This window comes from Pseudophryne corroboree, chromosome 9 (genome assembly GCF_028390025.1).
Source record: "Pseudophryne corroboree isolate aPseCor3 chromosome 9, aPseCor3.hap2, whole genome shotgun sequence".
Classification (NCBI taxonomy): domain Eukaryota; kingdom Metazoa; phylum Chordata; class Amphibia; order Anura; family Myobatrachidae; genus Pseudophryne; species Pseudophryne corroboree.
Window position 1 is genome coordinate 410,211,402 of NC_086452.1, and position 144,179 is coordinate 410,355,580.

The 144,179-nt window shown below is 46.9% G+C and overlaps 1 long non-coding RNA gene and 1 pseudogene across 1 annotated transcript; one reads left to right on the forward strand and one right to left on the reverse strand.

Moving 5' to 3' along the window:
- Window positions 1–4,367: 4,367 nt before the first annotated feature.
- Window positions 4,368–67,804, reverse strand: LOC134957089 (uncharacterized). Its single transcript, XR_010186451.1, has 4 exons — window positions 67,707–67,804; window positions 67,453–67,564; window positions 5,718–5,765; window positions 4,368–5,084 (listed from the first exon to the last, which is right to left on the reverse strand). It is a non-coding gene; the product is annotated as an uncharacterized LOC134957089 (long non-coding RNA).
- A 50,829-nt stretch (window positions 67,805–118,633) lies between these two features.
- On the forward strand, window positions 118,634–118,751 carry LOC134958930 (5S ribosomal RNA; annotated as a pseudogene).
- The last annotated feature ends 25,428 nt before the right edge of the window (window positions 118,752–144,179 follow it).

A 144,179-nucleotide genomic window follows, 5' to 3' on the forward strand; every position in this document is an offset into this window, starting at 1 on the left:
ATGACAGTTCACCCCAGTCCGTCCTAAACTCCCTGTTCCCTCTCTATTCTCTGCTCTGCCTGCCCCTTCTGCTTCTCTGTCCATCTCTCCCACCCCACCACCACCAGCAGCACCACACATACTTGCTCCTCCTCACCGACACTAGGGGGGGCATGTACTAAGCAGTGATAAAAGTGGAGAAGTGAGCCAGTGGAGAAGTTGCCTGTGGCAACCAATCAGCATTGACGTAACATTTATAATTTGCATACTGTAAAAGTATATAGAGCAGCTGATTGGTTGTCATGGGCAACTTCTCCACTGGCTCACTTTTCCACTTTTATCACTGCTTAGTACATAACCCCCAAGGTCCCACTCCCATACTTACCACATTACCGGCAACCAGTCTTCCTTCTGGGCTAGATCTGTCATGTTTCCCTAGTAGTTACAGCCACTGAGGGGCAGATGTATTAACCTGGAGAAGGCAAAAGGAAGTAATAAATCAGTGATAAATGCAAGGTGATAAATGCACCAGCCAATGAGCACCTAACTGTTAATTTACATATTGGAGCTGATTGGCTGGTGCGTTTATCACACGCCCCAGCTACGACTACATATGCTAGTTACAGGCTAGATGGGCATTACAGAATTATTATACAGATAGTATACCTAAACTTTTTTTATTCCTTTATTAATATACATTAAGATTATGCATAGTTAAGATTGCCAAATCAGGACTTCTCACGCTTGACAAGGGGTGTGGTCTCCTGTTTAATAGGCCACACTTCCAGTATGATGGCCCCTTTACTGTGACAGCTGCTCTCCCTGCACTGAATGGACGCCTTCCCCGCTGCTGCTCTTCAGCCAGAGCACTAGTGACCCCCAACCTCCTGACTGCCCATGGGACACTGCGGCCTGCAGGTAGGATAATACCCAAAAAGCACTGAAATTTGGACAGTTAGGAAGTATGCACACAGTATGTACGGGTGTGTATCGGGAAGCCGGCGTTCAGGATTCTGCTGGTGAGCATCCTGACACCGGGATCCTGGCCACAGAATGCCGGTGGGATGGGGTGAGGGTAGCAAGCCCCTTGCGGGCTCACTATGCTCGCCGCGCTGCGAGCTCGGTGGTGACCGGGCTCCAATCCCACTCTATGGGTCGGGGAATAGACCCTGCTGGTCGGCATACCGACCGTTGGGATTCTCAGCGGGCGGGATGTTGGGTGAGGTAATGTGACCAGTCACATAACTACATCACATATGAACAAATAGAAAATGTCAGATTTGGGCCCAGATTTATCAAGCCTTGAAGAGTGCTAAATTGCATGTTGATAAAGTATCAGCCAATCAGCTCCTAACTTCCATGTTACAGGCTGTGTTTGGAAAATCACAGTTAGGAGCTGATTGGTTGGTACTTTACTACCGTGTGATTTATCACTCTCCAAGACTTGATAAATATGACCCTTGATATTACCAGTAACATTTAGAAGTTCAGGGATATATTTACTAAGACTTGGATGGAGATAAAGTCGATGGCGATAAAGTACCAGCCAATTCGGCTCCTAACTGTCATGCCATATGCTGTGTTTAAAAAAATGACAGTTAGGAGCTGATTGGCTGGTACTTTATCTCCGTTCACTTAGTCTTACCAGATATAGGCCCTCATTCCGAGTTGTTCGCTCGCAAGCTGCTTTTAGCAGCTTTGCACACGCTAAGCCGCCGCCTACTGGAAGTGAATCTTAGCATAGTAAAATTGCGAACGAAAGATTAGCAGAATTGCGAATAGACACTTCTTAGCAGTTTCTGAGTAGCTCCAGACTTACTCGGCAACTGCGATCAGTTCAGTCAGTTTCGTTCCTGGTTTGACGTCACAAACACTCCCAGCGTTCGCCCAGACACTCCCCCGTTTCTTCAGACACTCCCGCGTTTTTCCCAGAAACGGTAGCGTTTTTTCACACACACCCATAAAACGGCCAGTTTCTGCCCAGAAACACCACTTCCTGTCAATCACATTACGATCACCAGAACGAAGAAAAAACCTCGTAATGCCGTGAGTAAAATTCCTAACTGCATAGCAAATTTACTTGGCGCAGTCGCAGTGCGAACATTGCGCATGCGCAATTAGTGGAAAATCGCTGCGATGCGAAGAAAATTACCAAGCGAACAACTCGGAATGACCACCATAAGGCGAATCAACAATGCAGTAACACTTTATATGCTAATTGCAGTTTGTGCTGGAAGCACACATCTATTAATTGCAATTTATGTAACAAAAAGTTATATTTTTAAAGTCTTCCCCAAAATAAATTTCGTTAAAACCCATCCACTTTTTAGAGGCAGATGGGTTATCTCGATAAAATATCCAAGGTACAATAATATGAATCACAATGTGACAGCTTTCATTTCCGTATGGAACAGTCCCTGTGTTTTTCACAAAAAAGGTCATTAAGAGATTGAGATGGGAAAATAACTTTACGATTTTTGATGGATTTTATGACACCAGATAATTTTAAGATATTGGATTTCTCACTAAAACGTAACCTCTATAATCTTGACAATTCTGACTTTCTGAAATGTATTCAACTTCAGTATTATATTAAATCTCTAAAGAATTATAAAGTTAATATTTTTCAAGTTTTCCTTTCATACCTATATTAAGATAATTGAAAAAAAGTTAATATGAGAAATAGTCTTTTTCTACCAAGTTTATCCATAATTCAACATTATATAATGCATTTTCCAAAGCAGCAAAGAAATGGACAATGACTGGAGGCTTAAGCATTACATTTATTAAAAATGTTACATAATTTTACAATACCTCTAATGATAACCCCAACCCTAAGGGGTAAATTTACTAAAGGTTCTAAAAATTAAAAGTGGTGATGTTGCCCATAGATTCTGTTCATCGTTTTCTAGTATGCAACAGAGAAATGATAGACAGAATCTAATTGGTTGCTAAGGGCAACATCACCAGTTTTCATTTTCAGTACCTTTAGTAAATTTACCCCTCAGTGTCCTGGGATTGTCGACATTAATACAGACTGTTGACATTTCCAAAGTTGACTTTCTGTAAATGTAGACATTTTTGAAGGTGTTGACATTTATGTCAACATTTTATCCACGTTGACATCATCAATGTCAATCTTCTCCTGTTGACATTGTAAACGTGGACCTGGTGATCAGCGACTGGGAAGTTTACTCATTAAACTGGGAAGACTGGGAAACCTACTCAGAAACATATCATTTGTAATAAAGAGCAGGCAATCAATCAATGCAAGACGAGGAGATGTCTAAAGCTGGGTACACACTGGCCGATATATTGGCCGTTCAATGAAACGGTCGATATATCGTGGGCGCACTGGTGGGTACGATATGTCTATTGCTCAACACATCGGGCCGATGATTGGTAAGTGTGTATGCGTCAGATAGGTCGTCCTAGTGTGTACCCAGCTAAAGGAGGATGCCAACTCCCATTCCCCATGCTTACACTTCTCTGACGCCTGTTCCTTATTGCAGGACTATCAGAGCCCGTGGAAAAAAATGTGCATCTAAAACTCTGGGGGCTGGCACATCAGTAAAATATTTTTAGCAGAACTTAGTAAAGCTTTAAACTAGAGATGAGCGGGTTCAGGTTTTACTTGGTTTTACTCGGATTTACTCGGCATCTTATTGGCTATCCAATACAAGAGACATCCGTGAGCCAATAAGATGCCGTTTTGAGAACCGAGTAAATCTGAGCAAAACCGAGTAAAACCGAACCCGCTTATCTCTAGTTTAAACAAGAGTTTAATTTATTAGTAACAGTTTTTATTGTTTATCACGGGGGTGGATCATTAGATCGACAGTGTCTAGGTCGACAATGTTTAGGTCGACCACTATAGTTTGACAGTCACTAGGTCGACAGGGTTGGAACGACATGTGCTAGGTCGACAAGTCAAAAAGTCGACATGAGTTTTTGTTTTTTTTGTGTGTCGTTTTCTTCGTAGAGTGACCGGGAACCCCAATTAGTGCACTGTGTCCCCTCGCATGGCTTGCTTCACTCGCCATGCTTCAGGCAAGGTGCGTCGCTCCACTGCCACTTCGCTCGGCACCGTTCCAATCTTGGATCGTTAAGTATGAAAAAGTTCAAAAAAAGTAAAAACAACAACTCATGTCGACCTTTTGACCTGTCGACCTAGCACACGTCGACCTAGAAACCCTGTCGACCTAGTGACTGTCGACCCAAAGTGGTCAACCTAATCATTGTCGACATAGACAGTATCGATCTTCAGACCTGATCCCGTTTATCACCTAGACAAAATGTAGCACTTTGCAGCGGATATTTAGTCATTTGCACCAGTACATACATGGTCATCAGTGAGACTATGCAATTTCTATTCCTTAGAGGCAGGGATTAAATGGGGGAAGGACGGGGGGGGGGGGGGATGAAGTGGAACTGAGTTCCACCATCTGTAATTGTAGGTGCACAGTAATTCCGTAACGTGTATAAGTGGTACGACTGTGTAGCATAACAAGAATAAAGGGCACTACTGAGTGCTGTGTGAATAATGGGCACTGCTGTGTGTCATCATAACGTGAATAAGGGACACTACAATGTGGTGTAATATGAATAAAGGGCACTACATGCGGCGTAATGGGTTAAGATTGTGCTACTGTGTGGTGTAGTTTGATTTGGGGGGACTAAGGTGTGACTACACCTCTTCCTTATTAGACCATTGTCTCTTTATCAAGTATTGGAGCACAAATTTATAGTTTGCAGGGGGACACCGAAATCTCTAGCACTGGCCCTGGCTCTGCCTAATGGGAGGCGGGGGGGAGATGGCAGGGGAAAGTTCCACCACCTGTCCTGGACCACTTTAAGCCCTGCCTAGAGGACATTAATTTAAGTAAGACTGTTTTCATATAAGCATAGCAAGGGGTTATTTACTGTAAGACCGGATGCTGTTCTCAAAAATAAGTTGTCATCTTAACATACAGTACATGCCTGCTCCCCCTGAGAGGTCCCGCCCTCTTTTCCAGCAGAATGAGTAATCTGGGGGCTTGATGATGGGATTTGTGTCAAAACGCGTCAACACACATCCCCTACTTCAACCTCTGTTCTGGATTTACCTAGAGGGGAAGATATACAAGTAAGAAAGTATGCGCTATAATTAATAGACAACTTACTGATCTATGGATGACTGCTTTTCTAGGGCGAGAAAGGTTTTTTTTTCACTCCATAAATTGCCACCTGACACACTGGGGGAGTAAGTTCCCTTCATCTCTGTCAGCACAATTAGAATTGTACAAGAGTCCGAATTTATGAGGTTTTCTAGACCAAAAGTTATTATATTATGATTATATTCTGCTAGATCATGGAGTAATGTTGCCAAGTGCTTTATGGTTTATTGTTATAGAATGTGATGTGTGGCTGGATGAAAAGTTTTCTTCATTTGGATTTGAACTCTTGACCTACAAGTCTTTTGTTTATTTTTGATAGACTCTGTAATTAGTCAGTGGACGAATGCCCATAGTCAGCTTTAATACCACAAATAAATCATGTCAACTGTTGGGTTTGCTGGCGGCTTAGGAAACAGCAATCTTCTCCAGATTATGGAGACCAGATGTTATCATTTCCCCATTTCGTTATGTAATGGGATATACCGAATCAAAATATATGTTAACATGATGATTATTCATTGTGCAAGTACTCCCAAAAATGCTTGAGGATTTAGAATTAAGAAATAAGAATCACTTGTTTACCTTGTGATGTGCATTAGGGCAGCCAATCCCATTCATTTAACTTGTTACCTGTGCAAATGAAATGGAAAGCAGTTAGCATGCGGGTCGGGTAAAGGGATTGTTTGCTGGAATGGTGGGAAATGGAATGTAATCCCACCATTAGGACAGTTAGTGCTGGTTGCTAGGAGTCCATCCATACCATGTGTAAAAGTAAAGATTGCTAATGTGATCACCTTACTTATATGTTCGGCACCCGGCCCGCTGCTGTGCCTGAAATAATCAGCAGACTGTGCACATACTAGAGGCCATTGCCAGCAAGGACTCCTATGGATCCCTCTCCCAAAACATTTTGTGATCTGTTAGCCCATAGGCTACAATGACTAACATCAACTGTAGAAGGCAAAGCCACCAGGTCCAAGCTCCAGAATACTTGGTAAATTCAGCACTTTAGCAGCCCCCCATAGCAACTTATGAAGACTGGTTTTGTGATGGAAAACAAAGGCTGAAGCAGATATCTCCTATATCTGCTCCAATCCCTGTACATGCAGTACATCCAGGTGGTATCAGGGCTATCTTTACAGGAGCGTAGGACTTTGGTCAAAGCGATGCAAAGGGGTCCCTACTGGCAGCAGCTGTGATGTGGGGAGGGGGGGGGGGGGTGCCAGCAGCGTCTGTGGGGATGGGGGTTGGGGTGCTATTGACAACGATGGCTGTGCGTTCCCTACTTCTATTAAATGATTGTGTAGCATAGACACAAGTCCATACTGCAGACCACTGAACCATGCACTCTACAATGTTTTCCCCTATAGTGGATTTACCAGAGTAAGAGGCACTTGTAGCTGCCGAATGACTGCCCCCTGACAGTATATATCTAGGCGGCAGTGGAAGCTGTCCAGCAAGGGGGAGGGGTGTTTCGGTCACAGGCCCATAGAATCATGGGGCCCTTGGGCAACTGCCCATTAAACCAAATGGAAGAGACAGACCTGGGTGGTATGTAATATTTGCAGATAACCCCAAAAAACATGTGTTTTTTTTGGGGGGGGGGGATATCCTGTAAACATATTTTGATGAATGTTGTGTGCCCCTAAATCAGGCATTTTTGGCAATGCTACTGCCATTTTAACTCCAGAGGTCAAAGCCACAGATAATTGGAGTCTTTGAAAACCCACTGTTTAGTTATTACACTCCTTAGTGTATTGTAATACAGCTTTTCTGGAGGCTGCGGTACTGTATATCTTGTTGACATTTATTATGTTGACATTCATTATGATGACATAACTATGTCAACATAGTTGTAATGTCTACATTGAACATGTCATTCATCAAGCTGACACTTATGTAATGTTGACAAATTGTTGAAATGTCGACGTTGTGTTTTTCTTTGTCTATTTCTAATAAACGCAGACAGGAGGATCACAAATTATATGTGATTTAAGGTTTGGTAATTACGTGCAGAAATAATCACCAATAATGTTTTCAAGTGACTGTATATATATAATTTTGTATTCTTTCAGCTTAGGTGTGACAAAATGGCTGACAGGCGATGTCCTGCATTTGACCTCCATGCATGTAGGCTGGGGGAGATCTACAGACCCTAAAGTTAGGGATGAAAGCAATGACCAGACCAGGGGTTATAAATACTTATTAGAGGGAGATGTCAGGGAAATCACAATTTCTCCTGTGATCTGCCCTCAGGGTTATGTATTGTCCAAAATATAAAATGATCTCTGGTCTGGGACCCTGACATGATGTTGTAAAAGGGGATTGCATTTCTACATCAAAAGCATGTGTTCAAAGCAAATATTGCCAAGCTCTGGACAATGAGGTCTGATAAGCCCAATTAGTTTATGTCAACAGGGGGGCTCTGTAAACAGACCAGGGAAGTGTAACAAATGCCCTGACTGGAATGTTCAGGAATCCTATTTCCTGGCTAGCATCATAAACCTCTAGAACTTCAATCCACAACTCCATGCTTAGGAAGATGTGACATACAGTATGCCTTTGAGCTACACCCCCTCCCCCTGCCTGTTGCCAAGCACCAACAATATGTAAAAATGGTGTATATTTAGTGTCCAGCAGGGAAGTGGTTAAAAAAGCCCAAGGGTGGGGGCCTGCTGCAGCTGAGGGCTATATCTGTCCCTCTCACTGGGACAGAGAGGGCATCTCTTGGGGACTCAACTATATGTTGGAGATGACCAGGGCTATTCTGGGAAACTCCCCCACAACAGAACCACCTAAGTTTGTTTGAGTAAGTGAGTTAGGTTTTCTGTCTTTTTTATTTCTTTTCATTTGGTTTTGAGATTGCTGTACTTTGTGTGTGTTTTTAAAATATTCTTAATAAGTTTTGTAACACATTTTTGTAACTAAAGCTCTGAAGTATTCTTGAAATTAAACATCTAATTTTTAGTTCTGATTCTGTGAGTTTTTATAAACGAAGGCGTGTGACCCACATCTACCTACTTTTCTAAGTATTGCAGTGTGTGTGTGACAGCTAGAAGCAAAGACTACCTTGCAATTAGATGCTAAATTTCCTCTTGGTGGTGGCAGCTAAGGTGTTAGATTAATCCCGTGGTTCAATAATACCCCCACGTCGCATGTGGCAATTCTAAAATTGGCGTATTTGTAGAATTGGCCGGCAGAATCGTGACACATGGTAAGTCTACTATAAATCTCCTTTTCTGCAGCGGGGTACACTGTGTTCCACAGGTAACACATCGGGGATGTCCTAAAGCAGTTCCTCAAGGGAGGGGATGCACCTTAGCGGGTATGAGAACCCGGAATCCAAAGGAAGCATCCCGGGAGACGGTAGTATCAAAGGCATAGAACCTAATAAACGTGTTCACTGAGGACCACGTAGCCGCCTTGCACAATTGTTCTGCGGACGCGCCATGACGAGCCGCCCAAAAGGGTCCAACAGACCAGGTAGAATGGGCTTTAATAGCAGCAGGAGCTGGGAGTCCAGCCTGCGCATAAGCTTGTGCAATCATAATTCTAATCCATCTGGCCAAGGCTTTGCTTATTTGCAGGCCATCCACGTTTGTGGAAACCAAACAGTACAAAGAGGGTATCTGACCTCCTGATAGAGACAGTCCTGTCCACATATATACGGAGAGCCCGTACCACATCCAAAGACCGTTCTTTGGAGGACAATTTGGAAGAGATGAAGGCTGGAACCACAATCGCTTGATTAAGGTGAAAATATGACATCACCTTAGGTAAATAACCAGGGCGAGTTCTAAGAACTGCTTGGTCACGATGAAATATCAAAAAGGGTGGACGACAGGACAAAGCACTGAAGTCTGACACCCTTCTAGCAGAGGCAATAGCCAGCAGAATCAGGACCTCAGCTGTGAGCCATTTAAGGTCCACTGACTCAAGAGTTTCAAATGGAGACTCTTGCAGGGCATTCAGGACAATAGACAAATCTCCGGAGTCAAGGAGATCATGTGAGACCTGATCCAATGAGGCAGGCCACTGTGGGGTATTCAATTATCCGCGTGGGTTTAGCCCCTGGCTAATTGCTGAGCCAGAGGTATTCAATTAACGAGAAATACGCTGCGTACAAGGCCACAGTCGGGATGAACTTAGCAGCTCATGGAGCTGCACAGTAAAGTCTATGGAAAAAACAATAAATCGGGTTTGCGTGTGGGAAAAATACCCCATTAATTCCACAAGTTATGCATAATCAGTGGGTTTCGCTGTTGGAAAAAGGCTGTTTAACTGAATAGCCTTTTCCCCGCCACACAGGGATTTTTTTCTGGCAATAAGTTGCAGGGTACACCCTATGGCTAACTGAATACCCTTCACTGTATCTGTTCTGGATATTCAAGAGTAAATATGATGCAAATGGAGAATGCATTGATTATTCCACAGAAACCCCATTAAGAAAGAGTATAATTTTCAATTACAATATCATTAACATAAACATAGAAATCAATAAATTGACAGCTATATAATAAGATTTGGTTCCCAACAGACAATGATCAGTCCATTGGGGGTCATTCCGAGTTGATCGTAGCTGTGCTAAATTTAGCACAGCTACAATCATCTTCCCTGACATGCGGGGGGACGCCCAGCACAGGGCTAGTCCGACCCGTATGTCTGTCCAGCCCTCCCCCCGCACAAGTACAAAAGCATCACACAGCGGCGATGCTTTTGTACTTGTGGAGTGACTCCCAGCCAGCGCAGCTTCTGCGGCTGGCGGGGAGTTGATCATCGCTGCCCCTGGTCGCAGCGGCTGCGTGTGATGTCACGCAGACGCTGCGGCCTGCCACCCACACGGTCCGTCCATGCCTGCGTTGGCCGGACCGCACCCCCATAATGGCGGCCAAACGCCGCCGCGCCGCCCCCTCCCACCCAGCGACCGCCTCTGCCTGTCAATCAGGCAGAGGCGATCGCTGGGGAACGACGGTCGTCGGCCGTCCGGCATGCGCCGGCGCACTGCAGCGCTGGCGCATGTGCAGTTCTGACCCGATCGCTGCGCTGCGATAAACTGCAGCGAGCGATCGGGTCGGAATGACCCCCTATGTCTCCATCAAACAAAGGTGAAGAAGGCAGAACCATTGGTTACTGTAATAGAACTGCGTGGATGGGCTTGAAATGTTACAGACAAAAGGTTAGTGTCATATAATTAATCAATCTTAATTTGTACAGTAATTAAAGCAGCTTCTTCACGACTGCCTATTTATTAATTGAAATACAGTATTGATTTATTTGAACAATGCTGACAATTAGGCGAAATGACAGCTTAATTCTCCTAATTCTAAAATAATGGAAATAATGTAGAACACCTGCTTCTTCTGCAGGTCTACTGTGCTGGCGTTGTGGCTGAGGTGCACTTGGATTTGTAGGCCGATGTGTCAGCAAGTAGATGAATACGTCTTATTATACACCTGGGTGCAAAAACGAGGCTCTGCTTTGTGGGACCAGGTTATTTCTGTGTTTACCTGATAGCAGGGCTCGCAGAGCATCTGTCACCCAGCAATAATACTTCAGTGTTACAGGTATTCAGGATTTGCTGGTTACCTGGCTGAGCCATAACTGCTGGTTGGCTATATTGGCCCTTGTGAGAGATGCCAGTCAAGAGGGGCAGAGGAGGAGGGGGCACCTCTGACTCAGCCACTAACAAGTACTGTATTATACCCCGAGGAGCCCGCATCCAGCTGGTATCCGATCTTTAGGTCGACAGCACTTAGGTTGCCCACTATTGGTCAACATGCATTAGGTCGACATGGCAAATGTCGACACATGAAAAGGTCAACATGATTTTTTCAATTTTTATTTTTAACTTCAATAATTTTTATTGGAAAATTTGCAAGCAGCGGGGTAAGGGATGGTAGGGGGAACAAACACGGGAAGAAAAATGGCATATACACAAATACAGTATCAATATCAAAAAATATCACAATTTGAAATATATGGAGACATCAGTGAGACATAGTATGCAAAGGGAACAGAACGTCCACTAGTTATCTCTCGAGAAAAACAACAAACAAAGAAGGACAAAAACAGAGAACAAAATACAATTACGAGGGCACAGCGCAGGATGACTTGGGGCGCAATCAGCCGGCCTCACAATCTACTCTCAGGTGATGAGACTGTCAGCTCCGCCTCCCCCCCGCCTCAAAGCCAGAGCTAGCAGTACAGCTCATGAAGCCACGAGTAATGCCCGCCCCCCGCCAACACAGAGCCGCGATGATCTCCACCTCCTCCCCCAGCCAAGCTGGAGCTTATAGTGCTGCAGCACGTGAAGCTGCAATGTCCGTCCTCCACCCACCCGCCTCCTCTCCCAGCCAAGCTGCTGCCGCCCGCCCGCTGAAGCCGCCGCCCGCGCACCTGTGTCCCGCTGAAGCCGCCGCTGCTGCTGAGGTCCTGACAGCGCTGCGGCTGAGTTCTGCCTGTGAAGTGGACTCTGTCAGGAGGAGTCAGGAGCCGGCAACAGCGCTGGAAGAACTTACACATCACGTAAGTGCCACTGCCTACACAGACACTACACTACACTACAGTATATTACACTACACTTCACTACAGTACAGTACATTACACCACAGTACACTACACTACACTACAGTATATTACACTACACTTCACTACATTACAGTACACTACACCACAGTACACTTCACTACACTACACTACACTACAATCAAAGAGTGGGGGGGGGGGCTGTAAGGGGGAATCTGCCTGCCGTACTGTGTTAAAGGGGGACTCTGCCTTCCATAATGTGTAAAAGGGGGACCTATCCTGCCGTAACGTGTAAAAGGGGGACTCTGCCTGCCGTAACGTGTAAAAGGGGGACTCTGCCTGCCGTAACGTGTAAAAAAGGGGACGCTGGCCCTCATTCCGAGTTGATCGCTCGCTAGCTGCTTTTAGCAGCAGTGCAAACGCTAAGTCGCCGCCCTCTGGGAGTGTATCTTAGCTTAGTAGAAGTGCAAACGAAAGATTAGCAGAATTGCTCGAAAATCTTTTCCTGCAGTTTCTGAGTAGCTCCAGACCTACTCCTAGATTGCGATCACTGCAGACTGTTTAGTTCCTGGTTTGACGTCACAAACGCGCCCTGCGTTCGGCCAGCCACTCCCCCGTTTCTTCAGCCACTCCTGCGTTTTAGACTGACACGCCTGTGTTTTTTAGCACACTCCTGGAAAACCGTCAGTTTCCGCCCATAAACACCCACTTACTCTCAATCACTCACCGATCCGCAGAGCGACTGAAAAGCGTTGCTCGCCCCTGTGTAAAATTGCATAGTTTTGTGTGAAATTACTTGGCGCGTGCGCCCTGCGGCCCATACGCATGTGCAGAACAGCCGTTTTTTAGCCTGATCGCTATGCTGCGAAAAACGGCAGCGAGCGATCAACTCGGAATGACCCCCGCTGTCTGCTGTAATGTGTAAAAAGGGGGACTCTGTCTGCTGAAATGTGTAAAATAGGGGACGCTGTCTGCCGTAATGTGTAAAATAGGGGACTCTGTCTGCTGAAATGTGTAAAAAGGGGACGCTGTCTGCCGTAATGTGTAAAAAGGGGACGCTGTCTGCCGTAATGTGTAAAAAGGGGACGCTGTCTGCCGTAATGTGTTAAAAAGGGGACGCTGTCTGCCGTAATGTGTGAAAAGGGGACGCTGTCTGCCGTAATGTGTAAAAAAGGGACGCTGTCTGCCGTAATGTGTAAAAAAGGGGACGCTGTCTGCCGTAATGTGTAAAAAAGGGGTCGCTGTCTGCTGTAATGTGTAAAAAAGGGGACGCTGTCTGCCGTAATGTGTAAAAAAGGGGACGATGTCTGCCGTTATGTGTAAAAAGGGGAATCTGTCTGCCGTAATGTGAAAAAGGGGCACTACCTGGTGTAGTGGCGCTACTGTGCGGCGTAATTTGAATAATGTAGACTACTGTGCACCATTGTATTATTTGGTAATATTTTGTGGCCACACCCCTTTCCCATGAAGCCACGCCCCTATATTTTTTGCGCCGGTTTACGTTAAGGGGGGGCGCCGATGCCGTTTCTTGCACACAGCGCTAAAATGTCTAGTTACAGCACTGAAAGAGGTACATTAAGAGAAGGAAGCTTCACTTAGACTAAACTGTAAAGGGGAAGTCTTAGAAGAATGTGGTAGCAATTAGTGATGAGCGGGTTCGGTTCCTCGGAAACTGAACCCCCCCAAACTTCACCCATTTTACACGGGTCCGAGGCATACTCGGATTCTCCGGTATGGCTCGGTTAATCCGAGCGCACCCGAACGTCATCATCCCGCTGTCGGATTCTCGCGAGATTCGGATTCTATATAAGGAGCCGCGCGTCGCCGCCATTTTCACTCGTGCATTGGAAATGTTAGGGAGAGGACGTGGCTGGCGTCCTCTCCGTTTGTGCTTATTGCTTAATTGTGGGGAGTGGGGAGCAGCTGTATTATATAGGAGGAGTACAGTGCAGAGTTTTGCTGATCAGTGACCACCAGTTTTATCCGTTCTCTGCCTGAAAAACGCTCCATATCTGTGCTCAGTGTGCTGCATATATCTGTGCTCACACTGCTTTATTGTGGGGACTGGAGACCAGCAGTATTATATAGGAGGAGTACAGTGCAGAGTTTTGCTGACCAGTGACCACCAGTATACGTTGTCTGCCTGAAAAACGCTCCATATCTGTGCTCAGTGTGCTGCATATATCTGTGCTCAGCAAGAAAAAAAGCAATTGGTTTCCCCAGCACCCTGAATGATAACAGTAACCAGATATAAATCCCACATGATAATAGAATTCAGAGATCTTCGTTACACATATTTGCGCAAATGTGTGGTTAAGCCCCAAAGCCGCATCAAGGCCTCTCTGTATATTTGGGGTCATTCAGGGTGCTGGGGAAACCAATTGCTTTTTTTCTTGCTCAGAAATACCCCTTTCTTTCGAGCACCTGAATGATATCACTAAGCTAATTGAGCATTTACCAATCTATATGTATATCTGTGCTCACACTGCTTTATTGTGGGTACTGTGGACCACCAGTATATTATATAGGAGGAGTACAGTGCAGAGTTTTGCTGACCAGTGACCACCAGTATGTGTGTGGTGCATATATCTGTGCTCACACTGCTTTATTGTGGGTACTGGGGACCACCAGTATATTATATAGGAGGAGTACAGTGCAGAGTTTATCTATCCATCTATCCATCTAGAGTCTATCCATCTAGATTCTATACCTGTGGTGCATTTTAGTTTTGCAGTTTGCTGACATTGACCACCAGTATATATAGCAGTACGGTATGGAAGGCCACTGCTCTACCTACCTCTGTGTCGTCAAGTATACTATCCATCTAGATTCTATACCTGTGGTGCATTGTAGTTTTGCAGTTTGCTGACAGTGACCACCAGTATATATAGCAGTACGGTATGGAAGGCCACTGCTCTACCTACCTCTGTGTCGTCAAGTATACTATCCATCTAGATTCTATACCTGTGGTGCATTTTAGTTTTGCAGTTTGCTGACAATGACCACCAGTATATATAGCAGTACGGTACGGAAGGCCACTGCTCTACCTACCTCTGTGTCGTCAAGTATACTATCCATCTAGATTCTATACCTGTGGTGCATTTTTAGTTTTGCAGTTTGCTGACAGTGACCACCAGTATATATAGCAGTACGGTACGGAAGGCCACTGCTCTACCTACCTCTGTGTCGTCAAGTATACTATCCATCCATACCTGTGGTGCATTTCAGTTGTGCGCAGTATATATAGTAGTAGGCCATTGCTATTGATACTGGCATATAATTCCACACATTAAAAAAATGGAGAACAAAAATGTGGAGGTTAAAATAGGGAAAGATCAAGATCCACTTCCACCTCGTGCTGAAGCTGCTGCCACAAGTCATGGCCGAGACGATGAAATGCCATCAACGTCGTCTGCCAAGGCCGATGCCCAATGTCATAGTAGAGAGCATGTAAAATCCAAAAAACAAAAGTTCAGTAAAATGACCCAAAAATCAAAATTAAAAGCGTCTGAGGAGAAGCGTAAACATGCCAATATGCCATTTACGACACGGAGTGGCAAGGAACGGCTGAGGCCCTGGCCTATGTTCATGGCTAGTGGTTCAGCTTCACATGAGGATGGAAGCACTCATCCTCTCGCTAGAAAAATGAAAAGACTTAAGTTGGCAAAAGCACAGCAAAGAACTGTGCGTTCTTCTAAATCACAAATCCCCAAGGAGAGTCCAGTTGTGTCGGTTGAGATGCCTGACCTTCCCAACACTGGACGGGAAGAGCTTGCGCCTTCCACCATTTGCACACCCCCTGCAAGTGCTGGAAGGAGCACCCGCAGTCCAGTTCCTGATAGTCAAATTGAAGATGTCACTGTTGAAGTACACCAGGATGAGGATATGGGTGTTGCTGGCGCTGGGGAGGAAATTGACAAGGAGGATTCTGATGGTGAGGTGGTTTGTTTAAGTCAGGCACCCGGGGAGACACCTGTTGTCCGTGGGACGAATATGGCCATTGACATGCCTGGTCAAAATACAAAAAAAATCACCTCTTCGTGTGGAATTATTTCAACACAAATGCGGACAACAGGTGTCAAGCCGTGTGTTGCCTTTGTCAAGCTGTAATAAGTAGGGGTAAGGACGTTAACCACCTAGGAACATCCTCCCTTATACGTCACCTGGACCGCATTCATCAGAAGTCAGTGACAAGTTCAAAAACTTTGGATGACAGCGGAAGCAGTCCACTGACCACTAAATCCCTTCCTCTTGTAACCAAGCTCATGCAAACCACACCACCAACTCCCTCAGTGTCAATTTCCACCTTACACAGGAAAGCCAATAGTACTGCAGGCCATGTCACTGGCAAGTATGACGAGTCCTCTCCTGCCTGGGATTCCTCCGATGCATCCTTGAGTGTAACGCCTACTGCTGCTGGCGCTGCTGTTGTTGCTGCTGGGAGTCGATCGTCATCCCAGAGGGGAAGTCGGAAGACCACTTGTACTACTTCCAGTAAGCAATTGACTGTCCAACAGTCCTTTGCGAAGAAGATGAAATATCACAGCAGTCATCCTGCTGCAAAGCGGATAACTCAGGCCTTGGCAGCCTGGGTGGTGAGAAACGTGTTTCCGGTATCCACCGTTAATTCAGAGGCAACTAGAGACTTGTTTGAGGTACTGTGTCCCCGGTACCAAATACCATCTAGGTTCCATTTCTCTTGGCAGGCGATACCGAAAATGTACACAGACCTCAGAAAAAGAGTCACCGGTGTCCTAAAAAATGCAGTTGTATCCAATGTCCACTTAACCACGGACATGTGGACAAGTGGACCAGGGCAGACTCAGGACTATATGACTGTGACAGCCCACTGGGTAGATGTATTGCCTCCCGCAGCAAGAACAGCAGCGGCGGCACCAGTAGAAGCATCTCGCAAATGCCAACTCGTTCCTAGGCAGGCTACGCTTTGTATCACCGCTTTCCATAAGAGGCACACAGCTGACAATCTCTTACGGAAACTGAGGAACATCATCGCGGAATGGCTTACCCCAATTGGACTCTCCTGGGGATTTGTGACATCGGACAACGCCACCAATATTGTGCGTGCATTACATATCTGCAAATTCCAGCACGTCCCATGTTTTGCACATACATTGAATTTGGTGGTGCAGAATTATTTAAAAAACGACAGGGGCGTGCGAGAGATGCTGTCGGTGGCCCGAAGAATTGCGGGCCACTTTCGGCATTCAGCCACCGCGTGCCGAAGACTGGAGCACCAGCAAACACTCCTGAACCTGCCCTGCCATCATCTGAAGCAAGAGGTGGTAACGAGGTGGAATTCAACCCTCTATATGCTTCAGAGGATGGAGGAGCAGCAAAAGGCCATTCAAGCCTATACATCTGCCCACGATATAGGCAAAGGAGGGGGAATGCACCTGACTCAAGCGCAGTGGAGAATGATTTCAACGTTGTGCAAGGTTCTGCAACCCTTTGAACTTGCCACACGTGAAGTCAGTTCAGAAACTGCCAGCCTGAGTCAGGTCATTCCCCTCATCAGGCTTTTGCAGAAGGAGCTGGAGACATTGAAGGAGGAGCTAAAACAGAGCGATTCCGCTAGGCATGTGGGACTTGTGGATTGAGCCCTTAATTCGCTTAACCAGGATTCACGGGTGGTCAATCTGTTGAAATCAGAGCACTACATTTTGGCCACCGTGCTCGATCCTAGATTTAAAACCTACGTTGTAAAACCTACGTTGTATCTCTCTTTCCGGCAGACACAAGTCTGCAGAGGTTCAAAGACCTGTTGGTGAGAAAATTGTCAAGTCAAGCGGAACGTGACCCGTCAACAGCTCCTCCTTCACATTCTCCCGCAACTGGGGCTGCGAGGAAAAGGCTAAGAATTCCGAGCCCACCCGCTGGCGGTGATGCAGAGCAGTCTGGAGTGAGTGCTGACATCTGGTCCGGACTGAAGGACCTGCCAATGATTACTGACATGTCGTCTACTGTCACTGCATATGATTCTGTCACCATTGAAAGAATGGTGGAGGATTATATGAGTGAGTATATGTTTGTGTCGGCCACTAGGGTCGCTTATCTTACTCACACAGCTACCTCATTGCGCCTCTTTTTTTCTTTGCATCATGTGCTGTTTGGGGAGGGTTTTTTGGAAGGGACATCCTGCGTGACACTGCAGTGACACTCCTAGATGGGCCCGGTGTTTGTGTCGGCCACTTGTGTCGCTTAGCTTAGTCACACAGCGACCTTGGTGCGCCTCTTTTTTTCTTTGCATCATGTGCTGTTTGGGGACAATTTTTTTGAAGTGCCATCCTGCCTGGCACTGCAGTGCCACTCCTAGATGGGCCAGGTGTTTGTGTCGGCCACTTGTGTCGCTTAGCTTAGTCACACAGCGACCTTGGTGCGCCTCTTTTTTTCTTTGCATCATGTGCTGTTTGGGGACAATTCTTTTGAAGTGCCATCCTACCTGACACTGCAGTGTCACTCCTAGATGGGCTAGGTGTTTGTGTCGGCCACTTGTGTAGCTTAGCTTAGTCACACAGCGACCTTGGTGCGCCTCTTTTTTTCTTTGCATCATGTGCTGTTTGGGGACAATTTTTTTGAAGTGCCATCCTGTCTGACACTGCAGTGCCACTCCTAGATGGGCCAGGTGTTTGTGTCGGCCACTTGTGTCGCTTAGCTTAGTCACACAGCGACCTTGGTGCGCCTCTTTTTTTCTTTGCATCATGTGCTGTTTGGGGACTATTTTTTTGAAGTGCCATCCTGCCTGACACTGCAGTGCCACTCCTAGATGGACCAGGTGTTTGTGTCGGCCACTTGTGTCGCTTAGCCTAGCCATCCAGCGACCTCGGTGCAAATTTTAGGACTAAAAATAATATTGTGAGGTGTGAGGTGTTCAGAATAGACTGGAAATGAGTGGAAATTATGGTTATTGAGGTTAATAAAACTATGATCAAAATGACCCCCAAATTCTATGCTTTAAGCAGTTTTTTAGGGTTTTTTGTAAAAACACCCGAATCCAAAACACACCCGAATCCGACAAAAAAAATTTGGTGAGGTTTTGCCAAAACGCGTCCGAATCCAAAACACGGCCGCGGAACCGAATCCAAAACCAAAACACAAAACCCGAAAAATGTCCGGTGCACATCACTAGTGCTTAGAGATACACAAAAGGTCATCTAGTGGATAGTTGGAGCAGACAGTTTTTTCAATGGGTACCCAAGTAGAAGTAGAGGAAGAACACCTCCAATATTTAAGAGATGCTAAGATACAAGTTTCCTGATAAAGATTTAAATCCGGGAGTGAGAGACCGCCACGATTTTCAGGTAAGATCATCCTATTACGGGCCAACTTAGGAGGGTGAGATTTCCAGATATATTTAGTAAGCAGAAGTTTGCACTTATCCATATATTGTTTTGGAAATGTAAATGGTATAGTTCGAAAGAGATACATAAGCTTGGGCAATAAAGTCATTTTAAACGCTGCTAATCTACCCAGACATGAGATTTCATATGACATCCAAGAAGATGCGAGAGACTGAAGAGCTGCAAGAAGAGGATGTATATTTATGTCAAAGAGAGAGGAAGTGGAAGGGGAAATATGAATTCCAAGATATTGGAGGGACTCAGATCTCCAGTTATAAGGATAGTGAGAATGTAAAGTGGCTATAAGAGAGTCAGGTAAGTTAATAGGGAGAGTGTCCCTCTTTGTAGTATTCAGTTTATAAAAAGAAGCGTCACTAAAGCTAGCTAAAATGTCGTGAAAGTGGGGAAGAGAAGAGGTAGGGTGGGAGACAAAGAGAAGTACACCTTCTGCATAGAGACAATTTATGTGAGGTCTCGCCTCTTATCAATCCAGGAATGTTTCCCTCAGATCTAATTTTAGCCGCTAAAGGCTCCATTACTAGCACAAAAATTAAGGGGGAGAGAGGGCAATCAGGAAAAACAGCAGGGATAGCAAAAAAAGAGGCAAAAAGAGAAAAGAAGAAAAAGGAAAAAAAGGGGGCACAAGGGAGAAAAGAAACCCCAAAACCCCAAAAGATCCAGCGTACTGGATCTGCATTGCTACTGTAGGGGAAAACAGTAGAGTAGGTGGGGGGGAGGGGGGGGGGGGGAGACAACAACAGTCCACCCAGGGTCAATCTGGACATAAACAAGCTTCACAAAAATGTGTGAAGAAATAGATAATAATTGTACTAATTTAAATATAAACAAATTTTAATTATCGGCATAAATCAGCACAACAAAAAAAACCATTGAAATATTATCAGAACTTAAGCGAGAATTAGTGAAAACATTGAAGACACTGACAGTATACAAGAAATCAAATACAGGTAGAACCAACACAGTAACTCACGGAACCCGACCAAGATGTTTCGACGGTCTCCAAAAGATATACAACAGAAAAAAGAAGGTAATCTAACTGAACATAAATATAGTAGTAGGGATATCAATCAGGAAGAAAGTCAAGTAGTAGACCATTTAGGTTGAGGCGGAGTACACCGGACAGGCGCTGCGGGAAGTTTCACAGAAATATCCTAGTCCGCAAGCAACTTCACTCCACCATCCAGATCAGAGACGACGTACGAGGAGTTGTCATAGGTGATCATCAGTTTCACTGGAAATCCCACCTGTATCGTATATCATGAGCACACAGGGCAGCAGTGACTGGAGCGAATAGTCTCCGCTTGGAGATAGTGTAGGCAGAGAAGTCTGGGAAAAGTTGCAAGCCTCCCAAGATGTCAGAGTCCTCCGCATCCCGAGCAGCACGTAAGAGACTTTCCTTGATAGTGAAAAAGTGGACTCTAACTAAGTAGAGTGTCTTTAGGGAAGGGAGACAACGAGGACCTCTGTCTGGGAAGACGGTGGATCCAGTCAATCAGTAGGTCTTTTACGTCTGCCTTCGGTAGAAGTTTACGGAACAAGGGGGTAATTCAGAGTAGAGATGAGCGGGTTCGGTTCCTCTGAATCCGAACCCGCCCGAACTTCAGGTTTTTTACACGGGTCCGAGCAGGCTCGGATCTTCCCGCCTTGCTCGGCTAACCCGAGCGCGCCCGAACGTCATCATCACGCTGTCGGATTCTCGCGAGGCTCGGATTCTATCGCGAGACTCGGATTCTATATAAGGAGCCGCGCGTCGCCGCCATTTTCACACGTGCATTGAGAGTCATAGGGAGAGGACGTGGCTGGCGTCCTCTCCGTTTAGAGAAGATAGAGACACAGTATTTTGGGGAGCATTATTAGGAGGAGTACTACTATACTGTATACTACTATACTACTTGCTGAAGTGATATTTATAGATTAGATAGTGTGACTGTAAGTGTATTATCTGACTTGTGGGGGAGACACTGACAGTGGGGAGCAGTTAGAGTCTGAGAGCAGGACTCAGGAGTACATATAACGTACAGTGCACACTTTTGCTGCCAGAGTCAGTGCCACACTGCCATTGTTGTGACCACACTGACCACCAGTATAATAATATATTTTGTGATTGTCTGCTTAGGCCTCGGAGTACTAGTTGCAAGTTGCAACGTGACCTGAAGTGACCACCAGTTTAATAATCAATCACCACCAGTTTAATATATATATATATATATATATATATATATATAATTGTATATAATATATATATATATATAATATTGTATACCACCTACCCGTGTTTTTTTTTTTTTTTCATTCTTCTTTATACATACTACTATAGTAGCTTACTGTAGCAGTCTGCGGTGCTGTGCTGACCTGACAGTGTCCAGCAGGTCCGTCATCAGTCATCATTACCTAATAAATATATTATCTACCTGTCCGGCTGCAGTACTAGTGATATTATATATACATACATATATATATTGATTTCATCTCATTATCAATCATCCAGTCTATATTAGCAGCAGACACAGTACGTTAGTCCACGGCTGTAGCTACCTCTGTGTCGGCACTCGGCAGTCCATCCATAATTGTATACCACCTACCCGTGTTTTTTTTCTTTTCTTTCTTCTTTGTACATACTACTATAGAGTATAGTAGCTTACTGTAGCAGTCTGCGGTGCTGCTGAGCTGACAGTGTCCAGCAGGTCCGTCATCAGTCATCATTACCTAATAAATATATTATCTACCTGTCCGGCTGCAGTACTAGTGATATTATATATACATACATATATATATTGATTTCATCTCATTATCAATCATCCAGTCTATATTAGAAGCAGACACAGTACGTTAGTCCACGGCTGTAGCTACCTCTGTGTCGGCACTCGGCAGTCCATCCATAATTGTATACCACCTACCCGTGGTTTTTTTTTTTCTTTCTTCTTTGTACATACTACTATAGTATAGTAGCTTACTGTAGCAGTCTGCGGTGCTGCTGAGCTGACAGTGTCCAGCAGGTCCGTCATCAGTCATCATTACCTAATAAATATATTATCTACCTGTCCGGCTGCAGTACTAGTGATATTATATATACATACATATATATATTGATTTCATCTCATTATCAATCATCCAGTCTATATTAGCAGCAGACACAGTACGTTAGTCCACGGCTGTAGCTACCTCTGTGTCGGCACTCGGCAGTCCATCCATAATTGTATACCACCTACCCGTGTTTTTTTTTTTTTCTTTCTTCTTTGTACATACTACTATAGTATAGTAGCTTACTGTAGCAGTCTGCGGTGCTGCTGAGCTGACAGTGTCCAGCAGGTCCGTCATCAGTCATCATTACCTAATAAATATATTATCTACCTGTCCGGCTGCAGTACTAGTGATATTATATATACATACATATATATATTGATTTCATCTCATTATCAATCATCCAGTCTATATTAGCAGCAGACACAGTACGGTAGTCCACGGCTGTAGCTACCTCAGTGTCGGCACTCGGCAGTCCATCCATAAGTATACTAGTATCCATCCATCTCCATTGTTTACCTGAGGTGCCTTTTAGTTGTGCCTATTAAAATATGGAGAACAAAAATGTTGAGGTTCCAAAATTAGGGAAAGATCAAGATCCACTTCCACCTCGTGCTGAAGCTGCTGCCACTAGTCATGGCCGAGACGATGAAATGCCAGCAACGTCGTCTGCCAAGGCCGATGCCCAATGGCATAGTACAGAGCATGTCAAATCCAAAACACCAAATATCAGTAAAAAAAGGACTCCAAAACCAAAAATAAAATTGTCGGAGGAGAAGTGTAAACTTGCCAATATGCCATTTACCACACGGAGTGGCAAGGAACGGCTGAGGCCCTGGCCTATGTTCATGGCTAGTGGTTCAGCTTCACAGGAGGATGGAAGCACTCAGCCTCTCGCTAGAAAACTGAAAAGACTCAAGCTGGCAAAAGCACCGCAAAGAACTGTGCGTTCTTCGAAATCCCAAATCCACAAGGAGAGTCCAATTGTGTCGGTTGCGATGCCTGACCTTCCCAACACTGGACGTGAAGAGCATGCGCCTTCCACCATTTGCACGCCCCCTGCAAGTGCTGGAAGGAGCACCCGCAGTCCAGTTCCTGATAGTCAGATTGAAAATGTCAGTGTTGAAGTACACCAGGATGAGGAGGATATGGGTGTTGCTGGCGCTGGGGAGGAAATTGACAAGGAGGATTCTGATGGTGAGGTGGTTTGTTTAAGTCAGGCACCCGGGGAGACACCTGTTGTCCGTGGGAGGAATAGGGCCGTTGATATGCCTGGTGAAAATACCAAAAAAATCAGCTCTTCGGTGTGGAAGTATTTCCCCAGAAATGCGGACAACATTTGTCAAGCCGTGTGTTGCCTTTGTCAAGCTGTAATAAGTAGGGGTAAGGACGTTAACCACCTCGGAACATCCTCCCTTATACGTCACCTGCAGCGCATTCATAATAAGTCAGTGACAAGTTCAAAAACTTTGGGTGACAGCGGAAGCAGTCCACTGACCAGTAAATCCCTTCCTCTTGTAACCAAGCTCACGCAAACCACCCCACCACCAACTCCCTCAGTGTCAATTTCCTCCTTCCCCAGGAATGCCAATAGTCCTGCAGGCCATGTCACTGGCAATTCTGACGAGTCCTCTCCTGCCTGGGATTCCTCCGATGCATCCTTGCGTGTAACGCCTTCTGCTGCTGGCGCTGCTGTTGTTGCTGCTGGGAGTCGATGGTCATCCCAGAGGGGAAGTCGGAAGACCACTTGTACTACTTCCAGTAAGCAATTGACTGTCCAACAGTCCTTTGCGAGGAAGATGAAATATCACAGCAGTCATCCTGCTGCAAAGCGGATAACTGAGGCCTTGGCATCCTGGGTGGTGAGAAACGTGGTTCCAGTATCCATCATTACTGCAGAGCCAACTAGAGACTTGTTGGAGGTACTGTGTCCCCGGTACCAAATACCATCTAGGTTCCATTTCTCTAGGCAGGCGATACCGAAAATGTACACAGACCTCAGAAAAAGAGTCACCAGTGTCCTAAAAAATGCAGCTGTACCCAATGTCCACTTAACCACGGACATGTGGACAAGTGGAGCAGGGCAGGGTCAGGACTATATGACTGTGACAGCCCACTGGGTAGATGTATGGATCCCCGCCGCAAGAACAGCAGCGGCGGCACCAGTAGCAGCATCTCGCAAACGACAACTCTTTCCTAGGCAGGCTACGCTTTGTATCACCGGTTTCCAGAATACGCACACAGCTGAAAACCTCTTACGGCAACTGAGGAAGATCATCGCGGAATGGCTTACCCCAATTGGACTCTCCTGTGGATTTGTGGCATCGGACAACGCCAGCAATATTGTGTGTGCATTAAATATGGGCAAATTCCAGCACGTCCCATGTTTTGCACATACCTTGAATTTGGTGGTGCAGAATTTTTTAAAAAACGACAGGGGCGTGCAAGAGATGCTGTCGGTGGCCAGAAGAATTGCGGGACACTTTCGGCGTACAGGCACCACGTACAGAAGACTGGAGCACCACCAAAAACTACTGAACCTGCCCTGCCATCATCTGAAGCAAGAAGTGGTAACGAGGTGGAATTCAACCCTCTATATGCTTCAGAGGTTGGAGGAGCAGCAAAAGGCCATTCAAGCCTATACAATTGAGCACGATATAGGAGGTGGAATGCACCTGTCTCAAGTGCAGTGGAGAATGATTTCAACGTTGTGCAAGGTTCTGATGCCCTTTGAACTTGCCACACGTGAAGTCAGTTCAGACACTGCCAGCCTGAGTCAGGTCATTCCCCTCATCAGGCTTTTGCAGAAGAAGCTGGAGACATTGAAGGAGGAGCTAACACGGAGCGATTCCGCTAGGCATGTGGGACTTGTGGATGGAGCCCTTAATTCGCTTAACAAGGATTCACGGGTGGTCAATCTGTTGAAATCAGAGCACTACATTTTGGCCACCGTGCTCGATCCTAGATTTAAAGCCTACCTTGGATCTCTCTTTCCGGCAGACACAAGTCTGCTGGGGTTGAAAGACCTGCTGGTGAGAAAATTGTCAAGTCAAGCGGAACGCGACCTGTCAACATCTCCTCCTTCACATTCTCCCGCAACTGGGGGTGCGAGGAAAAGGCTCAGAATTCCGAGCCCACCCGCTGGCGGTGATGCAGGGCAGTCTGGAGCGACTGCTGATGCTGACATCTGGTCCGGACTGAAGGACCTGACAACGATTACGGACATGTCGTCTACTGTCACTGCATATGATTCTCTCACCATTGAAAGAATGGTGGAGGATTATATGAGTGACCGCATCCAAGTAGGCACGTCACACAGTCCGTACTTATACTGGCAGGAAAAAGAGGCAATTTGGAGGCCCTTGCACAAACTGGCTTTATTCTACCTAAGTTGCCCTCCCACAAGTGTGTACTCCGAAAGAGTGTTTAGTGCCGCCGCTCACCTTGTCAGCAATCGGCGTACGAGGTTACATCCAGAAAATGTGGAGAAGATGATGTTCATTAAAATGAATTATAATCAATTCCTCCGTGGAGACATTGACCAGCAGCAATTGCCTCCACAAAGTACACAGGGAGCTGAGATGGTGGATTCCAGTGGGGACGAATTGATAATCTGTGAGGAGGGGGATGTACACGGTGATATATCGGAGGATGATGATGAGGTGGACATCTTGCCTCTGTAGAGCCAGTTTGTGCAAGGAGAGATTAATTGCTTCTTTTTTGGTGGGGGTCCAAACCAACCCGTCATTTCAGTCACAGTCGTGTGGCAGACCCTGTCACTGAAATGATGGGTTGGTTAAAGTGTGCATGTCCTGTTTATACAACATAAGGGTGGGTGGGAGGGCCCAAGGACAATTCCATCTTGCACCTCTTTTTTCTTTAATTTTTCTTTGCGTCATGTGCTGTTTGGGGAGGGTTTTTTGGAAGGGACATCCTGCGTGACACTGCAGTGCCACTCCTAGATGGGCCCGGTGTTTGTGTCGGCCACTAGGGTCGCTTATCTTACTCACACAGCTACCTCATTGCGCCTCTTTTTTTCTTTGCGTCATGTGCTGTTTGGGGAGGGTTTTTTGGAAGGGACATCCTGCGTGACACTGCAGTGACACTCCTAGATGGGCCCGGTGTTTGTGTCGGCCACTAGGGTCGCTTATCTTACTCACACAGCTACCTCATTGCGCCTCTTTTTTTCTTTGCGTCATGTGCTGTTTGGGGAGGGTTTTTTGGAAGGGACATCCTGCGTGACACTGCAGTGACACTCCTAGATGGGCCCGGTGTTTGTGTCGGCCACTAGGGTCGCTTATCTTACTCACACAGCTACCTCATTGCGCCTCTTTTTTTCTTTGCGTCATGTGCTGTTTGGGGAGGGTTTTTTGGAAGGGACATCCTGCGTGACACTGCAGTGACACTCCTAGATGGGCCCGGTGTTTGTGTCGGCCACTAGGGTCGCTTATCTTACTCACACAGCTACCTCATTGCGCCTCTTTTTTTCTTTGCATCATGTGCTGTTTGGGGAGGGTTTTTTGGAAGGGACATCCTGCGTGACACTGCAGTGACACTCCTAGATGGGCCCGGTGTTTGTGTCGGCCACTAGGGTCGCTTATCTTACTCACACAGCTACCTCATTGCGCCTCTTTTTTTCTTTGCGTCATGTGCTGTTTGGGGAGGGTTTTTTGGAAGGGACATCCTGCGTGACACTGCAGTGACACTCCTAGATGGGCCCGGTGTTTGTGTCGGCCACTAGGGTCGCTTATCTTACTCACACAGCTACCTCATTGCGCCTCTTTTTTTCTTTGCGTCATGTGCTGTTTGGGGAGGGTTTTTTGGAAGGGACATCCTGCGTGACACTGCAGTGACACTCCTAGATGGGCCCGGTGTTTGTGTCGGCCACTAGGGTCGCTTAGCTTAGTCATCCAGCGACCTAGGTGCAAATTTTAGGACTAAAAATAATATTGTGAGGTGTGAGGTATTCAGAATAGACTGAAAATGAGTGTAAATTATGGTTTTTGAGGTTAATAATACTTTGGGATCAAAATGACCCCCAAATTCTATGATTTAAGCTGTTTTTTAGTGTTTTTTGAAAAAAACACCCGAATCCAAAACACACCCGAATCCGACAAAAAAAATGAGGTTTTGCCAAAACGCGGTCGAACCCAAAACACGGCCGCGGAACCGAACCCAAAACCAAAACACAAAACCCGAAAAATTTCCGGCGCTCATCTCTAATTCAGAGTTGATCGCAGCAGCAAATTTGTTAGCAGTTGGGCAAAACTATGGGGGTCATTCCGAGTTGTTCGCTCGGTAAAAATCTTCGCATCGCAGTGATTTTCCGCTTAATGCGCATGCGCAATGTCCGCACTGCGACTGCGCCAAGTAAATTTGCTATGCAGTTAGGATTTTTACTCACGGCTTTTTCATCGTTCTGGCGATCGTAATGTGATTGACAGGAAATGGGTGTTACTGGGCGGAAACAGGCCGTTTTATGGGCGTGTGTGAAAAAACGTTACCGTTTCCGGAAAAAACGCAGGAGTGGCCGGAGAAACGGGGGAGTGTCTGGGCGAACGCTAGGTGTGTTTGTGACGTCAAACCAGGAACGACAAGCAGTGAAATGATCGCAGATGCCGAGTAAGTCTGAAGCTACTCAGAAACTGCTACGAGGTGTGTAATCGCAATATTGCGAATACATCGTTCGCAATTTTAAGATGCTAAGATTCACTCCCAGTAGGCGGCGGCTTAGCATGAGCAAATCTGCTAAAATCCGCTTGCGAGCGAACAACTCGGAATGACCCCCTATGTGCACTGCAGGTGTGACAGATATAACATTTGCAGAGAGAGTTAGATTTGGGTGGGTTATATTGTTTCTGTGCAGGGTAAATACTGGCTTCTTTATTTCTACACTGCAATTTAGATTTCAGTTTGAACACACCACACCCAAATCTAACTCTCTCTGCACATGTTATATCTGCCCCCCTGCAGTGCACATGGGCCCTCATTCCGAGTTGTTCGCTCGCTAGCTGTTTTAAGCAGCATTGCAAATGCTAGGCTGCCGCCCTCTGGGAGTGTATCTTAGCTTAGCAGAATAGCGAACGAAAGATTAGCAGAACTGCTAATAATTAATTCTTTGCAGTTTCTGAGTAGCTCCAGACCTACTCACAGATTGTAATCAGCTCAGTGCGTTTAGTTTCTGGTTTGACGTCACAAACACGCCCTGCGTTCGGCCAGCCACTCCCCCGTTTCTCCAGACACTCCCGCGTTTTTCCCTGACACGCCTGCATTTTTTAGCACACTCCCGGAAAATGCTCAGTTACCACCCAGAAACGCCCCTTTCCTGTCAATCATTCACCGATCAGCAGTGCGACTGAAAAGCGTTGCAGGATCCACAACAAAACTACTAAGTTTTTAGTTAAATAACTAAGCGCATGCGCCCTGTGTGCCTTGCGCATGCGCAATTTGCAACAAATCACAGCATAGTGAAAATCGGCAACGAGCGAACAACTCGGAATGACCCCCATGGTTTTGCCCAACTGCTAACAAATTTGCTGCTGCCATCAACTCTGAATTAGGCCTCAAGGACGTTGCCTAATCCAGTAATTCTGAGTTAGATACAGAGTCAGGAATCCTGCGTATTTTAATATTATTCCTGCGCGAATGGTCCTCTTTATCCGCTATTTTATCCTTGAACGCTTCCATTTCGGCCTGCTGGTTGTCATGGGCATTTATAAGGTCATTGGTGGTCATTCCAAGTTGCTCGCTAGCTGCAATCGTTTGCTGCGCAGCGATGAGGCAAAAAAAGGCACTTCTGCGCATGCGTATGCGGCGCAATGCGCATGCGCAACGTACTATTACAACGGCCCATGTAGTTTCACACAAGGTCTAGCAAGGCTTTTCTGTCACACTGCTGGCCACAGAGTGATTGACATGAAGTGGGCGTTTCTGGGTGTCAACTGACCGTTTTCAGGGAAATTTCGAAAAAACGCAGGCGTGCCAGGAAAAACGCAGGCGTGGCTGGACCAACGCAGGGTGTGTTCGTGACGTCAAAACAGGAACTGAACAGTCTGAAGTGATCGCAAGCACTGAGTAGGTCTGAAGCTACTCTGAAGCTGCATAATTTTTTTTTGTAGCCGCTCTGCGATCCTTTCGTTCGCACTTCTGCTAAGCTAAAATACACTTGTAATATCTCTATAAAAGGGTTCGTACCTGAAACTCTGTCGGTCTCGTAATCGGCCGTATCCACTCTTCAACGATGTCTTGGCCAGCGTCTATTCTTCTCCTCACCTGTAAGGCTGGGGCAGAAGGACCAGGAGAACCCCGGAAGGGCAACCCAAACCCAATGTGCTCAAGGACCACGACACATGGAGACGGTGACAACCATTTATTGCACTGACGATATCAGTCACCGCTATAACTCAATTTTCATTAAACACAGTTGCATAGGTTGAACATTATTACAATATCCTGAGTCTTACCCTGTCTTATAACAGCATTCACAGTTTTAACACCTCGAAGGTATAACTTTGACCAAATCAAACAATCAAATACTTCACCCGTACTACCAATCATTTGGAGAATAATGTCCTATTAGGGTAAAGTATGTCCTGGCAGTAACGCGGGAGCCCTCCCTAAACTGTCCAAGAGGGGGCGTTTGCAGCCAATGTCTCTCTAATAGACTGCTTATACTGAAACAGAGGACTTCTAAGGAGGCGTCAGTGGACGCAAGGTAAACAGTTGTAAACAGGCATGCAAAACCACTTTCTCCATAATACAGAACAGCAGTAATGTCTCACAGTACCAACCGCATTTGTATCCACAGAAAGGTAAGTCAGTTATCATCCAGTGATATAAACTAGTAAACAGACCAGTTGTGGCTTGCACAGTAAGAACAGGGGTTTGCACAGTCCTGTTACCTTTTGTTGAACTGTGTTGTAACAACCGGGTGCAGTATAAGTGTGAAGGTCATATCATGGACCCGTTAGGAGGCGCTATTACATAGGGCGAGTCTTTGATGGAGCTGTTTAGGGTTAGGGGCGTCCCCCTTTCTGACAGGCGGCAGTTAATGATAACCCTCTACTTTACGTGGAAACATCTATGAAGACCCAGGTACAGTGCTTCTGTACTTGGGGTTCCTGTAACCCGGATAGCTGGGATATTGGGGATAAGTGAGAGTACCTGCGGTATATTCGTTGCTCCTGCTGTCTGCAGCCGTGCTCCCAATCACTGCAGCCTCTCCCGTATGACTGTTGTTAGGGGAATCCTCTTCCCACGCGATCTCCCCCCTTCCGGATCTCGAGCCCTTGTGCCGCGGCGTCTTTGATGTTGGGCAGGTGTCAGGAAGCCTCCGTGACCTGAGCCACCTCCCTCTCTTGTCCATGCGGCGGTGTTGTTCCTTCTCTCCGGCCGTGGCAGGCAGCAGCGATTCCAGCGGGTGGGCGCGTTCTCTTCGTTCCCCTCACACCGCGGTCCTCTCTCTCTCCGTCTTCCCGCCTCTGCCCCGATCTCCTCAGCTCACTGTTCTCTCAGTCTCCTCACTGCCTGCTCACTCTCCTCAGCTCACTGTTCTGCAGGCTGCTGCAGGACAACCTTTTTATAACTTTGCATTCCCAGGAACACATTCTATCTGGGATTTCCCGCTCTTAGTCTGCAAATGGGTGAGTCATGCACTTTGCATTTTGCAGACTGATCTGTATTGCTATGAGCTGTGCTGTTAACTCCTTCTGTGCTGCAAGCTGTAGGCTGCTGGCACAGTGCTATGCAACTCCAGCAAACATTTTACTTTTTTTTTTAGTCATGCTGGCACCTGTAGTGCCACAGTTGATTTGGGCTGCAGTTTCAGGGTATCACACACTCCCAGAGGGCGGTGGCTTAGCTTTTGCACGGCTGCTACAAACTGCTAGTGAGCGATCAACTCAGAATGACCACCCTTGTGTGAGGTGACTAACTCTTCCATTTTGCGTTCCAAATGATCAGTTCAGTCTCCGATAGCGGTCAGCTCTACTTTAACCTCACGGATAGCAGCAGTTAAATCTTGAGATAAATCTGACTTAAAAGCCGCTAAGACTTGACAGAGAGTCTTTACCGTTAAAGGGTCAGTAGAGTTAGGGTTAATTCCTGGTACAGAGAGCAAAAGAGTCTTCTCCAACCGGCCAGGACTAGCAGCGGAGGAGGAGGCCAGTACCAAGGTGGCCATGGGTGAGGATTGCGGCATATTCTGACTTGGAAAAGAAATAGGCGGGGGTAATAACCCCCTAGACTTCTTAGGTGGCATAATTACAGAGAGAGAGAGAGCACTAGAATGAAAATGTTCAAGCAGGTCACAATTAGCTTCAGCGGCAGATGATTGAAGGAGATGGAATAACGTTGGTTCTATTGCAATAGAATGTGCTGAGAAGACAGACCCTGGGTGGACATGGAAGGCAGTGTGTCACATCACTCGCTCACTGCAGCATGATGCTTCATCGCATAATCACATTGTCAAAGTCGGAAAAATATCATGCTACACGTTGCCATATATACACCCCATGCGCGTGCCTGCTGCACGTGCACATTCTCTCCCGTGGGTATGGATACTCGCAGCTGCGTGATGGCGCCTCCTCGGCCATGCGCTCGAGCGCGTGGTATGTGCATTTACGGTAGAGTTCGTGTGCGTCTAGCGGGCGACTCAATCGTTAAATAATAAAACCAAATACAGGTTGAGTATCCCATATCCATATATTCCGAAATACGGAATATTCCGAAATACGGACTTTTTTGAGTGAGAGTGAGATAATGAAACCTTTGTTTTTTGATGGCTCAATGTACACAAACTTTGTTTAATACACAAAGTTATTAATAATATTGTATTAAATGACCTTCAGGCTGTGTGTATAAGGTGTATATGAAACATAAATTAATTGTGTGTTTGTACACACACTTTGTTTAATCCACAAAGTTATAAAAAATATTGGCTAAAGTTACCTTAAGGCTGTGTGTATAAGGTGTATATGATACATAAATGCATTCTGTGCTTAGATTTAGGTCCCATCACCATGATATCTCATTATGGTGTGCAATTATTCCAAAATACGGAAAAATCCGATATCCAAAATACCTCTGGTCCCAAGCATTTTGGATAAGGGATACTCAACCTGTAGTATGTTTTATAGATAATGTTCCCCTTAATAATGACTGTAGTTTGTTTAATGTAAATGGTCGCTGGACAGAGGAATTACTCTTTGCATGGTACGAAGGGTCAGACAGGGTTTGAGCAGCTGTGTCTGGTACTGTACCTAACTAAAGAACATTTTATTAGAAACAAATCGGTGCTGGTTAGGTAAAGATTAATCGCTCCTGCGTATAGTTATGGCCATTAGTATTTTCTGGACATTTACTATATTTGCGATTCATTACCCATGCGGCGGGAATCTTCAGATTCCCTCCCACCTGAGCAGTTTGATATAGTCACAGCCCACCTGTTCAAACTAACCTATGACTTTTTGTTATGATGCGAGGAGACATTCCTGTGTCCAATGAACAATGAGATTATAGGTCCCTTTGTAGTGTACTTAACGTAGTGTATATAAGATCAGCCAGCCTGGGCAGCTCTCTCACTCTCCACAAACGGTTTTCATCTTGACTAACTTGGAGCTGGTACCAGAAGCTGCGCAGCGATCGTTCCCAGTGTGTGTAAGTTATTCTCTGTAACCAACTTGTTCTCTGTTTGTATTGGCCATACTCTCTCTCTCTCTCTGTTATAGTATAGGATTGTGACGCTATTGTATATTTCTGTCTAGATATTCTGTTAGAATGATGTGTTAGCTTGTAGTGTATGACTTGTAAACTGTTTCCCCTTTTCGATATAACTAAAAGCTTGTTAGTAAAGGTGTTGGAACCTTAGCAAGGTATCGTGTGTTTATTATATTGCAGAGGGTAATAGGAGCGTCTCAAACGCTCAAGCAGCTTTAGCATTAACAAGGTTAAGCAGCGTTACATCGCTACAGTATTTCAGTACAAGGTTTACAGTATAAGAGTATCCTTTCTGTGTGTTACATTCAAGGTTTACTGATTGTCATCCCGTGAGCGTCTGCGCCGCTCGTGTTCTCCTCGTGGACTCGAGCGTCCGCTACGCTGGTAGCGTAGCATTACGGTAGTCGGCCGCCTATAGCGTGCTCGACACCACGCATTAAGCTGTGAGCGAGCGTGTCGCATGTGCGTCTCGATCACGGCCGAGCGTATGCTACGCTAAGTGCGTACCCTTACGGTACCCCACACGCCAATTGCGTACTGAGTCTCTTACCCATTTATAGTGAATGTTATAAGATAAATAGTTAGCTTTATCAATTGGCGGCTCGTCCGTCCTCCACATATCCGCACTAGCGAACACAGACTTTATCTGTCAGCAAGGCCGGAAGGCAGTATCCCTTCGTATCGGGATACAGTAGTGCTGGCTAGATAAGCGTCTGTTTCGCTACGTTGAAGGAGTGCTGGTGGAATCCGGAACCGGAGGTAAGAACAATACGCTATTGTCTTTTAAAACTGTTTATTTCTGTTTTGCGTACGCACACACGCACACACCTGTATTTCTTTTCATTTGTGTATTTTCACATATCACTTTCCTGTTTGCCATTTCACAATTGATAACGTGCTGAGAAAGATGTGTTGCTATTGGTAGTTAAAAGTAATATTAATACGTTAAGGAGTAATTTGTAAAACACGCGCACGGCTTGCCTAAGATACAAGGAAGTTCGGTGTGGTGTTCGGTAGATGATTACAGTTAAAGATCATCTACATTGTTATAAACGTGTTAATTGTATTTCTGTGGATATACCTGGCTTGCGTACACGTGTCTCTAACAAAGGGCAGGACTAGCGTACGCGACGCAATGGCCGACGCACGGAGCGTATATTACGCAACGGAGCGTCTGGGTACGCCCACATAATACAAATCACACGATAGTATTGTTTTAGTTAGGCGATAAGGAGGCAACGCGATAATAGCGCAAATCGATCTCAGTGTCCAAAATTTTAAGCTAATAGATCCTTCTCTAGTTGCAACTCCTCGGGATTAGCCTGCGATACTGAATGAAAGGGATTTCTGCGCAGAAACGAAAGTAAAAGAGTATATGAGGTGAAAGAGTGTGTATACATATATATAAGTTTCTAATTTTTGGGGTTGAACCACAGGAAATCATCGAGTTCTCGTGAGGTACATACGTGTAAGTGACTGCACGGTGGCTTGGGAGGCATCCCTTGTTAAACATTGAAAAAAAGAGCATTAGAGTATAGCAGACCAGGAGGTCTACTGTAGCACAGACCGGGAGGTCCAGACAGACCAGGAGGTCCAGGTACAGCAGACTAAGAAGTCCGCTATAGATAAAGAGTAAAAGAGCACAACACCAGAAAGGGTTGGTGCGGTACCCATATAGGCCATTAAGCTCAGGCTGAAGGAATTCGCAGCCACAATTTTCGATTCCACTGGTCGCTCCGCACATAAGATTAGATGCTTATGTGCAGAACGATTGTACCGCACGTAATTGTGTGCATTAGTTAGTAACTTGACCCAGTACCATTTGCGTACGCTAGAGGGGGTCATAAACGCTATTTGTACATTCATTTTTTTTTTATTTTAAGGGAGGTTCGCTGGTCACTTGGGAACTATCCAACAATCAATAGTTACTGGAAAGGGTTAAGTGCTCTGCGGATCACACCCACATGTTCCAGTAAATAGAGGTTCAGGTCGCAGGGGCCCTAGGTCGAGTACGCCAGCGCTAAGGCAGTGTGTGGGCGTATTGGTCGACGTGGGCGAGTGAGTGGAGTACTCGGTAAACTTCCGCCGCCGGCCTACCCCGGACATCTTGGTTTTTGCAAGGATTCGCTGAAGGCCCTGATTTGAAGATCAGAGGTAGTGAAAGCAACACCTGCAAAGATGGGGGCCAGTTGTTCAGGTAGGGGGCGATCAACCTCGGTTCGGGTTGACTTAATAAACCGACCAATCGGGTCGGCAAGGTATGTAATGTGTGAGAAATACGGTTCACACACAGAAGTTTTGTGCGATGAATGGGAAAGAATGACTGTGCACGATGGGGAAAAGTTCCCACGGGTAGGCAGTTTTAGTCCCGAGGTGTTACAGAATCTAAGGAAAAGGATATGTCTCATTAAATCTGCAAAGAGACGGATCAAACATTATGATTATTTACAGTTATGGCAACAGGAAGGTGAAATACAAAGAGGATTGGCTCAAGCGGGTGGATCTAACCCTATCAGAAAACTGATAGCCACCGCGCCACCACCACCATACATAACGAGAGAGAAGGTGGTTGCAGAGAATGGCACACTGGTGAATGATAAACATGCACTTAGTAACTGTATAAATGTTAAGACTAATGTAACCAAGATTGTTGATGCTAATATTAACCCGTGCAAGCTGTACCCTGTTTTAAACTTTCCCCAGGATTGTGACCAAGAGGATGAGCCAACAACAATATCGGCACTCTCTCTAGCAGCCACCATAGCAGAAACAACAGTGGGCACGTCCCAACCAGTAAGAGCAGTATCAAAGGCCCCTAGTGGAGGGACAGGTGAGGTCGTATCAACTGGTAAGTACGGCACCATACAATATGCTGAAACCATTTCACCACATGCTGTAGAATCTACTCAGAATGATGTTATTGAACTTAATCCCGTTAGGGTAATTGCAGTGCCAAATGGGAAAACTGACACTTCAGGAGTCACTCCTGTCAGACACATCGCCATGCACTGCCCCTTTTCTCGAATGGAATTAAGATCAATGGTGTCTGAATTCCCTGATCCTAGGAAAGATCTAGTTGCAAGCCAGAAATACATTAGAGAGCTAGGAAATACTGTGGAGCCCAATAACAAAGACTGGCAGATATTGCTGAGGGCATGTTTACCCTCCAATGTCGACTCAGCGAGATTTTTAGCTGACTGTAAATTAGATGAAGAGGTACCCCTTACGGATGTGTACAACCAAGATAATGTAAAGAGAATAAATTTACAGTTAAAAGAGTATTTTCCAGCTGTTGTCAAATGAAACAAAATTTTCTCCATCAAACAGAAAGAGGGAGAAACAGCTAATGATTATTTTCATCGGGCACTACAGGAAATTGCTAAGTATACAGGCATAGAAGACATTAAGACAAATGTGAATCATAGAGAAGTAGCAGTATCTGTGTTAATGGATGGTTTAAAGGAAGTATTGAGGACGAGGGTACAGACCACCCAATCATGTTGGCGAGGTCTGTCGGTGGCTACTTTGAGAGAGGCCGCTATTGATCATGATCGGAATATCACCAGACACAGGGAGTCACAAAGTGATAAGTTAATGGCCGTAAGTATACAGGCCCTGACCACAAGGCCACCTCTGTATAAATCTCCGACCCCTGTGGGTAAGTCAAATGTGGTAACTTGTTATTACTGTCATAAAGAGGGACATTTTGCACGAGACTGTAGATCAAAGAATGCACAAAAATCATATCAACCCCCTAGACAATGACATGACACACGAAATTGGGATCAAGGACCGCAGAGACGGAGTTATGAGCCACACGCAGGGGAAACAAAAAGGTATCCCCCAAAAAGAGACTGGCAAGTCACTGATAGTTCCCATTTACCCCCTTCACAGGTAATAGCTGCCAGCGCAATGCAGGGAGGCCACCACGCACCATAGGGGCGAGGCCACACCTGTAATCTGCAGCCAGTGAAATTAATTGCGAGCCTTGGAAGTGAACCCGAGGTCACAATTGATGTAGCTGGTAAATCTCTAAATTTCCTTGTAGATACGGGGGCGGCCAAGTCAGTGATAAATTCAACCGTGGGCATGAGAACCACTGGTAAAACAATTCCAGCCATGGGAGTAACAGGAGTAGTACAGCACTACCCTTTAAGCAAACCTGCAGAGATTACGATAGGGCCTTTGCATACCAAGCATTCTTTTCTGCTGGCTGCATCGGCTCCGACTAATCTCCTAGGGAGAGATTTACTGTGCAAAATGGGATGCGTCATATACAGTACTCCTGAAGGTGTGTTCTTGGACATACCCGAAAACCACGCTCAGGAAGCGCAGGATATGCTAGACTCCCCAACAAGATTAATGTCACACACTGTTGTTGTAAATAGGTGTCCGTCCAAGGTAGAGGAAATGATTTCCCAGATACCGGAATCACTTTGGACCAAGGATGGACAAGACACTGGATTGATGGCAAACGTAGCCCCAGTAGTTGTGCAAGTAAAAGATGGTAGGATAGCTCCAAAAATCCCACAATATCCTCTGAAGCCAGAGGTGGAGTTAGGAGTTTTCCCTGTAATAGAGCGCTTGCTACAACAGGGCATTCTGGTAAGAACGTCCAGCACTGCCAATAGTCCCATCTTCCCTGTTAAAAAGAGTGGGGGGAGGGGTTACAGATTAGTGCAGGATCTAAGAGGGATCAACAAAATAGTTGAGAGTCAATTCCCCGTAGTGCCAAATCCAGCTGTCATCCTTATGCAAATCCCTCCCACTGCAAAATTTTTCACTGTGATTGACCTCTGCTCCGCCTTCTTCTCGGTACCTCTGCACCCTGACAGTCAATACTTATTCGCATTCACATACAGAGGAGTTCAGTACACTTGGACTCGATTACCACAAGGTTTCATAGACAGTCCAAGTATTTTCTCACAGGCCCTGCATGATTGTTTACAGTCTTTCCAACCAGAGAGTGGATCAATATTGATACAGTATGTGGATGATTTACTGATGTGCTCAGATTCACTGGAAGCGTCCCTGAGAGATACGAAACAACTCCTGTTTCATCTTTCAGACACAGGACACAAGGTTTCCAAGGACAAGTTACAATTATACCAGACCCGTGTGAAGTATTTGGGACACTGTCTAACACAAGGACTGAGACACCTTACCGCTGATAGAATTCAAGCAATTCGTGACATGACCCTGCCACAAACCCAGCTACAGATTAGAACGTTTTTAGGAATGTGTGGGTATTGCCGAAACTGGATCCCAGGTTTTTCCATACTAGCCCTACCTTTGCAGGAGATGGTCTCCTCAAACAAACCTGATCGGATTTCGCACACAGACGAATCTGAGATGGCATTTGAGAGACTTAAACAGTGCCTAACGCAGGCACCAGCATTAGGTATGCCTGACTATGGGAAACCCTTTGAGCTGTACGGAACAGAGAGTGCTGGGTGCGCAGCAGGTGTCTTAACCCAGAAGCATGGTGATGCCAGCAGGCCGGTAGCCTACTATAGCGCTCAGCTAGATACGGTAGCGCGATCCCTCCCCACATGCTTGCGAAGCGTTGCAGCAATAGCATTGCTAGTCACAAAAAGCGAAGATGTAGTGCTAGGACACAACCTCACAATTCATACACCACATGCAGTGTCAGCCTTACTGAATTCTGCCCAAACCAGACACGTCTCATCAGCGCGGTTTACAAGATGGGAATTGGCATTGATGGCCCCCGTAAACATCACCATAAGGAGATGCAGCGCATTAAATCCTGCAACGTATCTCCCAGGTGTGCCTGGACAGGCACAAAGGGTGGAGGATGAGAGTGATGGTGAAGGAGGATTTAATACAGGGGATGACACGCATGATTGTATGGAATATTTGACCCAAAATTTCACGGCAAGGCCTGACATCAGTGACAACCCACTGGAAGATGTAGATTTTACCTTCTACACTGACGGTAGTTGTCACAGACAGACGGACTCGGGAGACTTGTGTACTGGATACGCAGTCGTAGATGACCAAGGTACCATAGAAGCAGAACCGCTAGGCCCACCACACTCAGCACAAGTTGCTGAACTGGTTGCCCTAACCAGAGCATGTGAATTGGCTAAGGGCAAATCAGCCAACATTTACACAGATTCTAGGTACGCCTTCGGAGTAGTCCTTGATTTCGGGGCCCTATGGCGCCTCAGAAATTTCATGACGGCAGCTGGCACACCCGTAGCGCATGCAGCCCACATCAAAAGACTTCTGACAGCGATACAGGAACCCGACAGAGTGGCTGTTATCAAGTGTAAAGCTCACACATATAGCCAAGACCCGGTATCACTTGGTAACAGCCGAGCAGACGAAGCTGCTAAATCAGCAGCCGGTAACCCCATACAAACAGATAGTACACGACTGATGGTATTTAATACTGTAAACACACAGAAATTGTGTGAAATGCAAAATTTGTGTTCCCCACAGGAAAAGGCAGTCTGGAGGTCAAAAGGATATGGCCAGGAGTCCTCAGGACTCTGGATAGATGGACATGGTAAGCCAGTGGCACCCAGAGCATACCTTCCAAGTCTAGCGGAAGCAGCACACGGGCTGACTCATCTAGGCAAAGAAGGAATGTGTAAGCTAGTAAGAGCTTATTGGTGCGCCCCAGGATTTTCCTCCCATGCGGGTAAAAAAGCAATGACATGTCTCACCTGCTTGAGGAAGAATATCGGAAAGGCAATACCGACAGAGCCATCCCATATCCCTCCGACAGATGGCCCTTTCCAGGTAATACAGATTGATTTCATACAATTACCACCTTGTAGAAATTTAAAGTATGTTTTGGTCTGTATTGATGTATTCTCAAATTGGGTCGAAGCATTTCCCGCGGCCACAAATACCGCTGTGTTTACTGCAAAGAAAATTGTGCAGGAATTTGTGTGTAGGTACAGTATCCCTAGAATAATTGAAAGTGATAGGGGTACCCATTTCACAGGTGAAGTCTTTCAAACAATGTGTAAGTTGATGGGAATTAATAGTAAGTACCGCCCCCAGGCGAGTGCGAAGGTGGAAAGAGTTAACAGCACTATTAAAAATAAATTGAGCAAGGTAATGACTGAAACAGGACTGTTATGGCCTGAAGCTTTGCCAATCGTATTATACAGCATCAGAACCACCCCCAGGTCCCCTCTTAATCTGTCTCCTTTTGAAATTCTGTTTGGTCGACAACCCCATGTTATGATTAACCCCCAGGATGATTTGAAATGTAACAATGAAGTAACTGTAAAGTACTTGGTTAAGATGAGTAAGCAATTGAGGAATCAGAATGATAATCTAAAGTTGGTGATTCCTGATTTGCCAGACAGTAATTGTCATGACATTGAACCTGGGGATTATGTAATGATACAGAATTTTCTACGCTCAGGTTGCCTTATTGACAGATGGGAAGGACCATATCAAGTCTTATTGACCAGCACAACAGCATTGAAGGTTGCCGAGAGAGAGACTTAGGTCCATTCGTCTCATTGTAAAAAGGTCACTGACCCAGAGAGGTCCCGTGATAAAGAACAGACGGTAGAGGTTGTATCACTAGAGTGTCTGTTCAGGGAGGATTGAGACGACACCTGAGCGCTGAGAATAACAAGACCGGAAGCTTGTCGAGCCAGATTTCTTTTTCCCATCTGTTATTTTCTCCAGTTCCCACCTCCCCCCTATTTCCTTTCCCACTTCTTATTTTTCTCCTTTTACTCCTCTAAGATGGACTTGCCCCAAGAGACTGTGATCTGGATTTTCCTGTTGACCATGATGTTGACCAGAGCAGTCTGTTTCGGTGAGAGTACCATGGAGGTCGAGAAAGGATCGGGAATGGGTTCTGATGACCAGGATGCAGGCGTAGATTTCCAAGAACAACATAATCACCGAGTAAAGGCGAGTATCAGAAAACGATCTGGTAGCATTGACAATAGAAGGAATTGTGAAGGATTGTTAGCTGAAGAGAACTGCATCTGTAGGCATTGTGACAATATGGTTGAGGATGGGTGCATAAAGAAATGTCAGTCCAGTTTTAATGTCCACATGGACCGGCATCCATTGAGTAACTATCACTCCTTAGTGGGTAAAGTGTTAAATCAGACAGACTGTTGGGTATGCTCTCAAGTACCTCAAGGCCATAGCAAATCAGGACTAGTACCATTACCTTTAACTGTAGGAGAGGTACTTGAGCTAAGTGGTGGGAGGCCGGTGGACAAGAGGTTTAATATCTCTAGTCCTCCTAGTTTGAAGCTCCACCAATATCATGTGGATAGGTCCTTAGTATGCTTTAACATTTCCAATCCCCGAAAGCCGGGAAATTGGGAAGTGTCATGGAGTAATCAAACCATGACCTTTTCATACAGACCCGACAGAATGCCCATAGACACAGAACTTATACGCCAGATAGCCGACCATAGGAAATTTTTCCGGTATAGGTACACCTTAGGAAGTAGGACCATGCGAGTTGGAGAAGTATCACCAGGATACTGTGCACAGATCGTACAAACTGATACGTGTACTAAACAGATGGGAGAATTAGGGTTAGGAGATTTTACATGGAAAATTTGTAACATGATAATGTCATACTCCGTCCCATATGTTCTCCCCGATGATGCATATTTCATATGCGGGAGGAAGGCGTATAAGTGGCTTGCCCCAAACTCAGAGGGATTGTGCTATATTGGAAAAGTACTGCCTGAAGTAATGACTGTAACCCATAACAAAATGAAAGATATTCACCGCAGTGCCCAAGCTCCTTATACTCACACTCATTACGAGCACGTCGTTAAACGGCACCTGATAGAGAGGACAGAGCATTCAGCCTCTGATCTGATCCATGAATCCACCGGGATTCAATTCCTACTCGCGTTAGATATCACTCGTACCGCCAGAGGAGTGATAAATTACAAATATATATCTGCGCTTGCAAATTTATTAGACAATATCACCGAAATGTATGACGACACATTAAGGTACACTGGGAAAGAGTTACAAGCCTACAAAACAGAACTGGTTCAGCATAGGATGATTCTCAATTACCTCACAGCTGTGACAGGCGGGTATTGTGTTACCCTAGCAACTCAATATGGAATAAAGTGCTGCACGTACATTACAAACAGCATGGAGGACCCAGCCGAGGTCATAGACCAAAAGATGGATGACATTTTACAATTAAAGTGGGAGTTTCGAAGGAAACACAATCTCACACTCGCTGCTGTGGGTAATGAGCTGACCAGTTGGGTGTCATGGTTGAACCCACGAAATTGGTTCTCGGGCTTAGGAGAATGGGCCCAAGGTATTATTATGGATGTAGGGAAATTTCTTTTGTGTATTCTGGGAGTCGTCATATTGGTTGGCCTGATATTTAGATGCGTTCGGGTTTTAACGAGGTGTAAAGGTAGTACCCGGGTGATGAGTCTGAGGAGCGAGGACACTGTACTAACAACAACTAATTTGATGTATGACCCAACGATAGAGACAATGTTGTGATGACAATGTGATTCCACGGTCTGTTTCTTTCACCCGTTTCTCCTTTGTTTTCCTCCAAGGTACAAAGACATCCGCTTGGAAGAAGAATTTGACAACCTCTTTTATACAGACCATTGATGAACTATGCTACAAGCCCCATTTTCCCTAGTGACTTTAACTTTTACGATAGCCCAAATATTTTAGTGACTAACTTTCTGGACAATGGAAAAACTTTTGCCGTCATTTATAGCAAAAGCATCAGGAGACTACAGTCAACATGTACATCGAGACAAGACACAAGACAAGACCTCAATCTGCAAATGTATATTAAACTCACATAGTTTATGACTGCATTTACCATAATTGCTTCTTATCTTCATTTCTACAACCTTCAGGTAATGACACACATAGTCAATAGGGAATATAGGCACAGATATCAGCACTCACATATCCCCCCATTCATGTATCATCAACTAAAATGTGCTCCCCCATTTTGTTACAACTAAAAGCCGAAAAGAGCTCGGTAAAGTTTGACAGCCCATCCACAGACCCTTGATACGGGATAAGAAGGAATTCAAATGTATACTTCGCAATACCTCGAAGCTTGATTTAAAACACGTACGGCACAATGATACATGACCCCTCAAACATGGATTCATACACACATGCTTCTACTATCTCACTAGGTCATACCTTTTTCCCACCTGCTCCTCTTCTCCCTTTACCCAATCATAAAATGGTATTTACATTATGACATATATTTTTCTTTTTTGAACTGTTTTAGGAAGTGGCAGTTATTAATGACTGCCAAAGGGTGGACTGTCAAATATCATGCTACACGTTGCCATATATCCACCCCATGCGCGTGCCTGCTGCACGTGCACATTCTCTCCCGTGCGTACGGATACTCGCAGCTGCGTGATGGCGCCTCCTCGGGCATGCGCTCGAGCGCGTGGTATGTGCATTTACGGTAGAGTTCGTGTGCGTCTAGCGGGCGACTCAATCGTTAAATAATAAAACCAAATAGTATGTTTTATAGATAATGTTCCCCTTAATAATGACTGTAAGTTTGTTTAATGTAAATGGTCGCTGGACAGAGGAATTCCTCTTTGCATGGTACGAAGGGTCAGACAGGGTTTGAGCAGCTGTGTCTGGTACCTAACTAAAGAACATTTTATTAGAAACAATCCGGTGCTGGTTAGGTAAAGATTAATCGCTCCTGCGTATAGTTATGGCCATTAGTATTTTCTGGACATTTACTATATTTGCGATTCATTACCCATGCGGCGGGAATCTTCAGATTCCCTCCCACCTGAGCAGTTTGATATAGTCACAGCCCACCTGTTCAAACTAACCTATGACCTTTTGTTATGATGCGAGGAGACATTCCTGTGTCCAATGAACAATGAGATTATAGGTCCCTTTGTAGTGTACTGTACGCAGTGTATATAAGATCAGCCAGCCTGGGCAGCTCTCTCACTCTCCACAAACGGTTTTCATCTTGACTAACTTGGAGCTGGTACCAGAAGCTGCGCAGCGATCGTTCCCAGTGTGTGTAAGTTATTCTCTGTAACCAACTTGTTCTCTGTTTGTATTGGCCATACTCTCTCTCTCTCTCTGTTATAGTATAGGATTGTGACGCTATTGTATATTTCTGTCTAGATATTCTGTTAGAATGATATGTTAGCTTGTAGTGTATGACTTGTAAACTGTTTCCCCTTTTCGATATAACTAAAAGCTTGTTAGTAAAGGTGTTGGAACCTTAGCAAGGTATCGTGTGTTTATTATATTGCAGAGGGTAATAGGAGCGTCTCAAACGCTCAAGCAGCTTTAGCATTAACAAGGTTAAGCAGCGTTACATCGCTACAGTATTTCAGTACAAGGTTTACAGTATAAGAGTATCCTTTCTGTGTGTTACATTCAAGGTTTACTGATTGTCATCCCGTGAGCGTCTGCGCCGCTCGTGTTCTCCTCGTGGACTCGAGCGTCCGCTACGCTGGTAGCGTAGCATTACGGTAGTCGGCCGCCTATAGCGTGCTCGACACCACGCATTAAGCTGTGAGCGAGCGTGTCGCATGTGCGTCTCGATCACGGCCGAGCGTATGCTACGCTAAGTGCGTACCCTTACGGTACCCCACACGCCAATTGCGTACTGAGTCTCTTACCCATTTATAGTGAATGTTATAAGATAAATAGTTAGCTTTATCAACATATACCAAGGATATAGACTGTAGGATAAATCATGCAGCACAGTGTAATATTGTAATATTCCCAGCAGAGTGAGGTAATGAGAATGAGTGGTGAACGGTAACTCAGGGTAGAGAGCCTCAGTCCAGGTCCTGCCTAAGTCCGGGTCTCTGAGTCTAAATGTTGCAGGGCTGCAGGCTGTGCCAGGATCCAAAATGGCTGCCTGCTATCCCTAACACTCAGCTGCTATGTGAAGGGCCCAGCGGTTCCTGTGACCCACGGTCTCAGGGGAGTGCCAGGGGTCCCACTGGAGGTGTGTGCAGTAAGCCCGGGCCGCGCTGCGGGAGGTTTCCCGGTTCTGGAAGTCCGGCCCGGGGAAGCTCCAAAATCGAGGCCCGGCTTCTGGACAGCAGCTAGGCCGCAAACCATGGGAGCATCAGTGACAGCTCCCAGTTTCCGCAGCGCTCAAGAGGTGTATCCCACAGTATGCTGAGGCAGGGGAGAGGGTACAGGAGCGGACAGGAGTGGTGGCTGGCAGATGAGAGAAGTTAAAAAGGTGGTAAGCTGCAGAGCTCCGCTCACACATGCCTTGTTCCTTGAGCAGCTAGGCCACACACCCTTTTTTTCTAATTTTTTTGAACTTATTCATACTTTACAATCCACGTGGACTACGATTGGGAATAGTAACCTGCCGAATGCAGCGGTAGCGGAGGCACCTTGCCTGAAACATGGCGAGTGAAGCGAGCCATGCGAGGGGACATGGTGCACTAGTTGGGGTTCCCGGTCACTTTACGAAAAAAAGGACACCCAAAAATTTTTAAAAAGTCATGTCAACCTTTTGTCATGTTGACCTTATCCTAATGGCCGTGTCGACCTTTTTCAGGTATCGACCTAGTCACTGTCGACCAATAGTGGTCAACCTAATGACTGTCAACCCAACGAACCACACCCATCCAGCTGACAACAGGTAAGCCTCTCTGCAAATTACAGCAGACTTGCCTCTTGGTACAAGCTCCTGGCTCTAGGCTTCAAGCCTCCATTATGTTGTGTCCCAGAAGTGCAGTATGAATGACCTCATGACTTGGAGACACAGCTGAGCAAGACCTTCAATCTGAAAGGGGCACACAACTCCACATATAGGCTTTTGTTGTAACGGAGTATCATCCCATCAGCTGTTTGAAGGTTATTTCTACGAAATGGACAAAAGAGGCATTTTCTTTCGGTTTTTCATGTCAAAGTGCACAGTTAAAAGTTTATACCCTATTGTAGAATATAGGGGTGCAGATTGTGCATTCTATGAAATGATAGGTAGAAGCTCATTTGTTGATATGGGCATCTTCTCCACTGGTCCACTTCTCCACACTTTTCATCGCTTGATACATCAACCCCTTACTTACAAAGCCTTCAACAACAAGACCCCTTCATACATCTCATCCCAAAATACTCTTCTAAGTCTACCTGTGAACTGCGCCCCATATCTGGCAAACACCTCTCACTTTTCTACAAGACTTCTCCCATGCCACTACCCACTTATGGAATTCCTTTCAACCTAGGGACCAACTTGTGCAAAACAGAGCACTATATCAAACGTGTCTCCTGTCACCATCATCACGTCAACACAATTGGCCCCTTGTAATAGTATTTGCTGGGAATTTGTACAACTTCATCCATCTCTTTGTGATGACTGGGGCAAGGGTTCAGGTCCAACAAAAACAAGGGTCTCTCTTCATCCGGCTCCAAACTAAACCCTTCATTGTGTCTGCTCAATTTCTTCAGGGCAGAGGATTGGGTCAGACATTCATACTTAAGGCAAGAGGTAGCAAAGGAGCCAGGGCCATCTTAATGTATAGGCACACTGGGCAGCTGCCCAGGGCCCCACAATTCTAGGAGCCTTAGAGCAGGGGTGGGTGGTAGTCACACAATCAGAGCGGTGAAGCAAAATTCTCTACCAGCCTGCAGCCAGACAGTGAATGGCTGTCAGCATGCTGATTAGTGAATGGTTGTCAGCATGCTGATTAGTGGATGGCTGGAGCTATCCACTAATCAGAGTGCTGACAGCCATTCACTGTATGGGAGGAAGCATGTGGACACTGGTGGTCATTCCGAGTTGTTCGCTCGTTGCCGATTTTCGCTATGCTGCGATTTGTTGGTAAATGCGCATGCGCATGGTACGCAGAGCACATGCGCTAAGTTATTTTACACAAAACTTAGTAGATTTGCTGGTGTTCGTGCGGCGCTTTTCAGTCGCACTGCTGATCGGTGAATGATTGACAGGAAAGGGGCGTTTCTGGGTGATAACTGAGCGTTTTCCGGTAGTGTGCTAAAAAACGCAGGCGTGTCAGGGAAAAACGCGGGAGTGTCTGGAGAAACGGGGGTGTGGCTGGCCGAACGCAGGGTGTGTTTGTGACGTCAAACCAGGAACTAAACGGACCGAGCTGATCGCAATCTAGGAGTAGGTCTGGAGCTACTCAGAAACTGCAAGAAAATATTTAGTAGCAGTTCTGCTAATCTTTCGTTCGCTATTCTGCTAAGCTAAGATACACTCCCACAGGGCGGCGGCCTAGCGTTTGCAATGCTGCTAAAAGCAGCTAGCGAGCGAACAACTCGGAATGAGGGCCACAGTGCGGGACCAATTTTTTTTTTTTTAGTAGTTCCAGTGAATGGGTGGGTTTTGGCCCAGTGCATTGCTTTGCCCAATGCCTACAATGCTGTTGAGACGGCCCGGAAAGGAGCTGGTGGTTAGGGATCCGGTCAGGATCCCGACAGTTGTTATCCCGGCTGTCAAAATTCTGACACCGGAATCCCAACACTGATCAGAATGCTGGCACCGGCATCCCAAATAGGATTACAATGCTGGCACCAGCACCACGACAGCCAGGATCCCGATCGACAGACTTCCAGGCTGCCGGAGAGGTAAGCCGTGGGGGGTGGGCGTTAGGTTTAGGCTGTAGGGGGAGGGTTAGGCTGCTGGAAGGGTGTGTGTGGGGGTGAGGGCTAGGTTTAGGCTGTGGAGAGAGGAGGTTAGGCACTCCCAAGGAGGCTTAGGGTTAGGCTGCAGGGGGACGGGGAAAGGTTGAGTTTGGGCTGTGGGAATGGAGATTAGGGTTAGGCACCATCGAGGAGGGTTAGGGGGTTAGAGAGGGTTAGTTATAATTGTTGGATTCTAACAATCGGAATACAGCAGTCAGTATTTTGACTGCCGGCATCCAAACCGCCGACATCCCAATCGCCGACATTTCAGCCCCAACCCAGCGGTTTATCTGCTACACTTTTGACCGGATGTTGCGATTCTCCTTTAACTACTGTATATTTCTCTGACGTCCTAGTGGATGCTGGGTACTCCGTAAGGACCATGGGGTATAGACGGGCTCCGCAGGAGACTGGGCACTCTTAAAAGAAAGATTAGGTACTATATCTGGTGTGCACTGGCTCCTCCCTCTATGCCCCTCCTCCAGACCTCAGTTAGTATCTGTGCCCGCCCAGAGCTGGATGCACCCTAGGGGCTCTCCTGAGCTTCCTAGAAAAGAAAGTATTTGTTAGGTTTTTTATTTTCAGTGAGATCTGCTGGCAACAGACTCACTGCTACGTGGGACTGAGGGGAGAGAAGCGAACCTACCTGCTTGCAGCTAGCTTGGGGTTCTAAGGCTACTGGACACCATTAGCTCCAGAGGGATCGAACACAGGCCCAGTCCTCGGTCGTCCGGTCCCGGAGCCGCGCCGCCGTCCCCCTTGCAGAGCCAGAAGAACGAAGAGAAGTTGAAAATCGGCGGCTGAAGACTCCGGTCTTCATTAAGGTAGCGCACAGCACTGCAGCTGTGCGCCTTTGCTCCCTTAGCACACCACGCACTCCGGTTACTGATGGGTGCAGGGCGCTGGGGGGGGGCACCCTGGGCAGCAATTAGATTACCTTACTTGGCGAAAAGCACATAATATAGTCTGATAAACTGTATATGTGCATTAACCCCCACCAATAAAGTACATAAAAGGACAGAAGCCCGCCGCTGAGGGGGCCGGGCCTTCTTCCTCAGCACACCGGCGCCATTTTCTCTTCACAGCTCAGCTGGAAGGAAGCTCCCCAGGCTCTCCCCTGCAGTATCCTGGTACACCAAGGGTAAAAAAGAGAGGGGGGGGGGGGCACATAAATTTAGGCGCAAAACTGTGTATATAAGCTGCTATAGGGGAAAAATCACTCAGTATAGTGTACATCCCTGTATTATATAGCGCTGTGGTGTGTGCTGGCATACTCTCTCTCTGTCTCTCCAAAGGGCCTGGTGGGGGAACTGTCTTCAAATAGAGCATCCCCTGTGTGTGTGGTGTGTCGGTACGCGTGTGTCGACATGTCTGAGGTAAAAGGCTCCTCTAAGGAGGTGATAGAGCGGATAAGTGTGTTGGAGGGTGTCTCCGTCAACAACGCCGACACCTGTTTGGATATGTGTAAGTGCTTGAAGGGTTAAAACATGCTTTATGAACTCTTATGTGTTTGCAATGGATGCGTGCTGCCCTGTGTTAGATGCCTTTGTCTCTCATACAGATACCAGGCTTGTGTGGGTCTGGCATCCAAGGTCAGCTCTATACTAGATGAAACCTGCTTTTTCTACTTCTGTGTGTTACTAAAAGATCTTGTGTTAAGTTCCATCTGATGCAACGTATATAACATCTGCCTAGCAACTGCTATATCCAATTATGTTATGTCAAGTATTAACCACCCCTACGTACCCCACTAGGGCACCACCCCTAGGCCAATGAGCCCTGTTACACTTATCAGTTACACCCTTATGTGTTCTCTTTTTATACCAATGTTAAAACATTCAATAAAGCAGAGTGAATCTTAACTACTGGGTGTCAGACTCAATATATTGTATGTTAAGAATTGCTCTCACTGACGTCAGTGGCCATCACATCGAGGTAATCAAAGAGAGGTAGGGATCCTTTCAGCTGGGGGCTCTATGTCCGGAATTCAGTGATCGTCCCTGAATGGTAAAAATAGAGAATTTATTGTCTGTCTTTGCCATACAGGATTGCGGTCATACACTGAAGCTGAATCCGTGTCAGTGTTCCGGGAACACGTGACAAGGTAATATTTAAGTCCGGGACTTAATATTACGAAGTTTTATGTAAAAGCATAAAACAGGTATCAGGGATACCATAGAATCTTTAATGTCTGGGACTTAAAGATACGTCTGAGAAAGGACCAGGAGTCCAAGCGCAATTCTCCAAAGACGTTAGTATCTGGGATACTTAAAAAAATATATAGACCTGGGGTCTATACATAACGTAGATTATACCTCGATCTGATCGTCTATATATATATTCTTGTATGTTGTAGTGAGATAAGTTCTTATATTTGGTTCAGACGGCTGGTAAGTTTTCGTCTGCCAGATATCTTTACTCAAACACTTTTCTTGCTTCCTGTTTAAAACGCTGTATTTTTCTGACATCTTGTACGAAGGTAAGCGTACCCGTCAAAAGATTTCATGTTCTCATTATACAGATAATATTGTGATATTGTCAATGACTAATTAACTGGTGTTAGCTAATGCATGCATAGAAAGTTTTTGTAAATTGCATTTTTTTTTGTTGTGAAAATTTCATAGAAAGTTTTTTTTTGTTGTGAAATTGCATAGAAGGTTTTTTTTGTAAACTGCATTTTTGTTGTGATATTGCATAGAAAGCTGGTGTAGATTGCATTTTTACTATGGGAGGGGGTCAGAGTAAGACAGTCATTTATCCTCCACCTTTACCAGGGGAGACATGTAAGGAGTATGTTGCTCGTAACTCCACCACAGATTATTATTTAGTTAACCCTTGGGTGGATAACTTAGCAGGATGGACAGAGAAAGTTGGCAGCCCCAGTCCATTCCCCCGTGATGGTATTAATTATCCATTTTATATGGACATGGTCAAAGGTCTTTGTCTGGAAGACAAGGAAGCTTGGCCGTGGTATGATCATGACCCACAATGGGACATGACATATATGCGTGCTGGAGGAGAGCAATGGCTCACGATAGCACCTCATTGGTATGACAAGAATATCAAGCAGAAACAGCGTAGAATAAAAACTGTAACTTCCAGACTACATAAAGCTGAGGAATTTAGAAGCAACAAGTTTCTAAAAAACTCTTCTCCCCCGCCCTACACTCCCCTATATCCCTCCTTAAAAGACACAGATCTTTTAGCTGCAGTTGCTTTGTCACGAATGCCGATGCAAGGGGGAGGGGGAGGAGGAGGAGGGGAAGGAGGCTCAGGAGGCTCTGAAGGGGGAACAGCCCCCCCTGACAGTACCCTCCACACAGGCATAACCACCCCCGCCCCTAGTGCCCCTGACGCAGCTATTGTGGGTGGCGACTCTGACATTCCTATTGAAGGTGGTGGCCGCTCGGGCCATGATCAAATATATGTAACCCAGCTTGAAACTACAGTCCAGACTCCTAGCAAACAAATCACCTCCCGCCGTAATGCTGACTCAACTGTTGTCATTAACCACCCTCTTACCCCCTCCATAACGCGATCCGGCACTGGTTTCCTTGAAAACAGTGCTGGTGCCAGCGGTGTCGCTACACACCTGCCCTTTATGACAGTAGGGGATCAGTTGTTAAAGAAACCCATTGAAATAGAGGATTTGGACAGAATTGTTAAGAACTGCCCCAAACCCACTGTTGCACCTGACGGCTGCATAGCTTACTTGAAAAAGGCTTGCACAGGACGCAGCTATACTCAAGAAGATATGAAGCTGATCATAGATGGGGTTATAGACCACTACAACGGGTGGGATTGGAAACAGATTCCCTCTATCAACACTCCTGCAGTCCTAAACAATGCCACTGATTACCCCCTCAATACCGAGAAAGGTGTAAAGCAAATGTGGAAGGAAATTGGTGAACATATGAAAGAAATCTTTAAGACCCGTGCCTCCCTTCCCATTGCTGTAGCATGCAAGCAAAAACCTACTGAAACTGTCACTGAGTTTTGGAAGAGGTTTAAAAAGTGCTGGTCTGAAGATGCAGGTCTCACCCTTGTAGAAACAGACCATTTACTTATTTCCACCTTTGTAAATAACTTATTGCCATCTCTCATGGTCCCTGTCAAACAGAGTGTCTCATCTTGGACCTCTGACGACATTAAGGAGTTTGAAAAACATTTATATGAAAAGGAAGCTGCAGGATGCTTTGATGTTAAAAAACCCTTGCAGAATGCCCCAACTCATAATTACCAAAATCAGAGAAACCGGGGAGATAGACGCCAGCAGCACTTTACTGGCCCACCCCGCAATCCAGCCCGATATCAAAACCCACAAGCCCGATATCAAAACCCACAAGCCAGGCCACCCCAACCCCCTGACTCTGCCAGCAGGAAACAAACCTCCTGCTTCAACTGTGGAAGGGACGATCACTGGGCAAGGGATTGCCCTTGTCCCTCACAAAACCACCGACAGCCCCAAGCTCCGGCTCCCTCCCGGGATCATCCCCGACAGTCACACAACAACCCCTTTCAGGATCATGTCCGATTCCGGGTTGACTGGCAGGATCCCTCCCACTGACGGGGCCCGGAGGAGGGTATCCCAGCCTTTGCCCAGCTCACCAGACACTGGAAGGACCCACCGCTACTAACCTTGATTATAGGAAAGAGAGCAATCCCTTTCCTGGTAGATAGCGGGGCAACTACTAGTGTTTTGTGTGTCGACCTGTACGATGGTCATTTGGTAAAGACTGCTCCTTCAATGGGAATCAATGGGATACCCACAGATGCTTACCTGACAGATGCCCTTAGTGTCAGAACCACGGGAGGCACGTATATGGGTAAACACAATTTCACTGTAATACCTGAATGTCCAATTAATCTTCTGGGAAGGGATCTTCTTAGCAAACTCGAAATCTCCATTCTCCCTTCACCCACTAGCAGCGGCCTGGAGGTCGAGTCCCCACACCTACCGGTGTGGGAAGCAACAGACATTACACCTGATTTTGACAAAGTAAACCCTGCTCTATGGTCGGAGGGTCCCTATGACACTGGCCTCATTCCTTGCACACCATATAGAGCAACCCTGAAACCTGACACACAACCTGTCTATCAAAAGCAATACCCCTTGTCACAAGAGAAGATTGAAGGTCTTAGACCAATGATACAACAGTTTCTCCAACAAGGCATTCTCAGACACGTAATCTCACCTTACTGCACACCAGTCAACCCAGTTGCTAAGTCAGATGGCAGTGTAAGGTTTGTACAAGACCTTAGGGCAATTAACCAACTCATTGTGCCTATAGCACCCATTGTACCTGACATTAACTCACTCATTTCAGCTATCCCTGCAGATGCTGCATTTTTTTCTGTGATTGATTTAAAAAATGCATTTTTTAGCATTCCAGTGGATGCACAGACACAGTTACTTTTTGCATTTTCTTTTGAGGGCAAGCAACTCACCTGGTGTCGTTTACCCCAGGGCTACATTGACGCACCTGTTGTGTATAGCATTGTACTCCAGGCCACATTGGGGCCCTGGCAACCTCACCATGGTTCAGTCCTGCTACAGTATGCAGATGATCTGCTGCTCTGTAGTCAAACTGAGGAGGCCTGCCGGGAGGATGGTATATCACTGTTAAACTGGCTCTGTGAATGTGGACACAAGGTGTCCAAAACAAAAATGCAATGGTGTAAGAAGCATGTGGATTACTTAGGTTTTGTGCTCACTCAGGGGGAAAGGAAAGTCAGTCCACAGCGCATTCAGTCTGTATTGGGCCTGGTCACCCCAACTACCCAGAAAGAACTGCTGTCTTTTCTGGGTATGGTAAATTACTGCAGACAGTGGATATCTGATTGTTCCTATTATGATAACATTTTGAGACAAGCCACACTGAAAGACAAACCTAATATTGTACAATGGTCACAAGAAATGTTAACTGCATATGAAAGCTTAAAGTGTATGTTAATGAAAAGTCCGGCACTTGGCCTCCCCAACTATGTACTACCTTTTCATTTGTTTGCAAGGGACAATTGTAAAACCATGGCGGGGGTGCTCACACAGTTTCATGGAGGAAAGTTGCGCCCAGTGGCATTTTTTTCCAAAGTAATGCCTGTCACAGTGCAAGGTATGCCTGCTTGCCTCAGGGCACTTGCAGCCTGTGCAATGGTAACTGAAATGGCCACCACACTCACCCTAGGCCACACAACAATACTCCACACCACTCATGATGTTCTAACCATTTTAAAAGGGTTACACACACAACACATGTCAGCTCAGCGCCTCAGTGGATATGAGGTTCTCCTTTTAAACAACCCCTCCCTCACCATTAAGTATGCCACCAACTCTTCAGGTCCTGCACCCATTCTCAACGCTCTACTGGGGCTCAAAGGTCCTGAAGACCACCCTCCTGAACCCCATGACTGCTCAGCTTCCATTGAGTCAGAAACATCCCCCAGACTGGACATGTCCCCTGTCCCTGTCCCCGACGCGGATGTCATTTTTGTAGATGGTTCCTGTAGCAGACCCAATGACACCACGTACCAAGCGGGTTATGCTATTGTCACTCTCCCTGACATTATTTTGGAAGCACAGCCCATTCCTTACCAGTCAGCACAGGCTGCAGAGCTCATTGCTCTCACAAGGGCTTGTCACCTTTACCAGAATAAACCAGTCACCATCTACACTGACTCCAAATACGCGTATGGCGTTGTCCATGACCACGGGGTCATTTGGCAACGCCGTGGGTTCCTTGGAGCTGATGGAAAAGGCATATCACATGCCCAACTCATCTCTGACCTTCTGCATGCCATAACCCTACCCTCTGACATCGCAATCCTCCATTGCAGGGCACACACGGGGGGGAAGGATGCAGTCTCCCTTGGAAATGCCCTTGCTGACTCTTCTGCCAAACATGCAGCCTCACAGCCCATCACTCAGGCCCACATGACCATCATGACCCCCCCAGCTCTCGACAACCATTACCTGATCACCCAGTTACAGGCCTCAGCCTCCAATGCCGACCTAGCTGACTGGACTTACCCAGTTTTGCAGAAGAATCCTAAAACAGGATTAATCTGCAAAGAGGGGAAACCTTGTATACCCCAGTCCAGTGCACCCTTGTTTATTGCCCACTACCATGGCATAGGACACCACAGTAAGGCAACAACTACCTTACTCTTACGTAATGATTTCTATGTCACGGATGCCAAGTCATTAGTAGATCAGTATGTCAGTAGATGCATCACTTGCCTGCGAAACAACCCCAACAACCCTGACAAGGCAAAACATCAGCATCTTGAATACCCCACCACACCCTTTACACACCTGCAAATTGACTTCACCCATATCCCAGGTACTGGTAAACAGGAATATGCCCTGGTCATTGTAGACATGTTCTCTCGATGGCCAGAGGTATTCCCCACTAAATCTGAGGATGCAAAGACAGTTGCTAGGATCCTAACTCAGGAAATCATCCCCAGATGGGGGTGCCCATTGCAAATCAATAGTGATAAAGGCTCCGCCTTTACAGCAAAAATTACACAGGCCTTGGTAAAGGCCCTGCAGGTGGAATGGAAGTTCCACATCCCGTATCACCCGCAGAGTTCAGGGGTCGTAGAACGCATGAATAGGACCCTCAAAGACAAGCTTAGGAAGGCCACAGGAGGCACCTTCCACAAATGGAAGCAAGTCCTTCCCATTATCTTGGCAGAAATTAGAATGACACCACAAAAGACTTTGGGTTACTCCCCCTTTGAAATATTAATGGGTAGGCCCTTCCCTACACCTTGGGCTAAGAAACCATTAGTAATACAGGAGGGAGATCTAGAACTTATCAGAGAAGAGTATGTCAGGTCCCTGATAATAAAACTGAATGAAATTGAACATGAGGTTGTTTGTAAAAACCCTTTGAATCCACAGGAACCTACACACCCCTTTAAAGTCGGAGACAGAGTCGTGGTGAAGGTGCTCCCCAGGAACAAGAGCCCAGGAGACTTTACCTACGGTCCAGAGACAGAGGTCGTAGCAGTAACCAGAACAGCAGTCCTGACAGAGGAAAGCCCCACCTGGATCCATGCATCCCGAGTGAAAAAGATTCCTAGACCAGACCTAGAGAGGGAAGCAAGTGATTCCAGCGAGGTACGAACGGGGGCAGACAGCCCTGACCTCCCACCTAGCGAAGACAGAAGAACAGAGGAAGATGAGGAACCTGTCCCCTACCTCTATCCTGGGGACTATGTTGATAATCCTAATGGTCCTCACTTGCCAAGCTACAGCTGAAGTAGACATTACACAAAAATCCGGCACCTACACATTTTGGTACAACTCCTCCAATACTGAGGTTGCCACCTACAAAATAGATTTCTGTACCATTGCTCCCTGTCTTAACAAATATTATGCCTGGCAATGTGATCAGTATGGTACACGTAATACCCCCACTGAAGCCTATATTTGTGTTACTAGTAAATATTGGGGAAATAAATGTGCGTATTGGGGATCAGTGGGATGGAATTCTGGCCATAGTTATGGATACCAGCCCAAAGAGGCTCTCTCAAGTAAAGACAAATATGGTGAGTCCCTGCTTACCCGTCTTACCCTTCATAGACAAAACAGATGTGATAGTAAATTCATATTAAGCATAAAACATCCCCAGTCTACTGATGCAGGCACCTATGTCCTAGGTGAATCCTTTTTTTTAAACCCATCCCTTACACCATTCTTGTTACAGGATATGTCTAACAATGAAAGGTATGCCCAGCTCAAGCCCTCTAAACCACGCCCCAACCTCTTGAAACCTCATATAACCACCCTCAAGGATATGATGGCCGTTAACAATCCCACCTTTAAAGACACCCTAGCTATTGAAACTGGTTTCTCTGACATCAATTTCTGGTTAGAATGGATGAAGTATAGTGCTAGCAAACATAATAAAAGTAACTGTTATGTCTGTGGCAAATCTAGGCCCCACCTAGGTACAGTGCCCCTTAATATACCCCTAGAACAGGAAAATTGTTTTTTCAGCCTTTTTAATGACACCAAAACAAATGACAGTCAGTGCGAAATGTGGAAAAGGGAATATCCCATATTGTCAAAAAATCCCAACCCAGGAAATACCATAACCATATATCCTGGAAACTATACCTGTTATACATCTAACATCACCACAGGGAGAAATTTAAAAACCTTCCCACCAGGGTATTGTGCAAATAAAAGAACAACTGTTTTAGTCAACCAAACTAGATCATTAGGCGACATTTATTACATATGTGGGGATATGAAACTTAGAAGTAAATTAGACACACCATGGTATGGTGAGTGTGCCCTGGCCAAAGTCATAATGCCACTCCTAATGATCACCGATGACCCCACTCCTCCCTCTAATACTCCTGCTAATCGAAAGAAAAGAGCACTCCCAGGAGGTAGCTTTGACCCCCACGTATACATTGATACTATAGGGGTCCCAAGAGGTGTTCCAAATGAGTTCAAAGCTAGAGATGAAGTGGCTGCGGGTTTTGAATCATTGTTTCCTATAGTAACTGTAAATAAAAACGTAGCCTGGATTAATTATATATATTATAATCAACAAAGATTTGTTAATGATACCAAAGATGCTCTTAAAGGTATAGCTGAACAGCTAGAAGCCACTTCCCAAATGACATTTCAAAATAGAATGGCCCTTGACATGATTCTAGCAGAAAAAGGCGGTACATGTGTTTACATTAGTAAGGTGGAAGGCTGTTGTACATATATTCCTGACAACACTGGTCCCAATGGTAAGGTTACTTTAGCCATAAACAAGTTAGAAACCTTATCCATAGAACTTAAGAAAAATTCAGGTATTGATAACCCATGGAGCCAATATTTTGGGTGGTTTGAAAATTGGAAACAGGCTCTTGTGCAAATAAGCATATTTATACTCATAACTTTAATTCTTTTAGGCATTATAGTTTATTGTGTAATTCCCTGTGGAAAGAAACTTACCTCCAAAGGCATTGATAAGGCCCTGATGTATTATGACATAACCACCAGTCCTGTCACCTCCTCTGATAGTGAGGGACCCGACGATTATGTCCAATATCTCAAGAACTGGAGAAACAAGAAAGGAGCCTCACTCAAGAATCATGTCATATAATAATCATGATTCTAAGAGGGGATTGAAGGGTTAAAACATGCTTTATGAACTCTTATGTGTTTGCAATGGATGCGTGCTGCCCTGTGTTAGATGCCTTTGTCTCTCATACAGATACCAGGCTTGTGTGGGTCTGGCATCCAAGGTCAGCTCTATACTAGATGAAACCTGCTTTTTCTACTTCTGTGTGTTACTAAAAGATCTTGTGTTAAGTTCCATCTGATGCAACGTATATAACATCTGCCTAGCAACTGCTATATCCAATTATGTTATGTCAAGTATTAACCACCCCTACGTACCCCACTAGGGCACCACCCCTAGGCCAATGAGCCCTGTTACACTTATCAGTTACACCCTTATGTGTTCTCTTTTTATACCAATGTTAAAACATTCAATAAAGCAGAGTGAATCTTAACTACTGGGTGTCAGACTCAATATATTGTATGTTAAGAATTGCTCTCACTGACGTCAGTGGCCATCACATCGAGGTAATCAAAGAGAGGTAGGGATCCTTTCAGCGCTGAGGTAAAATTATTGCACAAAAGGTTAGGGAACAGAAAGGAAATCTACCCTGGTCTGTCCCTATGTCACAGAGTCCTTCAGAGTCTCTCTATGTTCACTATCCAAAATAACAAAGTATCGACACGGAGTTTAACTCCACTGTCGACTACGATAATGCAAAGTTACAGCCAAGAGGGCTAAAAGATATTCAATATATAATTGTTGGAATAAAAGATGATTTGCATATCGCTGATGACTCATCTGTCCCTGACACGAGAGTACACATGTTAAGGGGAAGAATGCTGAGGTAAATTTCCCTCCTCTCATGAGGAAAAAGAGCGGGAATCTCCAGACAAGAGACGGCAGTTTCCCACAAGAGAATTCTCAGGCTGTATCCTTTCCCCACTAGGGCCAGGATGTGTTGAGAATCTTCCCCTTGGGTGTCCTGTTTGCACTAGCTATTCTCAGGGATCCTGCAGATAGCGTGCACATTCTAGTATACTACCCAGACCGGCGATTGTGTCGGCATGGGTTTATAGAGCTGTGGCAGCGTGGACAGGTACCTTATCAGCAGAGATTGAGACCCTAGTATGCATATAAATATTTTAATATGCTGTTTTAAGTGATAGATATATAATTATAAAGCATGCCCAAAGGGACATGAGTATACTGGGTCCTAGAGACAAAAGCTATGTCGATTTCTGCTTGACGTGTCCTGTAGAATATACATTGGACAGATGATGCCGACTTAAGAGGCATATGGAAGGCTGAGGATTGTGTGGAGAAAGGTTCTCGGGCCTGGTCTCCACAGTTATAGCTGGTAATTCTGATATTTTGCCTTATACTCCTGCACAGCCTAGGAAAGCACGACATTATTAAATGCAGCTTTTCGAATAAAGAAACAAGAAAGTCTGAGGTGCGTCCTTTCTTGTCAGAGCCGGGGGCAGAGGAAAGAAGCTGTACAACACAGCTAGTCCCCAGGAACAGAAGTCCTCCCCGGCCTCTACAAAAATCCACCGCATGTCGCTGGGGCTCCACAGGCGGAGCTAGGCCCGGTGGGGACACGCCTTTGTAAGTTCAGCCACAAGTGGGTTCACTCCCTGTTAGATCCCTGGGCAATAGAAATTGTATCGCAGGGATACAGGCTGGACTGTGAGAAGATGCCCCCTCACCGAGGACCCGGCGGGCTTCCCCCCAAGAGAGGGAGCCAGTGTTAACTGCAATTCGTAAATTGTATCTTCAACAGGTGGTGGTCAAGGGTCCCCTCCTTCAACAAGAGGGTGTTATTATTCGACCATGTTATAATCCCGAAACCAGACGGTTCGGTTAGACCCATATTGAATTAAAATCCCTGAACATATACCTGAAAAGGTTCAGGTTCAAGATGGAATCGCTAAGAGCGGTCATTGCATGCCTGAAATGAATCGGGACATAAGGGATGCATACCTTCGTGTCCCCATTTATCCACCTCTTCAGGCGTACCTCAGAATTGCGGTACGGGATTGTCATTACCAATTTCACCAAGGTAATGGCGGATATGATGGTGCTCCTGCGGAAGCAAGGTGTCATTATTATCACATACTTGGATGATCTCCTCATAAAAGCGAGATCAAGAGAGCAGTTGCTGGACAGCGTATCACCTTCTCTGGAAGTGAAACGGCAACACGACTGGATTCTATATATTCCAAAGTCGCAGTTGGTTCCTACAGCTCATCTGCCTCGCCTAGGCATGATCCTAGACACAGACCAGAAGAGGGTTTATCTCCCGATAGAGAGAGCTCAGGAGCTCATGACACTGGTCAGGAATCCATTGAAAACCAAAACAGGTGTCAGTGCATCACTGCACTCGAGTCCTGGGAAGGATGATGGCATCATACGAGGCCATCTCCTTCGGCTGGTTCCATGCAAGGACAATGGAACTTACTGGACAAGTGGTCCGGATCACATCTTCAGATGCATCGGTTAATCACCCTATCCCCCAGGGCCAGGGTGTCTCTCCTGTGGTGGCTGCGGAGTGCTCACCTTCTCGAGGGCCGCAGATTCGGCATTCAGGACTGGGTCCTGGTGACCACGGATGCAAGCCTCCGAGGGTGGGGGGCAGTTACACAGGGAAGAAAATTCCAAGGTTTGTGGTCAAGCCAACAGACTTGCCTTCACATCAATATCCTGGAACTAAGGGTTCCAACAATACAACGCCCTAATAATACAACGCCCTAAGTCAAGCGGAGTTCCTGCTTCGCGACCAACCGGTTCTGATCCAGTCAGACCGCAGGGGCTCATGTAAACCGCCAGGGCGGCACAAGGAGCAGGGTGGCGAGGGTAGAAGCCACCAGAATTCTTCGCTGGGCGGAGAATCAAGTAAGCGCACTGTCAGCAGTGTTCATTCCGGGAGTGGACACGACCTCCACCCGGGAAAGTGGTGACTTCATCAGGGAGTCTTCACGCAGTTTTGCAAATTGATGGAAACTGCCTCAGGGGGACTACATGGCGTCCCACCTCAATAAAAAGATAAAATAGGTTTTACGCTGGGTCAAGGGACTCTCAGGCGATAGCTGTGGTCGCACTAGTAACACCGTGGGTGTTCCAGTCGGTCTATATATTCCCTCCTCTTCCTCTCAGACCCAAGGGCTGAGAATTGTAATAAACGGAGGAGTGTGAACAATATTCTTTGCTCCGGATTGGCCAAGAAGGACTCGGTACCCGGAACTGCAAGAAATGCTCTCAGAGGACCCATGGCCTCTGCCTCTCAGTCAGGACATGTTGCAACAGGGACCCTGTCTGATCCAAGACTTACCGCGGCTGCGTTGGACGGCATGGCGGTTGAACGCCGGATCCTAGCGGAAAAGGGCATTCCGGATGCAGTTATTCCTACGCTGATAAAGGCTAGGTAAGACGTGACAGCAAGACTTTTTCACTGTATATGGCGAAAATAGGTTGCTTGGTGTGTGGCCGGGAAGGCCCTGCAGAGGAATTCCAGGGGGGTCGATTCCTGCACTTCCTACAGTCAGGAGTGACTATGGGCCTAAAATTAGGATCCATAAAGGCCAAGATTTCGGCCCAATCCCTTTTTCTCTCAAAAAGAACTGGCTTCACTGCCTGAAGTTCGGACGTTGTTACAGGGGTGCTGCATATTCAGCCCCTTTTGTGCCTCCAGTGGCACCTTGGGATCTTAACGTGTGTTGGATTCCTAAAATCCCACTGGTTTGAGCCACTTAAGACCTTGGAGCTAAAATATCTCACGTGGAAAGTGGTCATGCTTTTGGCCTTAGCTTGGACTAGGTGTGTGTCAGAATTGGCGGCTTTGTCATGTAAAAGCCCATATCTGATCTTCCATATGGAAAGGGCAGAATGGAGGACTCGTCCCCAATTTCTCCCTAAGGTGGTATCATCGTTTCATTTGAACCAACCTATTGTGGTGCCTGCGGCTACTAGGGACTTGGAGGATTCCAAGTTGCTGGACGTAGTCCGGGCCCTGAAACTTTATGTTTCCAGGACGGCTAGAGTCAGAAAACTGACTCGCTATTTATCCTGCATGCACCCAACAAGCTGGGTGCTCCTGCTTCAAAGCAGACTATTGCTCGCTGGATCTGTAGCACCATTCAGCTTGCACATTCTGCGGCTGGCCTGCCGCATCCTAAATCAGTAAAAGCCCATTCCATGAGGAAGGTGGGCTCTTCTTGGGCGGCTGCCAGAGGGGTCTCGGCTTTACAACTTTGCCGAGCTGCTACTTGGTCGGGTTCAAACACTTTTGCAAAATTCTACAAGTTTGATACCCTGGCTGAGGAGGACCTTGAGTTTGCTCATTCGGTGCTGCAGAGTCATCCGCACTCTCCTGCCCGTTTAGGAGCTTTGGTATAATCCCCATGGTCCTTACGGAGTACCCAGCATCCACTAGGACGTCAGAGAAAATAAGAATTTACTCACCGGTAATTCTATTTCTCGTAGTCCGTAGTGGATGCTGGGAGCCCGTCCCAAGTGCGGACTCTCTGCAATACATGTATATAGTTATTGCTTAACTAAAGGGTTATTGTATGAGCCATCTGTTGAGAGAGGCTCAGTTATTGTTCATACTGTTAACTGGGTATAGTTATCACGAGTTGTACAGTGTGATTGGTGTGGCTGGTATGAGTCTTACCCTGGATTCCAAATCCTTTCCTAGTAATGTCAGCTCTTCCGGGCACAGTTTCCCTAACTGAGGTCTGGAGGAGGGGCATAGAGGGAGGAGCCAGTGCACACCAGATATAGTACCTAATCTTTCTTTTAAGTGTGCCCAGTCTCCTGCGGAGCCCGTCTATACCCCATGGTCCTTACGGAGTACCCAGCATCCACTACGGACTGCGAGAAATAGAATTACCGGTGAGTAAATTCTTATTTTTGTTGTTAACAGTGGGAAACTCAGATACCTTATACGACAGGACAGCAAGGCATAAAACTGATATGCTCTCTAGTCCCAATCTATTCCACAATAATAACTTTATTTACATAAACAGTTTTCACAGAAAGGTTCAGAAATAAATATGTATGTCCCGAGGCCACTGATATTCTCTCTTATACTAGGAAAGATGTAAGAAATTAGCTCTTCTGAGGCCATTTTCATTTTTACCATCATAAACAGGAAATCTTTTTCTACGGTTTATGTTTTATTAAACGAGTGTGTAATCAAGCAGCATTTCACTGTTATTAGAAGGATGTATATGTTCTTTTGAGTGGAAAAGGCAATGATGCAGAAGATCATTAAGTTGCCACATCAGGGGAATGGTAGGAAAGCTCTCTATGAACATATTTATGGATAAAATGACCAGGAACATATATTTTGTTGGAAAATTCTATAATGTGTTTTTTTTTCCCTGCAGGGCATTGTGCTAGTTCAGAGAATTTAGATGCAATATTTATCCAATAAATAATATATGTTAGCTATACAAACTCGTTCAGGCACAAAAAATACTTCATACGGTGAGTTTAGCAAAGTCACAGAAAGTTGCTCAGTTCAAACCCTTTCACACCGCACAAATAACCCGGTATCGACACGGTATATTGCCGCGGGTCGCTGTGCGGTCTGAAAGGGTCACTCCAGAAATCCCAGGTCGCCTGAGCCGGTAATTCAACCCGGGAATAAAGAAGGGTTATTCCCGGGTTATAACCGGGTCAGGTGCAGTGTGACCTGGGTCGATGTGACCCGGAACCCGTTCACAGAATAGGGAGAGGAGGCGCGGACATGATCTCATTTCCCAGTGCCGCCTCTACCCCGCCCCCAGTGACGCCATGGTCCCCGCCCCCGATGGCAACCTGACCCAGCATATTGCAGGAGGTGTGGGATGCCGGGCGATCTTGGACGTTTTTTTAAAGGAGCAATCACTTACAAGGCAAAACCCCCGGCAATCTCAGACTCCATTACATCCTGTCCATAAAATGTATAAGAACTCACTATAATCAATACTATGTAATATACACATATAGATTCTTATGCTAGTGACAAGATTGCTATGTAGACCTTGTTGGAGGTGCTATCACTGCTGTATCCTTGGAAGCAGCAGTTATAGCATTGTATGGTGATGCAGCAGGAGGCGACTATTACAAGCAGATGCCTCCTGCTGCAGTATTGATCCGACCTGCATCCGGGGGTGCGGCATCGGGTCACCATTGCCCTGCTTATGCCACCCATAGTGCTGCACAAGCCGCCCATCGCAGAGGCCAGGAATTCTCTGTGCAACCATGGAGATCTCTGGCCTCTTCCATCCCCCTAAATGGCAGCGACACACGTCTGTTTTCACAAATGGAGGCCGTAACCACCCCCTCCTTGCCGCCCAGGCTGTCAATCAATGACAGTCTGCTGCTTCCCGTGTCACAGGACCTCGTTTGGGCATGCACAGAATGGGTCCTGCGCGAGCGCAAACTTTTGGTACTTTGCAGCGCATGGCGCAGCTCCAACCACATCTGAATTAGGCCCGATGTGTGTACAGTGTGGTAGTATGGCAGGGATATACACGGGATGTAGTTATGATCCCGGTGGTCGGTATCCTGGCGGTCAGAATACTGATGACGGGATCCTGGCCGTCAGAATGTCGGCAGTTGTGCTAGGGCTATTCCCACTCGTGGGTGTCCACGACACCCATAGAGTGGGAGTAGAACCTTTGGCGAGCGCACCGAGCCACCATGCCTGCTAGGGGCTTCGTTGCGCACGTCCCCCTGTGCAGGATGCTGGAACAGCAAACAAGCAGGTTTTGGAGATAAGCCTCCCTGCCAGGCCAGGCAGAGAGGCTTCTTTTTCCACAGATTTTCACGTCTGGCACAGTCACAAGATCGTGACATCAGATCCCCGGCAACAGCAGTGTCAGAGCGGAGGAGGTGAAGGAAGGGGAGGGAGCCCCTTCCTCTCCTACGGCCAGATCACCTCCTACTTTTTCATTATGGCCCGCGGCTGGTTGCGGTGTTCTGTGATTGGTCAGTGTCATTGGGGGTCATTCCGAGTTGTTCGCTCGTTGCCGATTTTCGCAACGGAGCGATTAAGGCAAAAATGCGCATGACCCGCCTCTCTACACACCTTGCTCAGGTGTCTCACGTCTGGTGCAGAGCTCAGTACTTTCAGACGGCTACGCTCCTGACTGTCTTTTTGTTCCCAGCGGCCGCTGTCATTCACGCCGCCTAAGCCAGCCGACAGCATACAGCATTCCATCTCCTCTCCGCTGCACAGCACTTGTGGGCAACGCAGGACACCCGACCGGGGACGCCCGGTTAACGGACCAGCCCATCGGAGAGGTATCAATTACTGAATGTTCACTGGCCACATACATTCTATCTACCATTGGAGCTTAATCATTGCACCCTCTGTTCACTGTTGTGCACAATCAGCAGTATTCATTTCCAGCTACGGAACATGGACTTCAGCTTTACACACTACAGCTGCAGCATGTTATAAGTCCTTGAATTGTGTTGATACTTTGAGACAAGTGACTGAGCAATATTCATTCATTCTTTATTGTTTTTAATGTTATGATATCTTAAAGTTTTTTCTTAAATTCGTTCATTTTACAATTTACACGTTGGCTCTCTTTACATTATATTTCTGAAATTCAGCGCAGCCTTTTTTTCTCTTATAAAAATGTGCATGCGCATGGTACGCAGTGCGCATGCGGTTAGTATTTTAGCACCAAACTTAGTAGATTTACTCACGTCCGAACAAAGATTTTTCATCGTTGAAGTGATCAGAGTCGACAGGAAGTGGGTGTTTCTGGGTGGAAACTGGCCGTTTTCTGGGAGTGTGTGGAAAAAGGCAGGCGTGCCAGGAAAAAACGCGGGAGTGTCTGGAGAAATGGGGGAGTGGCTGGCCGAATGCAGGGAGTGTTTGTGACGTCAAACCAGGAACGAAATGACCTGAGCTGATCGCAATCTGTGAGTAAGTCTGGAGCTACTCAGAAACTGCTAAGAATTTTCTATTCGCAATTCTGCTAATCTTTCATTCGCTATTCTGCTAAGCTAAGATACACTCCCAGAAGGCGGCGGCCTAGCGTGTGCAATGCTGCTAAAATCTGCTAGCGAGCGAACAACTCGGAATCACCCCCATTATTAGTACTGCTGATAATGCCACTGTGGGCCCCTTCATTGCCGCTGCCGCAATGCCCTGGCTGCACCGCTGACAGTTCCACCCCTAAGATGTATTTATCTATAGTGGACAAGTAGAAATGATGCCCATAACTACTAATCAGCTTCAGCTTCTAGATATCATTTTCTAGAATGTACCTGATACATATCCCTCCCCAAAATAAATCTGTGCACTGTAGCCCATTACCATTTACTGACCACAATGTTTTCAGTCTCCAAGATAATGAATCAGATCAGTGGAAAAGGCACAACTTTCACAGCAGTACAGCGGCTGAAACTAATCAGCTTCCCTCATAGCAGTCACAATGTTCACAATCACAGTGCCGGCAGTTATAATTCTGATATCACAATGTCTATAGTTAGGTTAATATTCTGCAGAGTGAAATGCCCACTTTCTGCAGAATTCTGACATTAGGGTTAGGCTGCAGAAGCAGCGGGTTGGGCACTAGGGAGAGGGTTAGGGTTAGCCTGCAGGAAGGGAGGGTTAAGCACTAGGGAGAGGGTTAGGGCTAGGCTGCAGAAGCAGAGGGTTGGACACTAGGGAGAGGGTTAGGTCTAGGCTGCAGGAAGGGAGGGTTAAGCACTAGGGAGAGGGTTAGGTCTAGGCTGCAGGAAGGGAGGGTTAAGCACTAGGGAGAGGGTTAGGGCAGAGGGTTGGACACTAGGGAGAGGGTTAGGCTGCAGTAGCAGAGGGTTGGACACTAGGGAGAGGGTTAGGCTGCAGTAGCAGAGGGTTGGGCACTAGGGAGAGGGTTAGGCTGCAGTAGCAGAGGGTTGGGCACTAGGGAGAGGGTTAGGCTGCAGGAAGGGAGGGTTGGGCACTAGGGAGAGGGTTAGAGTTAGGCTGCCGAAGCTGAGGGTTGGGCACTAGGGAGAGGGTTAGGCTGCAGGAAGGGAGGGTTGGGCACTAGGGAGAGGGTTAGAGTTAGGCTGCCGAAGCTGAGGGTTGTGCACTAGGGAGAGGGTTAGGCTGCAGGAAGGGGGGGTTGGGCATTAGGAAGAGGGTTAGGGTTAGGCTGCAGGAAGGGAGGGTTGGGCACTAGGAAGAGGGTTAGGGTTAGGCTGCAGGAAGGGAGGGTTAGGCACTAGGGAGAGGGTTAGGTCTAGGCTGCAGGAAGGGAGGGTTAGGCACTAGGGAGAAGGTTAGGGCTAGGCTGCAGAAGCAGAGGGTTGTATACTAGGCAGAGGGTTAGGGTTAGGCTGCAGAAGCAGAGGGTTGTACACTAGGGAGAGGGTTAGGGTTAGGCTGCAGAAGCAGAGGGTTGGGCACTAGGGAGAGGGTTAGGACTATGCTGCAGGAAGGGAGGGTTAGTGCACTAGGGAGAGGGTTCGGGCTAGGCTGCAGAAGCAGAGAGTTGTACACTAGGGAGAGGGTTAGGGTTAGGCTGCAGATGCAGAGGGTTGGGCACTAGGGAGAGGGTTAAGCTGCAGAAGCAGAGGGTTGGGCACTATGGAGAGGGTTAGGACTATGCTGCAGGAAGGGAGGGTTAGGGCACTAGGGAGAGGGTTAGGGCTAGGCTGCAGAAGCAGATAGTTGGGCACTAGGGAGAGGGTTAGGCTGCAGAAGCAGAGGGTTGGGCACTAGGGAGAGGGTTAGGACTATGCTGCAGGAAAAGAGGGTTAGGGCACTAGGGAGAGGGTTAGGGTTAGGCTGCAGAAGCAGATAGTTGGGCACTAGGGAGAGGGTTAGGCTGCAGAAGCAGAGGGTTGGGCACTAGGGAGAGGATTAGGGTTAGGCTGCAGTTAGGTAGGGTTAGGGCTAGGCACTAAAGGGAGGTTACAGTTAGGTATTAGGGGAGGCAAAGGGTTAGGGGCATTACTCACCGCTGGATGCCACAAGTAATCATCACCTAAACCACCAGACCTGGAAGACACTTTTCGAGCCGCCATACCATGTTCTGCTGTGTTAAGTTCAAGTAGGATTTCTGGTTCATAACTAAGAAAGAAGACAAGAGTTAACCTTGGGAGACTGGTGACTAAGGACTCCATTTATTGCCGATACTAATTACCAGAAGCATATTTTGTTCAGTTTCACAGTGACACTTCCAAATATGCTGTAGGTATTTCACATTACTTACCTGTCTGGTGAGGTTCCATCTACATCCTCCTCGTCGGCGGTGTCCCCTGCAAAGCACCCAGCAGCTGCAGTACTAGCAACCGAGTCCATACTGCTAACGCCATCTATAGGTGATGTAAGCAATAATCTGACAAACAGCAGTAAATTAAGCTACAACAGAGTGCTAAAAGTCTTGTTCTTAAATGGTACACTAGCCTGACTGTTGCTTAAGATGATTGTATATAATGTATTCCTATTGTGAATACAGTAAGCACATAGGGTTAAGTATATCTTAATACAGAGATGGAGTGGCATAGAGACGTTGGATTACAGTAATTCAAATAAACAAACTAATAATAGAAAACTGTCAAACACAATAGAAAGTGCGGCTTTTGCTCAAAATGCAAATGTCTCTTTTAATGGAGGAGTCAGGGGTATTTTTAGCGCTAGCCCTAATTATTGTGATTATCTAGTTGTGACAAACATTTGGGCCTGGTTTCCATGTCAAGACGATATTCTACATTGTGCTTAGTGGCTGAAAGCCCAGCGTTTCATGCTGTGTCTCCCATGTAAATCATTTTCTCTGCACTATAAATAAAACCTCTCCTTGCTGGTCCACGCTCCCTATTATTTTGTGGCTTTTCATTCCCATATTGTTTGTTGGTCTTTCTGCACAGCTCTACATGAACGTCTGATATCAGGGGTGGGTGTCACGGGAGAGATTGCTGCATGTGTTTCATTCCCTTTCCTGACATCGAAGGATTCATCAGTCCTTGTAGCAGGGCCAGATCAAGGGAAGGGTGATAGGGGTGGTCTTCCCAGGGCCCACACACATTACGGGCCCCCACAGACAGCTGTTTGCAGCGAAGTAGTCCCCCTAAAGCGGCTCAGCTGTTCATTGACAGTGGCCGCCGAGGAAGACTTCAGTGTACAGGCAGCAGTCAGTCTTGAGGGATACTGCATTGAAATACTGTGAGACATTGGGGTAAATTGACTAATTTGGGAGGTTTTTTTAGAGCTGGTGATGTTGCTCATAGCAACCAGTCAGAGTCTACTTAACATTTATCTAGCTGCTTCCAGAAGATAATAGATAGAATCTGATTGGTTGCTATCGACATAGGGGCTAATTCAGACCCGATTGCTGCTGTGCGTGTTCGCCGACGACTGTCTTTTCCCTGCGATCGCCTCTGCCTGATTGACAGGCAGAGGCGGTTGCTGGGCGAAAGGGGGTGGACCGGCAGCGTTTGGCCGCCATTTAGGGGGCGCGGTCCAGGCAAGCTCGAACCAATGGGGGGCGGGCAGCAGCGCCTGCATGACATCACACGCAGCCACTGTGACCCGGGCAGCGACGAGTAGCTCCCTGCCAGCGCACAGGAGCTGCGCTGGCTGGGAGCTACTCCTACAGTACAAAAGCATCGCCGCTGTGCAATGCTTTTGTACTTGTGCGGGGGGTCAGGCCTGACATGCGGGGCGGACTAGCCCTGTGCTGGGCGTCCCCCCGCATGTCAGGGAAGCTAAACGTAGATGTGCTAAATTTAGCACAGCTATGATCAGGTCTGAATCACCCCCATAGTGTATGGCCAGCTTTTGCCATAAATATTATATGGAATGTAAATAGATGTTTCAAAGATCCTATTTATATCTTCTATGTAAAAAAGTTGTGCTATATTATGGGATCCGGTCTGTAGATCGACAGTGTCTAGGTCGACAATGTTTAGGTCGACCACTATAGGTCGACAGTCACTAGGTCAACATGGATGGAAGGTCGACAGGGTTTCTAGGTCGACATGTGCTAAGTCGACAGGTCTAAAGGTCGACATGAGTTTTTCACATTATTTTTCTTTTTTTGAATTTTTTCATACTTAACGATCCACGTGGACTACGATTGGAACGGTAAAGTGTGCCGAGCGAAGCGAAGGCACCATGCCCGAAGCATGGCGAGCGGACGAAGTGCACTAATTTGGGATCCCGGTCACTCTACGAACAAAAAGACACCAAAAAAAAAAAAATCACCATGTCGACCTTTAGACTTGTCGACCTAGCACATGTCGACCTAGAAACCCTGTCGACCTTTCATCCATGTCGACCTAGTGACTGTCGACCTATAGTGGTCGACCTAAACATTGTCGACCTAGACACTGTCGATTTGATGAACCACACCCCTATATTATTATTATTTATACACATACTTACCTACTTTGCTGCCCCCTCCTCCGGGAGGAGGCAGTGTTGTAGGTGCATGAGGGCATGGCCAGCAGCAGGATGGACGGTCCGGGGGCTTGGCCGACAGGGAAGTCGACAGTCCGGGGGCGTGGCATCAGGGTCGCGTCATCGTGGCTCCGCCCCCCACTGTCCAGTGCCGAGAAAAGAGGTGCTGTATAGCGGGGGCGGAGCTATGATGACGCGAAGCAGCGCGAATTGCATCATCGGACCCTCTCGGACCACCCATTTGTTCTCTGCTACAGGCGGCCAAAGAGGGTCGTGGAGGGGCTGCAGGGAAAGCGGGAGGCTTGCCCACCTTTCCAGGGGGCCAGGAGGGCCACCCGATTTTCAGGAGCCTCACGGCCATTCCCGGGAGGGTAGGCAAGTATGCTTATACAGTTTTATCCAGAGCTGCACTGTACACACATTTGCAATTTCCTTGCCCAAATAAGTTTTTTATGTACTGTATGGATCCAGTGCAAAATTCTGACTGCTATGAGCAACATCTCCACTTCTAAAAACCCACACTTTAGTAAATATACCCTTTTGTGGCTAATCCAATTTTTAACCTGTGTTTGGGCTCAGTCTGTTAAATGATCCTATCTCCTTTGGCAGTTTTGCAATTGTGGTAGTAAAGTAGAGATGTGCGGCAGGCACTTTTCGTGTTTTGGTTTTGGTTCTGGATGATTTTTGAAAAAAACATAAAAACAGCTAAAATCACAGAATTTGGGGGTAATTTTGATCCTGTGGTATTATTAACCTCAATAACTTTCATTTCCACTCATTTTCAGTCTATTCTGAACACCTCACAATATTGTTTTTAGGCCAAAAAGTTGCACCAAGGTAGCTGTATGAGTAAGCTAAATGACACAAGTGTGCGGCACAAACACCTGGCCCATCTAGGAATGGCACTGCAGTGGCAGACAGGATGGCACTTAAAAAAAATAGTCCCCACCCAGCACATCATCCAAAGAAGTAAAAGAGGTGCAATGAGGTAGCTGTATGATTAAGCTAAGCAGCAAAAACACCTGGCCCATCTAGGAGTAGCACTGCAGTATCAGACAGGATGGCACTTAAAAATAGTCCCCAAACAGCACATCATGCAAAGAAGTAAAAGAGGTGCAATGAGGTAGCTGTATGACTAAACTAAGCGACACAAGTGTGCGGCACAAACACCTGGCCCATCTAGGAGTGGCACTGCAGTGTCAGGCAGGATGGCACTTGAAAAAAACTAATCCCCATACAGCATCATCATGCAAAGAAGTAAAAGAGGTGCCATGAGGTAGCTGTATGACTAAGCTAAGCAACACCAGTGTGCAGCACAAACACCTGGCCCATCTAGGAGCGGCACTGCAGTCCCACAGCACTAATGGCGGATACTGGATGCACATCTAACACCAACATAGCTGTCAAGGCCTCAGTTATCCGCTTTGCAACAGGATGACTGCTGTCATATTTCATCTTCCTCACAATGGACTGTTGGACAGTCGTTTGCTTAGTTGAAGTAGTACAAGTGGTCTTCCGACTTCCCCTCTGGGATGACGATCGATTCCCAGCAGCAACAACAGCAGCGGCAGCAGTAGGAGGAAGTGGTTCTTGATCTTTCCCTATTTTATCCTCCAAATTTTTGTTCTCCATTATTTTTCTGGCGTTATATAACAAAATGCAGCAAAGGAGAGCGTACCTCTACATCACACAGGGCAAACCCGGTAAAAACTATTTGGATTAAATATTAACAACAACTTTATTTGGAGTAAATAATATACAGCACAGGACAGCACCACTGAACTTATATGGCACCACCACTGGACTGGACTTATACGGCAGTACAACTGGACTGGATTTATTTTGGCAGTACCACTGGACTTATAGGGCAGTATTACTGGACATATATAGCAGTATCACTAGAATTATACGGCAGTATCACTGGAATTATATGGCAATGTCACCGGACTTATATGGCAGTATCACTGGACTGGATTTATACGGCATTATCACTGGACTAATATGCCAGTATCACTGGAATTATACGGCAGTATCACTGGAATTTAATGGCAGTACCACTAGACCTATACGGCAATACCACTGGACTGGATTTATACGGCAGTATCACTGGCATTATATGACAGTATTACTGGATTTATACGGCAGTACCACTGGACTTATACGGCAGTACCACTGGACTGGATTTATATGGCAGTATCACTGGACTTATACGCCAGTACCACTGGAATTATACTGCATTATCACTGGAGTTATATCCAAGTACCACAGGATTTATACGCCAGGACCACTGGAATTATATGGCAGCATCAATGGATTTATATGGCAGTATCACTGGAATTATACGGCAGTATCACTGGAATTATATGGCAGTACCACTGGACTTATACGGAAGTATCACTGGACTAGATTTATATGCCAGTACCACTGGATTTTTACGGCAGTACCACAGGACATATATGGCAGTATCACTGGAATTATATGGCAGTACCACTGGACATATACGGCAGTATCACTGGACATATATGGCAGTATCACTGGACTAGATTTATATGCCAGTACCACTGGATTTATACGGTAGTACCACTGGACATATACAGCAGCATCACTGGAATTACATGGCAGTACCACTGGACATATACGACAGTATCACTGGAATTATATGGCAGTACCACTAGACATATATGGCAGTATCAATGGAATTATACGGCAGTATCACTGGACTGGATTTAAACGCCAGTACCACTGGACTTATACAGCAGCACCACTGGACATATACGGCAGTACCACTGGAATTATACGGCAGTATCACTGGAATTATACGGCAGTACCACTGGAATTATACGGCAGTACCACTGGACCTATATGGCAGTAACACTGTACTGGATATATACAGCAGTATCACTGGATTTATACGCCAGTACCACTGGAATTATACGGCAGTACCACTAGTATTATATGGCAGTACCACTGGACAGGATTTATACGGCAGTATCACTGGAATTATATGGCAGTATCACTGGAATTATACGTCAGTACCACTGGACATATATGGCAGTATCACTGGAATTATATGGCAGTACCACTGGATTTATACGGCCGTATCACTGGATTTATACAGCAGTACCACTGGACATATACGGTAGTATCACTGGACATATATGGCAGTATCACTGGACTGGATTTATACGCCAGTACCACTGGATTTATACGGCAGTACCACAGGACATATACGGAAGTATCACTGGAATTATATGGCAGTACCACTGGACATATACGGCAGTATCACTGGACTTATATGGCAGTATCACTGGACTGGATTTATATGCCAGTACCACTGGATATATACAGCAGTACCACTGGATTTATACGGCAGTACCACTGGACATATATGGCCGTATCACTGGAATTATACGGCATTATCACTGGAATTATATTGCAGTACCACTGGAGTTATACAGCAGTACCACTGGAATTATACGACAATCCCACTGGACTGGATTTATACGGCAGTATCACTGGATTTATACGCCAGTACTACTGGAATTTGACGGCAGTATCACTGGATTTATATGACAGTACCACTGGGTTTATACGGCAGTATCACTGGACTGGATTTATACGGCATTATCACTGGAATTATACAGCTGTACCACTGGATTTATACAGCAGTACCACTGGACTGGATTTATATGGAAGTCTCACTGTATTTATGTGCCAGTACCACTGGAATTATACGGCAGTACCACTGGATTTATATGCCAGTACCACTGGATTTATAAGCCATTACCACTGGAATTATACGGCAGTATCACTGGATTTATACAGCAGTATCACTGGAATTATATGGCAGTATCACTGGATTTATACGGCAGTGTCACTGGACTGGAATTTTATGCCAGTACCACGGGATTTATACAGCAGTACAATTGGACATATACAGCAGTATCACTGGAATTATATGGCAGTACCACTGCACATAGATGGCAGTATCACTGGACAAATACGCAGTATCACTGGACTGGATTTATACGCCAGTACCACTGGATTTATACGGCAGTACCACTGGACATATACGGCAGTACAACTGGACATATACGGCACTATCACTGTAATTATACGGCAGTATCACTGGAATTATACAGCAGTACCACTGGACTTATACGGCAGTACCACTGGACTGGATTTATACGGCAGTATCACTGGAATTTTACGGCAGTATCACTGGAATTATACGGCAGTACCACTGGACTTATACGGCAGTACCACTGCTTATACGGCAGTACCACTGGACTGGATTTATATTTCAGTATCACTGGAATTATACGGCAGTATTACTGGAATTATATGGCAGTACCACTGGATTTATACGGCAGTACCACTGTATTGGATTTGTACTGCAGTATCACTGGATTTATAAGCCAGTACCACTGGAATTATACGGCCGTATCACTGGAATTACATGGCAGTACCACTGGCCATATACGGCAGTAACACTGTACTTCGACGACAGTATCACTTGATTTATACGCCAGTACCATTGGATTTATATGGCAGTACCACTGGACATATACGGCAGTATCACTGGAATTATATGGCAGTACCACTGGACATATACGGCTGTATCACTAGAATTATATGGTAGTACCGCTGGACTTATATGGCAGTATCACTGGACTGGATTTATACACCAGTACCACTGGATTTTTTTACGGAAGTACCACTGGACATATACGACAGTATCACTGGAATTATATGGCAGTACCACTGGACATATATGGCAGTATCACTGGATTTATATGGCAGTACCGCTGGACATCTATGGCAGTATCATTGGACATATACGGCAGTACTACTTGACTTATACAGCAGCACAGGGACACCACCACTGGACTGATGCAGATCAACACAGCACCACTTCAATGGACTGGACTTATACAGCAGCACTGGACATATGGCAGCAGAGGACACCACCACTGTGACTGGACTGATGCAGCACAAGACACCACTACTGGACTGATGCAGCACAACACAGCACCACCGGACTGGACTTATACAGCAGCACTGGACATATGGCAGCAGAGGACACCACCACTGTGACTGGACTGATGCAGCACAAGACACTACCACTGTACTGATGCAGGACAACACAGCACCACTGCACTGGACTTATACAGCTACACTGGACATATGGCAGCAGAGGACATCACCACTGTGACTGGACTGATGCAGCATAAGACACTACACTGGACTGAGCAGCACAAGACAGCACTGGAATTGCCACTCCACTTTCCCTCCCGCACAGACACTGAGGACGGATACACGTCATCTCGCTACACTCTCCAATGCCGCAGTGAAAATGGCGGCGACGCGCGGCTCCTTATATGGAATCCAACACCCACGAGAATTCGACAGCGGGATGATGACGTTTTGCCTCTTTCTGATTTCCGAGTTAGGCGTGAAAACCTGAGCCGAGCTCGGATCGGGACTTGTTACGTGATGTTCAGGGGGGATTCGGTTCTTAGGGAACCAAACCCGCTCATCTCTATAATAAAGTGTGATAAATGTTACAGGCCAGTATAATGGATTTAATTCAGACCTGATCGCTCCTCTGCGATTGTGCAGAGGGCTGCGATCAGATAGCCGCCCATAGAGAGTGAAAACCTGCCCCTGTGCAAGTGTGTGAATGCATGCATACGCCATGCGAAAATTTCGCCAGACAGCGTTCATCTGCAAATCTGTTCACAATTCACTCACCATCAAATGATTTTTCCATACTGTGCAGTCTGTGCGTAGCCCAGGACTTACTCCTACAGTGCAATCACAACAGGCTGATCGGGCTCGGAGCTGACATCACACACCCTCCCTGAAAACGCTTTGGAACGCCTGAGTTTTTCCAGATACTCCCAGGAAACGGCCAATTACCACCCCCAAACATCCGCTTCCTGTCAATCAGCCTGCGTTCGCCTATTGATAAAAAAACTAATGTTTTTTTTGCATTTTGGTCTCGCACCTGTACTTTATGATCCGTACGCATGCCCAGTCATTCGATAATCGGCCGCTGTGCGATTTCACACAACAGCCGTTGGGTCTGAATTAGGCTCAATAGCCCATTGCTCAGTTTCCCTGAAGTGAAACTTACCCGCCAATTTTTGACTCTTTGTGGGAGATGTATCAATCCTAGGAGAGAGATTAAATGGAGAGGGAGATGAATCAATCCTAGGAGAGGAAATTTTTTTGTGAGGAGAGCTTTGTCTTCGTCTCTGCATGCCGGCCTCGAAGTTCTGAACAGGGTATGGGCTGTGATTGGAGGCGGAGTTGCATTGGAACACAAGCGTTGGATGCAGCTGTAGTTCGTGTTTTTGAAGTCCTGGTGCACAGAACGTGCCCTGCACATGCTGCTTTTTTCCTCTGTGCCAGCCTCTCTTCCCTTCCTCTCTCTGTGCCAGTCTCTCTTCCCTTTCTCTCTCTTTGCCAGCCTCTCTTCCCTTCCTCTCCCTGTGTCAGCCTCTCTTCCCTTCCTCTCTCTGTGCCAGCCTCTCTTCCCTTCCTCTCCCTGTGTCAGCCTCTCTTCCCTTCCTCTCTCTGTGCCAGCCTCTCTTCCTTTTATCTCTTTGCCAGTCTCTCTTCCCTTCCTCTCCCTGTGCCAGCCTCTCTTCCCTTCCTCTTTCTGTGCCAGCCTCTCTTCCCTTCCTCTCTCTGTGCCAGCCTCTCTTCCCTTTCTCTCTCTTTGCCAGCCTATCTTCCCTTCCTCTCCCTGTGTCAGTCTCTCTTCCCTTCCTCTCCCTGTGTCAGCCTCTCTTCCCTTCCTCTTTCTGTGCCAGCCTCTCTTCCCTTCCTCTCTCTGTGCCAGCCTCTCTTCCCTTCCTCTCTCTGTGCCAGTCTCTCTTCCCTTCCTCTCCCTGTGTCAGCCTCTCTTCCCTTCCTCTCTCTGTGCCAGCCTCTCTTCCTTTTCTCTCTTTGCCAGTCTCTCTTCCCTTCCTCTCCCTGTGCCAGCCTCTCTTCCCTTCCTCTTTCTGTGCCAGCCTCTCTTCCCTTCCTCTCTCTGTGCCAGCCTCTCTTCCCTTTCTCTCTCTTTGCCAGCCTCTCTTCCCTTCCTCTCCCTGTGTCAGTCTCTCTTCCCTTCCTCTCCCTGTGTCAGCCTCTCTTCCCTTCCTCTTTCTGTGCCAGCCTCTCTTCCCTTCCTCTCTCTGTGCCAGCCTCTCTTCCCTTCCTCTCCCTGTGTCAGCCTCTCTTCCCTTCCTCTCTCTGTGCCAGCCTCTCTTCCCTTTCTCTCTCTTTGCCAGCCTCTCTTCCCTTCCTCTCCCTGTGTCAGTCTCTCTTCCCTTCCTCTCCCTGTGTCAGCCTCTCTTCCCTTCCTCTTTCTGTGCCAGCCTCTCTTCCCTTCCTCTCTCTGTGCCAGCCTCTCTTCCCTTCCTCTCCCTGTGTCAGCCTCTCTTCCCTTCCTCTCTCTGTGCCAGCCTCTCTTCCTTTTCTCTCTTTGCCAGTCTCTCTTCCCTTCCTCTCCCTGTGCCAGCCTCTCTTCCCTTCCTCTTTCTGTGCCAGCCTCTCTTCCCTTCCTCTCTCTGTGCCAGCCTCTCTTCCCTTCCTCTCCCTGTGTCAGCCTCTCTTCCCTTCCTCTCTCTGTGCCAGCCTCTCTTCCTTTTCTCTCTTTGCCAGTCTCTCTTCCCTTCCTCTCCCTGTGCCAGCCTCTCTTCCCTTCCTCTTTCTGTGCCAGCCTCTCTTCCCTTCCTCTCTCTGTGCCAGCCTCTCTTCCCTTCCTCTCTCTGTGCCAGCCTCTCTTCCCATCTTCATTCAGTGCTAGCCTTTCTAATCTGCTTCTGTCTGTGCGAGCCTTTCTGACAATCCTGAGTGCCATCCTTTCTGACATCCTCTCTTCCCTTCTACTGCACCAGTCTTTCTGACATTCTCTGCCTGTGCCAGCTTTTCCATTCATCTTCTCTCTGCACCAGCCTCTCTTCTCTTCTGTGTCAGCCTTTCTGCCCATCCTGTCTGTGCCCATCCTCTCTCTGTGATAGCCTCTCTTCCCTTCTTCTGCGCCAGCATTTCTGCACATCCTGTCTTCATCAACTTTTCTACACGTTACCTGTCTGCGCCAGTCTGTCTTCCCTTCCTCTGTGCCAGTCTCTCTGCCCATCCTATGCCTGCATCAGCCTTTCTTCCCTCCACACCAGCCTATCTGCAAATCCTTTGTCTGTACAAACCCTTTTGCCCATACTCTGTCTGTGCCAGCTTTTCTTCCTTTCTGTGCCAGCATCCACCAGCCAGCCACTGGCTTCTATCTTTGCAATTCTCTAAGTACTTATACTTTCATTGGTAATTGAACATTGGTTGTTAAGGGAAGGCTCATACCTGGTTTACCTTCAATATTTTGTCAATTGGTCATACAGTCAGGGCCAGATTAACAATGGGGCGGGTGGAGCTGCAGCTCCAGGCCCGCCCATGAAATTAGGCCCACAGGACTCCCTGCAGTGCTGTGAAGCCAGTATTGACAGGAGAAGAAAAATCGGGATTAGGTGAAAACCGGACCGGACCAAATTCCGGAATGCCGGACCGGATCAGCTCCCTGCAGCGACCTCTGCCGCTGGGGAGCTGTGAAAGCGCGTCCCCGTCCGGGGGGGCGGGTCCGCGGACGGGCTGTCAGTGGGGAGGGAGAAATCCCTGCCGGCTCCCGCACGAAGCTGCTGCACTGCTAGGAGGCTGTCAGCCCTGCACAGTGGCGCTGTCTGTGCGCTGCTGTCACACAGGGGAACCGCTGTGCAGGGCTGACAGCCTCCCACCTACCCCGCTGGTACTACACTCGGGCAGAAGGATGGAGGGGGGAGAACGGACATAGCTGCTGGTGCTGCAGCTCATCTATTTCACACACTGGCTGCATAGGGAGGTTTTTTTTTTCTTTTTTAGAGCAGTATAAATATATAAATAAATAAATAAATAATAATAAATGACCACTTGCCCATTGTTTTTGTTGGGAGGGTAGGGGGTGTGACCACGCCGCCTTTATAAAAAAATATAATTAAAACTAATATTTATGAGCAGCGCCACATGCAGTGGTGCCAAGAGGCGGGTAATCAGGTATTAATTACCCTGTCCCAGGCTGCTGGAGGGGCCCGACAGGGGAGTCCACATCCCCCTTCCCAAATATACTTACGCTTGGCGGTACTGGGCAGCGTCCTGTAGTGCACATGCGTCATGTTCCCAGATGTCACTGGGCAGATGGCGCCGTCGGCCGAAGAGGAGGGACCTGCTTCCGATTAAGCAACCTGGCCCCTTTGCATAAATTGCACACAATTGATACTTTAATTAATCATATCTTTCAGAGGTGTAGATACGCACCCAATTTAGGCCACACCGCATTACATTACTGGGGCCCAGCATGGCTTTCCACGCCCCTGTGGGGTGGGGCGCCGTTATATCCATTCCGGTTGGTAGAATTGGGTGCAGAACACCCAGACAAACTTATATGCTATTGGTGCCGAAATAGGACATCCTTAGATATCAGTACCAGGTCCCGGAATGGGGGGCAGACCATCTTAGATACCTGTTCCGGGTTCCGGCACAGGATGCATACCACCTTAAATAGCTGTTTCACGTGCCGGAATTGTGTGCAGGACACCCAGACAACCTTAGATAGCCTTTCAGGGAGCCAGAATAGGGCGCAGACCACCTTAGATACCTGTTCCGGGTGCCGGAACAGGGCTCAAACCATCTTAGACAACCGATCCGGATGCCGGAACAGGAGGCAGACCACCTTAGATAGCTGTTTCAGGTACCGGAATGGTGTGCGAGACACCCAGACAAACTTAGATAGCTGTTCAGGGTGCCGGAATAGGGCGCAGAACACCTTAGATACCTGTTCTGGGTGCCGGAACAGGGCTCAAACCATCTTAGACAACCGGTCCGGGTGCCGGAACAGGATGCAGACCATCTTAGATAGCGGTTTCATGTGCCGGAATGGTGTACAGAACACCCAGACAACCTTAGATACCTGTTCAGGGTGCCGGAATAGGGCGCAGACCACCTTAGATACCTGTTCCGGGTGCCAAAACAGGGCTCAAACCATCTTAGACAACCGGTCCGGGTGCCGGAACAGGATGCAGACCATCTTAGATAGCGGTTTCATGTGCCGGAATGGTGTACAGAACACCCAGACAACCTTAGATAGCTGTTCAGGGTGCCGGAATAGGGCGCAGAATGTCAGATTGTGTTTGGGCTGTGTCCCCGGAGGGGGCGCTAGTGGGTCAGTGGAGGTAGATGGGAGAAAACGAGGAGGCTGGATAACGTTCCTGCGCATGAGCGCAATGGTATTTTATTTAGCAGATGATATAACACAGAATGGTAGCAGAAACAATAATAACAGATGAATAAAGTCAATCACTCAGTATGATAACTGAAAGTCTATGGCAATGGATGACAGATGACTTGAGAAAATAATATCCGGTAATATATAAACAGAAGAACAAGTGTTTGTGAAATGGTTCTGGTTTGGAAACCAGTGCAGGTTTTAAAACAGGAAACTTAGGCAGCAAGATGTAGAATGGCAAACCTGAGCAGAGGCAGGAGTCTGACTTCACAGTGCAGGTGATGAGGCACTGGCAGCAGCAAGCTGTATCACAGGTGGAGGAATGAAACACACCTGGAGTCAGTCTTCAACTGCAGGCTGAAGCACACAAGGTGGTGATGAGTGTGAAGCCTTATTTGCAGGTTGCAGGTATTGCTGGGCCTTGAAGTTCCACGGAGCTGTGCAGAGTAACCAGGAGTACAAGTTCGTAAGCAGAGAATCAGGAACACAGGAGGAACAGGAACAGATCCTTTCACATGGGTCGCTGGAGAGACACAAAGTCCAGGATGCCTGCAGACTGATCCTGCAGTCTCTTATGTACCCCATGGTGCACAGGGATTGGATGAGTGAAGGAAAGTGGGTGCGGCCAAGCACCGGATTGGCCGCAGTATACTGGCTGTTTACAGACTGTCATGGCGGCGCCCACGCTGCGGCCTAGCAGGGACGCGGCGCGCTACATGCCCGCTGTCTCAGGAGTGTTCCCAGGCCCTTGATGATGTCCCATGGCAGGGGCATAGGTGACAGGTGACCGCAGGGAGCCAGGACGGAGTCCGCAGCGGCGGACGGATGTCAGCCTGGTAAGTCGATTCCTGACAGTACCCCCTCCTTTAGGGGTGGACACCGAACACCCACGTGGGTTGGAGGGATGAGTGCTGTGGAAGACACGGACCGACCTAGGAGCATGGACATCGGACGAATTCACCCAACTTCTCTCCTCTGGGCCATAACCGGACCAATCGACCAGGTACTGGAGACGTCCATACCGACAACGGGAGTCCAGAATTTTGTTGATCTCGAATTCCACGCCCCGCTGAGTTCGAACCTTGGGACCTACTGGAAGAGTATTCTGAAAGCGGTTTAGGACTAGAGGTCTGAGGAGAGAAATATGAAAAGCGTTAGGTATACGAAGGGAAGATGGTAACTTTAATTTATAGGCCACTGGGTTGATGACTCTTTCGACAGGGTAAGGACCAATGAAGCGTGGTGCAAACTTCATGGATGGGACCCTGAGACGGAGGTTACGGGTTGATAGCCAAACCTTGTCCCCAGGTTTCAAATGGGGAACCGCACGTCTCTTGCGGTCGGCAAAGACCTTGTACCGACTGGAGGCCTTTTTGAGGGAAACGTGAATTTTTCTCCAAATAGATGAAAACTGAGTCAGAGCAGTAGTGGCAGCAGGAACATCCATATGAGGGAGTTCTTGGAAATCAGGTACACGGGGATGTTGCCCATATACTGCAAAGAATGGTGTCGTTTCAGTGGCAGTATGGTATCGAAAGTTGTGGGCAAACTCGGCCCATGGGAGCAGATCGAACCAGTCATCCTGGGAAGATGAAACATATAATCTTAAAAAAGTCTCAAGTTCTTGATTGACCCTCTCTGTCTGCCCATTCGTCTGAGGATGGTATGAAGATGAAAACTTCAGTTTGACCTGCATAGCAGAACAGAGGGCCCTCCAAAACCTCGCTACAAACTGTACCCCCCGGTCAGATATTATTTCAGAGGGTAAACCATGTAAGCGGAAAATCTCCCGTAGGAAGATTTGGGCAAGTTTTGGGGCAGAAGGGAGACCCTGGAGAGGAACAAAATGAGCCATCTTGGTGAATCTGTCCACTACAACCCAAATGGTATTATGTCCTTGAGAAGGAGGAAGGTCGGTGATAAAATCCATGGACAGGTGTGACCAGGGACGACTAGGGATAGACAGTGGTTGTAACTGACCTGCTGGAGACTGACGAGGAGTCTTGTGCTGCACACATTTAGGACAGGATGCCACGAAATCCTGGATGTCCATTTTCATCTTTGGCCACCAATATGTAGCAGAAAGGAACTTGAAGGTCTTCAGGACCCCAGGATGACCAGTGAACTTGGATTGATGGGCCCAAGATAGCAACTTGGGACGGAGATCTGGGGAAACAAAAGTCTTACCAGGAGGAGGAGCTGGGGAGACTTGAGATGCAGCGAAAACCACGGGGCTCAGGATGGAATGTGGCACTGAGTCAGATGTTCCTTCTTCAGATTCCATGGATCGGGATAACGCGTCGGCTTTCACATTCTGCGAACCTGGGCGGAAATGAAGCTTGAAATTAAAACGTGAGAAAAACATAGCCCACCTGGACTGGCGAGGGTTAAGGCACTGAGCTGCCTTTAAATATAGCAGGTTTTTATGATCCGTGTAGATATTAAACGGATGTTTGGCCCCTTCTAGGAGATATCTCCATTCCTCGAGAGCCAGCTTGATCGCCAGTAGTTCTTGATCCCCCACGGAGTAGTTAGCTTCTGCAGGAAGAAACTTTCGAGAATAAAACCCACAAGGGTGGACTTTCCCATCGGATCCCTTCTGGGAGAGAACAGCTCCAACCCCAACTGTAGAGGCATCTACCTCCAACTCGAATGGTCTGTTGACATCTGGCTGAGACAGCACTGGAGCAGACATAAAGGCTAGCTTGATCTTCTGGAAGGCTGCCAAGGCTTCTTCTGACCAGTTGGAATGGTCTGCCCCTTTCCGAGTCAGGTTGGTAATAGGAGCGATGAGAGTGGAGAATCCTCGAATAAATTTTCTATAGTAGTTGGCGAAACCCAGGAATCGCTGGATAGACTTGAGAGAGTTTGGAATGGACCAATTGGCAATAGCTTCCAATTTTGTCGGGTCCATCTGAAGATCCGATCCGGAAATTATATAACCCAGGAAGGGTATAGAGGGAACTTCAAAGGTGCATTTAGATAGTTTCCCGTAGAGCCGGTTCTCACGAAGACGTCGGAGAACTTCACAAACTTGTAGACGATGAGATGGAAGGTCTTGGGAGAAGATAAGGATATCATCTAAGTAAACAACGAGGTACTTATACAGGACATCACGAAAGATTTCGTTCACAAAGTGTTGGAACACTGCTGGAGCATTACACAACCCAAATGGCATTACCAGGTATTCATAATGGCCATCTCGAGTGTTGAAAGCTGTCTTCCACTCGTCACCACTCCGGATTCTGATGAGATTATAGGCACCGCGGAGATCTAACTTGGTGAAGATGCGGGCTCCTTTAACTCTGTCAAATAATTCGGTAATGAGTGGTAATGGATAACTATTCTTGATAGTAATGTCATTGAGACCCCGATAGTCAATGCATGGACGCAGTCCTCCATCCTTCTTTTTAACAAAGAAGAAACCTGCACCAGCGGGAGATGATGACGGACGGATGAATCCCTTCTGAAGATTCTCTCTGATGTAATTACTCATCGCCTCAGTTTCAGGAACAGACAACGGGTAGGTGCGCCCCCTAGGTGGCTTCTTGCCAGGAAGGAGATCGATGGGACAATCCCATTCCCTATGGGGCGGCAGGATATCAGCAGCCTTTTCACAGAAGACGTCTGAGAAGTCTTGATAAGCTGCTGGGAGACTTGACTGTGTCTTTACTTCGGTAGACTTAATGGGACACACTTGGGCTAAGCAGGATTGATGACAATGTGAACCCCATGAGGTAAGCTGCAACGTTGACCAGTCAAACTGTGGATTATGTAGCTGGAGCCAGGGCATGCCCAAGACAATCTCCTGGGTGGCTTGAGGGATGACCAGGAACTTGATCAGTTCAGAATGGAGAAATCCAACTCCCAGAACCACTGGAACAGTTTGATGAGAAATGTTCCCCTTGGAGATTCGACTACCATCCACAGCAGTAATGTAAACTGGACAAGAAAGTTCACAGGTAGATAGGCAAAATTTATTTACCGCAGCTTGGGTGATAAAGTTTCCTGCAGCACCGCAGTCCACTAATGCTGACGCAGACTGGAGCCCAACTGGAGTCTCTAGCATCACTGGAAGGATGAGGTCTTGTTGGGAAGGAGCTTGACTGAAAGATCCTAACTTGACTCCTCCCTTACAAGTCAGGATCTGGCGTTTCCCGAACGCACCGTGCAGGAGTTAATCTGATGGCCCGCAGCAGCACAGTATAGACAGAGTCTCTCACGTATTCTTCTTGCCCGCTCTTCAGGAGTTAGGCGGGACCTATTTATCTGCATAGGCTCGTCAGAAGAGGGAGACTGGAACTGTACAGAAGGTATGAACCTTGATCTGCGTGGCTCACTCCGAGCGCGTTCATTATTGCGTTCGCGGATGCGAGAGTCCAACTTAATGCACAGGGAGATCAAATCAGATAGTTGAACAGGAATGTCACGGGTCGCCAGTTCATCCTTGATCCGATCCGAGAGTCCGTGCCAGAAAGCTGCTACCAGAGCTTGGTTGTTCCACTGAACCTCTGCAGCCAACGTCTGGAACTGGATGACATATTGTCCCATGCTTCGGGTACCTTGACGAAGTTGGATCAGGTCTGCTGAAGCTGATGTCGCACGACCAGGCTCGTCAAAGATCCGTCTGAAGGTTGACACGAAGTCTGTGTAGTTGTTAATCAGAGGGTCAGCACGTTCCCACAGAGGAGACACCCAACTCAGAGCAGATCCAGAGAGTAAGGAGATGATGTAGGCAACCTTGGATCTTGGCGTGGGGAAATTATGTGGCAATAACTCAAACTGTATTTCACATTGATTGAGAAACCCGCGACATAACTTAGGACTGCCATCATACTTGCTCGGCACGGGCAGATGCAGACGTGACACTGGAGCTGATGCAGCCGGCATAGAAGAACTCACAGCACTGGCAGGTGCTGGAGTAACAGGAACAGTAGGAGAGAGTACACTAGGCAGGGATTGCTGTAGTGTATCTAATCGGGAGGACATCCCTTGCAGGAATTGAAGCATCTGCTGCTGCGCAACCTCTTGACCATCCAGACGGGAGACCAGATTTTGCAAGGCCTCTGACCCCACACTCCGTCCACCATCCGAGTCCATCGATCCTGGACTTACTGTCAGATTGTGTTTGGGCTGTGTCCCCGGAGGGGGCGCTAGTGGGTCAGTGGAGGTAGATGGGAGAAAACGAGGAGGCTGGATAACGTTCCTGCGCATGAGCGCAATGGTATTTTATTTAGCAGATGATATAACACAGAATGGTAGCAGAAACAATAATAACAGATGAATAAAGTCAATCACTCAGTATGATAACTGAAAGTCTATGGCAATGGATGACAGATGACTTGAGAAAATAATATCCGGTAATATATAAACAGAAGAACAAGTGTTTGTGAAATGGTTCTGGTTTGGAAACCAGTGCAGGTTTTAAAACAGGAAACTTAGGCAGCAAGATGTAGAATGGCAAACCTGAGCAGAGGCAGGAGTCTGACTTCACAGTGCAGGTGATGAGGCACTGGCAGCAGCAAGCTGTATCACAGGTGGAGGAATGAAACACACCTGGAGTCAGTCTTCAACTGCAGGCTGAAGCACACAAGGTGGTGATGAGTGTGAAGCCTTATTTGCAGGTTGCAGGTATTGCTGGGCCTTGAAGTTCCACGGAGCTGTGCAGAGTAACCAGGAGTACAAGTTCGTAAGCAGAGAATCAGGAACACAGGAGGAACAGGAACAGATCCTTTCACATGGGTCGCTGGAGAGACACAAAGTCCAGGATGCCTGCAGACTGATCCTGCAGTCTCTTATGTACCCCATGGTGCACAGGGATTGGATGAGTGAAGGAAAGTGGGTGCGGCCAAGCACCGGATTGGCCGCAGTATACTGGCTGTTTACAGACTGTCATGGCGGCGCCCACGCTGCGGCCTAGCAGGGACGCGGCGCGCTACATGCCCGCTGTCTCAGGAGTGTTCCCAGGCCCTTGATGATGTCCCATGGCAGGGGCATAGGTGACAGGTGACCGCAGGGAGCCAGGACGGAGTCCGCAGCGGCGGACGGATGTCAGCCTGGTAAGTCGATTCCTGACACAGAACACCTTAGATACCTGTTCCGAGTGCTGGAACAGGGCTCAAACCATCTTAGACAACCGGTCCGGGTGCCGGAACAGGATGCAGACCATCTTAGATAGCGGTTTCATGTGCCGGAATGGTGTACAGAACACCCAGACAACCTTAGATACCTGTTGCGGGTGCCGGAAAAGGGCGCAGACCACCTTAGATACCTGTTCCGGGTGCCGAAACAGGGCTCAAACCATCTTAGACAACCGGTCCGGGTGCCGGAACAGTATGCAGGCCATCTTAGATAGCGGTTTCATGTGCCGGAATGGTGTACAGAACACCCAGACAACCTTAGACAGCTGTTCAGGGTGCCTTGAAAGGCCGCAGACCACCTTAGATACCTGTTCCGGGTGCCGGAACAGGGCTCAAACCATCTTAGACAACCGGTCCGGGTGCCGGAACAGGATGCAGACCATCTTAGATAGCGGTTTCAGGTGCCGGAATGGTGTGCAGGACACCCAGACAATCTTAGATAGCTGTTCCGGGTGCCGGAAAAGGGTGCAGACCACCTTAGATACCTGTTCTGGGTGCCGGAACAGGGCTCAAACCATCTTAGACAACCGGTCCGGGTGACAGAACAGGAGGCAGACCATCTTAGATAGCGGTTTCATGTGCCGGAATGGTGTACAGAACACCCAGACAACCTTAGATACCTGTTCAGGGTGCCGGAATAGGGCGCAGACCACCTTAGATACCTGTTCCGGGTGCCAAAACAGGGCTCAAACCATCTTAGACAACCGGTCCGGGTGCCGGAACAGTAGGCGGACCATTTTAGATAGCTGTTTCATGTGCCGGAATGGTGTGCAGGACACCAAGACAACCTTAGATAGCTTTTCCGGTTGCCGGAATAGGGCGCAGACCACCTTAGATACCTGTTCCGGGTGCCAAAACAGGGCTCAAACCATCTTAGACAACCGGTCCGGGTGCCGGAACAGGATGCAGACCATCTTAGATAGCGGTTTCATGTGCCGGAATGGTGTACAGAACACCCAGACAACCTTAGATAGCTGTTCAGGGTGCCGGAATAGGGCGCAGAACACCTTAGATACCTGTTCCGGGTGCCGGAACAGGGCTCAAACCATCTTAGACAACCGGTCCGGGTGCCGGAACAGGATGCAGACCATCTTAGATAGCGGTTTCATGTGCCGGAATGGTGTACAGAACACCCAGACAACCTTAGATACCTGTTCCGGGTGCCGGAAAAGGGCGCAGACCACCTTAGATACCTGTTCCGGGTGCCGAAACAGGGCTCAAACCATCTTAGACAACCGGTCCGGGTGCCGGAACAGTATGCAGACCATCTTAGATAGCGGTTTCATGTGCCGGAATGGTGTACAGAACACCCAGACAACCTTAGACAGCTGTTCAGGGTGCCTTGAAAGGCCGCAGACCACCTTAGATACCTGTTCCGGGTGCCGGAACAGGGCTCAAACCATCTTAGACAACCGGTCCGGATGCCGGAACAGGAGGCAGACCACCTTAGATAGCTGTTTCAGGTACCGGAATGGTGTGCGAGACACCCAGACAAACTTAGATAGCTGTTCAGGGTGCCGGAATAGGGCGCAGAACACCTTAGATACCTGTTCCGGGTGCCGGAACAGGGCTCAAACCATCTTAGACAACCGGTCCGGGTGCCGGAACAGGATGCAGACCATCTTAGATAGCGGTTTCAGGTGCCGGAATGGTGTGCAGGACACCCAGACAACCTTAGATAGCTGTTCCGGGTGCCGGAAAAGGGCGCAGACCACCTTAGATACCTGTTCTGGGTGCCGGAACAGGGCTCAAACCATCTTAGACAACCGGTCCGGGTGCCGGAACAGGATGCAGACCATCTTAGATAGCGGTTTCATGTGCCGGAATGGTGTACAGAACACCCAGACAACCTTAGATACCTGTTCAGGGTGCCGGAATAGGGCGCAGACCACCTTAGATACCTGTTCCGGGTGCCAAAACAGGGCTCAAACCATCTTAGACAACCGGTCCGGGTGCCGGAACAGGATGCAGACCATCTTAGATAGCGGTTTCATGTGCCGGAATGGTGTACAGAACACCCAGACAACCTTAGATAGCTGTTCAGGGTGCCGGAATAGGGCGCAGAACACCTTAGATACCTGTTCCGAGTGCCGGAACAGGGCTCAAACCATCTTAGACAACCGGTCCGGGTGCCGGAACAGGATGCAGACCATCTTAGATAGCGTTTTCATGTGCCGGAATCGTGTACAGAACACCCAGACAACCTTAGATACCTGTTGCGGGTGCCGGAAAAGGGCGCAGACCACCTTAGATACCTGTTCCGGGTGCTGAAACAGGGCTCAAACCATCTTAGACAACCGGTCCGGGTGCCGGAACAGTATGCAGGCCATCTTAGATAGCGGTTTCATGTGCCGGAATGGTGTACAGAACACCCAGACAACCTTAGACAGCTGTTCAGGGTGCCTTGAAAGGCCGCAGACCACCTTAGATACCTGTTCCGGGTGCCGGAACAGGGCTCAAACCATCTTAGACAACCGGTCCGGGTGCCGGAACAGGATGCAGACCATCTTAGATAGCGGTTTCAGGTGCCGGAATGGTGTGCAGGACACCCAGACAACCTTAGATAGCTGTTCCGGGTGCCGGAAAAGGGTGCAGACCACCTTAGATACCTGTTCTGGGTGCCGGAACAGGGCTCAAACCATCTTAGACAACCGGTCCGGGTGACAGAACAGGAGGCAGACCATCTTAGATAGCGGTTTCATGTGCCGGAATGGTGTACAGAACACCCAGACAACCTTAGATACCTGTTCAGGGTGCCGGAATAGGGCGCAGACCACCTTAGATACCTGTTCCGGGTGCCAAAACAGGGCTCAAACCATCTTAGACAACCGGTCCGGGTGCCGGAACAGTAGGCGGACCATTTTAGATAGCTGTTTCATGTGCCGGAATGGTGTGCAGGACACCAAGACAACCTTAGATAGCTGTTCCGGTTGCCGGAATAGGGCGCAGACCACCTTAGATACCTGTTCCGGGTGCCAAAACAGGGCTCAAACCATCTTAGACAACCGGTCCGGGTGCCGGAACAGGATGCAGACCATCTTAGATAGCGGTTTCATGTGCCGGAAAGGTGTACAGAACACCCAGACAACCTTAGATAGCTGTTCAGGGTGCGGGAATAGGGCGCAGAACACCTTAGATACCTGTTCCGGGTGCCGGAACAGGGCTCAAACCATCTTAGACAACCGGTCCGGGTGCCGGAACAGGATGCAGATCATCTTAGATAGCGGTTTCATGTGCCGGAATGGTGTACAGAACACCAAGACAACCTTAGATAGCTGTTCAGGGTGCCGGAATAGGGCGCAGAACACCTTAGATACCTGTTCCGGGTGCCGGAACAGGGCTCAAACCATCTTAGACAACCGGTCCGGGTGCCGGAACAGGGCTCAAACCATCTTAGACAACCGGTCCGGGTGCCGGAACAGGATGCAGACCATCTTAGATAGCGGTTTCATGTGCCGGAATGGTGTACAGAACACCCAGACAACCTTAGATACCTGTTCCGGGTGCCGGAAAAGGGCGCAGACCACCTTAGATACCTGTTCCGGGTGCCGAAACAGGGCTCAAACCATCTTAGACAACCGGTCCGGGTGCCGGAACAGTATGCAGACCATCTTAGATAGCGGTTTCAGGTGCCGGAATGGTGTACAGAACACCCAGACAACCTTAGACAGCTGTTCAGGGTGCCTTGAAAGGCCACAGACAACCTTAGATACCTGTTCCGGGTGCCAAAACAGGGCTCAAACCATCTTAGACAACCGGTCCGGGTGCCGGAACAGGATGCAGACCATCTTAGATAGCGGTTTCATGTGCCGGAATGGTGTACAGAACACCCAGACAACCTTAGATAGCTGTTCAGGGTGCCGGAAAAGGGCGCAGAACACCTTAGATATCTGTTCCGGGTGCCGGAACAGGGCTCAAACCATCTTAGACAACCGGTCCGGGTGCCGGAACAGGATGCAGACCATCTTAGATAGCGGTTTCATGTGCCGGAATGGTGTACAGAACACCCAGACAACCTTAGATACCTGTTCCGGGTGCCGGAAAAGGGCGCAGACCACCTTAGATACCTGTTCCGGGTGCCGAAACAGGGCTCAAACCATCTTAGACAACCGGTCCGGGTGCCGGAACAGTATGCAGACCATCTTAGATAGCGGTTTCAGGTGCCGGAATGGTGTACAGAACACCCAGACAACCTTAGACAGCTGTTCAGGGTGCCTTGAAAGGCCGCAGACCACCTTAGATACCTGTTCCGGGTGCCGGAACAGGGCTCAAACCATCTTAGACAACCGGTCCGGGTGCCGGAACAGGATGCAGACCATCTTATATAGCGGTTTCAGGTGCCGGAATGGTGTGCAGGACACCCAGACAACCTTAGATAGCTGTTCCGGGTGCCGGAAAAGGGCGCAGACCACCTTAGATACCTGTTCTGGGTGCCGGAACAGGGCTCAAACCATCTTAGACAACCGGTCCGGGTGCCGGAACAGGATGCAGACCATCTTAGATAGCGGTTTCATGTGCCGGAATGGTGTACAGAACACCCAGACAACCTTAGATACCTGTTCAGGGTGCCGGAATAGGGCGCAGAACACCTTAGATACCTGTTCCGGGTGCCGGAACAGGGCTCAAACCATCTTAGACAACCGGTCCGGGTGCCGGAACAATAGGCGGACCATTTTAGATAGCTGTTTCATGTGCCGGAATGGTGTGCAGGACACCAAGACAACCTTAGATAGCTGTTCCGGTTGCCGGAATAGGGCGCAGACCACCTTAGATACCTGTTCTGGGTGCCAAAACAGGGCTCAAACCATCTTAGACAACCGGTCCGGGTGCCGGAACAGTAGGCGGACCATTTTAGATAGCTGTTTCATGTGCCGGAATGGTGTGCAGGACACCAAGACAACCTTAGATAGCTCTTCCGGTTGCCGGAATAGGGCGCAGACCACCTTAGATACCTGTTCCGGGTGCCGGAACAGGGCTCAAACCATCTTAGACAACCGGTCCGGGTGCCGGAACAGTAGGCGGACCATTTTAGATAGCTGTTTCATGTGCCGGAATGGTGTGCAGGACACCAAGACAACCTTAGATAGCTGTTCCGGTTGCCGGAATAGGGCGCAGACCACCTTAGATACCTGTTCTGGGTGCCGGAACAGGGCTCAAACCATCTTAGACAACTGGTCCGGGTGCCGGAACAGGATGCAGACCATCTTAGATAGCGGTTTCATGTGCCGGAATGGTGTACAGAACACCCAGACAACCTTAGATAGCTGTTCAGGGTGCCGGAATAGGGCGCAGAACACCTTAGATACCTGTTCCGGGTGCCGGAACAGGGCTCAAACCATCTTAGACAACCGGTCCGGGTGCCGGAACAGGATGCAGACCACATTAGATTGCTGTTTCATGTGCTGGAATGGTGTGCAGGGCACCCAGACAACCTTAGATAGCTGTTCAGGGTGCCAGAATAGGGGGCAGACCACCATAGATTCCTGTTCCAGGTGCCGGAACAGGGTGCCGACCAGTTATACAACCGGTCCGGGTGCCGGAACAGGATGCAGACCACATTAGATTGCTGTTTCATGTGCCGGAATGGTGTGCAGGGCACCCAGACAACCTTAGATACCTGTTCCGGGTGCCAGAAAAGGGCGCAGACCACCTTAGATACCTGTTCCGGGTGCCGAAACAGGGCTCAAACCATCTTAGACAACCGGTCCGGGTGCCGGAACAGTAGGCGGACCATTTTAGATAGCTGTTTCATGTGCCGGAATGGTGTGCAGGACACCAAGACAACCTTAGATAGCTGTTCCGGTTGCCGGAATAGGGCGCAGACCACCTTAGATACCTGTTCCGGGTGCCGGAACAGGGCTCAAACCATCTTAGACAACCGGTCCGGGTGCCGGAACAGTAGGCGGACCATTTTAGATAGCTGTTTCATGTGCCGGAATGGTGTGCAGGACACCAAGACAACCTTAGATAGCTGTTCCAGTTGCCGGAATAGGGCGCAGACCACCTTAGATACCTGTTCTGGGTGCCGGAACAGGGCTCAAACCATCTTAGACAACCGGTCCGGGTGCCGGAACAGGATGCAGACCATCTTAGATAGCGGTTTCATGTGCCGGAATGGTGTACAGAACACCCAGACAACCTTAGATAGCTGTTCAGGGTGCCGGAATAGGGCGCAGACCACCTTAGATACCTGTTTCGGGTGCCGGAACAGGGCTCAAACCATCTTAGACAACCGGTCCGGGTGCCGGAACAGGATGCAGACCATCTTAGATAGCGGTTTCATGTGCCGGAATGGTGTACAGAACACCCAGACAACCTTAGATAGGTTCCTGGAACGGGGCGCAGTCCACCTTAGATAGCAGTTCTGGTTGCCGGAATGGGCTGCAGACCACCTTACATAGTCGTTCTGGGTGCTGGAAGGAGGTGCATAACACCAGGACTACCTTACACAGCCAGAACGGGTGCTGGAACGGGCTGCAGACCACCTTTGATAGCCACTCCGGGTGCCTGAACAGGCAGCAGACCACCATAGATTGTCGTCCCGGAAGGGGGTGAAGAACACAGTCAGAAGGGGTGTTGGAATGGTCAGGAGATTACTGTAGATAGCCAATCCAGGTGCTGGAATGGGCCGCATACTACCATAGATACGCATTCCTGGTGACAGCAGCACAGACCACCATAGACAGCCATTCCGGGTGCCGGAATGGGGTGCAGACCACATTATATAGCCGTGTCGGTTACCGGAACGGGGTGCCGAACACCTAGACCACATTACGCAAAAAATCTGGGTGCCGGAACCAAGAGCAGATCACTCTAGATAGCCATTCCGGGTGCCGAAACAGGGTGCAGTCCACCTTAGATAGCCGTACCGGGTACCACAACAGGGTGCAGAACACCCAGACCACATTACGCAACCATTCCATGTGCCGTAATGGGCAGCAGATCAACGTAGATAGCCATTCCGTGTGCCGGAATTTGGCGCAGTCCCCCTTAGATGGTCATTCCGGGTGCAGGAAAGAGGTGTTGAAAACCCAGACCACATTACACAGCCATTGTGGTTGACGGACCAGGCAGCAGATCACCGTAGATAGCATTCCGGGTGCCGGAATGGGGCACAGTCCACCTTAGATAGCCGTTCCGAGTGCCAAAATGGGGCGCAGTCCACCTTAGATAGCCGTACCGGGTACCAGAATGGGGTGCAGAACACCCAGACCACATTAAACAGCCATTCCTGGTGCGGGATCAGGCAGCAGATCACCGTCGATAGCCATTCCGGGTGCCGGACCAGGCAGCAGATCACCGTAGATAGCCATTCCGGGTGCCAGAACGGGGCGCAGTCCACCTTAGATAGCTGTTCCGGGTTCCGGAAAAGGGCTCAAACCATCATAGACAACCGTTCCGGGTGCCGGAACGGGGTGTAGAATATCCAGACCACATTACACAGCCATTCCGGGTGCCAGAACAGGAAGCAGATCACTGTAGATAGCCATTCCGTGTGTCAGATTAGGGCGCAGGCCACCTTAGATAGCCGTTCCAGGTGCCGGAATGGTCCACAGGCCACCTTACATAGCCGTTCCGGGTGCTGGAAGGAGGTGCAAAACACAGAGACCACATTACACAGCCATTCAGGGTGCCGGTTCAGGCAGCAGATCACCATAGCTAGCCATTCCAGGTACCGGAATAGGGCGCAGGCCACCTTAGATAGCTGTGCCGGGTGCCAGAATAGGATGTAGATCCCCTTAGATACCCATTCTGGGTTCCGAAACGGGCAGCAGACCACCTTAGATACCCATTCTGGGTACCATGCTGGTGTGCAAAACACAGAGACATCTTTAGATAGCCGTGCTGGGTTTCAGAATTGAATGCAGACCACCTTAGATAATCATTCTGTGTGTCGGAATGGGGTGCAGAAACACCCATACATCCTTAGATAGTCAGCACCCCCACAGCCGCGTTCCCGCCGCCGCCAGGCAACCAGGCATTGGCATGCTGCAGTGACTGCATCATTCTGTACAACCTACGCTCTGCCCCTCCCCGAATCCCAATGTCCGCAGTAGGAGAAGAACACAGCGTGGGTGACAGGCCCATAGCCAGGTGGAAGCAGCTGCTCTGGAGGCTGAAGTAAGTATAACACACACACACACAAACCAGGGCTGTCTTAACAGCAGTGTAGGCCTCTGAGCACAGCAGTGCACTGGGGCCCCTATCCATCCTGCAGCAGTAGGGGTGGGGGATTGCTATCAGCGGGTGCTTTGATGTCCCATGGACGGTAGGGGGTGTTCTATGGGCCCGATTCAGGTTGGATCGCAATATGCGATCCAACAGCAAAAATTACTAAAAAGATTTGGGCGCATGCGCAGGGCACGTCCTGTGCATGCGCTCGAATTTTCTGTGGGTGCCCGCAGAAAATGAGACCGCCTCTGCCTGTCAATCAGGCAGAGGTGTTTGCAGGGCAGGGGGGGGTTAACGCTCCTTTTCCAAAGCAGGGATGGAGCATTGCGGGGGCGTGGCTTAGAAATGGGAGCGTTCCAGCGTGAACCGGTGGGGCGTGATCGGGGCTGCTGCGTTACAAGAGCCTGCCCTAACCAATATGATGCCCTAGGCAAGATTTTGGCTGGTGCACCCTAGCACCACCGCTAGTTCCGCCTCTGACCCTGCACCCCTTTCCCAGCACCATCACCCCTTACCCATAGCAGTCCTCATTTTGGTGCTCCTACCCACTATATTTTAAATAGGAACAGTTTGCACATTCGGCGCACAGCCCAAAGAGGGGTGTGTTCTTTCTGGGAAGGGGCATGACCACACAATAGTCCTCCCAATTCAAATTATGTCACACAGTACTGCAACTTCATTCACATTATATCATGCGATAGAGGGCCTAATTTAGATATGTTCGCTCGCAGGCTATTTTTTGCAGTGCTGCGAACAGATAGACTCTGTGTATTTTAGCTTTGCAAGTGTGCAAACGCGTGTGCAGACGCCCTGTACCAAAACAGCTTGTGCAGTTTCTGAGTAGCTCTGACCTTACTCAGCCGCTGCGATCACTTCAGCCTATTCAAGCCCGGAATGGATGTCAGACACCCACCCTGCAAACGCTTTGACACGCCTGCATTTTTCCAAACACTCCCAGAAAACGGTCAGTTGACACCCAGAAACGCCTCCTTCCTGTCAGTCTCCTTGCGAACGCCCGTGCAAATGGAATCGACACTAGAACCTGTGCAAAACATCGATGCTGTTTGTACCCGTACGGCGCACCTGTGCATTGCTGTGCATACGCATGCACAGTAGTTACCTGTTCGCAGCGCAGCGAAAATTGCTAGACAGCGAAGAGATCTGAATTAGGCCCATTGTCTCTAATTCACGATACATCACACAGTAGTACCACTTACATTACTCCTCACAGTAGTGCCCCTTATTCACATTACACCACACCATATTGCTCTTTATTCACATTAGACCACACAGTAGTGTCACTTTATATACGTTACTCCTTACAGTAGTGCCCCTTATCCACATTACACCACACTGAATTGCTCCTTATTTTCATTATACCACACCATATTGCTCTTTATTCACATTAGACCATATGCCGCTTTCTACATGTTATGCCACACAATAGAGCACCTTATACACATATTGCCACACATTAGTAATGCCTTTATACACATTATATAACACAGTAATACCCCTTACACATAATGTGCCTAACATATTATGCCAAACTTTATTAATGCCCTTATACACATAATGTCCCTTAAACATTTGCCTCACATTATTAATGCCCTTATACACATAAGTACACACATTGGGGGCTATTCAATTGTTTGAAAAGTCATTTGGGTGTCTGTTTTTTCCTATCTAATAGACAGGAAAAAACAGACAACCAACTGACTTTTCAAACATTTGAATTCCCCCATAATGTCCCTTACACTTATGCCACACATTATTAGTACCCTTATACACATAATGACAAACATAATGTCCCTTACACATATGCCACACATTATTAATGCCTTTATACACATATAATTAAACACATAACATTCCTTACACTTATACCGCACATTTTTAATGCATTTATACACATGACACACATAATGTCCCTTACACATATGCTGAACACTACTGCACAACCGACCCACCTGCACACAGCACTCACAAGGTTGCTAACACTGTGACCTCTGCCTCTGCTTGGATACAGGTGTGTCCTCCTATATCTTGCCTCAGTACGCGATGCAGCAGGAGATGCCTGGTGTGAGTCAGCTGCCAACTCAGGGCCAGCTCTGCTAACGTCGGATGCCTTGTTTTGATGAAAATGCATATTATTTGCATTACTATGTGGCTAGGATGCACAAGCAGCTTCTGCTGATTAAAATGATATGCTGCATGCCTATAGTCTGTGTGCGACTGTGGCTGTATCTGCATATGAAATGCTACGTTACACTGATTTCCAGGAATACACTGTAATGTAGCATATTGTATGCAGATACAGCTGCAGTCACACACAGAATATAGGCATGATGCATATCATTTTAATCAGCAGAAGCTGCTTGTGCCCCTAGGCATACCAAATGCCCTATGCATTTGTCTAGTTTGCCTATACCTAGGGCCGGCTCTGTGCCTTACGTCACACGCAGCCGCCATGATCAAAGAGACGGAGGCTGGACCGCTGCAAGCGCAGCCAGGCTGCACCGGCAGGAGTCTTTCTTAATTTTAGCGATCAAGCAGAAATTGTGGTGCGATCGCAATTTTTGCTTGATAAAGGGGTGGGGGGTGGAACCTGAACCAGGCCCTATGTTCTGCTCAGCATGCAGGACCTGGAGCAATGATTTCTGCTAATTACTCTTCTACTGCACAGAAGGGGCGGGGACATTGTGCTGAATGAAGGGGCCCTGGTACATGACTTCCAGGGTGGTAGGGTGTGTTTAATATGTAGCGGATGGGTGGATAGTGGAGTGGGCATAATATTCATCATTTTCTGGTGGGAGGGGAGCTTGCTTAACTGCAGATATCTCAAGTTCCTGGAAATAGAATTCTTAGCTTTGAATGGGATAAAAAAAAACTAGAGATTCTCCCCCTTCAGGAGGTGCTGGGTACCTGGGCATCAGAGTTCAGGAGCCAGAGCAATCCACCAATGAATATATACAAATATATTATAATATATATTAGGCGTGTGGAGCTGGAGCCAGCTGTTAGAAGGCTGATATCTCTTGGTCTGGGCATAGTAGAGACAAGCTGCCAGTGTCCACCACATGGGGGGAAAGCCACAGCTTTTCGGGTACACCGTCAGAAAAACTCAAAGTCAGACAGAACCCGAGATATCTGGCTGGGAAAAGCAATGAATAAGCTTGGATGGGGACCACAGCTTTGAAGTCAGATCTCTCTGTTTCCCCAGGGCAGATTCTAAAAAATCTGGTACCCCTGGAAAGAGGGGACCATCAGCTATCAGACTAGGGCCCTTATACACCTGGTGCAATGTGTAAAAGGAAAGTGGGCTCTATCTGGTGCAATGTGTAAAAGGGGGCTCTAACTGGTGCAATGTGTAAAAGGAATGGGGGCTCTTCCTGGTGCAGTGTGTAAAAGGGAGCTCTACTTGGTACAGTGTGTAAGAGGGCTCTACCTGTCATTGTATAAGGGAACTGTACCTGGCATAATGTGTAAAAGGGGCTCTACCTGGTGTAGAGTATATGAAGGCTCTCCCTGGTACAATGTGTATAAGTGGGATGACTGTGTGGCGTAATTTGAATAATGGAGACTACTGTGCGGCATTATATGAATTTGTATTATTTTGAGACCATGCCACTTCCCCCTGAAGCCATGCCCCTATATTTTTACAGCGCACCTTTGTGGGGGGCACCAATTTTATTTCTGGCACCAAAATGTATAGTTGTGATTCTGGGATCCAGTATGATATGCCAGCGTTCAGAATACCCATGCTGGCATCCCGATTTCTCTTACGTCCTAGAGGATGCTGGGGTCCAATTTAGTTCCATGGGGTATAGATGGGTCTACTAGGAGCCACTGGCACTTTAAGAGTTTAATAGTGTGGGCTGGCCCCTCCCTCTATGCCCCTCATACCAGACGCAGTTTAGAAAATGTGCCTGGAGGAGCCAGTCACAGCTAGGGTAGCTCCTAGGAGATTTCTTAGTTTGTGGGACTTAGTTTCTGCTTCGTGGGACTTAAGGGGGGAGTAGGAACCAACTTAATAGAGAGTTAATGGTTCTCTATCTGCGCTGACAGGACACTGAGCTCCTGAAGGTGATGATCACAAGCCCATGAGGCAACTGCTCACTCCCACAGCACGGCCGCCACCCCCTAACAAAGCCAGGAGATAGAAGAGTGGTGAGTATGGTGCCAGCATCACGGTTAGTGGGTCGCCGGCGGGTATGGTGGCACAAGGGTTGGAGCACAGCTCTGAGGGGCTGTGCTCCGGTATGGCTCAGCAACATCTCTGCATGTAGATGCTGGAGGGGAGTCCCCAGTCAGCAGGTTAACCCTACACTGGTCATAGCATTTACAGGGGCTAATCCCACTGTTAACATATAAAATCCTGAAGCCAGTTTAAATAATAAGTGCGGGAAGCCACGCACCAGGTCAGGGCGCGGGGCTTCCCCTCAGAGTGGATCCAGCATTCAACAGCGCCATTTTCTCCCTGCAGATTACACAGAACGCTGACAGGGAGCGCTGCCCTCCACATAACTCCAATGCCTCATGGTACCAGGGTGGAGTGTGATAACAGTACTAACTGTTCTATTAACTAACTGTTCTGTTCTGTGTGCCAAGTGGGCTTGGCACACAGCGCAGTTGCCCTGAGGGCGCATGGCCAGCGGCATGTAATGAGTCAAATTGACTCATTACATGCCTCTGAAGTCTGCGCCGTGGCCGCGCTGTGGAGGACAGCTACAGCACCGGGCAGCAGAGAAGGAGGAGGAGGGAGGGGGAGCAGGGAGCCGCAGCAGCGCTATTTCATTGGTAGTAAGCGCCGCTGCAGCACCCCACTCTCCTTCCGTATTGGCTGCCCGGCGTTGCTGTGGATGCTGGGATGCGGTTCCTCCATCCCAGCATCCACAGCAGCGCCGGGCAGCCAATACGGAAGGAGAGGGGGATGCTGCAGCGGCGCTTACTACCAATGAAATAGCGCTGCTGCGGCTCCCTGCTCCCCCTTCCTCCTCCTCCTTCTCACCTGCCTGCACCGAGGAAGCTGCACGAGGAGCCTGTCAGCGGGGAGATGGTAAGTATCTCTCTCTCTCTCTCTCTTTTAGGAGGACACCGTCTGCCATAATGTGTAAAAAGGGGACTGGCTGCCGCAATGTGTAAAAAGGGGGACTGGCTGCCGCAATGTGTATAAAGGGGGACACCGTCTGCCGTAATGTGTAAAAACGGGGACGCTGTCTGCTGTAATGTGTAAAAAGGGGACGCTGTCTACCGTAATGTTAAAAAAGGGGGCGCTGTGTGCTGTAATGTGTAAAAAAGGGGACGCTGTCTACCGTAATGTTAAAAAAGGGGACGCTGTGTGCTGTAATGTGTAAAAAAGGGGACGCTGTCTGCCGCAATGTGTAAAAAGGGGGACTGGCTGCCGCAATGTGTTAAAAGGGAGACTGTATGCTGTAATGTGTAAAAAGGGGGATGCTGTCTGCTGTAATGTATAAAAGGGGCTCTACCAGGTGTAGTGGCGCTACTGTGCAGCGTAATTTGAATAATGTAGACTACTGTGCACCGTAGTATGAATTGCTATTATTTTGTGGCCACGCCCCTTCCCCATGAAGCTATGCCCCTATACATTTTTTGCGCGCATACAACGCGCACTGCCCCTATCTTACATGGGGGGGGGGCGCCACTGTTGTTTCTTGCACACACCGCTAAAATGCCTAGTTACGGCACTGCCGGATGGTTTGGTAAGGCCAATGTTGAACCTAAAGTCATTGAACCCATACTTACAAGTGATCAAGTTCAAGATGGAGTCTCTGAGAGTGGTGGTCTCAGGTCTGGAGGAGGGGGAATTCCTGGTATCCCTGGATATCAAGGATGCGAACCATCACATTCCGATCTGGCCGCCTCACCAGGACTATCTAAGGTTTGCGATACAGGACTGTCACTACCAGTTCCAGGCCCTGCCATTCGTCCTCTCCACAGCACCGAGGGTGTTCACAAAGGTCATTGCAGAAATGATGCTCCTCCTCCTCCGCAAGCAGGGAGTAAACATTATTCCATACCTGGACGATCTACTGATAAAGGCATCTTCCAGGGAAAGGCTGTTGCAGAGTATTGTTCTCTCAATTCAACTACTCCTGGATCATGGGTGGATCCTAAATCTTCCAAAGTCACATTTAGAACCAACAAGGAGACTACCCTTCCTGGGGATGATCCTTGACACGGAGGTGCAGAGGGTGTTTCTACCAGTAGAGAAAGCGTTGGTGATCCAATCAATGGTCTGGGATGTCTTGAAGCCAGCCTGGGTGTCGGTTAATCAGTGCATTCACCTTCTGTGAAAGGTGGTAGCCTCCTACGAGGCTCTACAGTATGGCAGATTCAATGCACAGTCCTTCCAGCTGGATCTCCTGGACAAGTGGTTGGGATCGCATCTTCACATGCACCAGCGGATACGCCTATAGCCGAAAGCCAGAATTTCACTCCTCTGGTGGCTCCAAACTTCTCACCTGCTCGAGGGCCGCAGATTCGGGATTCAGAACTGGATCCTTCTAACCACGGATGCAAGTCGCAGAGGTTGGGGAGCAGTCACTCAGGTGGAAAACTTCCAAGGAAAGTGGTCCAGTCAGGAATCTCTCCTTCCAATAAATGTTCTGGAACTAAGGGCCATTTACAATGGCCTTCTACAAGTGGCATATCTTCTGCAAGCTCAAGCCATTCAGGTTCAGTCGGACAATGTCACAGCGGTGTCCTACATAAACAGGCAGGACGGATCGAAGAGCAGAGCTGCAATGTTAGAGATAACAAAAATCCTCATCTGGGCAGAAAGACACGCGGTGGCGTTGTCGGCGATCTTCATTCCAGGAGTGGACAACTGGGAGGCAGACTCCCCCAGCAAACGCGATCTCCATTCAGGAGAATGGGGAATCCACCCAGAGGTGTTCGCAGAGGTAACAAGCCAATGGGGCATACCTCAAGTATACATGATGGCCTCTCGCCTCAACAAGAAGCTTTGGAGGTACTGTTAAAGGTCACGCGACCCACAAGCAGTGGCGGTGGATGTTCTGGTAACTCTGTGGGTGTTCCAGTCGGTGTATGTGTTCCCTCCACTTCCACTCATCCCAAGGATTCTCAAACTAATAAAAAGAACAAGAGTTCAGGTGATCCTCATTGCTCCGGACTGGCTAAGAAGGGCTTGGTACGCGGATCTTCTGGAATTACTACTGGAAGATCCGAGACGTCTTCCTCTTCACGAGGACCTTCTTCAACAGGGGACGTTCGCTTATCAACACTTACAACGACTATGTTTGATGGCATGGAGGGGTATTCCGAACAATGTTATTCCTACCCTGATACAGGCTAGGAATGGAGTAACGTCTAAACATTAGCATCAACTTTGGAAAAAGTACGTGTCTTGGTGTGAATTCAAGAAGTTTCCTATGGTGGAGTTTCAACTTGGACAGTTTCTCCTCTTCCTGCAAGCAGGTGTGGATATGGGTCTGCGTTTGGGATCCATAAAAGTCCAGATTTCGGCCTTATCCGTTTTCTTCCAGAAACAACTGGCTTCCCTACCTGAGATTCAGACATTCTTGAAAGGGGTTCTGCACATCCAGCCTCCCTTTGTGCCTCCTACGGCACCCTGGGATCTTAACGTGGTGTTGCAGTTCCTGGATTGGTTCAAACCTTTAAAGGAGGATGAGGTCAAGTTTCTCACATGGAAGGTTGTCACCCTGTTGGCCTTAATTTCAGCTAGGCGTGTGTCGGAATTGGGGGCTTTGTCTTGTAAAAGACCCTACTTAATCTTCCATGAATATAGAGCTGAACTCATGACACATCAGCAGTTCCTTCCAAAAGTTGTGTCAGACTTTCATATCAACCAACCTATTGTGGTGCCAGTTGCTACTGGCTCCTCAAATCCATCAAAGTCATTAGATGTTGTAAGGGCTGTGAAGATCTATGTGAAGAGGACTGCTCGTCACAGAAAGTCGGACTCTCTGTTTGTCCTGTATGATCCCAAGAAAATTGTGTGTCCTGCTTCTAAGCAGACGATCTCTCGCTGGATCAGGTTCACTATCCAGCATGCATATTCTTCAGCAGGATTGCAGTATCCAAAATCCTTTCAGGCACACTCTACTCGTAAGGTGGGTTCTCCCTGGGTGGCTGCCTGGGGTGTCTCGGCTTTTCAACTTTGCCAAGTGGCTACTTGGTCAGGGTCGAACACGTTTGCTAAGTTCTACAAGTTCGATACTTTGGCATCTGAGGACCTACAGTTTGGTCAATCTGTTCTGCAGGAGCCTCCGCGCTCTCCCTCCCGTTCTGTGAGCTTTGGTACATCCCCATGGTACTAATGTGGACCCCAGCATCCTCTAGGACGTAAAAGAAAATAGGATTTTAATCGCCTACTGGTAAATCCTTTTCTCGTAGTCCGTAGAGGATGCTGGGCGCCCGCCCAGTGCTTCGTTATCCTGCAGTAGCTATTTGTTTCAGTACTGTTTTGTTCTTGGTTAAGTACTGTGTTGTTACTTGGTTAAGTAATGTTGTTCAGATGTTGCTGAGTTTTCAAGCTCCAATATAGACAGTGGGCGCTAGTATACTGACTGTTAGACACCTATAAAAACACTTTAATAGTGACTGCAGCTTCACAATTTGGGGTGCTGAACCTCAAATAAAAATGGATATACAAACAAAAAAACAATAGGAAGCGCTGTCACCAAAAGTATCAAATTTAATAAAAGTTGTTTTTACATTATTCACAATAACACACACAATATTATAAAACCAACTCTCCTGGGAGTTTTAAACCATTCTGCTGACTCAGTGCTACAGATACAATGTTACTTTAGATTTTATACAGTAACTTTTTAGTGTCCACGCTAGGAGGCTCTCTTTGATACACTGTATCAATATTGAATTGATCTTTAGTAAGATCCTCAGAGAAGTCTCTAAAATATGCAGGCTCCACGCGTGGGCTAATTAAATGAATGAGCTCACTAATGCCCTTGATTTTTATAACAATTGTAGGATGCACATTTTAGATGATTTGTGATCAATTATGCCACAGTGTTCTGTTCAGTTATACAATGAATTAAAGCATGCTACTCTTGTCACAGCTCGCCTGACTGTGTGGCCCGGAATTTAAGAGACTTTGCTAGGGTGATATTGATACAGTGTATCAAAGAGAGCCTCCTAGCGTGGACACTAAAAAGTTACTGTATAAAATCTAAAGTAACATTGTATCTGTAGCACTGAGTCAGCAGAATGGTTTAAAACTCCCAGGAGAGTTGGTTTTATAATATTGTGTGTGTTATTGTGAATAATGTAAAAACAACTTTTATTAAATTTGATACTTTTGGTGACAGCGCTTCCTATTGTTTTTTTTTTTTGTTTTTTTTTTTGAGTTTTCAAGTTGGTTAGCTTGGTTTGCCTTGTATGTGTGAGCTGCTGTGAATCTCGCCACTATCTGTGTAATTCCTTCTCTCGAAGTTGTCCGTCTCCTCGGGCACAGTTTCTATACGGAGTCTGGTAGGAGGGGCATAGAGGGAGGGGCCAGCCCACACTATTAAACTCTTAAAGTGCCAGTGGCTCCCAAAGGACCCGTCTATACCCCATGGTACTAAATGGAACCCCAGCATCCTCTAGGACAGGCCTGGCCAACCTGTGGCTCTCCAGCTGTTGTAAAACTACAAGTCCCATCATGCCTTGCCAAAGTTTTGCTATTAGGGAATGCTAAAACTGTGGCAGGTTATGCTGGGATGTTTAGTTTCACAACATCTGGAGAGCCACAGGTTAGCCAGGCCTGCTCTAGGACGTAAGAGAAATAGGCTTAATAACCGTATACAATGTCAAAGTGCAGCAAAGAAGGCAAGTAAGGTGCTAGCGTGCATAAAACGGGGCATTGAGACAAGGGACGAGGATGTAATCCTGCCGCTGTACAAATCATTGGTACGTCCGCACCTGGAATATTGTGTTCAGTTTTGGGCACCACATTATAAAAAAGATATCTGTGAACTCGAAAGGGTTTAAAGGCGTGCTACTAAATTGATTAAAAGGCTAGAGGGACTGGATTACGAGGAAAGGCTTACTAGGTTGAATATGTATACACTGGAAAAGAGGCATCTAAGAGGAGACATTATTAATATCTTCAAATATGTAAAGGGAAATTACAAAGAGTTATCAGAGGAATTGCTTATTAAAAAAAAAACTTTGTATAGGACACGAGGTCACTCGCTGAGGATAGAGGAGAGAAAATTCCGTACGCAGCGGAGGAAAGGGTTCTTCACTGTTAGGGCAATAAGGATTTGGAATTCCCTGCCAGGGAGGTGGTAATGGCGGAATCTGTAAATGCAGTAAATTTCTGACTGAAAAAGATATCCAAGGTTATAGAATTTAAAATATCAACTTTGATAATCTGGGATTAACATGATTTATAGTTGTTAACTAGACATAAAACATTACTTCAGCAGGGACATTATAATGAACTCGGCTTAATACAGAATACAGGTTGAAGCCGATGGGCATCTTTTCAACCTCATTAACTATGTTACTATGTTACAGTCCCCTTATACATTGCCAGGTAGAGCCCCTCTTACACACTGCACCAAGTACAGCTCCCTTTTACACACTGCGCCAGGAAGAGCCCCCATTACTGTTACACATTGCACCAGGTAGAGCCCCCTTTTACACATTGCACCAGATAGAGCCCCATTTCCTTTTGCACATTGCACCAGGTGTATAAGGGAGCTAGGCTGATAGCTGATGGCCCCCTCTTTCCAGGGGGTAACAGATTTTTAAAATTGGCCCTGGGGAAACTGAGATATCTGACTTCAAAGCAGTGGTCTCCATCCAAGCTTATTAATTGATTCTCGTAGCCAGATATCTCAGGTTCTGTTTGACTTTGAGTTTTTCTGACAGTGTACCCCAAAAGATGGGATTCTCCCCTTTTGGTTGACTCTGGCAGCTTGTCTCTACCATACCCAGATCCAGAGATATCAGCCTTCCAGCAGCAGGCTCCAGCTCCACATGCCTAATATATATTATAATATATTTGTATATTTTCGTTGGTGGATTGCTCTGGCTCCTGAACTCTGATCCCCATGTCCCCAGCACCTCCTGAAGGAGGAAGGGGGGTGGGGGGTGGGGGGGGGATAGCTACTTTTTAAAATCTCATTCAAAGCTAAAAAAAAAAATCTATTTCCAGGAACTTGAGATATCTGCAGTCAAGCAAGCTGCCCTCCCAGCAGAAATTACTGCTCCAGGTCCTACATGCAGAGTGGAATATAGGGCCTGGTTCAGGTTCCACCACCCCCCTTTTCCAAGCAGAAATTGCGATCACACCGCAGGGGGCCTGCCTCCATCTTTTTGATTGCGGTGGCTGGGTGTGATGTCACGCAGCCGCCCCGATCATGCCCCTGTCATGTCCACCCCATTCATGCTGGCATGCCCCCCAATTCCAAGCCACGCCCCCGCAAAGCTAAGTCTCTGCCTTGGAAAAGGAGCGTTGCCGCACCCTGCCCCACGAACACTTCATTTGCATTTTCTGCGGGCGCACACAGAAAATGCGGGCGCAGGACAGGCCCTGTGCATGCACCGCATCCTTTTAGTAATTTTTGCGTTTTGATTGCGTATTGCGATCCGTCCTGAAACACCCCCTACCACCCACGGGACACCAAAGCTGCAGCTGATAGCACCCCTTCCATTAGAGGATGGGTAGGCGCCCCAGTGCATTGCTGTGCCCAGGGGCCTACACTGCTGTTAAGACAGCCCTGGTTTGTGTGTGTGTGTGTGTGTGTGTGTGTGTGTGTGTGTGTGTGTGTGTGTGTGTGTGTGTGTGTGTGTCTGTGTGTGTTATACTTACTTCAGCCTCCAGAGCAGCTGCTTCCACCTGGCTGCCAATTTGTCAACCGCGCTATGTTCTTCTCCTACTGCGGACATTGGGAATTGGGAGGGGCGGAGTGTAGGTGGTACAGGATGCTGCAGTCACTGCAGCGTGCCAATGCAGGCTGCCTGTCACTGTGTGAGCAGGAGCCGGTATAGTACAGCACTGGCGGGGCAGCGACGGAAGCACAGCTGTGGGGGTGCTGACTATCTAAGGATGTATGGGTGTTTTTGCACCCCGTTTCAACACCCAGAACGATTATCTAAGGTGGTCTGCGTCCAATTCTGGCACCCAACAAGGCTATCTAAAGATGTCTCTGTGTTCTGCACACTAGCACGGTACCCAGAATGGGTATCCAAGGTGGTCTGCTGCCCGTTTCGGAACCCAGAATGGGTATCTAAGGTGGTCTACATCCTATTCCGGCACCCGGAACAGCTATCTAAGGTGGCCTGCATCCTATTCCGGTACCCGGAATGGCTATCTAAGGGTGTCTGGGTGTTCTGCACACCATTTCGGAACATGAAACAGCAATCTAATGTGGTCTGCATCCTGTTCTGGCACCCGACACCCGACACACTTGTCTATGATGGTTTGAGCCCTGTTCTGGCACCCGGAACAGGTATCTATGGTGGTTTGCCCCCTATTCTGGCACCCTGAACAGCTATCTAAGGTTGTCTGGGTGCCCTGCACACCATTCCGGCACATGAAACAGCAATCTAATGTGGTCTGCATCCTGTTCCGGCACCCGGACCGGTTGTATAACTGGTCGGCACCCTGTTCCGGCACCTGGAACAGGAATCTATGGTGGTCTGCCCCCTATTCTGGCACCCTGAACAGCTATCTAAGGTTGTCTGGGTGCCCTGCACACCATTCCGGCACATGAAACAGCAATCTAATGTGGTCTGCATCCTGTTCCGGCACCCGGACCGGTTGTATAACTGGTCGGCACCCTGTTCCGGCACCTGGAACAGGAATCTATGGTGGTCTGCCCCCTATTCTGGCACCCTGAACAGCTATCTAAGGTTGTCTGGGTGCCCTGCACACCATTCCAGCACATGAAACAGCAATCTAATGTGGTCTGCATCCTGTTCCGGCACCCGGACCGGTTGTCTAAGATGGTTTGAGCCCTGTTCCGGCACCCGGAACAGGTATCTAAGGTGTTCTGCGCCCTATTCCGGCACCCTGAACAGCTATCTAAGGTTGTCTGGGTGTTCTGTACACCATTCCGGCACATGAAACCGCTATCTAAGATGGTCTGCATCCTGTTCCGGCACCCGGACCGGTTGTCTAAGATGGTTTGAGCCCTGTTCCGGCACCCAGAACAGGTATCTAAGGTGGTCTGCGCCCTATTCCGGCAACCGGAACAGCTATCTAAGGTTGTCTTGGTGTCCTGCACACCATTCCGGCACATGAAACAGCTATCTAAAATGGTCCGCCTACTGTTCCGGCACCCGGACCGGTTGTCTAAGATGGTTTGAGCCCTGTTCCGGCACCCGGAACAGGTATCTAAGGTGGTCTGCGCCCTATTCCGGCAACCGGAAGAGCTATCTAAGGTTGTCTTGGTGTCCTGCACACCATTCCGGCACATGAAACAGCTATCTAAAATGGTCCGCCTACTGTTCCGGCACCCGGACCGGTTGTCTAAGATGGTTTGAGCCCTGTTTTGGCACCCAGAACAGGTATCTAAGGTGGTCTGCGCCCTATTCCGGCAACCGGAACAGCTATCTAAGGTTGTCTGGGTGTTCTGTACACCATTCCGGCACATGAAACCGCTATCTAAGATGGTCTGCATCCTGTTCCGGCACCCGGACCGGTTGTCTAAGATGGTTTGAGCCCTGTTCCGGCACCCAGAACAGGTATCTAAGGTGGTCTGCGCCCTTTTCCGGCAACCGGAACAGCTATCTAAGGTTGTCTTGGTGTCCTGCACACCATTCCGGCACATGAAACAGCTATCTAAAATGGTCCGCCTACTGTTCCGGCACCCGGACCGGTTGTCTAAGATGGTTTGAGCCCTGTTTCGGCACCCGGAACAGGTATCTAAGGTGTTCTGCGCCCTATTCCGGCACCCTGAACAGCTATCTAAGGTTGTCTGGGTGTTCTGTACACCATTCCGGCACATGAAACCGCTATCTAAGATGGTCTGCATCCTGTTCCGGCACCCGGACCGGTTGTCTAAGATGGTTTGAGCCCTGTTCCGGCACCCAGAACAGGTATCTAAGGTGGTCTGCGCCCTTTTCCGGCAACCGGACCAGCTATCTAAGGTTGTCTTGGTGTCCTGCACACCATTCCGGCACATGAAACAGCTATCTAAAATGGTCCGCCTACTGTTCCGGCACCCGGACCGGTTGTCTAAGATGGTTTGAGCCCTGTTTCGGCACCCGGAACAGGTATCTAAGGTGTTCTGCGCCCTATTCCGGCACCCTGAACAGCTATCTAAGGTTGTCTGGGTGTTCTGTACACCATTCCGGCACATGAAACCGCTATCTAAGATGGTCTGCATCCTGTTCCGGCACCCGGACCGGTTGTCTAAGATGGTTTGAGCCCTGTTCCGGCATCCGGAACAGGTATCTAAGGTGGTCTGCGCCCTATTCCGGCAACCGGAACAGCTATCTAAGGTTGACTTGGTGTACTGCACACCATTCCGGCACATGAAACAGCTATCTAAAATGGTCCGCCTACTGTTCCGGCACCCGGACCGGTTGTCTAAGATGGTTTGAGCCCTGTTCCGGCACCCGGAACAGGTATCTAAGGTGGTCTGTGGCCTTTTAAGGCACCCTGTACAGCTATCTAAGGTTGTCTGGGTGTTCTGTACACCATTCCGGCACATGAAACCGCTATCTAAGATGGTCTGCATCCTGTTCCGGCACCCGGACCGGTTGTCTAAGATGGTTTGAGCCCTGTTCCGGCACCCAGAACAGGTATCTAAGGTGGTCTGCGCCCTATTCCGGCAACTGGAACAGCTATCTAAGGTTGTCTTGGTGTACTGCACACCATTCCGGCACATGAAACAGCTATCTAAAATGGTCCGCCTACTGTTCCGGCACCCGGACCGGTTGTCTAAGATGGTTTGAGCCCTGTTCCGGCACCCAGAACAGGTATCTAAGGTGGTCTGCGCCCTATTCCGGCAACTGGAACAGCTATCTAAGGTTGTCTTGGTGTCCTGCACACCATTCCGGCACATGAAACAGCTATCTAAAATGGTCCGCCTACTGTTCCGGCACCCGGACCGGTTGTCTAAGATGGTTTGAGCCCTGTTCCGGCACCCGGAACAGGTATCTAAGGTGGTCTGCGGCCTTTTAAGGCACCCTGTACAGCTATCTAAGGTTGTCTGGGTGTTCTGTACACCATTCCGGCACATGAAACCGCTATCTAAGATGGTCTGCATCCTGTTCCGGCACCCGGACCGGTTGTCTAAGATGGTTTGAGCCCTGTTCCGGCACCCAGAACAGGTATCTAAGGTGGTCTGCGCCCTATTCCGGCAGCCGGAACAGCTATCTAAGGTTGTCTTGGTGTACTGCACACCATTCCGGCACATGAAACAGCTATCTAAAATGGTCCGCCTACTGTTCCGGCACCCGGACCGGTTGTCTAAGATGGTTTGAGCCCTGTTCCGGCACCCAGAACAGGTATCTAAGGTGGTCTGCGCCCTATTCCGGCAACTGGAACAGCTATTTAAGGTTGTCTTGGTGTCCTGCACACCGTTCCGGCACATGAAACAGCTATCTAAAATGGTCCGCCTACTGTTCCGGCACCCGGACCGGTTGTCTAAGATGGTTTGAGCCCTGTTCCGGCACCCGGAACAGGTATCTAAGGTGTTCTGCGGCCTTTTAAGGCACCCTGAACAGCTATCTAAGGTTGTCTGGGTGTTCTGTACACCATTCCGGCACATGAAACCGCTATCTAAGATGGTCTGCATCCTGTTCCGGCACCCGGACCGGTTGTCTAAGATGGTTTGAGCCCTGTTCCGGCACCCGGAACAAGTATCTAAGGTGTTCTGCGGCCTTTTAAGGCACCCTGAACAGCTATCTAAGGTTGTCTGGGTGTCCTGCACACCATTCCGGCACATGAAACAGCTATCTAAAATGGTCTGCCTCCTGTTCCGGCACCCGGACCAGTTGTCTAAGATGGTTTGAGCCCTTTTTCCGGCACCCGGAACGGCTATCTAAGGTGGACTGTGCCCCGTTCCGGCACCCGGAATGCTATCTACGGTGATCTGCTGCCTGGTCCGGCACCCGGAATGGCTGTGTAATGTGGTCTGGATGTCCTGCACCCCGTTCCGGTACACAAAATACCTATCTAATGTGGTCGGCGTTCCGTTCCGGCACCTGAAACGGCTATCTAAGGTGGACTGTGCCCCGTTCCGGCACCCGGAATGCTATCTACGGTGATCTGCTGCCTGGTCCGGCACCCGGAATGGCTGTGTAATGTGGTCTGGGTTTTCTGCACCTCCTTCCTGCACACGGAACTGCTATCTAAAGTGGCCTGCTGCCCATTCCGGCACCTGGTACGGGTATCTAAGGTGGTCTGTCTGCCCTATTCTGGCAACCGGAAAGTGCTCCCACTTTTCTGGATTTTTTAATAGTCCCCTCATCTCCGGTCCTTTTTTTGGTTACAGTGCCAACCCCTGTACCTCTGCCACGGACCCCTTGCCTCTATCTCTCAAAATCTTGCAGCCTTCTGTCTTCTCCCGTCTCTTTTGTCAGGCAGCATTGTGTCTTCATTATAGCAGATGCACGATGCTGCCAGGAGCCAGGAATTGGCGCTGCTATATCAGTGCTTATTTCTGCAGGGGCAATGGCAATACACCACTGGCTACTATGTGGGACATACGAGGGGACAATGTGGCCGGTGCTCAGCTCCGACCATGTAAGCAAGCCCGCCAACTGACTCCTCCGACACATACCCCGCTTGCCCCACCCTTATTACGCCCCTAATTGTTGTAGGCTGTGGGAGCTATTCAGAGTGGGTCGCAGAATTTTTTCACACACAGCAAAATCTGCGACCATAGACTTACATGCTGGGGGCCGCCCAGGATAGGGCAAGGCCGCCCAGCATGAGTGGCGCCAAACTGCGATGTGCTCACAATTTAATTGTGAACGCATCGATTAGAGGCCGACCCCTGCTTGTGCAGCCTGGCTGTGTAGACAGGGGCACCGCAACCATTTTTCCATAAGCAGGAAATGCAGGCGACATCATAGACCTGCCCCCAAAATGTCCATGACACGTCTGCGTTTCCTGATGTCGTCTCCCGCAATGCCGCGTCGCCGCCAATCACCTAACGATCGCGTTCTTCTGAGAGAAGGGTCGCGCACGCGCATTATGTCTGTTGTGCATGCGCAGACCCTATGGACGTGGCCCAGTGATCAGTCATAGCGGCCCGGGAGGGGGGGAGATGGGGCACAGCAGGAACCACATCCTGGCGACCCCCGTGCTATAATGGAAGCAACTAACAAAACTATTTTTCTTTTCTAAACTAAATGGGGAGGGGGGGGGGCACATGTACCAATGTGCCCTCCCCCCCTTCAATGGGTAAGGGGTAATTCATAACTTAGCATATATCATACAGTATTTCAGACTGTACATGCCCCCCCCCCCCCCCATCATATGTAGCAAGTGGCTATATATATATATATATATATGTGTGTGTGTGTGTGTGTGTGTGTGTGTGTGTGTGTGTGTGTATATATATATATGTGTGTGTGTGTATATATATATATATATATATGTGTATATATATATATGTATATATATATATATATATATATGTGTATATATATATGTATATATATATGTGTATATATATATATGTATATATACATATGTATATATATATATGCATATATATATATGTGTATATATATATATATATAAAAAAATAAGTAATGATCTGTATGCAGAACAGCACAAGTATCTGCTGCTCCCCCCTCCCTCCCTATGTCCGGGCAGAGCAGCAGCAGCGGGGTCTGGAGACTGTAATCTCTCCCCGCACACAGCAGCGCACGGACCCGTTCGCCCGTCCTCTGTGTGTGCAGGGCAAAGTCACCCGGGAGCAGCAGCCGCAGCTTCTTGAAAGGAGCCGGCTCTAAGCTCTCGCTCCCCGCTGACAGCCTGTCAGTCACGCCCCCCGGACGGACGCGCGCACACAAAACTCCTCAGCGGCAGGGGTCGCTGCAGGGAGCGGGTCTCGTCCGGCGTTCCGGAATTTGGTCCGGTCCGGCTTTCACCGATACCCAGAAAAATCCTGTCAACAGCAACAGCCCAGCTCCCCTCCCAGTTGCCCTACTCACCCTCTCACCCCACGATCAGCAGGAGATGTCAGTTCTACACACTGAGCAGTCTGAAGCTCCGCCCCCTGTCAGTCTGAAGCTCCGCCCCCTGGTCGGCCGTAGCTCCACCCCCTGGCTGTCTGAAACTCTGTCCCCTTTGCCTGAGGCTGTGACATGCCTCAGTTGGCTGAAGCCCATTCACGGCCCCTCCAGACCTCAGCCTCTGAGTTTAGTTAGCAGCAAGGCACTAATGGTGTGATAGTAAGTGCTGCTGTGGATGGAGGCTGGATCACAGGAAGGAGGAAATACAGTTATCACTGGCTTTGCAGAAACCAGCAGGCATGCCCGAACTACCTTCCCACAGGTCAGTGTAAGATCTCGCCCCTGTCTATTTATTTGCATGTATCCGCCCCATAAAAAGGCATCAGTGCGCCCTGTGCAGCACACGTCCCCTGAGCGGCACCCTTAAATCCATGCCCCATGGGGTGGGTGGGTGAAAGTGCCTTCTAAGGTGCAGAGGTTGTGGCAGCGAGTGAGCCGGGAGTAACTCCCACCCCCGCAGCCACTGCGGAGGCTTGGAGGCGCAGGGCTGCGAGGGTGTCGCCACTGATTCAGAGCAGATTGACATGCGGACTAGCCGTCCGCATGTCAATCTGCTAAATGTCCCTTCCAAAATGGCCGCCGCCATGGAGGAGAAATGCTAGAGGTCATACTTGACCTCTAGCGTCTAGGAAGTACCGGGACCCACGGGAGCGCATAGCGCTGTCCGCGGCACCCTGCAGCCCTGCCACCCTGGTGGGACGGCGGCAGCAGCAACGAGGGGATCGGGCAGTGGTGCCCGCGGCTCACTACAACCTTCAGCATCAAGAGGGGATCGGGCAGCATTGCCCACGGCTCACTAAACAGCGGGGAGCAGTTTGGGCAGCATTACTCCCTAGCAACAAACAAGCATGACACCCAGTGCATGAAATCCCTTGCAACAAGCATCGCCCCCTGGCAACGAGCTTGACACCCAGTGCATGAAACCTTTGGCAACGAGCATGACATCCAGTACATGAAATCCCTGGCAACAAGCATTACCCCCTGGCAACGAGCTTGACACCCAGCGCATGAAACCTCTGGCAACAAGCATAACACCCAGCGCATGAAACCTCTGGCAACAAGCATAACACCTAGCGCATGAAACCCCTGGCAACGAGCATGACACCCTGAGCATGAAAACCCCTGGCACCGTGCATGGAACCAAGATCATGAAACCCCTGACAACGAGCAGGTAATTTACTTAATGTGTAATGGGCATTGCGGTGTGTGGCATAATATATAACGGGCATTGCGATGTGTGGCATAATGTATCACGGACATTGTATGTGGTATAATATCTCGGGCATTGTAGTGTATGGTATAATGTATAACGAGCATTGTGGTGTGTGTCATAATGTGTCACAGGCATGACAGTGTGTGGTATACTGTATCACAGGCATTGTATGTGGTAAAATATCTCAGGGGCGTTGTAGTGTGTGGTATAATGTATAACGGGCATTGTGATGCGTGGCGTAATGTGTCACAGGCCTTATGGTGTGTGTCATAATGTGTCACAGGCATGACGATGTGTGGTATAATGTCTCAGGGACATTGCAGTGTGTGGCATAATTTATAACGGGCATTGCGGTGTGGCATAATGTGTCAAAGGCATTATTGTGTGGGCATAATGTCTAAGGGACTTTGCAGTGTGTGGCATAATGTATAAGGGGCATTACTATAAGGAGGAATAATGACAAATAATGTAAGGGGCATGAATCAGGATTATTTTTTCCCCCTGCGGTCGCCAATGTCTCGTCGCGCAGGTTGCAAAACTGGGGTATAAGGTAGTCTTTTCCTGTAACACCATGCCACTTTCAGTGAAGCCACACCCATTTTAATGAAGCACCAACCCCTTTTTTGGCTTGGGTGCGCGTAAATTCTTCACTTTGTTAGTGCCAACTATGAGGGGGGGGGAGGCGCCAGAGAATTTTTTGTCTGGGGGGGATAAAAATTTCTAGTTACGCCACTGCGAGTGAGTATGGCTGGCTCTGCAACACGGTGTGTGACACATTGTTTAAATACACACATACATACATACATAGACACACAATTGGAAGGGTACAGGAGTTTAAGGCACACAAGTGAAAAGGAGGTTGGACAGTATGGAAGGCGTTAGAAGCCCTCCCAACACCATATAGAGTACCTGGGCACCTCCTCTGCGCTGTGTGATGTTACACACCACTGCACCCAGCACAGAGGCAGAGTACCTTCTTACTGACTGAGACCTGTCACCTGATAGAGTTGAAACTGAGGTAAATAATCTGAATTCTAGTCAGGTTTTTTTGTCATTATAATATGCGGAGTCTGGAGGGTAGACTAATGTATATTTATGCTGTATTTCTCATATGTTTTTATGTATATATATATATATATATATATAAAGGTAAAAAAGCTGCGCATTCAACACACTTTCCTTTAAAATACTTTAAGTCCTTGGTTGATATCCTAGGTCCCGTTTTCTATGCGATGTACGCTGCCGCTTCCTCCTTTAGGGAATAGAGCCACTAATCCCAAGGTGCATGTAGTAAAAGAAGAATGGAGGGCGCAGGTATAAATACACAGGTTCACAATTCCATTTATTTAGAACATATGCTCACATACATCTTGGTTTAAAACGGTGCACTCAGTCCTCCGGTCTATCCAGCATCGGACCCGCTTTCTCCCGTCGATGAATCTCCTTCTACCGCAGGGATCACGGATACCGTCTGCTCTGCCACCGGGACCAGGATCAAATTCAGACCATCTGTCCTTTGCTCCACAGGCCACGCCCAACGCGTTTCGTCAATGGACTTCGTCAGGGGGTGTGGCTAAGGTCTGGCATCTCCTCACTATATACTAGATCAAACACCTGCACTCCATTATCTAATTAACCCGTGCAGTCTACATAATATTTACAGGCTTCGCACCTGCACATTTTGTTATAAACATAAAACACGCTATTTCAGTGTGATCTAAGAGACTCATATACAATCTGTTTGGAGAGCTCATATTGTATATGAGTCTCTTAGATCACACTGAAATAGCGTGTTTTATGTTTATAACAAAATGTGCAGGTGCGAAGCCTGTAAATATTATGTAGACTGCACGGGTTAATTAGATAATGGAGTGCAGGTGTTTGATCTAGTATATAGTGAGGAGATGCCAGACCTTAGCCACACCCCCTGACGAAGTCCATTGACGAAACGCGTTGGGCGTGGCCTGTGGAGCAAAGGACAGATGGTCTGAATTTGATCCTGGTCCCGGTGGCAGAGCAGACGGTATCCGTGATCCCTGCGGTAGAAGGAGATTCATCGACGGGAGAAAGCGGGTCCGATGCTGGATAGACCGGAGGACTGAGTGCACCGTTTTAAACCAAGATGTATGTGAGCATATGTTCTAAATAAATGGAATTGTGAACCTGTGTATTTATACCTGCGCCCTCCATTCTTCTTTTAATATATATATATATATATATATATATGTATGTATGCTGGGGTGTAAGGGACGGATGGGGTATGTCACCCAGGTGATGGAGAACAGGGTGGCTGGGAGTGAGCTGCGGCGTATAGGTGACGTGGACCGCGGCTGGTCCTGCCTTGGCCCTGCTTCACTACAGTGCAGGCTCGGTGTGTTTGTGCTGACACTGGAGTAGATGTAAGATTAGTCGTTATGAGGGAGAAGTGGTATCAGGGCATGTTATGCACCCTGACTCCGCTTCTCCCCCATGTATTTCTGTGGAGATGTGTACTGCGCTCTCCACAGGATCTGTTCCCGCTCTGTGGGTGTCGTGGACACACAACAGTGGGAATAGCCTGGTGCGCCGGGATTCCAGCTGTCGGCATTGTCTGCATTTCACCGTCGGTATCCTAAACGCCGGGATCTGAACAACCGGCATTTTAACTGCATCCCATTCCTGCACGATCCATGTCAGAATAATACATCTCCCCCACTATCTCTGGAGCACAAAGGGAGCCAGGAGGACAGAGGCGGGAGTAAAGACCAGAGAAGGGAGGCGGGGCTGTGCCTAGTGTGCCTTGTTTATCCAAGCATTCTTCCAGTGAGGTGTCTGACCAAAGCCACTGCCAGTGCCCAATGCTAAAAAGTGTGAATTCCAATAATTTCCTATTATAGATAGACACGGTAGATAAACTTGCAGTCTGATTTATTTAATTCCAGATCACAGGCAATAGTGTATGGCTGTGATGTCTTCTGTATTTTGTGGTGGTAGTTGGAGTTCTCTATTTTATATGGGACTCATTACAATGGCCCTCATTCCGAGTTGATCGGTCGCAAGGCGAATTTAGCAGAGTTACACACGCTAAGCCGCCGCCTACTGGGAGTGTATCTTAGCATCTTAAAATTGCGACCGATGTATTCGCAATATTGCGATCACAAACTACTTAGCAGTTTTAGAGTAGCTCCAGACTTACTCTGCCTGTGCGATCAGTTCAGTGCTTGTCGTTCCTGGTTTGACGTCACAAACACACCCAGCGTTCGCCCAACCACTCCCCCGTTTCTCCGGCCACTCCTGCGTTTTTTCCGGAAACGGTAGCGTTTTCAGCCACACGCCCATAAAACGGCCTGTTTCCGCCCAGTAACACCCATTTCCTGTCAATCACATTACGTTCGCCGGAGCGATGAAAAAGCCGTGAGTAAAAATACTATCTTCATAGCAAAGATACTTGGCGCAGTCGCAGTGCGAATATTGCGCATGCGCACTAAGCGGAATTTCACTGCGATGCGATGAAAAATACCGAGCGAACGACTCGGAATGAGGGCCCATGTTCTTTGTATTGTATGGAGGTCACTTGGATGCTCTCTGAATAATTTGAATGTCACTGTAATGTTCTCTGTATTATCTAGCAGTTACTGTGATGAGCTCTGTATTATATGGCATTGACTGCTATGCTCTCTAATTTATATGGCGGTCACTGCAATGATCTCTGCATTATTAATTTAATTAATTTACTGCTGTGGCTAGGTATGAGGGATGAACACTAATAGAAGGATCGAGATACCCATGGCACAGGCCACACCCCCTACATAGACGACACCTCCACATCACTAGTCATATTGCCACAGCGCTAGTCACATTGCGGAATGCAATAGGCCTTTCCTGATTTTCAGCTCCAGGCCCATATGGACCTTAATCTGGCACTGCATACAGTATGTATTTTTTTTATAAAAACACTAGTTGTTTAATAGCAACATTGATTCATTATATTTTGAGGGAATAAGCTACATACGCTTGTGTCTTTTGTAAAACATTAAACTATCTACGGGCAATTTTGTTGTTGGATTATAATTTGAGAAAAAAAGTCACATTGCCAGTGATGTGCTAGATTTGTTATATTTTGAGAGAATAAGCTACATATGCTTGTGTCTTTTGTAAAACATTAGTTATCCAGAGGCAACTTAGTTGTTGGAATACAATTTTGAGAGAAAAAGTCACATTGCTTGTTCTCTTCAATATTCCCTTTTTTCTACAATATACCACCTAATACTTTTGTATATATGGGTATATTGATTTCCATTTAAAAATTGTGGATAGGGAATATTAGCACTAACCACTTGGTTTTACTCATTACGTGCTGCAATATTTTTTATCCAATTAAACAATTACAGTGTGTATTACGAGCATTGTACTTATAATATCTTAGACTTTTGTCTATTTAGAAAATCAATAGGAGAATTCTAATTTCCATAAACTATTTTTTTGTACCCCATCTCTCTCATCCACTGTCCGCTATAATCATATATGACAGTGGACAGCAGAAGTAGGGGTATTCTCTGCTTATGTCTATTTATTTGAGAACTCTCTCATCCCATGCCTGATATCAATTTCCCTGCAATGCGTCAGCAACAGGGATTTGGGACATAACAATAGGACAGCAGAAGTTCTCACTTTGGTAATTAAGCCACAACCACATACTCTCTCATTTTTTGGACCATTACTACTGCCACACCTCATTGGACACGCCCAAATCCGTCTGATCTTGGAAGCAAAGCAGTGACAGGCCTGATTAGTACAAGGTGGGTGACTCCCTTGGAATATCAGGTGCAGTAGGCATATAAAATACCTACAAACAGCAGAAGTGGTGGAGAAAGCATTGGCCCTACCTCTATTTTTCTTACATTATTTTATCTCTTATCGATTATAAGAAGAGAAAAATCTGACTCAGCATTATAAACTAAGGTATTTATCAGCATTATGTAAAAATCATCTTTGCCCAAACATCATATATACCAAGAAAGCTATCATATGTACTAAAAATGAAGGTATTTATCAATATTACTTAGAAATAATTTTGCCTCAGTATTATACATACCAAGAGAGCTATCACAAAGAAGTGTATCATTATAAGAAATTTTGTTTGATTAATTGATGATATAAGCACTTCCAATTATTGAATCTGTTTTTTAATATCTTCACCCAGGTGCATTTGAATTCCAATTAGGTACAAAACCTATGCTCACACTGGGTAATTAAATCCCTATGTGAGCATTTCTCTGTTCCTAAATGGGTGATTATTTTTATATAAAGGTCTGTACATTATTTTATGATAAATCTTGATAAAAGTCAAGTTTTAACATAATTTATATTACGCAAAGAGTGCACCAACATAGAGTCTCTCTTTTCCCTTAAAAATGACCACCTGTTACCTCTCTGCGCCAGCCTTACTCCTCCCCCCCCCCCTCTGCGCCAGCTCTCTGCCCATCCTCTTTCTGCACCAGCTTTCTGCCTGTTACCTCTCTTTGCCAGCCTTCCTTTCCTCCTTATGTTCCAGCTCTCTGCCCATACTCGGTCTGCACCAGCCTTTCTGCCTGTTACCTCTCTTCGCTAGCCTTACTTCCCCCTCTGCACCAGCTCTCTGCGAATCCTCTGTCTGCACCAGCCTTTCTGCCTGTTACCTCTCTTCGCTAGCCTTCCTTTCCTCCTTATGTTCCAGCTCTATGCCCATATTCGGTCTGCACCAGCCTTACTTTCCTCCCTGTGTTCCAGCTCTCTGCCCATACTGTCTGCACCAGCCTTTCTGCCTATTACCTCTCTGCACCAGCCTTACTTCCCTCCCTCTGTGCCAGCTCCCTGCCCATCCTCTGTCTGCACCAGCCTTTCTGCCTATTACCTCTCTGCACCAGCCTTACTTCCCTCCCTCTGTGCCAGCTCCCTGCCCATCCTGTCTGCACCAGCCTTTCTGTCTGTTACCTCTCTGCACCAGCCTTACTTCCCTACATTTGTGCCAACTCTCTGCCCATCCTCTGTCTGCACCAGCCTTTCTGTCCATCCTTTATAGTGACAGCCTATGCTAATCCTTATTTGTTCTGCTCAAGCCTACACCAACTATTTTGCTATATTTTACTTTAGCCTCTCTGCTTGTCCTTACCTGTCCTTCTCCATCTGTGCCAGCCTCTTTTCCTTGCCCTGTCTGCACCAGCCTGTCTGCCCATGCCCTGTGTGCACCAGCCTCTCGTTCCTTACATCTTTGCCATCCACTCTTTCCTCCCACTGTCTATGCCGCTCCACTACTCTTCCATTTCAGTGTCTATGCCTTTCCACCTTCTGTGCCACTTTACTCTCCATCTGTCTCCTATTTGTGCATGTACAGCTCTGTCTTTCTATCTTTCTTTCTTTGTCGCCCTGCCATTGTGTTTGTGTATCTGCGTTGTGTGTCTGACATAATTTTTTTCTCTCCATTTGTATGTCTGTCTTCATTTACTGTTCTTTTTACATGTGCCTTGCATACCAGCTTCTACATTTGCATATTATGAAGGACGGAACGAAGTATCGTTCATTACGATGTTCTAATGTGTACCACAGTAAGGATACTGTATGTCAGCCTTAAACCAATGTGTTATTTTTGGTGTCTGTCTATAAACACAATGCTTGGTGGTGAGATTATCTGCTAGGGGGCACCAACAAAAAATCTTGCCTAGGGCATCAAATTGCTTTCATCCATATCTGATAAATACACATTGGAATATCTTCCTCCTCTGCATATGACTCTCATTTTGAGAGGGAAAAAATGTAATTTGCTCATATCAAATTAAATGGTTAATTGCTATGTGCTGTCTTAACTGTGTGTTATTGTGCATAGCAAATCTGTCTAAATAACATCATGTCTGAATAAATATTATTCACCAAACATAAAAGTTAGACTGTCTACACTCCAGGTGCAAGACTTGTTTACATATCTCTATAAAAGTATATGTATGTGCACAGGTCCATCACTGTGTTATTAGAGCGCCAGTGCTGTACGGCTGTACAGTACTTAGCCCATGAGAGAGTGATACCTTATCGTATTGAATGCTGTTTGTCTTCTATCACATTTATCTTGTTACTGTATATTCAAATAAACCTACTCTTGTTTGGAATTATTGTGTGTGCATGACTGTGAATGATATATTGTGTTGTTGTACGGTATATCGTTCAGTGTGTACTGTATGGCCAATGTATTGTTACAACGGCCATCCGTTGGCTAGGTACACACATCGTTAAGTGTGTACCCAACTATAGATTTTCTAATGTGCAATTAGATATATTTTAAGCACAATTAGATATATTTTAAGCATATTTTTAATACATTTTATTATTCAAGTGATAAAAAAAACATGTCATACATAACCTTTGGCGGCAGAGATCTACCTTCCCTTTCCTTTATCATTACTTAAGTTGCACAGGTAATTTTATTTCTACAGTACTTTATTTGAAGTTTTCTTTCTTCAGTTACTTTTGTTTGCCCTAAATCTGAGTAGGTTATTTTGAGATTTTGGTTTAATTACATATATTTATATATAAATGAATATTTGAATGGATTGTCTGACAGTTTGAAGTGAGAACATCTCTGTTTGTCAGCCCCTATCAGTCAACTTGTAACCAGGCATTCCAGCCACTGAGCAGCAGCATATTGTGATTCAATGACTGTTTGATCTGCAGAATGCAGATGTTTCCTTGCATTCTAGTAGCTGGAAATGACATTTTCAATGCTGACAGCTACGCACTAATAAGAAGCTGGAAGCGTGGCACAATAAACGAGGTAGATAATACAACCAACATGAATGTAGACATCCTGGGTCAGCTGTGATCATTTATGTGTTTTATATATATTATAACCTTATAAAAAACAACTATACAATAACACTGTATATTATTTATTTTAAAGAGTCCACTGAATAAACTGTCATTATATTACAGTGTATTACTGTATGAATATAATGAGACCCATTTTTTGTTGAGTGATAAAACTCGTTCTGAATGCTAAAACTTGTTGCGTATGAAAAATGGTGCTCCAGCCAATCAGCTCCCAACTGTAACTTTTGAAACACATGACATTTAGGTGTAGAACACATGACAGTTAGTAGCTAATTGATTGGAGCACCATTTATCATAAGCAACGAGTTTTATTATATGCAACAAGTTTTATCACTTCATAATTGAACCCCTATATGCTAAAATAAAATGGATGCCTCTTCACACACAGCCCAGAATGCGCCACTCACTTTCTCCTGCCCTCCCCATTAACACTAGCTAACTAGAGACGAGCGGTTCAGGATCCCAGTCTTCCTGAGCCGTGGCTCAGGTTTTCCCGGCAGACTTGGATTCCACTGTGAGGCAAAACGTCGTCCTCCCGGCATATGATTCTAACAGGTTTTGAATTCAATATAAGGTTCCGCGTTCTGGAGTTGGTGCCAATTCACTCCTAGACATGCTGCTGTATGTTGTGCTGTACTCTGCTGTATTCACTGCGCTGTGTCCACTGTCCAGGCTCCAGACGTACAAGTGGCTGTGCTCTGTATTTAGAACAAAAACAAGAGTCCACCTTCCGCTTTGTGCTCTATATATAGTCAATAAATAGGTAACACACTGCTGTATTTTGCGCTGTCCTCTGCTGTATTGGCTGTGCTGTGTCAGACTCCAGACTTACAAGCGGCTGTGCTCTGTATATAGTCAGAGTATAGGGGACACGCTGCCGTATGCTGTGCTGTGCTCTGCTGTAGTGGTTGTGCTGCATCAGACTCCAGACTTACAAGTGGCTGTGCTCTATATTTAGTCAGTGTATAGGGGGCACATTGCTGTATGCTATTCTGTACTCTGCTGTAAATTGGCTAGGTTGTGTCCATCTAAAGTGACTGTTCACAAGCAGTACTACATTGTCTATTGTGTGACTCACTGTCAGATATTCTTCTATTGTTTGTACTCTTTAGCGTGCTTTACCTTACTGTACTTTATGCATGTGCATATAAAAGCCCTGTGACTCCACACAGTTTGAACCGAGCTGCAAGTTAAAAAATATATAGATCTATTGTTTGTACTGTTTGATGCACTTTACACTAGTGTGCTTTGTTCACATGCATATATAAAGTCTATGACTCCACGCAGTTTGAACCGAGCTGCAAGTCAAAAAAAATAAAAAAAAAATATATATATATATATATATATATATACACACACACACTGTAGATCTATTAATTGTACTGTTTGGTGCACTTTACCCAGTGCACTTTGTTCACTTGCATCTATAAGCCCTGTGACTCCACGCAGTGATCTGTGAATTGAAAAATGGATTACTTTAGAGAAGAGCACTAAATTGTCACAACTGAGGGTTGAGGCTGACCTGGAGGGGCCTTAGTTGTAGGCGCTGGAGTGTAAGTGAACCGGGATGGTTGGATAGGGTTCTTAGACATGCAAAGGATTAGGCACCGAAGCCGTGACAACGTGGTAAAATAAAGTCTGTTTATTAAATACACAGTTCTGATACACCTAGGCAGTTCAGGTAATTCAACGGTAGATTGTGTTCCTTTAGCACACTGGTAGAAAGATACTGTAGCAATATAGAATGAGTTGGTATAAAGTTACTGCTTGGAGTTGAGATAGATGCACAGAGGTTGAGAAGAACACAGGAGAACTCTAACTCTTAACTACTACTTAACTTAACTATACTCTGAGAGCTGGAGTTGAGATAGATGCACAGAGGTTGAGAAGAACACAGGAGAACTGCCGGGGATGCCGGATGGAACTGGACCAGATGGGAAGGTGTAGCAGAACTCACCGATGAATGTTAGAGTCCAATGGTGAGTACCGATGGTGATGAGTATCGATGGTGGAACACCAATTAAGCTGGAGATGGATGGCGGAACACCGATGGAACTGGAGATCGATGGCGGAACATCGATGGAGCTGGAGGTCGATGGTGGAACACCGATGGAGCTAGAGAGCTGCAAACAACGGGAGTGGAGAGATACCAAACACTGCTGGAAGCTGAAAGCCGATGTAGGTATCACAGCAGATAACCAAGAAGCAGAGCTAGAACACTGCAGAAGTCAGGCTGTACCGCAAGCTGGTAACCGGTGCGGGTCTCTAAGTGGAGCTGAATCACAGGAGTTGAACACAGGAGCTGGAATACCTGGAGACTCGAACTGTAGATTCCACAGACAGGAGAAACATGTGTACAAGGTTTGACAACCAAAGCACTGACAATTAGGCAGCCTTGATGCAGGATAGTTATACCAGCTGGGAAGCAGGTATTGGCTGGGTAATCAGGCAGAGTCCAGAGTGCAGCAGCTGGGTAATCAGGCAGAGTCCAGAGTGCAGCTGATAGGCTGTAAAGCAACGTGATGAATCCAAACATGGCTGCGCCCATGTTTGAATCTGGAGGGAAAGTCTGTTTGAATTTTAGCATGTGGGAGACTGAGGCCATGTTACACAGCGTGCTGCATGCAGACAGCGCAGGTGGAATCCAGGCTTGGAGCGCTGGGCCAGTCTCAGGAGACACTTGGAAGGTAAGAAATGGTGATGAATTACCCGGATCGTGACACAAATACTAGTGCTGCAGCTGCTTCCACCAGTCTTGCACCACTTTACATTTCTGCCACTGCTGTGTGGTAATGTTTCTTAGTTGTGCTATAAACTGCCACGTGTTTGTGCCGCTGCACTGTCGCTTAATAACGAGCCAGCTCCCACTGTAGCCTTTGGTCTTCAGCGGATGAAATCAATATTGTGAGCTGTGAGGTGGACATAATTGAGTGGAAATGAGTGGAAATGGATGTTATTGAGGTTAATAATACTATAGGAACAAAAAAAAGGTGCCAGATTATGTGATTTTAGCTTTTTTGCCAATTTCTGGAAAAAAAAGTCTAAAACCAGAACCAGTCATGGTCGACATCAAAACCAGACAGCAAATTAGAACTAAAACCAGCAATAATGTTCCAATGCACATCTCTAGTATTAACCCCATAGCTGAGAAAGAAGTCTCGGCACTCATCTCATGCCGCTGCAGTGATCCAGTCTGAATTGCAGTCTTCTCTAGCTCTGCATGTCCTTCATTGCTTAGCATCACTGGCCATGTCCCTGGCATCCACTATCCCTGCTAATAGTGGCATCAGCGCTCCCCTGTTTCTTCATTTGCAGATTCAGTATTCACAAAGATTTAATTACTGTGAATTAATTGCTGTGGTAGTGAAGGGATTAGAATGGGAATGGCTGACAACATCTCTGTGGTGCTACATATATAATGGTGGGCGTCTGATAAGGAGATAAAGGACAGCTAGAACAGACAGCAGCTATTACGTATAACCACAAAATGTTTAATACTCCGCAATAACAATAAAATCTTCAAGACTAGCTGTTGTGTTTTTAAGAGGACATTATCTATACTCCATAATATGTCTGGCAATTATACCAAGGACGACCTGTAGATTATGCCTTGGTTGTTATAATGGCTCTTTATTATGATTATATTAGTAATAATAACAGTTATTATATAGCACACACATATTCCACAGCATGTTAATAAAAAAATTTAACCATTGGAGCTTACAATCTATTTTCCCTACCACATGCACACACACCCATTTTTGCTTTTTTTTTGTTGGGAGCCAATGAACCTATCAGTATATTTTTGGAGTGTGGAAGGAAACTGGAGTACCTGGGAACTACCAACACAAGCATGGGCAGAATATACAAAGTCCACACAGTAAGGGACATGGTAGGACTCAAACCCAAGATCTCAGAGCTGTGAGGCAGCAATGCTTACCATTACACCAACTGTGCTTTTGTACAAGGTCATGAATTACAGTATGGTAATATTACTTTGTAGTGCTACTGAATGTTTTATATTGTATTGCTATCCATTCCCAATGCTCTCATTTAACCAGAGATACATAATCGATGATCCTGAGCTCACCTTAACCAATCAGAGATTATGCAGCAAACTTCATCAATGCCTCCTATATCAAAGCAACCTAGGGGGTAATTCAGAGTTGATCACAGCAGCAAATTTGTTAGCAGTTGGGCAAAACCAAGTGCACTGCAGGGGAGCAGATGTAACATGTGCAGAGAGAGTTATATTTGGGTGGGGTGTGTTCAAACTGAAATCTAAATTGCAGTGTAAAAATAAAGCAGCCAGCATTTACTCTTCACAGAAACAATGTAAGCCACCCAAATCTAACTTTCTCTGCACATGTTGTATCTGTCCCCCCCCCCCCCCCCACCCCTTCCTGTAATTCTGAATCAGGTCCCTAGACTTTTGTGGGCAATAAGGGCCTGGATTACTTTAACTCATTTCTAGGTGTGTGGTTTTTTTTGGAAAATGGAAGGGCTCCTCAAGCCATTTTGTTGCCTACAGTAGTGACCCATGGGGTTTTAGTCATGCTCTAATTTGAGGTACAGAAATAACCTTGGAAATTAAATTCCAATGGCCTATCATGTTGAGAACCAAAGTGGTCTTCACTACATACAGTAAGTGCCAGTACCAGCACATGCTCAGAATAGCAGAGCGTGAGTCTACGGAGTGGATGGACATGTGTCTCCTGAACCCACCGAAAAATTTTTATGAGGTCTGGTTACACCCCTACGTGAAAGGAAAGACCTTGCTGGTGCCCATCTGCATACTGAAACCATGAACGATTTACATGCAGGTGCTCGCTCGATATAGCTACCTCCTGCCAGACGATTAATTATATAAGTGATTATGTTGAACTTGCAAAGTGATGTGCGATATTATTTCAGACAGGCAGCGATCATGAGCTAATTAATGCATGTTGTAGAGATGCATACGAAGCAAGCCAAATGAGTTGTATTTGGCACAAACAGGTGCAGTGATGCCCTGTGCCAAACTTATTGTTCTGTAGAGTACATTAACTATTTAGTGACATGACATATTAATGTCTAGAATATCTATATACTGTCGAAGTCAGAAAAATGTCTCAATGCACACTGCCATATTTGCACCGCACACTGGTCCGTGCTGCGCATGCGTACGCTCTCCCGTGGAAGCGCATACCCGCAATAGCGTGCACTCGCACGCGCAGTATGCGCATTTACGGTAGAGTTTATGTGATCGTAGCGTGCGACTCATTCGTTACAAAAGTTCACAATTAATGTCGTTTATAGATCATGTTCCCCTCAATAGTTTCTGTAAGTTTGGTTTAGATAGAATGTCCCTGAGCGGAGGAATCCCTCTTTGTATTGTACGAAGGGTCTAACAGGAGTCATACAGCAGTATTTGGTACCCATCGGAAGAGTATTTAATTAGCAATATTCCGGTGTTGGTTTGGAGCGTATTAATCGCTCGTGCGAATAGTTATGAACATAAGAAGTTTATGTCCATTTCTATTATTTACCCATACTCAGGTATGCGGCGGGAAACCCAGTTTCCCACCCACCTGAGCCGTTTAAACTCAGCACAGCCCACCTGTATGAATCAACCTATGACCTTTGGTTACAGTACAGGGCCGAATTCCTGTGTCCAATAAACTGAAGGATTGTAGGACCAGGAGATTGCATTGTGTGTGGGGCATAAATAGGCAGGCCGACCACATCCAGCTCTCACTCTCTCATCAACGGTTATCTGCTGATAATCGGGAGCTGGATATCGAGGCGCAGGCGATCATACCCTTTGTGCGTAAGTTCTCTCCGTAATCATTGTCTTTCTGTGAGCCAATTCCTCTCTCTCCCTCTGTGTCTATTTCTCTCTCTCTATTTTCTCTTCTCTCTCGTAACTCCCCTAGACTAAACTTTATAGTATTGTATTGTATTGTGTTAGGCCAGGATAGTATTGTAGTTTATCCCTTAGTTAGGTGTTTGGTTAGGAAGTCTTTGTTATATTGTAGTGTATCATTTGTACTGTGTTACTCTTTTACAAGTATACTAGATATAATACAGATAATAGGCTTTGGAACCCTAAAACAGTATCTGTGTATTTACTATAGTGTTAAGTGTTCACTTGAGCGTCGGTGACGCTCAAACAGCTTTGTAGGTAGTCAGGCTACACAAAGTTGCATTTACACCCTGTACTCACATTAAAGGTATTCTGTGTGTTTCGTCGGTATAAGGTTTAATATCAAGGTATAGTGTTGTGAGCGTCTGCATCGCTGGTGACCTCCTCGTGGTCTCGAGTGTATGCTACGCCATAGCGAATCTTTCCCCTAGACATAACCAATAACGTGTCCTGTGATCGCTGGGCCGTGAGCGAACGTGACGCTTGAGCGTCTCGCCTACGGCTGAGCGATCGTTACGCAAATAGCGTACCATTACGGTATTTCTTAAGTAAACAGCGTACAGTGTTCTTAGCTTCATAAGGGTTGTTTATACGACATAGGAATTTAGCATTGTCAATTGGGGGCTCGTCCGATCCTTTTCACATCTGCACTAGGTAGATCAGCAGACATTATCCCCCAGCAAAAGGGTGGGAGGTTGTCTCGCAGTTGCTGACGGGATAAGCGTCTGCTTCACTTAGGTAAAGAGTGCTGAAGGAATCCGGTAACCGGAAGTAAGAACAAAACGCTTGTGTCTTTTTAAAACTGTTTATTTGTCTTTTGTCTTGCGTACGCACGCATATATCTGCATTTCTGTTTCATTTTTCGTATATCACTATTCCTGTTTGCCAAATTTTATAGTTGATAGAAAGGGCTAAAAGGAGATTTGCTGTTATTTAATAAATAGAGGTAATAGTTAAAGAATAGAACAACACACGGCTTGTCCGAGAGACGAGGCAGCCAGTGTGCAGTGTGGATTGCGGTAGATGATCAGGGATCATCTACATTGATAAAATATATATTGTGTTACGGTGGATCCTTTGCATTGCGTACACGTGTCGCTAACAAAGACTAGTGTACGCAATCCGAAAGGCAGGACGCACGCAGCGTACATTACGCAACGTAGCGTCTGGTTACGCCCACGTAGCTCAAGTTGTGATAAAGTTGAATTAGCGCAAAAGCGATAAGTAGCGCAAAAGCGATAAGTGGCGCAAAGGCGATAAGTAACGCACAGCGGTAGATAACGCGACGCGGTAAATAACGCAAATCTATTTTTGGAAAATCTGAAATTTAGTTTAACAGATCCTGCTCCTAATTGGTAACACTCTTGGCCTGAAGACAATTTCTGCGCAGAAATAGATATAGAAACAAAAGTGTACATGTGTTGAGTGAGTGTGTTTTGTATACAAAAGTTTATATAACTTTAAGGTGGAACCAAAAGGAAAGTCGGGTACTCGTTAAGGAACATACGTATAAGTGACATATACGGTGGCCAGGGAGGCATCTCTGGTTAAATAATATTTGAGCATTAGAGTATAGCGGACCATAAGGTAACAAGACCAGGAGGTCATAAGGTAACAAGACCAGGAGGTCATAAGGAACAAGACCAGGAGGTCATAAGGTAAAAAGGTCCGCTATAAAAGTCCAGTGGCACAACGCCTGGGGTGTTGGTGCAGAACCCATATAGGCCATTAAGCTCTGGCTGAAGGAATTCGCAGCCGAAATTTTCGATTCCACTGGTCGCTCCGCACATAAGATTAGTTGCTTATGTGCTGAACGATTGTACCGCACGTAATTGTGTGCATTAGTAAACCTGACCGGTACTATTTGTGTACGAAGGTCATAAACGCTATTTGTACATTCTGACGTGATTTGTGTAATTTTTTATTTTTGGAAGGGAAGTTCGCTGGTCACTCAGGAACTATCTAACAACCCCAACGTTTACTGGAAAGAGTAAGTGTCCTGCGGGTATCCCTCATATGTTCCAGTAAACTGAAGGTTCCATAGGGGCCCTGTATCGAGTACGCCAGCACCACGTCGGTGTGATCAGGTCGTATTGGTCGAGGTGGGCGAGTGAGTGGGGTACTCGGTAAACCGCCACCGCCGGCCTACTGCGGAGTAATTTGGTTGTCTGTAAAGGCTTGCTGAAAACCTTGATACAGAAAACCCAAGGAGGACTAAGCAACACCTACAGACGATGGGGGCCAGTTGCTCAGGTAGGGGGCGATCAACCCTGGTTCAGGTTGATTCTGTGAACCGACCAGTTGGGTCGGCACGATATGTAATGTGTGAAAAATATGGAATTCACACCGAATCTTTATGTGATGAATGGGAGAGAATGACTGTACAAGACAGGGACAAGTTCCCAAGAATAGGTAGCTTCAGTCCGGAAGTGTTACAAAATTTAAGGAGGAGGATATGTCTCGTAAAATCATCAAAGAGACGAATTCAGCATCATGATTACTTACAGTTATGGCACCAGGAAGGTGAGATACAGAGAGGTTTGGCTCTGGCGGCAGGATCTGGGGCAGTCAGGAAGTTGATTGCCACAGCTCCTCCTCCACCATATATTGCAGGAGAGAAGTTGATTGCGGAGAGAAACGCACTGGGTTGTAAAACACAAACTCTTAGTAACAATGTAAATGTTAATGATGTTAACCAAATAACTCATGCAAGTATTAACCCGTGCAAGTTGTACCCTGTTTTGAACCTTCCTCAGGAGTGTGAACAAGAAGACGATTCGGCAACGATTTCAGCGCTCTCTCTAGCGGCCACCATAGCAGAGACCACAGTAGGCACAGCACCACCCACGAGATTAGTGAAGGCCCCTAGCGGAGGGATAGGTGAGGTCGTGTCAGCGGGTAAGTACGGCACCATGCATTACACTGAAACAATTGTACCACAAGTTGTAGAATCTACACAGAATGAAGTTGTTAGAATTGCTCCTGTAAAGGTGATAGTAGTTCCCAATGGGAAAACAGATGCATCAGGAGTCACACCCGTCAGGAACATTGCCATGTATTGCCCGTTAACTAGAATGGAATTAAGGACCATAGTGTCTGAATTCCCAGACCCCAGAAAGGATTTAGTGGCAAGCCAAAAATACATCAGGGATTTAGGAAACACTTTAGAGCCCAATAATAAGGATTGGCAGATAGTGTTAAGAGCTTGCTTACCTCCCAGTGTCGACTCAGTTAAATTCTTAGCTGATTGTCTATTAGATAAAGATGTACCACTTACAGATGTGTACGACCAGGATAATGTAAAAAGGATAAATTTGCAGCTAAAAGAATATTTCCCAGCCGTTGCTAAATGGAATAAACTATTCTCCATTAAACAAAAGGAGTCTGAAACGGCAGCAGAATATTTCCACCGGGCATTATCAGAAATGGCAAAATACACTGGTATAGAAGACATAAAGACCAACCCAAACCATCGAGAAGTAGCAGTATCTGTACTGATGGATGGTTTGAAAGAAACATTAAAGGCTAGGGTACAGACCACGCAGCCATGCTGGCGAGGTCTGTCAGTGTCCACTTTGAGAGAGGCTGCTGTTGATCACGACAAAAACATCACTAGGCACAGGGAGTCGCAAAGTGATAAGTTGATGTCCGTAAGTATACAGGCGCTGACCACAAGGCAGCCTGCGTATGTACCACCGAATCCTGTGGATAAGGCAAGTATGATAACATGTTTTTCTTGTAACAAACCAGGACATTTTGCACGAGACTGTAGAGTAAGAAATGTACAAAGATCTTTTCAACCCCCTAGACAACAACACCACACACGACATTGGGAGCAGGGTCCACAGAGGCGGAGTTTTGAGCCACATACAGGGGAAACAAAAAGATATCCCCCAAACAGAGATTGGCATGCCTCTGGTAGTTCCCAGCTAACCCCCGCACAAGTAGTTGCTGCCAATGGGATTCAGGGCGGTCAGCATACCCAATAGGGGTGTGGCCATACCTGTAATCTGCAACCAGTTAAATTGATTGCCAGTCTTGGAAGCGAACCAGAGATTGCAATCAATGTGGCTGGTAAAACTTTAAACTTTCTTGTAGACACAGGGGCGGCCAAGTCAGTGATAAATTCGACAGTGGGCATGAGAACCACTGGTAGGACAGTTCCAGCCATAGGAGTAACAGGAGTAGTCCAGCACTACCCTGTTAGCAAACCAGCCGAGATTACAATAGGGCCTCTGCACACCAAGCATTCCTTTTTGCTGGCTGCATCGGCACCGACCAATCTCCTGGGAAGAGACTTACTATGTAAAATGGGTTGCGTCATTTATTGTACTCCTGAAGGTGTATTCTTGGACATACCTGAGAATCACGCTCAAGAAGTACGAGATATGTTAGACTCCCCATCAAAATTAATGTCACATTCCATTATGACAAATAGGAACCCATCCCAGGTAGAAGAGATGACATCTCAGATACCAGATTCACTTTGGACAAAAGATGGACAAGACACTGGATTAATGGCAAACGTAGCTCCAGTAGTAGTGCAAGTAAAAGATGGTAGGATAGCTCCAAAAATCCCACAGTATCCTCTGAAGCCAGAGGTGGAGTTAGGAGTTTTTCCCGTAATAGAGCGCTTGCTACAACAGGGCATTCTAGTAAGAACGTCCAGCACAGCAAATAGTCCCATCTTCCCTGTTAAAAAGAGTGGGGGGAGGGGTTACAGGCTAGTGCAGGATCTAAGGGGGATTAACAAAATAGTCGAGAGTCAGTTCCCCGTAGTGCCTAATCCAGCTGTCATCCTAATGCAAATTCCTCCCACTGCCAAATTTTTCACTGTTATTGACCTCTGCTCCGCTTTCTTTTCGGTACCTCTGCACCCTGACAGTCAATATTTGTTTGCATTCACATACAGAGGAGTCCAATACACGTGGACTCGATTACCCCAAGGTTTCATAGATAGTCCAAGTATATTTTCTCAGGCTTTGCATGATTGTTTACAGTCTTTCCAACCGGAAAGTGGATCAGTGTTGATACAGTATGTGGATGATCTACTACTGTGTTCTGATTCATTGGAGGCATCCCTGAAAGATACGAAACAGCTCCTGTTTCATCTTTCAGACACAGGTCACAAGGTCTCCAAAGACAAGTTGCAATTATGCCAAGCTAAGGTAAAATACTTGGGACACTGTCTAACACAAGGACTGAGACACCTGACCGCGGATAGAATCCAAGCCATTAGAGACATGACACTACCACAAACCCAGCAACAGATCAGAACGTTTTTAGGAATGTGTGGGTATTGCCGTAATTGGATCCCAGGGTTTTCCATATTGGCACTACCTCTGCAGGAAATGGTCTCCTCAAACAAACCTGATCGGATTTCGCATACAGACGAATCTGAAACGGCATTTGAGAGACTCAAACAGTGTCTAACACAGGCACCTGCACTAGGTATGCCAGACTATGGGAAACCCTTTGAACTATACGGAACAGAAAGTGCTGGGTGCGCAGCAGGTGTACTAACACAAAAACACGGTGACGCCAGCAGGCCAGTTGCATACTACAGCGCTCAGCTAGATACGGTAGCGCGGTCCCTCCCCACATGCTTGCGTAGCGTTGCGGCGATAGCATTGCTAGTGACGAAAAGCGAAAATGTCGTGCTAGGCCACAACCTCACAATCCATACACCACATGCAGTATCTGCCTTATTAAATTCTGCCCAAACCAGACATGTCTCATCAGCAAGGTTTACGAGATGGGAATTGGCATTAATGGCCCCAGTAAACATCACCATAAGGAGATGCAGCGCATTAAACCCTGCAACATTTCTCCCAGGTGTGCCTGGACAGGCACAAAGGGTGGGAGGTGAGAGTGATGGGGAAGGAGGATTTAATGCAAAGGAAGATGCACATGATTGTATGGAATATTTGACCCAAAATTTTACCGCAAGGCCTGACATCAGTGACAATCCACTAGAAGATGCAGAACTCACGTTCTACACGGACGGTAGTTGTCACAGACAGTCAGACTCGGGAGACTTGTGTACTGGATACGCAGTCGTAGATGACCAAGACACCATAGAAGCGGAACCGCTAGGCCCACCTCACTCAGCCCAGGTTGCTGAACTGGTCGCCCTAACCAGAGCATGTGAATTGGCTAAGGGTAAGTCTGCCAATATCTACACCGATTCTAGATACGCGTTCGGGGTAGTCCATGATTTCGGAGCCCTATGGCGGCTCAGAAATTTCATGACGGCAGCTGGCACACCGATAGCGCATGCAGCGTATATAAAAAGGCTTCTAACAGCGATACAAGAACCCGACAGAGTGGCTGTTATCAAATGTAAAGCACATACGTATAGCCAAGACCCAGTATCCCTTGGTAACAGCCGAGCAGACGAAGCTGCAAAGCTTGCAGCTGCTACCCCCATACGGACAGACACCACACAGTTGATGGTATTTAATACCATCAACACACAGAAGTTGTGTGAGATGCAGAATTTGTGTTCCACTCAAGAGAGAGCAGTCTGGAAGGCAAAGGGATATGGCCAGGAGCCCTCAGGGCTCTGGACGGATGGACATGGTAAACCAGTGGCCCCCAGGGCATACCTTCCATGTCTGGCTGAAGCAGCTCACGGGCTGACTCATCTAGGCAAGGAGGGGATGTGCAAATTGGTAAGAGCATACTGGTGCGCCCCAGGATTCTCCTCTCATGCTGGTAAAAGAGCAATGTCATGCCTTACCTGTCTGAGAAAGAATATTGGAAAGGCAATACCTACAGAACCCTCCCATATCCCACCTGCCGGCGGCCCTTTCCAAGTAATACAAATTGACTTCATCCAATTGCCCCCATGTAGAAACTTAAAGTATGTACTTGTTTGTATAGATGTTTTCTCGAATTGGGTCGAAGCTTTTCCAGCAGCTACAAATACCGCCATGTTTACAGCTAAGAAAATTGTGCAGGAATTTGTATGTAGATATGGTATCCCTAGAATAATTGAAAGTGATAGGGGTACCCATTTTGCAGGTGATGTCTTTCAAGGAATGTGTAAGTTGATGGGAATTGATAGTAAGCTGCACACTCCGTACCGTCCACAGGCGAGTGCGAAGGTCGAAAGAGTGAACAGCACTATTAAAAATAAATTGAGTAAAGTAATGGCAGAGACAGGATTGACATGGCCAGAAGCTTTACCCATTGTTTTATATAGCATCAGAACCACTCCCAGGTCCCCTCTTAATCTGTCTCCTTTTGAAATTCTGTTTGGTCGACAACCGCATGTCATGATTAACCCTCAGGATGATTTGAAATGTAACAATGAAGTAACTGTAAAGTACTTGATTAACATGAGTAAGCAGTTGAGGAGTCAAAATGATAATCTGAAGTTGGTGATTCCTGATTTACCAGATAGTAATTGTCATGACATTGAACCTGGGGATTATGTAATGATACGAAATTTTCTACGCTCAGGTTGTCTTATTGATAGATGGGAAGGACCATACCAGGTCTTATTGACTAGCACCACAGCATTGAAGGTTGCTGAGAGAGAGACTTGGGTCCATTCATCCCACTGCAAGAAGGTTGCTGACCCAGAGAAGTCCCGTGATAAGGAACAGACGGTAGAGGTTGTATCACTGGAGTGTCTGTTCCAGGAGGACTGAGGCGGCACCTGAGCCTTGAAGATCGAAAGCAGTTGTCGACTCCCTTCTCCCTTTTATTGTTTTTCTCCACTTCCCATCCCTTCTCCCTTGATATTTCTTTTTCCCCTTTCTCATTCTTCTCCATTTCCTCCTCAAAGATGGACTTGCCCAAAGAGACTGTGATCCGGATTTTGATGTTAACCATGATGTTGACCAGAGCAGTCTGTTCCGGCGAGAGTACCATAGAGGTCGAGAGAGGTTCTGGAATGGGTTCCGATTATGATGATGGAGGCGTAGTTTTCCAAGATCAACCAATCCAACAAGCAAAGGCGAGTATCAGAAAACGATCCGATAGAAGAAATTGTGATGGATTGTTAGCTGAGGAAAATTGTATCTGTAGGCTCTGTGATAATCTGGTTGAAGATGGATGCATAAAGAAATGCCAATCTAGTTTTAATATCCATATGGACCGGCATCCATTGAGTGACTATCACTCTCTAGTGGGTAACGTGTTGAACCAAACAGATTGTTGGGTATGCTCTCAAGTACCTCAGGGTCACAGCAAATCAGGGCTAGTACCATTTCCTTTAACGTTAGGGGAAGTACTTGAGCTAAGTGGTGGGAGACCGGTGGACCGGAGGTTTAACATCTCCAGCCCTCCTAGTTTGAAGCTCCACCAATACCATGTGGATAGGTCCCTCTTATGTTTTAACATCTCCAATCCCAGAAAACCGGGAAATTGGGAAGTGTCATGGAGCAACCTTACCATGACCTTTTCACACAGAGCAGATAGAATGCCTACAGATACAGAGCTTGTACGCCACATAGCCAGTAGAGGAAAATCTTTCCGGTATAGGTATACCTTAGGAAATAGAATTACTAAAGTGGGAGAGGTATCACCAGGATACTGTGCACATATCATACAGACTGATACGTGTATTAGACAGATGGAAGAATTAGGGTCAGGAGATTTCACCTGGAAGGTTTGTAACATGGTCATGTCCTTCTCCGTCCCTTATGTTCTCCCCGATGATGCATATTTCATATGCGGGAGAAAGGCGTACAAGTGGCTTGCCCCAAACTCTGAAGGATTGTGTTATATTGGAAAAGTATTGCCTGAAGTGATGACTGTAACACATGACAAAATGAAAGACATACACCGTGGTGCCCAAGCTCCTTATACTCACACTCACTACGAACACCGAGTTAAAAGACAACTGTCAGAAAGGTTAGAGCATCCGGCCTCTGATCTTATCCATGAATCCACCGGGATTCAGGTTCTGGTAGCGTTAGATTTCACTCGTACCGCTCGAGGAGTGATGAATTATAGATACATTTCCGCACTCGCCAATTTGTTAGATAATATCACTGAAATGTATGATGACACGTTTAGATACACCGGAAGAGAACTCCAAGCTTACAAAACGGAACTAGTTCAGCATAGGATGGTTCTTAATTACCTTACAGCAGTAACAGGCGGATATTGTGTTACATTGGCAACACAGTACGGCATAAAGTGTTGCACGTACATCACAAATAGTACCGAGGATCCGGTAGAGGTCATAGACCAAAAGATGGATGATATTCTGCAATTAAAATGGGAATTTCGTCGAAAACACAATCTCACCCTTGTTGCTGTAGGTAATGAGCTGACTGGTTGGGTGTCATGGTTGAACCCGCGAAATTGGTTCTCCGGTTTGGGAGACTGGGCTCAAGGAGTCATAATGGATGTTGGAAAGTTTCTCCTATGTATTTTGGGTGTCGTTATATCTATTGGATTGATATTTAGATGCGGGCAGGCTTTGATGAGGTGCAAGCAAAGTACGAAAGTGATGAGCTTAAGGAGTGAGGAAACTGTAATTAACCTGGATTTGATTTATGACCCAATGCTAGAAACCATGACGTAATGATGTAATGAGTATACGGTCCGTCTTTCACCCATTTCTATGTTTTCCTCCGAGGTACAAAGACCCACGTAGACGAAGGACCTGATGAGCCAAGGGGCCGACAACGGAAAGATGGAAAGAAGAAGAGCAGACGACCTGATATACAAGATTTTATGGACAATGCCATGGGTACCCCAGTTTCCCTAGGAACTTTAAAATCACGCTAGCCCAACATTTTTTGTAAATCCATGGACGTTGTTTGCTTTACTCACGATTTATGAGCAAAAGCACAAAGAAGAAGACTGCAATCAAACGACACCAATCAAGACCTCAATCGACGAACGTACATTAACCTGACATAGAATATCATTGCATTTTTCGTAAGTGTTCTTTATCTTCATCTCTGCAACCCTCAGGTAATAACACACATAGTCGATAGGGAATACAGGCACAGATAGCAGCAACCACATACCCCCCCCAATTCATGTATCATCAACTAAAATGTGCATCCCCATTGTGTTACAACCACAGCCGAAATGAGCTCGGTAGAGTTTGACAGCCCATCCACAGACCTGTACCACAGGATAAGAAGGAATTCAAATGTATACTTCGCAATACCTCGAAGCTTGATTTACCACACGTACGGCACGATGATACATGACCCCCCCAAACATGGACTCATACACACATGCTCCTGCTTTCTCACTAGGTCATACTCTCTTCACACCTACTCCATTCTTCCTCCTTTCCCCACCATGGAAATCAATTAACCCCTGACTTACATTTTTCTCCTTAAATATTTTGTGGCAGTTATTATTGACTGCCAAAGGGTGGACTGTCGAAGTCAGAAAAATGTCTCAATGCACACTGCCATATTTGCACCGCACACTGGTCCGTGCTGCGCATGCGTACGCTCTCCCGTGGAAGCGCATACCCGCAATAGCGTGCACTCGCACGCGCAGTATGCGCATTTACGGTAGAGTTTATGTGATCGTAGCGTGCGACTCATTCGTTACAAAAGTTCACAATTAATGTCGTTTATAGATCATGTTCCCCTCAATAGTTTCTGTAAGTTTGGTTTAGATAGAATGTCCCTGAGCGGAGGAATCCCTCTTTGTATTGTACGAAGGGTCTAACAGGAGTCATACAGCAGTATTTGGTACCCATCGGAAGAGTATTTAATTAGCAATATTCCGGTGTTGGTTTGGAGCGTATTAATCGCTCGTGCGAATAGTTATGAACATAAGAAGTTTATGTCCATTTCTATTATTTACCCATACTCAGGTATGCGGCGGGAAACCCAGTTTCCCACCCACCTGAGCCGTTTAAACTCAGCACAGCCCACCTGTATGAATCAACCTATGACCTTTGGTTACAGTACAGGGCCGAATTCCTGTGTCCAATAAACTGAAGGATTGTAGGACCAGGAGATTGCATTGTGTGTGGGGCATAAATAGGCAGGCCGACCACATCCAGCTCTCACTCTCTCATCAACGGTTATCTGCTGATAATCGGGAGCTGGATATCGAGGCGCAGGCGATCATACCCTTTGTGCGTAAGTTCTCTCCGTAATCATTGTCTTTCTGTGAGCCAATTCCTCTCTCTCCCTCTGTGTCTATTTCTCTCTCTCTATTTTCTCTTCTCTCTCGTAACTCCCCTAGACTAAACTTTATAGTATTGTATTGTATTGTGTTAGGCCAGGATAGTATTGTAGTTTATCCCTTAGTTAGGTGTTTGGTTAGGAAGTCTTTGTTATATTGTAGTGTATCATTTGTACTGTGTTACTCTTTTACAAGTATACTAGATATAATACAGATAATAGGCTTTGGAACCCTAAAACAGTATCTGTGTATTTACTATAGTGTTAAGTGTTCACTTGAGCGTCGGTGACGCTCAAACAGCTTTGTAGGTAGTCAGGCTACACAAAGTTGCATTTACACCCTGTACTCACATTAAAGGTATTCTGTGTGTTTCGTCGGTATAAGGTTTAATATCAAGGTATAGTGTTGTGAGCGTCTGCATCGCTGGTGACCTCCTCGTGGTCTCGAGTGTATGCTACGCCATAGCGAATCTTTCCCCTAGACATAACCAATAACGTGTCCTGTGATCGCTGGGCCGTGAGCGAACGTGACGCTTGAGCGTCTCGCCTACGGCTGAGCGATCGTTACGCAAATAGCGTACCATTACGGTATTTCTTAAGTAAACAGCGTACAGTGTTCTTAGCTTCATAAGGGTTGTTTATACGACATAGGAATTTAGCATTGTCAATACATATATATATATATATATAGCAGCAAAGAAGAGGCAGCACAAGAGACTTGAAAAGTGCAAATAGTTGTATTACACAAATAGACTGACGTTTCGGGGTCAATATACCCCTTTGTCAAAGTGAACAAAGTGTACAATGTGTGAGCGACATACCTTAAATACCAAAGAATCCCGCTCTGTGCTCAGACGCCGGCCCGGCCGCGCTGTTTGCTGCTTCACTTCCGGTCTCCCACTGATGTCGTCATTGGAATTGCGTTTGGTTGCCGTGGTAACCATAGACGCCAAGCGGCCGGGATACGGCGCTGTGTGAGTGAAAACGAGAGGTGAATGACTGTTAGTACAGTACCCTGCTACCGCATGGAAGAAAAGAGAATTTAAAGGGAAAGACAACCACTGAGACATCAGGCATTAATCATGTGGCATAACACAAATCAGTTAGGAGGCCACATAGGTTATTTTCACGCTGGCTAAGGGTTCAGACTTAAAGAGGTACGGAGGGCAATTACAAATCACAGACTGATCGTGAAAGAAACCTGTATGGGGGTGGAAAAACCAAATACCGGTAAATAAATAAGTAAACAAACAGACCCACAGCTAAACCACAAGAACTGCATATGGGTCCTGACTAATGTTTCAGTGGTTTGTATAAAGATACATATCCCCAAAAAGGTGCTAGAAAAATAAGAGGCTATAGGTAGACAAAAAGAGAAAGCTACTTGAAGATGTTCAGGCTCAATTTCTCATTAAGGCCATTTGGGCTGGTCGTTCCAAGTTCATATATCCACCTGGCCTCCAGCTGCAACAATCTGCCATCCCTATTCCCTCCTCTGACATGTTTAGGGACATGGTCAATGATTAGATGGCGTAAGTCCTTCATAGTATGACCTACTGATGCAAAATGTCTCGCCACTGGTTGCTCGGAGTCCTTACCCTGCAGCGCTTGTTTAATAGCCGAGCGATGAAGGGCCATCCTATCTCTGCAGGGTCTAATAGACTTCCCCACATAGTGGAGGTCACACGGACATTTGATGATATAAATGATGTGGGTGGTAGTGCATGTAAGGACATGCTAAATACTGTAGACTTTATCCCGGTGAGGGTGCTTGAAGCTTGAGCCGGTGATCATATGTTCACATGTAGTGCATTTAATGCACTTGTAACAGCCCGGTTTCTTTTCCAAAAACACAGAATGGGGGTGTCCTTGTCTATCCAGTTCGGCTTGAAAGCCCGTGACATCAGAATGGACTACTCTGTCCTTAATATTCCTACCTCTCTGGTAACACATCATTGGTCTTTTACTATTGAGAGAGGGGAGTGTCTGATCAGTGGCCACTATAGGCCACAGGGCTCTGGTGGCTCTTTGCACCACTGAACTGGAGGTGTTATATCTTGAAGAGAATGGGATGACAGATTTTTGTTGTTGAGGTTTTGAAGTTAAAAGTAACTCTCTAGGAATCCGCATCACTTCCTCCTTATGCTTAAGGAGGAGCTGACGGTTATAACCTCTCTACAAGAATTTAGACACCATGCGATCCAATTCGTGCTCCAAGGTAAGGCAATCGCTAACAATTCGGGATACCCTGATCATTTGAGACCGAGGGAGGCCTTCCTTAAGGGCCTTAGGATGATGGCTACTAGCCTTGAGAAGAGTATTCCTGTCTGTGGGCTTGCAATAAAGACTAGTATGCAATGCCCCATCTTGGATGGTGACAAAGCCTATATGTTTATCCTATTTAAAACACTTTAAAAGGTTAAGAGACACAATACGCAATTGGCGCAAAAGGTACCGCAAGGGTACGCCCTTAGTGTAGCAGACGCTGTGCACAGGGTGTGAGCACAGGCGTCGCAGACACTTACAGAATTAAACTTTAATAACTATACCTTAAGGAATGTACTTATACTGTAAACATTTGTGCAGTGATAATGTGTAGATGTAATGCAGTGTAACCTTGTTAGCTTAAAAGCTGTATGAGCGTCTGTGACGCTCTGAGAACCCTTTAGCAATATAATAAACACTCAAATACCGGTCTAAGGTTCTAACACCTTTAAGGGAGAGAATGAACGTTCAATTGCAAAAGAATACACAATACAAGTTATACACTACCAAAATAACATAAAATACCTAACCGAATTACTACACAAAAAATACAATAACGACACGATTACATTTAAGGGGAAGGAGAGAGAGATGGCTTACAACATTAATAGGAGATAAATATGTCTGCAGAGAATTTACACAGATGGGAGCGATCGCTGCGCAGTTAGTCAATGTTGAGAACCTTTGTGTTGAGAAACTTGTGCTCACCCAGGCTTGCTTTCCCTATATACACAACACACAGCAACAACACAATGGTCCCTACAATACCGCATGGGACAGAAGCTAGACTCCATTTTGGGAAAAACTCCCATGATTCCAAAGTCTGTAACATATGATTTAAAAGGGAATGCTAGCAGCCATTTTAGATTTGCAAGTCCAAACACATGGCATTCTTTGCTTTACCATAATCACATAGCAGAAGACATAAGACTCCACTATATTCCAAAATGTCTAAGCTTCAATATAATGCATATATTCTGATTTTACAATTCCAAACCATCTAAATCACCTTTCACAATTTCAAGCCAACACAGTATCTCAATAACCAGAGCATATGAGCCATCACAAGACCAGATCACCAGGTACCCACAAGTATCTGCCTGCTATTGCTACAAGCACATGACTACAGTAACAAAAGGAAGTATGTTTTGACTTCTAACCTTCAGCAAGATGTATCATGTAAAACTACTATAATCTGTTATAAATCACCATCCATAAATGTATACCAGAGATGCTATGCTACAGATTGTCTACTGTTCCAATTCATTACAGATTTCATAGAGTATCATCCCAAACACCCAACAATCACACAACTGCACAAGCATCATTAACCTTAAGCCATTTGTATCTCCAAACTAACTATTCTATGCCAATCATTTCACAACTACTTTACCACAAACACATATTTAAACTATTCTATGCCATTAAGCCATGTGAATTCAATACTTAGCCTTCGTAAGGAGGTCAGTCCTGGTGATGAGCCAGCCATGCTTCTGGGTGCTAGGTAGCTGTGTGAGTGAGTGTGCCCTGTGATTTCCAGTGGATATATCATACCTGCATTCCAGCTGTGGGGGTGTGTCAACCACAGGAAGTGTGTGTCTTTCACAGCATGTGGGCTAGCTGTATCAATGAGCTGAGCATGTGATCTTGGTTATGCAAAACGTTGGGTGATGACTAACACATTCCTGTCTTGTGGAAAGCTATTGTTTGGCGAATACAAAACAACCCCTGTCTCTGGGTTTTGTTCGGTATTCTCAGTGTCCACTTTCAGTTGAGACAATGACATCTCAGCAATCATTCTTCTGGAGACAAAACCAGCCCCATTCGTAAACACAGGTGTTAGCCCTCTTCATTGAGTCTCAAAGCTTAGTGTAATTAAAGGCTATTGTATTCCGTCTGCGGGACAGAAACTGACTGGTCTTAGGTGTAATTTATTCGGAATACAATTAATCTTCAATTACTATTCCTGTGCTTAACTATGCATAAGAACATGTGAAGCCCTCCCAACATGAAAGCTATTGTTTGGGGAATCTCTAAGGTCAAAGAGCCATCTTGAGACCCACTGATACCTGTTGAACTCAGGGGAATATTAACTTATAAAATACATTATTTTGATTAAATATGCAGCGTGCACACGCATGAAGTGCATATATGGCAATGTGCAGCGTGATATTTTTCTGACTTTGACAGTCCACCCTTTGGCAGTCACCAATAACTGCCACTTCCTAAAACATTTCAAAAAGAGAAAAATATATGTCATATGTAAATACATTTCTATGATTGGGTAAGGGAGGAGAGAAGAAGGTGGGAAAAGGGTATGACCTAGTGAGATAGCAGAAGCATGTGTGTATGAATCCATGTTTGGGGGGTCATGTATCATCGTGCCGTACGTGTTTTAAAATCAAGCTTCGAGGTATTGCGAAGTATACATTTGAATTCCTTCTTATCCCGTATTAAGGGTCTGTGGATGGGCTGTCAAACTTTACCGAGCTCTTTTCGGCTTTTGGTTGCAACAAAATGGGGGAGCACATTTTAGTTGATGATACATGAATGGGGGGATATGTGAGTGCTGATATCTGTGCCTGTATTCCCTATCGACTATGTGTGTCATTACCTGAAGGTTGTAGAAATGAAGATAAGGAGCAATTATGGTAAATGCAGTCATAAACTATGTGAGTTTAATATACATTTGTTGATTGAAGTCTTGTCTGGTGTCTTGTCTTGATGTACATGTTGACTGTAGTCTCTTTGGGCTTTTGCCAAAATGCAAGCAAAAAGCTTTCTCAATGTCCATAGACTTACAAAAAAGTGTTGGGCTAGCGTAAAATTAAAGTCACTAGGGATATGGGGGGTCTATGGCATAGTCCATCAGTTGTCTGTGTAAAAGGTTGTCAAATTCTTCTTCCAAGCGAGTCCTTGTACCTTGGAGGAAAACAAAGGAGAAACGGGTGAAAGAAACAGGTCGTGGAATCACCTTTTATCACAGCGTGGTTTCAATGGTTGGGTCGTAAGTCAAATCAATTTTGTTATGCGATACAGTCATTACTTCAGGCGGTACTTTTTCAATATAACATAATCCCTCTGAGTTTGGGGCAAGCCGCTCATACGCCTTTC